The sequence below is a fragment of the Diuraphis noxia genome, unplaced genomic scaffold, assembly GCF_037042655.1.
Source record: "Diuraphis noxia isolate RWA-SAM2 unplaced genomic scaffold, SU_Dnox_SAM2 contig0001, whole genome shotgun sequence".
Taxonomy (NCBI): domain Eukaryota; kingdom Metazoa; phylum Arthropoda; class Insecta; order Hemiptera; family Aphididae; genus Diuraphis; species Diuraphis noxia.
Window position 1 is genome coordinate 17353119 of NW_028301711.1, and position 144179 is coordinate 17497297.

The window sequence follows — 144179 nt, forward strand, 5'->3', positions numbered from 1 at the left end:
TATGTTAAAAAATTTAGTATAGGAAATATTTCATATTGTACTATAAATACATTTCTCGTTTGTATTATAGCAACGAGTGTAGAGTAACAAGGTGTTTTATTTATGTTTATAAAAATCATTCTTCGTTAAATTTTCCCAGATAATCACATCAGAAACTTTAATTCTACCTGCACAAAATAACCGCCTGACTACCTATCGAGAAATATGTTTCAAGCGAACTTCCAAGGGTCATTATTCACCGCATACTATAGCGGTGGCAGTCGTCCGCTAGAGAATTGGTCGATTCAGGTGAGTTATAAATCCATCGAATAAAATGGGAAATTAAATTGGGATCATTGTGAATAAATGTATTATATCTATTATTTATCTATATATATATATAGACTTGTCCTGGGTGATTCATCAACGCCAAGACCAAACCACTAGGTCTAGAGACTTGACATTTTGTATACAGGTTCCTCAAGCAATGTAGAGGAAAACTAAGAAAAGATTTTTCAAAATTCGCATTTTAAAGAGGGTTGCTCAAACGGGGATTTAGAGATTTACGATGGAAATTTTGTTTATAAATGGTTGCTATAACAACCTGATTCACATTTATAACTTTATTATTACAGCTAATTATTATTATTATTACTATTAAATAACGCGTCTTCGTATACGCACACTTACAAAGTTTATGTACGGTAACTACGGTTTCTTCTAAATATTGAAATGCATTAAAATAACAAGGTGTTTTACTTATTATTTATGAATATTAATGCGTCTTCGTATAACCCCAGTTTATGAACGGTTTTTTAAGTGTATTAAATACAATTTTTTACATTCTTACAAATTAATAAAAAATAATTAGTATGGTTGTCGACAGTGGCGGATTAACGTATAGGCCAAGTAGGCCCGGGCCTAGGGGCGACTTAATTTTAAATTATAAAAAGGGCGCTGTCTACGACGTCCAATACAAGTGAAAAAAATACGAAGTTGACGTTCCTTAGCAATAATAATTTATTTTTTTGTTTTTGGTTATATTGGCAACATTTTATTATTTTTGTTACTATTTTTCTGGTTGTCCGGCGACGCTGATTGTGGCATTAATCCAACAAAGACGTTGTAGACAATAATATTTTTGTTCAGCAAATCAGCAATTTCGTTTTCTAGGTTTGAATTCGACTTGACATGTGCTTGTTTTCAATTTTGTGAATTTATTTATATTTATATATATATATATATATATATATTATCACATATTTATTTCATTTTTTTAAAATAAGTATAACTATTTCTTAATATTTACTTTACAATTATTGTGGAATGCAATAATGCACTAGATAATCAACAAGCTATTTATAAACACTGTAAAATTATTGCTTTGAAATGTTGGTTTGAATTGGGCTTGGTTAAAGATTTTGCATTTTAAGGTATTTGCAAAAAGTAGTTATTTTGCTATTTATACCTATATTTATGCTTTTTTTTCGACATAATTCATCATTATATTATTTCAAAATCATTACAATATTGATTTAATTTTTTAGTTGTATTGAAATGTAGAAAAGTTAGTGAAATTAATTAACTGATTTACAAAAAATCTATTTTTAATTTTATTCTTATATAATATCACTAGGTAATAAGTATAATTTAACATTTGCTACATAAATGTATTATTATCGTTACAAAATTATTAAATGATTATTTAAAATTTAATAGGTACCTAATTTAATTTAGCACAGAACTGCTATTAAAATAGTTTTTTAATATTTTTTTATATAATTTTAATTCATAATATTTGTTCAATACATTTCAATCAAATTGTTTCAATTATAAATATTAATTTTATTTAATATTTATTAGGACTTTGGTATACTTTATTCTGTATATATTGTCGAATTATTGAATAATGAACATAAATAGTAAAATTTTGTTCCTCACTATTATTTAAATTATTGGTGACGAAGTTTGCCTGTGTAGGGCAATATCTTTTGTGTTATATGTGTAGCGTCCCAGCATACAGGAGGACAAGCGACTGGTGATGAGGTAGATGGATTGAGTGTAATAAGTATAACAACTTGATTTGTGATTAATTATTATGTATTTATTTGATTACTATGTAAATAAAACACTTTTACTGCACAAAATGGTTTAATTCAAAATACTCTAAGTCCAAATGATTAATTTAGAATGGTGTGTGGCATGAAGGTGCTTGCACTGACTCTGGTGGCTCACGTCTGAATTGGGTCTAATCTGGGCTCTCCTATATAGTCCTACTCCCTGCGTTTCCTCTCCTATCGATAAGATAAGTATGTGTCCATGGCCGAGTCGCGCAAAGGCGTACGCGTGTAATTTTATGATATCGCAGCTTCTCACGCTCGTGCGATCGGTCGGTCCATTTAGCATTTCGTAGAATTAAATTTAACGATGCCGATACTACGATTTCATCTCAGGTTTCATAGTTAACATTTCGTAGAAATAAACTTTACGATACTATTTGAAGAAGATATTAATTAATTAACGATGCCGATATTCCGAGAAATTTAGTAGTTTGGCCTTCGACACATCTATTGATGTCCTACATAACATAACTGGTTGGCGAAATCGTACGCCCCAGGGACACTTACGTACATCTACGTGTATATGCGGTTTTATGTGTTTTAGCGGGACGTCAGCACATAGCATATGACACTCAAGATAATGCCTAAGAAATCCGTAAAAAGTTAGTAATGTATGTGGTAAAACACTGGGATTCAATAATGTTACACGATACTGATGGAAATAATTAACGTTGTTCTGCCGACTATATGTTAAAATTTAATACTTATGGAGGTTTATGTGAGCAGGTGACAGCCAGGCAATTATTTTTGGTATTTATTGAGGTGTGCCTCAATTGTGAACTGTATGAAAAATTCGTTTCAGAAAGAAACCCCGAGATTTAGTTTAAGTTAATTTGGGCATTTTGATGTTTATTTACCACATGAAGATGAATTGACTAAATCTGATCTGATGATTTTGATAACATACCCCGCTCTCAGAAGCATTCTAAAAAACGGCGGATAAGATTTACAATATCAGAAAAAACAGTTTATAGAATCTGCTACTAAATATCAGCTAAAAAAGTGAGAAGTTCATAAAGTAGCAGCGGCAAACAATAAAAAAAAAAAAATAAGTAAATAGGGTACAAGGTCATAGATATGAAAAAAATAATCCAGGAGGATGATTAGAAAGGCAAATCCTTCCATGGAAAATAAAAGCTTTTTCCGTCATGAAATATTAATCGGAAATAGATTACGATTAAAACTATATCTATGAGTTATAAATGCGTATACTGCGACGCTCTAATAAAATTCAAAGAAGAGGTGCCTGGAATGTGTTGTAGTGCGGGTAAAGTACAACTTCCGCAATTTTTGACTCTTCCTGAACCTCTTTATAGTTTGATTATGGGGTTCTATCCTGATCACAAAATTTTCATGGACCGTATTATAAAATACAATAACTACTTCCAAATAACATCTTTTGGATTAGAACAAATGATCGAAGATGGATTTATGCATACATTCAAATTGAAAGGTCAGGTGTCTCATTTAATTGGTAGTTTGCGAGCTTTAACTCAACAAAACCCTCAATTTCTACAGATTTATTTCGTTGGAGATGATTAGAGAGAAACACGCTTAAAATGTAGTAACTTCGCTGATGTAAAGCAAAGCCTGGTATCACAATTACAAGCAATGTTGCAACATAATAACCCATACATAAAGAACTTTAAAACCACACTCGAAAGAGTACCTCAAAATAGTAAAAACTTTGAGATTATAATACACGCTGATAGAAAACCTGATGATGCTCAAAGAAGACGTTATTATGCACGAACAGCAAGCGAAGTATCATTGGTCATAGTTGGACAACAGTTCGAAAAATGAGATATTGTGTTACAAAGTCATTATAACAAATTGCAACATATCAACGTTGACCACGAAAAGCCACGCCTAAACCAGATAACGTTTTTACAGTATCGAAAAGAATATTTAAAATTGTGATCTATTTCTTAGCTTCTTCACTGATCTGTTTATTAAGTTTAAGATGAATATCCGATTTTTGAAGAAATGTTGCAGTAGCAACTGCATTATTGAGGTGCACTTTACTTAACCCATGTCTCATAGATGATTGATAAAAGTGTTTCGAGGTTGTAAAACCAGTGTACCACTTACTTCTCTACGCAGCTTCATCTCCGAATAATCAACAATAGTGACAATACGCATAATGTTTTGAAGGTGAATAAGACAACCAAGGACTTTTGCTGTCTCCAACAAGTGGCTTCTTTTTGTTTATATAATTCCACAATGAGCAAAAACGACGTTTGTCATTGGACAGTTTAAATTACTTACCTAATAAATCACATTATTTTGGTTGACAGGGACTTGCTAATAAAAGAGCCCTGATTTTGTCTTCGTTTAATTTAAAAAAAATGTTCATAAAGACCTTTATAATTTTCAAATCTGGGAAATGTAGATGGTAATATTGTTAACTCATTAATGGCTCCTTCACACGAAGCCACTCGGCAGCGCTACTTAGAAGCGCGTCAGTAGCGCTGCGAATATTTTTAGAAGCGCGTTCAGTGGCGCTCCTAATGTTTTTAAAAGTGCGTCAGTGGCGCTGCTAATGTTTTTAAAAGCGCGTTAGTGGTGCTGCGAAAGTGTATCGGTAGACTATTTGTGAACACGAGAGCACTACATCATTTTCAAAATGGACGTGGAAACTGAACTATTGTTGGCGATGCTATTAATTAAAAAAAAAGAAACGTAAAAATACACCGAGAAGATTCTGGGTGAATCCATTGCTTCTAGAAAGACTGAACAAAGGATTATTTTATACACTGTTTGATTACTTGGAAGGAGATGATGAAAAATTCTTCTCATATTTTCGTATGTCGAAGAATACATTTATAGAACATTTATCTGGTATCAAAAATAATATAACGAAACAAGATACTGTCATGAGGAAGTCCATTCCTCCGAATGAAAAACTAGCTTTAACTCTGAGGTAAGAATAATAAATCTACAATATAAGTATCATGATTTATTATAAGAAATATACTTAACATTTGTTTGAAAACAAATGAAATATCTTTTCAAAATAAATATAAATATATCTAAACAAGATTTTATATTAAATAAAAAACTGTAATAAAAAAATTAACTTAAATTAAATACCTTTTTTAATTCTTATAAACTAAAAAACAATTGTTAACATACTTTTAGAGAGTTACTTTTAATTGCTATATACATCATTAGATAAATCGCTTTGAACAGAAGATGCATCTTCGGGGCTATAAGTTGTAGGCCATAACTGGTCTTGATGCTGCGCTCGCGTTTGGTTCTGGTATACAGGTATTTCGATTCCAAATTCAGATTGTGTATTTAAGGGCCGATTTACGTTGGTCCGTATGGCAGGTTGTACAGGTTGGCTTGAATAAGAGTTTATATTAAACTGTGTACGTATCGGATTCGGATGTGAGTACTGATTTATAGTGGTTAAAGGATAGAGCTGACCTGAAGAAGTAGCACAAGCTGTTTGTTTGGCAGACGCTATTAAATTCATCATTTGTGTCTTTACATTTAGTTTCATATGATCCGGTATAGGTCTTCGTCAGAATGCCGTTTCTTAGGCTTTCCTTTATAGGGCATTTTATTAATATTTTCTTCAGCTACTGCTTCAATTTCTTCTAAATTTCCTTCATGATCGCTCAATTCTATACTATCATCTGTAGGTTTTGTGATAGTATCTAAAAATCTGAGTTGATAAAAAAATATGTATTTTTTTCGAAATTTTGTTGCAGAACCTGATTTCATATCATTCTTTTGCTTTGCCAATTCTTGTGTATATGAATCGCGTAGACTTTTCCATTTTCGCTGATATGAATTACCTGTGACATGAAAAAATCATTAGTTTAAATATTATTTGTTTTTAGATATCTCGGGTCTGGATACACGATGAGCGATCTTCACATCGATTATCGCATTGGATTATCAACAATATCTAACATTGTTTGAGAAGTATGCGAATCTCTCTCGGCCACATTTAAAAAAAGTTGTTTCCCTACAATCACGGAAGAACTACTAGCAAAAGAATTTGAAGAACGAGCTAATTTTCCACACGTTATTGGAGCCATCGATGGGAAACATATTCGAGTAATCAAGCCAGAGGGCAGTGCATCAATGAACTTCAATTATAAATATTTTTTTTCTATTCTCTTACTGGCAGCGTGTGATTCAAATTACAGATTTTTATACATTGACGTAGGAGCACCAGGAAAATCAAGTGATTCAACAATTTTTAAAAACTCAACGCTGTATAAATTGTTAAAAACTAATAAAATATAATTACCACCACCCAAACCTCTTTCAGACAAAAGGTTAGACAAAATTCCTTATTTTTTGATTTGAGATGAGGGATTTGGACTTTGTCAATTTTTTCTGAGACCATTTGGTGGAAAATATTTGTCTGTGGGTAAAAAAAGTATTTAATTACCGCCTTACTAGAGCCAGAAGATACATCGAATGCAGTTTTGGAATACTTAGTAATAAGTGGAGAATCTTACATCGTGCACTTAATGTTGAAGAAAGTTTGGCAGAAAATATAATTAAAACGTGCTGCCTTTCACACAATTTTGTGAGGGACAGAGATGGCATTACATTCGAGGATACTATCGCTATTAGTAGGTTGATTGAAGATACGACAGTGGACAATTCTCAACCAGGAAATGCAACCAAATGCGTTCGCACAGAACTTATTGATTTTTTTATGAAAGAGGGACAAGTATCATGGCAAATGGAAAAAATATAAATTTATTTTATTTTATTCACTAGTTTCTGTATTTCTATTACATTATTATATATTTTTTTAATTTATGATATTATAATTAAGTATTTTTCAATAAAATGTAATTTTTTTCTATAACTGTGGTATTGCTATAAATAACTATTATATTAGTCGGGTACCTACAAGAAAAAATGTGCCTCAACTATACTTAAGTTCTGCGCACGTCTATGTATACGTGTAATTTGTTTCAATATGATAATAAACGATGTTCTACTTACCAATTACTTTTTTCTCAGCCTCAGACATATCATTGAAATTGGGAACAAATTTACTTATTACTGCGTCCCACGCATTCCGTTTTGCATTTTTATTGCTGTAGTCGTCATGCTTTAGGTCCCAAATTGCGGACCAGTTTTCTATTTCACTAATGAAATCTTCAATATTAATGTTTGCAGAATCAGATGTCATTGTTTAAAAATATAAAAAGAGATAATAACATTTACAGGACATAGCACTTAGGCTGGCAAATATAAAGACTGAAATTAAAATGATAATAATAATTGAAATCGTTTGATCTACGGATTTATCGCGCTACTGACGCACTACTGACGCGCTACCAACGGGCTGCAAAAATAGTCGCGCGATTGCAGTCACGCGTGAAACCCCCAATCTAAAAATACGTTTTGTTACAAGAAGCGCGACTTTTAGACGCCGCGTTCTGCGGGGAAGCCAGCCACTGACACCGTCTGTGGCGCTTCAAATTAGTGGCCGTGGTCGTGTGTGAAACCATCTATATAAACTAATGTTTTTCCAACAGCAGAGCTTCTCAATAGCGCTGCCGAGTGGCTTCGTGTGAAGGAGCCCTAATAAACGAAGATTCTGGTTTTCCCTCATTATTTTCAGCAGATTTATCAGATGTAATATTTTTAGATTTGAATTTTGATTCATTTTGATTAAGATTTATTTGGGCAGTTGAAACTACAGATTCACTCTGACCAAGAGTAGTTACAAAAGGTTGAGTTTGACGAGATTCTACAGAAATAGATTCACTTTTAGTTATAGATCCACTTTCTTAAGAAGTACTCGTAAAACGGAAAAACGTACTAACTTCAGCTTGTTTCAGATTAGTAGCTACTTCCTCTAAAAGTCTTTTCTCCTTTTTTTTTCTTTTGGTACTACTGCTCTTATTCTTGGTATACTTCTCCATTATATTTATATCTATTTGAATTTATCCAGTAAAATTATTTATTGTAAATTCAAAACAATATTAATAATTATTTAATTGAAAATAAAATATTATAATTAATTAAAGATTTACGTATATATATACGGGCATAATATGTATATTTTTCGGATGTTGGTCCTAATTATTATGTGCATCACACCGATTGTCCGGCGATCGCCAAGATATCTGTATGTTTTTACTTTATATAATTATATGAGTCTGGCCACTCTAGCAACAAAAGACAAAATTATAAATAATATTAAAATTAATTAATTGGACCATAAGTTGTTAATTTTTAAAGATAAAAATTATTGACTTTATTACTATGTGTCTATGAATTAATATTAAATTCTTTAAAAGTCAAAATTATATAAATGTTTTTTACAGTTAATATATTCCTAGTTCTTACCTTATGATTTAAATCAACCTGTTTATTTGTTAATCGACGGATGTTCTTGATCAAATACGGAATGCTTATACGATAACATAAATTACAACCATATTAAATACTAAGAAATTTTTCCAAAATATAAATAGACGTGTTATATACGCAAGTCAACGTTGTAATACGACGCACGACGCGACGCCGCGATAACGTCGTTAAATTCCCTCGAAACAATATAAATAAAAATAGTAATAATGATTCCGGTGTAGGTATGTATTTTTGACTGCACATAGGCAATACATACGAGTACGAATATAATACAGAATATTATTATTATTATTATATAATCCCAATTATTACTTGATGTGTGAGTTACAATCCAAAACTTAAAAACTTATTAATTATATTTGAACATTTTTGATGAAATGAAAATAAGTGAAGACTGAAGACAGTGGGTTCGGGGGCCTTTTCGGTTTAACATCATCATATTTTACACTAAAAACTATCTGACATAATATACATCGCACTTTATTAGGGTTATTGTGTTTAGCGATACAATCAGAAAATATTTGATCTTTTAACCATTCATCGTTAAAAACACAATTACGAATTATTTTTTTCGTTTCATTCATTTTTAAAATACGTACACTCATGTATATACAATATTACAATGTAAAAATAATACTACCGAACAGTCGGAACAGAATAAACTATCGCGTATTCACATACGACAAGTCGACAACGGTATTCTGGTCCAAGGTACATACTAATACTAAAGTGTCAAAGTTGAAGATAGACATCTGAAGTCATTAAGTTTATATATTATGTACGCATCCAACAGAATGGGATATCCGGAGGACCACTCGGTGACGTTCGAGGGCGAATATAATAATAATAATATTCTTTACGAGGCATAGGTAGGCAACTAAATAGCCGATGACTCATAATAAATAGGGTAGACAATACGATGGGTACTACGATAACGACGACGTGGCTAGTAGATAATTAACAAGGGAAATAGGATGCGACAGTTTATTTATGAGGGGGGATCTCTGTGGTCGAATCGATCTGGTGCAATGACCACAGAGTTTACATGACTAGGCAAAACCTTACGAACTACTTAAAACTATTTGAAATGAGGCAGTTAGCTGAACTCGAGGAATCTGATGATCTGGTCGACCTGGGCGGGTCCCACACACCACAGCGAGTTCTGGTGGTCTTACGCATGTGTGAACAGCACGATGATCAGACGGAGGAGTCCTACGTCAAGTGGGTGACGACCAACAGAACAACCAACCAAAAAATGCACGTAATCGACGGGTATGCGATATGTAGGACTACCTTCATGGGAGTCGGCGTGGTGACAGTCGCCAAGACAAATCGGTTGATGCATAAAATAGTAAAAAAACACTAATGATTTTTTACGCCTGAATGGCGAGACAAATATAATAGCTTTCGTGACAACGAATAAAAATAAGAAGTATAACAATATAATAAGTTATGCGACGATTGCGCTCAATGCGACTTACAATAAAAAAAAGATCAACACACCACGAAAAGAAAAACAACGATACAATAGCGGAACAGCATTAATAATTACGACATAGAGAATATAAACAAGCAGGGCGTTGACCGCAGAATACTAAAGACTGATTTACACGATGCCAGTCGGCGTAGCAGTCGAGGTCGCCAGTAACTGAATGCCAGCGGCTGGCAACGTCTAAACATAATCTGCCAGCAACTGGAGAAAGCCAGTGGGCACTGGCTTGCCAGCAGATGGCATTGCCAGTAAAACAAATTATTTTGTTTTGCTGGCGTGACAGCTTCACCCCTCCACTACATCACCGCAACGAAAACAGCTAACTGGCATCGTGTAAACAGCAACAGTCCTGCGCCAACTACTGGATTATAACAGTGATAACATATTTTGTTTATCAATAACAGTACATCGTACACGTGTGTAAAAAGTAAAAATCGAAATGGCTAACCGTTGGAATGAGGAAACAACTTTAAAATTTGTTCAATTGTACCGCGAAAATGAAAATCTTTGGAATATGTTTATTCCTGAATATCGAAATCGTGATACCAGAAGTGCGTCAATGCAATCTATTGCTAGTGAATTAAATATTCCCAACTTTACTATGAAAGACGTACCAAAAAAAATAAAATCTTTTCGGTCAACATACTATTTAGAACTTGCGAAAGTTGAAAAAAGTAAGGCTAGTGGCGGAGGCACTAGTTTTGTTTACAAACCTCTAGTACCGTGGTATACTGATATGAGCTATATTATTAATACAGCAACGGTGAAAGGAAAAGAAACCGACAGTAATTTGGTGAGTAAACCATAATTCAGTTTTCATTAGTTTATTTAAAAACAAAATAATTATTATACTTAATACCTTATTAAATACTTAACTAACAAATAAGTATTTAAAAAAACACATTTAAAGTTTAAATATTCACAATTTTGTTATAGTCAAATATTATATTAATATTTATACATAATATTATATTTATATATATTATATTACATTTATTATATTTACTATATCATTCTATCTTGCCATTCAACTGCCCATTCTCCGTTGAAATACTCTTTATGTGTTTCTCTTACATGTTGTGCAATTTTCTTTAGCCTATTGTAATTTCGTGTACGCAAAATACTTGGCATCTTAGATATTTCAGACCTCCACTCCCCCTGTACTATTGTAGAATTTACAATATATTCATAGCCATAACATCCAGGTGGTGTGTAAGAAGCAGGTGTAGTTAATCGTAACCAGTTGTGTATAGCACATGTAGCTTTTACTATTTTTATGGTAGTTTCAACTTTTACTGCTATGGGCTGACCAAAAACACGAAAGCGACTGGCTATTATGCCGAAACCATTTTCAACAATTCTTCAGGCTCTACTAGTTCTGTAATTGTATACTCTTTCTTTCTTTGTCAAATTGATCTTCGAATATGGTTTCATAAGGTAGGTTTTTAAGGGAAAGGCATCATCCCCCACTAAAACTCCTCCTTTGGGTAATAATGACTCATTTTCCAGTAAAGGATATAAGCCACACTGTTGAAATACACCACCATCTGCATTTCGTCCATCGGATCCGACATCAATATAACTAAAGCAATAGTTGTGGTCGACTATACCAAGAAGAACAATACTGTTTGTGCCTTTGTAATTGTAGTATTCACTCCCTGCACTTGGAGGTGCTTTAATTACTATGTGCTTTCCATCAATAGCTCCACAACATCCAGGAAAGTTTCATATTTCATTGAATCCAAGTTGAATTTTCTGCCATTCTTTTAAAGCTGGCACCTGAAAAATAGTACATCACAAGAAACAATACAATTGTATTTTTGCTATTGATTTTATATTTATATTTTAATTATGAATTTTATAAATAATCAAAAATTATTTTTTATAGGAAATCGGAACCCAAAACACAATTCAAGACAATGATGACACCACTTCAAACTTAAATAACGAAGAATCTGTTGATGATGATTTAATTGATAATAGTGCACCAGTCTCACATGTTGAACAATTAGAAAATACTCTTAGAAGTGAAAAGACTACATTTAATCTGCCATCGCGTTCAAAACTTAAAGGAAAGAGAAGATTGGAGGCCATAACTGACGCTGTACAAGATTTAAAAAATTTGAATCAATCAATGAACCCATCAACAATAGCTAGGGAAGACGAGTGTGATATCATGGGTAAACATATAGCTTTTCAATTGCGTGAGCTAACACAATACGACAGAGTACTAGCACACTATGACATTCAAAAAATTCTTATGAATTACCGGTTGAAAAACATGAACAGGCACTTATTATCATCATCAATAACTACATTTTCCATGCCTAATAGTACTGCTTCGACTATAAAATCAATGCCATACACACCGGAAACATATTCAAGTGAAGATAGTACTACTACATACCTTATACATTCAGCTATGGTTTATAATGATATAGGTTATGAATTTTATAGATCTGATGTTTGATGATTTGTTTTTATTATTTAAATTTGTTACAATATTGTGATCTCATTTATTTGTTTTTATTATTAAAATTTGTTACAATTGTGATTTCATTTATTTGTTTTTATTATTAAAATTTGTTATAAAGGTTAATCATTTATGTTTTTATTATTTAAATTTATCAAATTTAATAAATCATTTAATTTAAAAAAAAATGTATGTATTTTATACTTACTTTTAAGTTTTATGTAATCTTTCAACACTGAGTAGATGGCATCACACACATCAGGAATCATATTTGAAATAGATGATTTAGAAACACGAAACATAATTTACAACATTCTGAAATTCATTCCTGAAGCTAGAAATGTTAATGTCATTTCTTGCTTTAGCCTGGCCGGTAGAGCGTCGCGCATAAAAGTGTCTTCAAGGGTAATGATTGGACTTATCATAATCAACAACGCTTCAAATTGTTCTGATGTTAGCCTAATCATAGATTTAAATTCTTGTGGGTCATTGTCATGCAATTCTTTTATAATTGTTTCTGATGCTCCACATTTTTTTTATCCATCCAATCTCTTATCCAAACTTTTCGTTTTTTCTTCTTCGATTCCTCTTCACATATTTTCAATAGCTCGTCACACAACAATATAGAAATAGAACGCACTGCTTTTTTAAAAGCAATGATGTTAGCTGTTTCTGCCATAATGAAATTAAAGTACTGAAAAAAATGTATTTTATGCTATATAGTTTATTTATGTTGACTGCAAAAGCACTACTGCATTATAGGTTCACAAATCAATAGCACAATGCAACTATGGTAGCTGGCGTCGTGTAAAAGATGGGCGCCAGTAACCTGCCAATTCCAGTTGCCAAACACCAGTGACCCTCCAGCTAGCATGCCAGCTAGTATGCCAGCAACTGGTAACGTGTAAATCAGCCTTAAAATTAATAATAATAAAGTGATATAAAAACTAATGATAAGAAACATTTGCGGAAAAAAGCTGTTTGGAAAATAATATAACACAAAGAGAATAAATAACAATAATATTAAAATAATTACAAGATCACACTGAAGGAGTGGTGGATGGAGAGGATTGTCAACATCATTATCGTTGTCGCTCAGACCACCGTCCCGCGATAAGCAGATTGCTTAGCGCGAACAATATAAGTACGATTTATTGACAGCAATTATCATTTTGAAAATCCCGGCTTTTTAAGTCTATGGATGTGAAACACCGGCCGGGTCATGAAAATGCCAGCTGGTTGGCAACCCTAGAGCCGTTTGGGAATTGACCTTTTTCTAAAAACGGAAGCTGAATGGCCTACGCCTGATAAACCCCGTCTGTTGAATTTATCTGTTTAATTTATGGTATTTATACACTATACCTATTTTGTTATTTTATTACCAACAATTACAATAATTAATTAATATTCTCGAACAAATTCACAAAAAGCTCATTATTGTTTTATTAAATTTTTATTTGGGGGGGACGGGGGTGTTTGAACTTGGTGTTACCTCAGCACATCCATATTATTTAAATAGTTTTATTTATTTAACCCTTTGAAGCTTAATGGTGTATATTTAATACTACTTGCATATAACGTTTAATATGTTGTTTAAATTCTTCTGTAGATGGCAGAACCGTTAAACATTTAAATCGAAATCGTATAAATAATGAAAATTATTGATCTACACATATCTTATATTCGTTTTACAAAAATAATTATAATTATGCCAAAAACAATTGTGTCTAGTTAATTATCTTATAAAAACATCTTATGAAACTTTCCAAGTCGATAGATAATCGTTTTTTTAAATTGCAATTTTTAAAAAACTGATTAATTGATAGTATAGTATGTAATATACTACTGTGCAAACAGTGTGTAATATCCAAAAAAGTTGCTATTATTGTTATTTTGTATGTAAGTAAAAAAAAAATCATCTTATTCAACTATGGAAAATAAATTGAATGACTGGGATATTTTATGTGCGTATAAGTATAAATAGTGTAAATTAAAAATTTACATAAACGAACCTTTAATGGACATTTTGAAATATGATGTTGATTATCAAAATAACGGAAAACAACCTATCAATGAATTTAAAACTAAAAACTGTGAAACCGGAATCAAATTACGAAAAATGTTTGGAATTCCTCTTTTAAACCTAGACGAGTTTCTGATTGTTTTATAAGAGATTTTATGATACGCTGCCCAAATGATCCAAAAAATATTAATATTAGGCAAAAAAAAAAAATTGTAAGAACACAAAATATATTTATCAAAAAAGATATATTCTATTTAAATATTGTCATATATTCTATTTTGAAACAAATATTTTATTTTTCAATTAGGACGCATTTTGTATAAGGCATGGTTAATCAATTTTTCCAAAAACATTGCATGTAGTTATCATAATATTCACAATACCTTATATTATCATTGTTATACATATTATACCTGGTTTAAAGATAAATCGTTATCATTACGCGATTTCATAAAAATTTAAAACTCAAACGCTCAAAACATTTTTCCTATAATTACGCTTCAAATTTTATCTATAGCTATTTTAAGCAAAACTTATGGAAAACTTAGTGTTGAATTTTATAACCTTAGATATAAATACAAACAATTTTACAAATTTTGAACTACAAAATAATTTGCAAATATTCATGGTTTAGACGAATTTTTGTCAATATTTGAACTTCAAATGCTAATTAAAAAAATTGTGCACATGTATTCTTATAATTTTTTAATCACTATAAGAATAACTTATGAGGAACTTTGTATTAAATTTTCAAGTATTTTGATAGGGCCAAAAAAATTTTTTTTTAATAATTGAAAATTTCAGTTGTCTATAAATATCTCAAAAAAGTCAAAATATTTTGAAAATTAAATCATGTAAAGAAAATGCCAATCTTAATAACTGGTAAAATTTTCAAGTATCTACAACTTATACTTTTTGAATAATAAAAAATATTTAAAATCGTTTGAGGATAAATCGTTATCATTACGCTATTCCGTAAAAATTTAAAATTCAAACGCACTTAAAATTTTTCGTATAATGATGCTTCAAGTTTTCTCTATAGTTACTTTAAGGAAAACTTATGGAAAACTTAGTGTTGTATTTTCAATCCTTAGTTATAAACACAAACAATTTTATGATTTTTCCACTTCAAAATTACTTACAAATTTACGCGTTTTCGACAGATTTTGTAAAAATTTGAACTATAAAAGTTTATAAAAAAAATTTTGAGTAACGATTTTTAATTTTTTTTATAACTGCAATAAGAACAACTCATAAGGAACCTTGTATTAAATTTTTATATGTTTTGGTCATCCAGAACTTTTTTATCGACACTTCAAAAAACAATTCTCATAAAAATCGAAAATTTCAGTTGTCTATAAATAACTCAAAAATATTTGAAAATTAAAATGTATATAGACAACACTATCATAAACATTTGGTGAAAATTTCAAGTATTTACAGTGATTGGTTTTTGAATTACAACCATATAAATAAATTGATTTAGTCGAAAACTGGTTTTGCGTAAAAATTCCCGTTTTTCTGTCATTTTTTTTTTTTTGTTTTTCTCGATTTTTTTGAAAACTGTTGGAAAATGTTTATTTTTGACCTGTATAATGCACTAACGATATTCACTTTTACATCAGAAACCACCTCCAAAGTTTGAAATTGAAGTATTATTTCGACTAGTTATGCTGTACACAGACACACACAAAAAAAGCACCCATCATTGTAAAATCAACACATTCATCACTTCGTTCAGAATCTAAAATAATATTTTACTACTATAAAAATTTTTTGACTGTATATTGTAAAATCTTATACAAATAAATAATATTATTGAACGACTTTTGACATTTGACGACATCGTATTTGTAAGTATGTAATTACACATGAAAAAAAATTGTATCAAATTTAATTTGTATTATTTTGTATACATAACATTGTATTGTATTTATTTTATTTATTTGACTGTTGTTTTATTTTATTTATATTTTGTATCGTATTAATTTTTATATCGATTATTATTTTATTTTTAATACTAGCTGACCTGCCAAACGTTTTTTTGCCATATAAATTATTTCTAGGGAATTTATAGTGTAGAAAAAAAATAACTTACTTATTGTAAGTGTGTAAGGATGTGGTAAATGAGTGAAAGAGGCATGGAGCGCCGTGAACGACGAAGGTAGATAAAAATAACAAAACACCAAACATTAATGTTTTTAATTTATTGTAAATTATTCCTCAAAATTATATATATCATTAATTAATTTCGACAGTAACACTAACAAACAATATCAATTTCTTAATTCTATAGCGCAGGGGTGGGTACTGGCTACCAGCGAGCCTTTTTTATCTGGCCTAAGCTACATTTTCAAATTGCATCATACAATTCCATTGTTATTATCTACAAAAGAGATTGACATAAACTTTTAGAAAAAATTACCTATTCTAAAATATCCACTTTTACGAGAGAAGCCGCACATGCTCAAAACTCATACTAAACAATATTAACACTATACACTAGTAGCATTAACACTAACCAACTACAGTCGAAGATAAAAACACTCGGTCTACCTTGGATTGACTGTAAATACTCGCCTCAATGGGTTTGATTTTAATAAATTGAGACATGCATCCATTTTTTTGTTTGAGCTCATGTGAAATAGCTTAGTTCTTGTGAATAAAGTAATGTTCGGGTAAAGGCACTAAAATCATCGGTATGATTACACAATTCAAAAAATTCAGTGAGTGTAGTTTTTGGTGAATTTATAGCACGATCAATCGCTGTATCGTTCTTGAAAAATACACGCTGGCCGTTTTCAAGATGGACAGCTAATTGAACAACTGCTGGATCCCGTTCATGAATAGGAAAACCAAAGATACTCCAAGCATCTTCATTGGAGCTGATGTACCGAACAATTTGGAAGAGCGTTATTTCATCGTTTTTATTCACTGGAAGAGCATTCACATTTGTATTTTCTAGTCTAAACACAGCCATATCACTGCCTTTATGGACATACTTGCAAATGTATTTGATACTCTTCACATAACTGTAGAACTCAACATTAACATGCGCATTGAATGTCTTACTTAGCTGAGGCGAATATGGCACCACCCAACGATTGTTAATGTTAATTTCTGTGTTGCTGATGTATGTTGCTGTTTAATAAACGATCGTCCGCCAGTATTAGGATTTCTTCGACAATATATTGGATATTCGTCGAAATTTGTGATCGTATCGTTAGTGAAATATTTAGGGAAATTTTTAGTACATTTTCCATCTGCAAGGCGATGGATGATTAAGAGAGTACCGCATGAGCCATGAATCATGTTTGCTGTAACAATATCAAACCGCAATTGGTCAGTAGACGGATCTGGAATTTCCGCAGAAATTATGTTATCGGTTTCTTCAGGACGGACTTGTTGGATTTTGTTGATTAACCAAGCCAAAATGTGTGCATGAGGTAATCCTCGCTTTTGCCACTCAACCGAATACAGCCAGCAACGTGTGGGACCGAATAAATGTAATTTAGTAATGAAACTCATGAGATTTCAACTTCTGTTTCAACACACATGCTGTAATATCATGACGATGTATTGAATTTTGGCCAGGCAATAGCAAATATGTAATCTCTACCCATTTTGGATTACATGTGAACGTGACAAATAAACAGTGTTATCCATATTCGCGCACGAAAGTCAGAGTATCCTGTATATATTCCAGCATATGACGTGGACTGCCTACGTACGATGATGATAGAATGACAGAGTTACCAATTTCAGCGGCATCGGCGTTGTTGACTGACAATAGCGTCTCGCAAGTGAATATACTCTTCCGCACGCAGCTGGAGTTGATTACATCGGTAAGTATCGTATTTGTTCACCCTCTATCTTCGCGTACATGTCAACCATAAATTGTTGACAAAATTCACAACATCGTAAAATGACATTGTCCAGGCCGCGTCTAATCATCAAGCGATACGCATAATAATCCTTCGAGCTAACGTTCTTGTTTATTTCGACTCCTGTAATAATATAGTATTAATTTAATTGTTTTGTTAAATGAGTAATAATCAAGTTCATGACGAATGAAGTACCTGATACAGAATCTCGTTTATAGTTTTATAATTTTTAACAAACTTTTACAAGTAACAATGTTTATTTTTATAACAAATCACACGTTAGTCATAATCCTCATCATCAATTTCGACGTTTTCTTCATTATCTTCTTCGCTTAACTCTTCAAGGTTGAAGTGCTAGGTAGGTTTTTGGTGATACATTGTCCAATGGCTCTGGGAGGCAAAGTTGCAATGTTTCAATTGAAAAAGGCTTACTTTTTTGTGGTTTAGGTCTCATATTACTCGAAAATGGGTCTAAACTTAGCAAAAGTCTCTTCAATACATCATAATTACAAGACTCTCGTGAACATTTTCTTGAAAAGTTTTGTCTATACACTATACAGTCTAAAATGTTTATTCCTAGCTTCTTCAGACAGTTGACCAATGGTTACTATTGCATGGGATATAACTGTGAAGTGAAGTTTGTAATATTTCTCTTTCGTCAACTAACTTGCTGTATCATAAGTTGCGTTCATTCCATTTCAAGGGGCAACTTCTCTACTTGTATTATACTTAATCTTTTCACCACAATGAGTGCTGCTAATCAAAACAGAGGTATGTCAAATAACACAGTTACCCATCGACCTAATACTAGAAGTAACACCAAGACAAATTCACCAGGAACTTATTCAGCTACAACACCTTCTAACAGCGATCTTATGGTGGCCCTTAATAACTTGCGCGATGAATTCTTATCAACAACCAGTACGCTCTAGAACACCTTAACCTCTAAGCTAAACGATCTGAAAAGTGACTTCTTAAAATTGTCAGAATTAGTATCCAGTCTCAAAACTGAAAACGCTAAGTTACGTCATGTAGATCAACTTAATACTAAAGTAGCAACCCTTGAAGCCTCGTTGTTGAATACTCAGCCATCGGCTATCGTTTCTCAAGTTATGCAAGAGACTTTTGAGCGTGAGATATGTTCTTATAATCTTCTTGTCTATAACATACCTGAGTCATCGTCTTCATCTTCTACTCAGCGTATTTTTGGACAGACTATTCCCTCTAATTTAAAATTTTTTCATCTTGGTAAAGTCCAAACTAACAATACTCGTCCACTAAAAGTAATTTTCCAAACTAAAGAAGCTGCAGCTAAATTTCTACAGGATTTTACTGATGCTAAAACTGATGGCAAGGTTTTTTCTTTCGACCTTCGAATTGTCAGAGATAAGACCTCTCTACAGCGGTCACTGCTTAAGTCATGCCACCTTGAACTTGATCAGAGCTCTAAAGATGGTGAAAATGATCTGTCCATCAAATTTATAAATGGTTTGCCTAAAGTGGTCAGGTCAAAAAACGGGATATCTCAGCAACGCCATCGAAGGGTCGAGTTTTAAATTCTACGCTCAAAGCTGAAGAAATATCAGGTTTCTATCAAAACTGCCGTGGTCTTCGGACCAAACTATTTAATTTTAATTGTAATGTTGCTTGTGTAAAATATGTTTTTATTGTATTAACAGAAACCTGGTTAATTGATTCTATCTCTGATTCGGAGCTGGGTGTTCCTAATTATAATATTTATAGATGTGATAGGAATAACATTACTAGTAATTGTTTAAGAGGTGGTGGCGTCCTCATAGCTGTAAGAAAAGATTTTTCATCAAAATTAATAAGTGTACCTATTTCTAATGTTGAACACGTTGTTATACAAGCCACTATTGGTTCTTTAAATATGTTACTGGGGGGTGTATATATTCGTCCCTATTCTAATCTTCTAACTTATGAGCAATATATGTCTGCAGTTGAGAACTATATACTCCAATTTCCTAACCACACTTATATTTTTCTTGGTGACTTTAATTTGCCTGATATTAGCTGGAGTGTCCAAAGGAAATTCCTCAACTATGCAAGTTACTCATTGAAAATTCCTTGACCTCCGCATGATTATTCCCCTGTCCTATCTAAGCTCAACCTATCCACATTAGCTAGCCGTCGATATTCTCAAAATATTTCCTTCCTCACTAAACTTATTTCTTCGGATATCGACGCTCCAACACTTCTCTCATTAATTAATTTTAGAGTGCCTGCGCGTTTTACTCGCAACTCGATTCCATTTCACGTCCCTTTCTGTTCAACCAATTACATGTATAATGAACCTATAAATCGCATGATAAGAATAGCAAATGAGGATCCCCACATCATTAGTATATAAGTTACTTTAGTTTATAATTATTATTAAAAACTGTATCTAACTGTATGTAACTGTATCTGTGTCGTATTGAGAATATTGTTATATTTTTATGTTATATGTACCATTTTCCTTGGATGCAAGCCCGTTTGATCACCACTGTCCACTATATAATAATTAATTATATAATAATAATTATTATTAACATTTTTAAACCCTTTCTATATCCATACTAATATTTTAAATCTAATTGTAACGAGTTACAAGTGACGTAAAATATGTACCCATAACAAAAAACAAGTAAATCATGTATGCCAATTTCATAAAATCATATTTATAACTCAACCCAATCACCATTGTCATTTATTGTACATGCTTGTCGCGTCTGGGTATTACAGTGCAAATATGGAGAATTGAAGCAGGTTCTAGATGACGTGATTAAGTCCAACGTGCTCCAAATCCAGTCGCTAAATGTAAACGCGTGTTGTATAACCTGTCCTGTGGATCCCAAGGGTTCACTGGGTATTCGGATGCCGTTCTTGACGTTGTTGGTAAAAAACCTTGGTCAATATTTTACATTCGAAATCACGGTACGTAATAAATATAACGGTAATTGTATGTTGGCTTCGTTCATGCTCGTGCTACAGTTTTTACTTGTATACGTGTATAAATCCCTTGCAAACAATTATTTACTTATTGGATGTTTATATCAGACTTTAACTCTGTGCCACGAAAGAACGCATACGGAAAATCGTGACATACGGCAATATATACAGCGGCTCAAATAATGAAAATAATACTCAAAATCACATGACTTATTTCAGCTTGAGACTGTTTCATAAACATGGATGAAAAAAATACAACTTTCGGTTGGCCGCCACAGCCGTATGCGTTTGTTAGAGGCACGGAGTGTAGAAAAATGTTATATAAGGTAAACAATTCACAATAACATTTAAAAAAGCTTAAATATTTTTCAAAAAAATAATATTTAAGCATGAGCGTGAATGTAGTAAAATATTTCAAATTTTTTCAATTTTTAACTATGCAATTTTATGAGGAAAAAATATATAATATAATATGTAAAATAATAGAAATTTAATTGGTTTTCTGTATCATCCAACTACTTTCTACATCACCATTGTTATGTGTTAACAGATTTTGGACAGCGAAAACATTCGCCGACGTTTGCGCTTGAGTAACTATCATTCGACCACAAAGAAAAGCACGTTCATGATCACGATGCCGATATGCATGGACGATGGTTGGAACCAACTGAACCTGAAATTAGCCGAGATCACGAGCTTCTCATTCAAGACAACTTACGTAGAGACGGTCCGACTCCAAGTGCACGCCAACTGTCGGCTGAGAAGGATATATTTCAGTAATCAGCAGTACAAAGACGATCAATTGCCGAACGTTTACAGGATGCACAGGATCGCGGTCTTGCGCGAGAAACCAAAAAGCATGTTAAAGAAAAAGGCGGGAACCGTTGAAAAAAAACCAACAGCTAACAAGTCGTAGAGTAGAATTAATATTCTTTTAATATACGAATAATACTGTCTGTGGAATACTTATTGTTCGTTTAATATCTGCACAAATACAGTGCATCAATATTAATTAGTACTTGTACCGCGTTTTTAACGAAAAATTATAATTTTATTATTGGATGGGCCGGGGCGTATAATGATAATACGCACGCCCGGACACCGAATATAATTACACACCACTAACAGAAAACAAACTTAAAATATGGAGGACTAGCTGGGTATGTAGTGGTGCAGCAGCTCGAACAGCAGTGGTTGGGATTGCCGGGTAAATACTGTCAAGCTATGTAGTTCGTGTTGTGCAATATGTATATTTGTGCCTAATTGTGTAGGTGTGTAGGTGTGTTTACAAAAAATTATTAATAATAGAAAATGGTAACTCTGTTGAAATATTGGTAAAAAATCATATAATATAATGTTAGTGATTATTCTGGAATGTTCGACGGAGCACTTATCGGATCTATGAGATTATTGATTTGATAACGATCAGGTGTTTCCGCCGAATGTTCTAGAATCAACGATCATTATAAATATGACGATCGCTGATGTACAAGTGTGTGTGTCAGTGTGAGTTAGTCCACTAGTCGGTAAGCCAGTCGGTACTCTTTCGAAAGTCCGTCCCGGCGCGGCTCTATTTTGTAAGTTTGGAAAGTACTTATGAATGATGAATGAAGTTATACGTCAATAAAAGTCATTATTATTTTAATTATCATACACCGCTCGCAGTTTATTTGTACATTGCCAACAGTTCAGGAGTGGGATCGACGGGTCGTGTGTATAGAAATATATATACATGTGTATATATAAACGTGACGAAAATATATATATAATTAGTCAGTTGAAAGTACGAAAGTGTCAGCAATACAATTAAAATGATAACCAGATCGAAGACCACCGTAAGTCGAAGCGAATCCGATGATACTTCGTCCGCCGATATGGGTCCGACAGCATTGAACGAGTCGGCCGCGGCAGTGAAAGACCAATCAACGACAGAAACTTCTATGAACGAGAACGAGTCCAGAATAATGAATGTAACGTCAAACCGAACCAAGGCTTCTCACGACCACCCGGAACCGTACGAAGTGACCTGTTCATGCAATGTTCCAGTAGACGTGGACACACAGTGTGAAATTACATTTGTGGTGATCATCGACACCGGCAGTCCTATCAGTTTGGTAAAGCGTGAGTTAATTCCAAATAATGTAAATGTAATAAAACCGTTAGATAAAAATTGTATTTTTTCTGGTATTAATGGTACTAAATTAGATTTGTTAGGAATGTTTGAAACCGATATTTCTGTTAATGATAATACATTTTCTATGTGTTTTTACGTCGTACCCGAAAATACTATGACTATGAGTGCAATTTTAGGTAGGGATTTTGTCACCAAACCCGGTGTTAATTTGTCGTTTAAAAACGGTATTGTCCATTTCGATTGTTACAAAAGTGAATTGAATACAACTAATAATTTTAATCAAATTTTGTATGTAAGCAATGAACATGAATTTTATAACGTGAAAGAAATGTTGAACGTAAATCCCGAGTTAAATATGAATGTAAAAGAGCCATTGTTTGAGTTATATCAAAAAGAGTATGATAATAAAATTAAAGAGGAAAGTACGCAGGATATAAATTCGAATTTAGAAATGAAAATCGTATTGAAACATGATCAACCTATTGCGTATAGACCGAGACGTATTTCGTATGACGACAAAGAAAAATCACGTAATATTTTGGGTGAATTATTAAGAGAGGATATAATTAGAGAGGGTAGAAGTTCTTACAGCAGTCTAATAGTACTTATTAAAAAGAAAAATGGAAACACCAGGTTATGTATAGATTATCGCAAATTAAATAAAATAACAGTTAAAGACAATTTTCCCGCGCCACTGATCGACGATCAAATTGATAGTTTAAAAAATAAAAATATTATTCAATTTTTAAAGAATGGAAAAAAATATTTGTGTCATGGAAAGGAAAAAATCGCCTCAGTTTCTTATCATTTGAGAACCATAGACATATAAAACAACTAGTTGGTTCTCAAATGATAAGAAACTGAGGCGATTTTTTTCCATTCTATGACACAAATATTTTTTCTATTCTTTAAAAATTTAAATTTAACCGAGGTGATTTGAAATGAATGAACACGAATGAATTGGATAACATTTTATTTACAATTTATTTATAACATTACGAATTTAAAATTAATTTTAACAACATTTTTAAATATAGTTGTAGTTTATTCATGCCTAAAATGTATAAGTTTTGTAAATTTTGAACGCATTGTGATTTTATCATTCACTTTCCTGACCTCGTGAAAAAATCGTACTTTGTAGTAAGTTTTACAAATGGTAGTAACAAGTTCATCACGATGTGTATCAAAATGAATTGTTTGGTCAAACAACAAATTTGATATATTGTTGTCACATTGCATGTTTTCAAAAATTGAAAATTTGTTTTAACTTCGATGACTAAAAAGTTCGTACATTTTTTTTATTCATAAAATCATTTATATATTCTTTGAAATTTTTTTCTGTTTTTATGCATATAGTCTGTACGTCAATACTAGCTTTCCTAAGTCCTCCACAATCTTTTTGTAGCGCTAATGCACTAGTATGTGTGGTTGCATTTAGAAAACTTAAATAAATATTGCAGTTAATTCTTGTTTCTACTTTTTCCACCACAAATCCAGCAATGTAAATAGAATAAGTCACAGATTCACAAACAATATAATCGGTACTTAAATAGACAGTAAATTATAAAAACCATAATGGCCAACGGGCAACGGCAGTCGGAAAATGGATAATGTAAATAATTGATAACATAAACATTGATAATTCGCCTCAGTTGGCCAACATTCCGGGGACCTCGCCTCACATGATATTAGTATGGGCGGGCTCAGAACAGTTCTTCCAAAATATAATATTCCTGATAATATCTTGGAAGAACATTGTTGCCAACATAATTTGGTAATGTCCATAGGCTGTTAATATTTTTAATGGTGTTGCCAACATGTTTTAAAAATGTTTTATATTATTATAAAAAATTAAAATTAATTAAAAAATATTAATTGTTTGTCAAATAAATTGTAAATAAATGTTAATAATACTAATAATAGTGTAAAAATAGTGTAAAAATTGAATAATTATTTATAGGATGGAGGCTATGGTGATGGAGGTGGACCGATTTGGCGTCTAAGGTAATCTGCATTGGCTCGACCCATGCTTCTGAGACATTTTAATATGTCATTGTCTTCATTAAGCTGCTCAATTGATCTTCTTATTAGTGCTGTGTTTACAGCACGTTCCCCTCTAGAAGTTTGATCCCGGATCTAAACAAGAAATATAATCAATATGATTGATTATAAATTATAATGTTATTTAGTTTTATTCTAATGGTATTGTCTTTAAGGCTTACTATAAGATTTCTTTTTGCTTGAAACATCTCCACATAATACTGGTTTTCCAAAATTTTCAGTTTCTCTATAATAAAGTGTACACATTAAATTTTTTTATGAAATTAAAAATAAATTATTTTTTTATAGATTATTACGTATAAAGTCCCAAATGTTAGGATGCATCCCAAAAAACCTGAGAAGTTGATTGTGGAAAGATTCCAAATAATTATGTGTCCTTATTTCGCTGGCAAATACAGTAATTAATTCAGGTCCAACTTGAACCAACCAAAAGTTTTGAACGTATCTGTTAATTAAAACATGTTAATTATCAAGGCTGGGCATTAACGAGTTAAAAAGTTAAAGTTAAGTTAAGAAGTTAAGTTACTTTTAACTAAGTTATTTAACGAGTTACTTTTATTTTCAAAAGTAACTTCCAGCTTAACGAGTTTCTTTTTTTTTTAAACAACTTCTAACTTAACGAGTTAATTTATTAATTTGTCCTAATATAAATTTCATATATTTAAAATTATATTTTGATTTTTATAACTTATTGATATTATATATATAAAAATAATAATTGTGGGAATAACCAAATACTTTACGATATGAATGTGAGTGTTTTACATTATTTCTATATTTGAAATTTCAATAGATATTAGAATAACGTGTATAAGTACAACTATCTACCTATATAAAATTTGGGAAACGATTTACGAGTAATAATAATAGTATTAGATAATAATATTTTATTTTATTCTGCTTATTCGCAGAAAATATGTATATATTATTATAAAACAAAAATGTTATAGGACCATGGGTAATCATTATTTTGAGAAAAGAAAAACATATTATTTAATTTCCTTGTATATAGAGATAATATACTCTTACTAATTTAATGTTAGATTTTATAATTGATTGAAGTATGTTAGTAGTACTTACTAAATACCTACTGTAATTAATACAATTACATATGTTTATTGAAAATAGTTAGACTTCCATTATATTGTGTTATTTGTTAAGCTTTGATAAAAATGTATGATAATTTATTGTACATGAAAAAAAGAAAATTAACTTATTTTTTACTAAGTTAAGTTATTTTTTTTTCAAATTAACTTTTAACTTTTAACGAGTTAAATAAATAAGAAAACTAACTTTTAACTTTAAACTTAACTTACATTTTTCTGTATTAACTTAACTTAACGAGTTAAAATAATTAGTTAACTTGCCCAGCCTTGTTAATTATTATATTTTAACTTTTTTTTATTTCATATAGGTATGATAAGTTGCATGTTAAACTTAAGTGTTCAATAAATATAGTTATATATACCCAAATAAAAATGGATTTCAATATTTTGATGTGCATATTCTAAAATTGCCCTAAAACCATCATCTATACAAAAATTTGGGCAACTCTCATTTCCTCTGTTAGCTGGTAAATGAGGCAATGCTAAAACCTAAATAACAATCATAATATATTTCATATTCAATTTCAGTTGCGTTTTGCACACCGAACAAGCAACACGTATGTTTCGCTTTCGCAGTTCGCGAGATAGTGCTGAGTGCTGACTAAGTTATTACAATTTTTTTTTGTTAATGTTTACAATGCAAACCACGGCCTGTCGGACGGATGGTAAGTTTTTATAAACAAATATTTTTTTTAAGTGGGTCACACTAAAACTGACCGAATTGCAAAATGTATGCAAATATGGAGGTCGATTCAAATCTGCCGCATAATATAACAGTTGATGCTAGTATTTGGGCACAAATACAAAACGACAATGTGACCTTGAAACAAATGGTAACGGAATTGCGATTAAACAATGAGAAATTACAACTTCAGACTTCTGAAATGAACGCTGGGAGCTCCAAAGAAATTTTGAGCTCGCCAAAAAAAAATAATCAAAGTGACGAAAGAAGTAGCGAAAACTTCTGTAAAAATCCATAAACCACCTCCAATAACAGTATGTGGTGAAAAACGATTTAAAAAAATTAATGATTAATTTAAAACTCGAAGAAGCTGAAGGACACGAGCAACAAATGAAAACTTTGGCTAATGGTGAAATTAAGATACTAACAGGCGACGAACACCAGTTTCGACGAACTATAAAAGTATTAGAAGAGCAAAAAGTTGAGTATCATAGATACCAACTTAAAACTGAAAAAAAGTTTCTGGTGGTAATTCGTGAATTACATCCTGAAACTGATCTCTGTGATATTAAAAACGAATTATCCGAGCTAGGACATTTTGTACATACTGTCACGAACATTCAAATAAAAAAAAAAGTCGACCCTAACAACAAGTTTAGTGATCGAACTATTGTAAGACTTCCATTATTCTTCGTGGATTTGGAACCACAAGCAAACAACAAAGATATTTATGATATTAAAAACTTGTGTTATCATATAATAAAAGTAGAGCCCCCAAGGAAAAAAAAAGAAGTTCCACAATGCAAAAATTGTCAACTATTTGGTCACACTCAAAACTACTGTTTCAAAACACCAAAATGTGTAAAATGTAGTGAAGGACATACTTCACTAAATTGCCCTAAGTCTAAGAAATCAAAGGCGAAATGCGCAAACTGTGGTGAAGCACATACTGCAAATTGGAAAGGATGCATCACTTATAAAAATAAAATAGAATAAGCTCACCCTAAAAAAACTACAGCAGTACAAAGAATACAACAGAAACCTGTGAAACCAGTCACTCAAGAAGTTTCTTTTGCACAGATGGCTAGTTCTTCAAACAAAAATCAAAAGGGTCCACTGATTCAAACCCATACACAACAAAACTAAAATGTACCGTCGCTATCTGACGTTATGTCAGCATTAACAAAATTAAATGAGAGATTGGACAGGCTTGAAAATAGCCAGCCGAAAACCAAAGCGCAAAAGAAAAAGAAATGAGTAGAACGCTTCGAATCATAACATGGAACGCTAATGGGCTTGTACAACGAAAACAAGAACTTGAACATCTTATGAATTACGAAAAAATTGACATAGCTTTAATTTTAGAAACCCACTTCACAACGTGGACCACTCTAAAATTACATGGCTATCGAATATATACAACAGAACATCCGAGCAATCGCGCTCATGGAGGAACTGCAGTAATAATAAAAGAAACAATTAAACATTATGAACTTGATAAACATCCTCAAGAATATTTACAAGCAACTAGTGTCCATATCAATGCAGGGGCGTAATTAAGGGGGGGATGAGGGGATATATCCCCCCCAGAGCCTATATAATGTGTATATTTATATATTAATTTGAAGCTTGTGGAATTATATGTCTTATCCGTTTATCGTGCTGTCATCACGGCGAAATATATTTAATATAATTAATATCAAGAAATCTATAAATAGGTATGCGCATGGAAAATACTGATAATTAGAAGAAACGACTGGCGACTGCAGCTAATCACAGACATCTATTATAGAACTATTATAGAAGTCTGTGCAGCTAATACGCCGAAACAGTTATCATTTTAATATTTTATGTAGTTATTTTTGTTGGGGTGGAACGTGGAACGTTTCAACGTTGACGTTGTGTCGGTTGTTGTGATATAAAATATCATTTGTATTTTGTACATTTGTACACGCACATAATGTATTAGCGCTCGACAGTTTTTAGGTATTTATAAGATGATATTATTACTCTTTCTATAACAACTGTAAATTCTAACTCGTAACACTATGGAAAATAAAAGAAAAAATACAATTCTATCTTTTTTTTTAAAAAAAAACAAAACCTAACGAAGAAAAAAATACAGATAATACTGAGGTAAGAATGATACAATTCGATTATATTAAATACTTAGGACATAAATACTTAGATATATTATGTATATTTACATAATATACCTAAGTATTTAAATGTCTTAATAGGTATAGACTATAGGTACCTAATGTATATAAATTTTATAGGAAATTAAGAAGGATAACCATTTATCTAAAGACACTGAAACTACAACTACTGAATATGAAATCGAAAAAGACTACAATTTAAATCAAACACATTCAAATGAGGTAAGAACTATAGGAGTTCTAAATATTATTAAATATAATTCTTGTATTTTAAATATTAAATGTACTTATATACTAAATGTATTTTTTATTTACTAATGTACTAAATGTACATAAAAAATACATGAATATTATATTATATTATATTATTCATTAAATTAAATTAAGGCTTGTGACGTCCAACGCAAACACCCGATCCATTATCATATTATTATATAAGTATCGCAGGTACATTGAGCGCGGTGTACGACAAGACAACTTATCCCGCGTGCCCCAGTCTCCGCCGATCCAACACCGCACCACCTGTGCGGCGGTCGCACGCACGCTCCCTCCTTGTACCCATGATCTAGGTCCGAACTACAAAGGTTAGTTCACACAGGCGATCACCATACCTTGTCACCCACAGTATCAGCCACTCTAATTAAACGATTATCAAACCTATGCTCAATTGACCCCCTCTGTCGCCGTTCGCCTGTTCGTGCCAACCAACATAGCTTGGTATCGGCCGACAGAGCAACGAGACGACACTCCATTTTTTTCCGGCTCGGCGGCAACATGAGCGACGAGTAGATCCCGCTTTCGCTGGTGCGCCGAAGGGCGGCACATGAGCAGACCGAAGTATTGGTAATATTTTACTTTTCTGTTTATTATTTATATTATGATTTCACCGTGGCTGGTACTAGGTATTTATATGACAATGTGTATTATATTGGTTTTATGTTCTATCAACCACCGGTAACCGCTATGTCGGAACCGGCTGGCCTTTAATATCTACAATTATTATTATTATTGATTGTCATATTTTATTGTGTGTCAATCATTAGTATTATTGTATTCATTTCTTTCTGACCGAGTTTTATGCCATGGGCTTTCTCGGCGGCCAACTTGTAAATTTAAAAACAAAATTAAATTCTATAGTTTTTCCTTAAATTGAGATTCGTATTTTATTGCCGGTCACCCATGTTCCTGGTCCAAGCACATGACGTTATATTTTTTAAAATTACAAAAGGCTCTCGAGCCTCGGTCCGTGGTTGGCGATCGTGAGAAATGTTTAAGGCGGCCACATGACTCTCGGTGCGTGAGGAATATGCCCGAGCAGTCACAGGCTGTTGACTTTTAAAGATTTTTATATTTTTTTTTCATAAATTAAAGATTGAAGACATAAACATGCATTCCCACAATAATGATATTAGTTCCTTTGTGAATAAAAATTTGTCTGATGCTGATAAACATCTGGTAAGCTTAGTTCTAATATTTTATAAATTGATAATATAATTTTATTTCACCTTGTAAAGATGTAAGAATAGGTATATTACTTGTATTATTACTATATTTAATTTTCAATATCATATTCCTTCTTACCACTAATATAATAATTAAATAATTTACATCTTTACTACAGGTTTGATATTAGTTTTAATAATATTATAATTTTAAAACAAAATTGGTTACACCTATTTTTTAGTTGTACTATGACTATCTAGGTATATATAATATATTTATATATCTAATGATTTTTTTAGGTGATTACAAATTTGTGGGTACCACCTTCCAACTATATATTTCCATTAACTACAAAAAATATGAAACGTAGGCTACGTTTCCAATACAAATGGCTTAATGAATTCCAATGGTTAGCATATTCTGAAGGAAAACATGGTGCGTTTTGCAAATATTGTGTTCTGTTTGCTAAAGTTGGGGGAAAAAATGGTCAGCCTTTGGGATATTTTGTTAAAACAGCATTTGATACATGGAAAAAAGCTAAACAAGTAATTTATTACTCTTACTTACCTATTGTTAATTATTATAAGTAATAAGTATAATAAATAATAATTTACTTTTATCTTTCAAAGTACGAGTACTTATTGATAGGTATCTACTAATGTCTAATTGAATGATTATTTTAGGAATTTCGTGAACATTCAGAAACTATATATCACGTATCATCCACTTTAGATGCTGATCATTTTTTAAAAGTGTTTAAAAAAACCGAACCATCAATAATTAATCAATTTGATACTAATAGGTATGTTGTAAGAACTAAGAAATTATTTGTTTTATACTTTTATATTAATTAAAATGATTTGAATCAGATTAAAACAAATACAAGCTAATAGGAAACGTCTCATTCCTATAATTGAGTGTATTCTCTTATGTGGTCGCCAAGAACTTGCTCTAAGAGGTCATAGGGATTTTGGAAATATTTTCAGTTAGTATTTATTATTTAAATTATTATTATTATTATTATTAAATTTGTTTCATAAATATAAACAGTACACCTCGTAATTCAATATTATACTTTATTACAGCTCCAGAAATATCGAACCAAGACAATTTCAGGTCAATTTTATTATATCGATGTAAAGGCGACGAATATTTAACAAATCTATTAAAATCAGAGGGTCGTAATAAATATATAACTCCACAAATTCAAAATGAGATAATTTCAGCATGTGGCAATTTAATCTTACAAACAATTGTAAAAAAAGTTAACAATTCTCAGTGTTTCACTGTCTTAGCAGATGAAACTACTGACATATCTGTTACTGAACAACTTGCTCTTTGTGTAAGATTTGTTGATGAACAAAACAATGTAAATGAGTGCTTTCTTAAATTTATGGAAATACATAGTTTGACAGGAAAAAACTTGGCTGATTCGATTTTAAATGGTAAATTTTACTTAAGATTAAATCTATTTATGTTTGTTGATTAATATTGAGTTTATTATTTGTTTATGTTTTTATAGGTCTAATGAGTTGTGGAATTGATTGTGAATTTTTATATGGGCAGGGATATGATGGGGCAAGTAATATGTCGGGCCAATTTCAAGGTGTGCAAGCTCATATTAGAGTCAAATACCCTAAAGCTATTTACGTGCATTGCGCAGCTCATTCGCTAAATTTAGCCGTATCTACTGCAAGCAATATAAAACCAATAAGAAATTGTTTAGGTATTATTGAAAAATTATACAACTTTTTCAATACTCCTAAACGAAATCATGTGTTGTTATCTACTATCGAAAATAGTGACGTTGATCAAAAAATAAAAACATTAAAAAGGCTATGCGCAACTCGATGGGTGCAAAAGATACGATGCTGTTCATGATTTTATTGAACTTTTTAAGTTTGTAGTAGAGGCTTTAGAATGTATATCAGATTGGAAGGATTCGTCTGCTATAGATGCATCATTACTTCTAAAATCAATGGACTCTGAATTCCTAATTTCAATTAATATTGTTCAGGTAAAAACAATATTTTTAATTTAAAGCAAGTATCTTAAGTCTATTGAAAATACCCCATGTATTTTTCAGCTAATGTTTTCATTTGGTTTACCGTTATGTAAACAATTACAAAAAACCAAAATTGACCTAAAAGAAGCCATTGATCTGGCGCAAGATACTGTCAATGAGCTTAAAAAAAATAGAGACAATTGTGAATATGAATTTGAAAATATATTTTCAAAAGCAAAGGTAAAACATAGAAAGTTTGTTGTTTATAATGTCTAACTAATAATATTTATTATTTACAGGAAATAGCTGATGAAGTAGATATTGTATTAAAAATTAAAAGAATATCAAAAACACAAACTAACCGAGCTAATCCAAATGATAATACTTCCAATCCAATTTCAAATTTTCAAGATTACTATAGAATAACTGTCTTTATCCCATATATTGATTATTTCACAAGTCAATTGACAGAAAGGTTTTTGTCACATTCTAAAGTGTTCAATGGTACGGTATTATAATTTATAATAAAATATTATCTAATAAGTACATTTGGATATGTTTACATTTTTTTTTGTTTAATTTTGTTCTGATAGGTTTTGAATGTTTGTTTTCAAATAATGTTGATCTAACCGAAAATGACAAAGCATATTTTAAAGAGTTAGTAGAATTTTATTCACCACAAATCGATAAAAATAATGCAATAGCTGAATTGAGGCTTTGGCGGGCTAAGCTCCAAAGAAGTGGGATTATTCCTAAAACAGGAATTGATGTTCTTAGTGAATGCAATTCAGAAATATATCCAAATATTAATCTATTATTAAAAATATTATGCACATTACCAATTTCCACTACAACTCCCGAACGTATGTTTTCAGCTCTCAAACGAGTTAAAACATATCTCCGTAACACAATGTCTGAAGTAAGTTCATGTTCATCATTATGATTAATTATTATTGAAGTATCTAGTTTTATTTTATTTAAAAATTATTAATTTTAGGATATGCTTAATTATTTTTGTTTTCAACTTATTAACTTATTCAGTTAAATTTTTTATCGTTTTAACTTAACTTTTTTAAGTTAATTATCATTATGGTGCAGTTAAGTTAATTTTAATTTTTTTTTGTATATCACGTGGAACCAACAGAAAACTTATTCTTTCGATTTTGGTAATTTATTTTTCTGATGTTATAATATCATCAATTCATAATAATCAGATTATATTTTAATCTTCACTAGTAAATAGTATTAATATTATAATATTGATAATTAACGATTGTTTGGACTGGCGATTTCACGAGTTTTATTTAATGATCTACTCAGTATTGAATAATACGATTTTTGTTTCGTCTTTCCAAGTATAGATCTAAAAACAGGTTTAAAAATAAATAGCATAATGTTTATGAAGATATCAATAATACATACTTTATACTGATTACTGCTTAAGTGCTAAAGCGGTAAATTGTAAATACTAAATACAACAATATTATTCCAATGGACAAAACAAAAAGTCGTCCGAGAATCGAGATATTTATATTTATATTGTATTATTATTTATTGTCGTATTCGTTACAAATAAAAGTATGACATAATAAGAGAGTAGAAAATAATATTACCAAAATAAATATCGAAACAATTCTTGGTAGGACGTACATAGGTATTATCATTATTCATTGATTTTATAATAGACTATTATTATGGTACCAACTGGCAACTAGTAAATATAATATATTTAAAAATAGCCTATACGGGCAGAATATACAATATTGTTAATTGTCAATTGATAAGAAATATAAATAATATTGAAAAATTGATATTGTCATTTGTCATTATACTATAATTTCCATTTGTCTATTCTCGGCGATTCTCACCGGAGTACAGCTTATTCAATGTCTCACTCTCAAGTATAGTCAATTACTCAGCAGTGACAGTAGTTAGTAGTCACTAGACAGTCGTCAGTCATTTGTAAAATTTACTGTTCTGTGTTCAACTGAAGTTAAATAATCAATCTTAAATCAAATATAACGTATTATTTATATTTTGAAATAATAAATATATTATTAATTGACAATTGACAATAGTTATTACATTAAAATTGTGTATAATAATAAATTATACTCATTAACTATCAACTGCCAACTATTAACTATGTCAGTCAATAATTATGTTCAAATTGAAAAATGGTCATGTATTAATTCTTTTTTTCAACAACTTTTCGATGTTAAAACTAAATGTGAAACGGGACTTTCATTTAAATGTTTGTTATGTTTACCTAAACAGAAAATTGTATCTGCATCTCAATCATCCAATGCAAACCTCAGAACTCATATTAAGGTAGGTAATTACCAGGGTTCGGGACTTATAGCACTTAAAAGCACTATAATAAGCGCTAAAATATGCACTTAAAAACCCTAGAATATGCACAAAAAATTAAAAAATATGCATTTAATATATTTATTATTTTATTAATACCTAATTATTAATAACAATTAGTGTCACATAAAAAATCAAAAAAAAAATCAACTGATTGTTTCTTGAATTTCCGAGTTTTTTGAATTTTATTCGTAAACTATATAATGTTGGGAAAAATTTAAAATTAAATTCAATAAATAAATAATTTTATATTTATGTGCCTTACCTTCATTGTTACATTGAATAATTAAATGTTTCCGCATTTTGCATTGCGATACGGGCAATACGGGCCATCATATTTTCTAAGCACGAAAATTATAAAGAGTTGTGAGTTGTATATAGTAAATAGGTACATAGATTGCATTACTATTTATTTTTTTTAGATCGGTTGAAATTTTGGATAATTTTCCAAAATATGCAAAATAAGCACAATAACGTAAAAATAAGTACTTTCCTGCAAAATGTATGAAATATGCAAAAATATGTACATTCAAATTTTAGATTTGGTATCACGACATTGAGAAATGAATTTATTTCGTACTCTGCTACATTTTACAATAAATAAAAAAAGTATGCAAATGCTATAAGTCCCGAACCCTGGTAATTACGTATGATTATTATTATTATTTTTACATTTAATTCTAAGGGTAAGTCTACACTATACAGACCCCCGTTTAAAATAGAAAAGTATTAATAAGTCAATGAATATAATTATTTCATATTTTAGTATGTTATTATTATTTTTTAGCTTGTGCATTCTCATCGTTTAAATGATTTAAATAAAGCATTTAAGAAAAGAAATTGTGATGACATAAGTACTTCAAAACATTCCAAGCAATTGAAACTCAGTGAAGTTGGACACAATTCTATTAAAAAATTAACCCAAACTGAGTATTAGCTTATAATAAATAAAGCTGTGGTAGAAATAAAGAATGTAGGAGAATAACGTGACAATCTCATTGGGATGTAAGTGATTGATATGTTTTTTGAGTTAATGTTCTCATGTAGGAAGGAATATTTGACATCCAGGTGTTTCATCCTTTGGTGTTGTCTTGGTCTACAGACTGTTTCTATGCATGACTGGTTATCTTCATAAATTTCAATTGGACAGTGTTTTTCGCCAAGTTCTATCATTAATCCTTGTAACCATATGGCTTCGGTTACTGCACTGGCCATTGATATTAGTTCGGCTTCTGTTGATGACAAGGAGACAGTGGGTTGTTTTTGAGTTTTCCATGCTACAAGACATTCATACATTTTGAAACAGTAACCTGTTATTGACTTGCGGTCGGCGCCGTTTGCCCAGTCAGCGTCGGTGTATCCTATTATTGGTTCTTCACTGTTGTGGAAAAGTAAGGACAAATTTATAGTACCTTTAATGTACCTCAAAACTCTCTTTAGGTAGTTCCTGTGGGTGTCAGTAGGATTTTCTTGGAAACGACTTAGATAGTTGACTGCATAACAGAGATCAGGTCGTGATACCGTCGCTACATAACTGAGACATCCTATGAGTTCACGATATGGATGCGTTGTCTTTTTCTCTTTGACGTCCTCGAGTCTTAGACGAGGTTCCATAGGTGTTTTAGAGGGCTTACAATTTTCCATACCAAATCTCTGAAGTGCACTGTTGAGATAAGTCGTTTGATTGATGCTTATTGTCTTCCTGTTAAAGTCCCTCTTGAGGTTGAGACCCAGAAAGTGCTCAAATTGGCCAAAGTCTTCCATGTCAAACGTCATTTGTAGCTTTTTCTTGATGCATTCGATGGAGGCTATGTCAGCGCCTATGATTAATATATCATCAACATATATAGCAATGAACAGACTATCATTGGAATTCTTGTATACGCAATTGTCGGATTTAAGGTGGTTGAAACCATTTTTCACCAGCATTTGGTCACAGCTGTGATTCCATACACGAGCTGCCTGTTTTAGTCCGTAGATTGATTTGTGTAATTTGCATACCAAATTTGTGTTTGTTCCGTAACCCTCAGGTTGACACATGTACACCTCTTCATCAAGGACTCCGTTAAGGAAGACTGTGTGCACGTCCATTTGATGTATGTGCATTTTTCTGTTATTTGCTATGGCTAGGGGTGAACGAATGGTAGTGATGTTCGTCACTGGTGAGTAGGTTTCATGGTAATCAACTCCATGTGTTTGTGCATATCCTTTTGCTACCAGTCTTGCTTTGTAACGGTGTATTTTTCCGTTTGCATCCTTTTTGATTTTGAATGTCCATTTGCATCCTATTGCTTTCTTTCCCTCTGGCAGTTGGACAAATGACCATGTATGGTTTTTGTTTAAAGAGTTTATCTCATCCTTCATTGCCTGTTCCCATTCTGCAGATTCATTCCCGTTAATCGCTTCTTCGTATGAGGATGGTTCGCCTGTGTTTTCTATTATTGAGGCGTGCGCTGTGTAGTAGTCTTTGGTCCATACAGGTGGTCGTGTTTCCCTCTTTGGACGTGTAGACGGTTCAATGAATGTTTTATTCAAATCAGTGACAGAGTCATAGTGGTTTTCATCGTTTTCTGCGCTGGTTACTGTGTCATGTTGGTCATCGACCGCTTGTTCGATTTTTCTTTCTTCAGGCATTTGGTCGCTTTCCATAAAAACTTGTGTAAGACCGTTCGCCTTGTTTGTCTCATCAAATTTAATATTCCTACCGTTGATGATTCTTTTGTTCTTAGAATCCCATAAACGGTATCCATGGTTGTTGTATCCTATCAGAGTAAACAGTTCAGATTTTTCATCAAATTTATTTCTGGTATGCTTATGTTTAAGTAAGTAAGCTTTGCATCCGAATACACGAAGGTTGCTTATATCTGGCTTAAAACCAAACCACAGTTCTGCTGGTGTAACATTGTTTAAAGCTGTTGTATACGACCTGTTCAATAGGTATGCAGCTGTCTGTATTGCTTCGTTACACATTTCTTTTGGGAGATTGCCTTCGATGAGTAGGGATCGACCTTTTTCACATAACCCTTTCAGTACTGATGGGTCTTTCAAGACCCATTCCCTATAATACGTCATAATTTTCCTCTAAAGTATGATAAGGGATAATAGTTTAAGTCATCATAGTATGGAAGGTTTGTATTATCAATAAAATGTATTTTGATAATAATAGATATTGTTTAAAACACATTATAATCAATTAAAAACCATTATAAATAATCCACAGTAAATTTCTTGGCTTAGTCATATTTGACAACATTTTATAGTTCACTGATAGATGGCATGTACTGAAAAAAAATACAGCCATTTTTTCACGTATTTAATGATTAAATATTTATATTGTTTGTTCAATTTGATCACTAGATTGTTCTGATATCGCCTAAAAATGTTTTGGGTCTTGAAAGACCCAGAAGTACTATATTGTTATACAATTATTATTATAAACAATAAATTATAAAACTAAATATAGATGTTTAAACCTGATTATATAACTAATCATTATCAGTATCATACGATTATGCGTTCGACGAATATTATTATTTGTACTGAACGTAACGTATAATATAAATAAATTGTTGTGAACTATTATGCGATTATTCTTTCGTCGAATATTATTATTTGTAATGAACGTATAATATAATTAATAAATTATTGTGAACATGTCAAATCTAAAAGATTTTGAAATTAGTGAACTACTTGATGGAAATAATTCCGATTGTCCATACTTTGATTCTGACGAAGATGACTATGAGTTAAGCAGTAATCGAAATGAAGGTAATGGATAAGTACTATAGGCATAATACTAAAATATATTTTTATAACATTCTTTCCTACTTTTATAGGACATTTTCCGATCGAAGAATTTGAAGATTTCATGGCTGATTTAGAAAAACAAAATGTTAATAATGATTTGGACTACGATTATTTGAATACAGATGACGCAGCAAATTTTCTGGACGAGTACAATGATTATATGCCAGCAATAATCAATACTGAATCATTGAATGATAATTTGGTAAATATTCAATTATCTTCTAAACATGAGATTAAATGGGAAAGATTGCCTTTTTCTAATAGTAATAAACCCATCTTAAATGAAATTTTACCTGACGTATCCGATTATTATGAGATTCAAGCTCCTTTGGTGTATTTTAATCGTTATTTCAATGACGCAGAAATTGAAAAAATGGCAGAAATGACCAACAGGTATGCAATTCAAAATGGATCATCATGGAATAAACCTACTGATATATCGGAAATCAAAACATTTATTGCTCTTCATATTCGTATGGGTTGCTTAAAATACCCTAGGGTACGAATGTACTGGGACACTACTTTAGGTTTATCTAATTTTAGCCAATATATGACAGTTAATCGATTTTTCTCGCTAAGAACAAATTTTCATGTTGTTGATAATTTAACATTGTCAAATGACAATAACGATTGATTTAAAAAAGTTAGACCCATGTATGACTGTGTTAGAAAGAGATGTAAGCAATTAATTGTCGAGCGTAATATTTCAATCGACGAACAAATTGTTCCATTCACAGGAAAATTAAATATAAAACAGTTCTGCAAAGGAAAGCCAAACCCGTGGGGAGTAAAAGTATACGTTATGTGTGGATCAAGTGGAACTATTTATGATTTTTTACTTTATCAAGGATCCGCCACTAAATTTAATATTCCTCCTCAAATACAAAAACAAGTTGGGATGGGCGGAAGTGTCGTATTAACTCTGGCACAAGATTTGGAAAAAACAAACATTGTTTGTATTTTGATAATTTTTTTGCGGGATATAATTTATTTGAAATATTGCTTCATAAAAAAATTTACGCAGCATCTACAATTCGTGTAAATAGGTTTAGTAAGCCGCCCTTTTTGAGCGATAAGTGGATGACATCGAAAGGTCGAGGTACAACTGATGAAATACGAAATAAGGAAGATACTATATGCTTAGTAAAATGGTATGATAGCAAGCCAGTTTATATGTGTTCGAACTTTATTGCTTCCGGGGAAGTTGAAAAAGTTAAAAGATGGGATAAAAAAACTAAGCAATATTTAGATATAGAACAACCTGAAGTCATCAAAATGTATAATAAAAGCATGGGAGGGGTCGACAAAATCGATCAATTAATTGCGTATTATAGAATTTTTATAAAGTCAAAGAAATGGACTCTCCGTATGATGTTTCATGCCATTGATATGGCTTGCTACAATTCGTGGTTGGAATATTTGAAGGACTGTGATAAATTTAAAATTAAAAAAAAAGATAGAATGGATTTACTAAATTTTAAACTTCGACTTGCTGATAATTTAATTAACCTCGGCAATTCTGTAGTGACAAAAAGTAGAGGAAGACCAAGTAGCAGTACTCCGAAAAATTCACCACAGACAAAAAAGAAAAAAAAAAGAGCCATTACCACATGAAGAAACACGAAAAGATTTAATTGGGCACTTACCAATGTATAATAACAATAAATTACGTTGTAAAAAGAAGGTTGCGGCGCGAAAACTCATGTTTATTGTAAAAAATGCAACGTACATTTGTGTTTTGTAGTTCATAAAAAAAATTGTTTTACTGATTATCATTTATAATTAAAAATATAAGAATTCATAACTGTTAAATTTATTATTTATATTAATATAATGTGTTTAAAATAATTTAATATAATTATTAAATAAAAAAAGAAAAGTAAAATATCAAATTATTATTTGTATTAGTTGTGTATTCATTTAATAACAATTGAATACCAATGGGTCTTACAGGGACCAACTCCATAAATCCCTCCTCCATAGTCGGATCACCTTTAAATTCGGTAAGTACTTTCAATAGAGTGTATATAGAGAAAAAGAAGAAAAAAATGTTTTTTTTAACTTTTGCAAAATAAGTACTGAAAGGGATAAGGTTCTGTTCAGTCTTTCTGCGTGGCCGTTTTGTTGTGGGCAGTATGGTGATATGTATTGAATTTCTATTCCCTTCCCCTCACAGAACTCTTTAAGTGCCTTTGATGTATACTCACCACCATTGTCGCATCTGAGTTTGGACATTCTAGTACCAAAATAAGCTGTAGCAAGTGCTTCAAATATTTTCAGCTTATTGAAAGTATCAGATTTTTCCTTTATTGAGTAAACTATGGCAAAATGTGTAAAGTCGTCGATAAAAGACACATAGTAACGCTCACCTGACCAGCTAGTTGGTGTAATAGGTCCGCATACATCCGTATGTAACAACTGTAGTGGGTGTTTTGCCCTTGTGCGTGTGCCATTGAATGGGTTTGAGGATTGTTTTCCCTGTGTACACACTGAACATCCAGAAGTTGAGCAGTCTTTTCCTATGTTTAGACCGTCGACGATTTTTGACAATTTTTTCATGTAGTTGTCTGATAATAAGTGACCCAGTCGCCTATGCCATAAGGAAGTATTACCATTGCTGCACATGTTCGTTATTGTTGCCGAGAGGTCTGAATTAGGCCGTTTTTGGTCAATATTAAATACTAGCTCGTATAGATTGCCATTTCTGATTCCGGACGCTATTACATAACCTTTGTTTTTAATAGTGACTTTACCATTGTTCATACTTATCTCCATACCAGCCTTTTCAATTTTTCCTGCGGACAATAGGTTTCGTCTTAACTTAGGGACGAACAATACATCCTTGATGGTGAATTTGCAGATATTCGAGTTTGAATTGAATGAGCAGTCGATTTCGCCAATGTGTGTCGCGCACATATTCAGATTAGACTTTGATACTCCGATCAGAATGTTGTTCAGACGAGGTTTTCATCGTGATAACAAACTTTTATCATTGATAAGATGGTCAGTTGAACCAGAGTCTAGAAACCAGTTGATGGTCCGTTTTTTCCTCTTCCATGACTGTTGGATCGGGGTTTGTTCATTAGTTAGAAACGCGATATGGTCACCATCTTCGTTTTCGTATCCGTTGTCATCGGCCCAATTTGCTTGCTGTCTATTATAATTACCCTTTTTTTTGCTACGATTCTGGTCCGCCTTGTATTTTCTACATTGAAACTTCTTATGTCCAGGTTTCTTACAGTAGTAACACGTAAATGTGTTAGATTCAAAGGCGGCCGCATCTACGTTCATATTTTTGTTTGACGTAGTTGATTCAACTTTACACTCTCTTTTAGCTACTTCATCAAGTATTCGCCTCCTTACGAAGTCAACATTTATTTTGTCGTCTGATAATGTTTCGATGGCTGTTACCACGACATTATACGATTCTGGTAGCGTTAACAACAACAAACATGTCACCATCTCCTCCTCAAGTTTGCAATCCGCAACTTTTGTTTTCCTAACTAGGTCGTCAAAACGAATTAGAAAATTCTCCATGGTTTCCTCTTCTTCCATAAACTTTAGCGTGAGCATTTTCTTTAATAGGAATAATTTGTTTGACGTACCTCTGGGTTCAAACGTTGAGCATAGCCGCTCCCATATTGCTTTTGCTGTGGTTGCATCCTTGACGTATTCCAGATGTGAGTCCGCCACACATTGGACTAACAGAGCTATGGCCGTTGCGTCCTTTCCTATGAATGCCGCCTTGGCGGTGGTCTCCGACGGTGTCTCTTCCGTCAGGCAATGTGCCACGTTGTGTTTCCTTAGCAATATTTCGACCCTGAATTTCCAGTTGGAGAAATTTGTACCCGCGAACTGCGTGATACCGAACCGTTCTTCCGTGACTGGGCCCATAACCTATTAGCTTATAATAAATAAAGCTGTGGTAGAAATAAAGAATGTAGGAGAATAACATGACAACCTCATTGACATAGTGCAACTAACTAACTTTTATTTGAGTACCGGTTTAACAGAATAATGGTAGTAATGATAATAACTTAGATAACAATTGATAGGCAGTGTAGGATTGATATCTCAACACTGAGTTCAATAATGCAAATTTAAAACTTATTATAAACACAGTATCACCATTTTCCCTCATAGAACACCCAGCTTTCATTGATTATTGTAAAGTAACATCATCAAAAGTACCAGTATCTCGAAGAACACTAATGCAAGACGTAGAAATTCGATTGAATAGTTTAATTGAAGAATTAAAAATGGAGTTCAAAACAGTAGAATATGTTTGTTTAACAGCAGATTGTTGGACAGTTTTTCATAAGTAAGTTAAATATATAAAATACATTTTTAGACTTTAAATTCTTAAATAATTAATATTATATTTTAATGCTATTTAGTTAGCTTAGAGCTCTAGTTAATTAGCTTCATTGTAATAGGCAGTAGGTACTATACTACTATCCATAAATCATAATCTATTATCTATTAATCTATAATATAATAATATGACATATTATAAATGTGTGTACCTAGGTACAAGGCTACAAATGTCAAATTATAATAGTATAATAGATGTAAATATGTAATATTATGTAATATTATAATTTATAATATTATGTTTATGTATAGTTGTATAGACTAGATGTACCTACCTATGTATAAACATTTTTATACAAATACCTTCTTTATATTACTATTCACTATTCAGTATTCAGTCTATTTTTACTTCTTACATAGTTACAGGTATAAAAACCTAATTATTAATATTTTTATTTTTATTATTATGAACTTTAAATAATTAATTCATTGGTATAATAGTATAATAGAGGTATTCACTTTAACTATGTTTTTTTTTATTTATATGCTTAAATATATTATTAATTCAATAATTTCATTCAGTTTTGAGTAACAATATGATAATTGATATTGAACATTTACATGTGTCAAATATTAAATATATAAAATAAAACTATTATTTAATATTTATTAAATATGCTAAATGCTTATGTTTATTAAAATTTAAAGGGCTTATATTGGTGTAACTGTGCATTGGTTGGACAGCAATTTGGAGAGACACGGTAAAGCTTTAGCTTGTAAACGAATTCTTGGACAACATACGTATGATAACATAGCTGAAATTCTGGATAGAATAATAAATGAGTTTCATTTACAAAATAAAATAACCTTAATTGTGACAGATAATGCATCAAACTTTGTAAAAGCTTTCAGGTATGTCTTAATTTCTTAGTTAAATTTTTAACTATACTTCAAATGTATATTATTTTTAATTTTGTACTTAATAAAAATTTACTTAGTTGCTACTGGTTAAAATATACATTAATATTTTATATTTGTAATGTGATATTTATTATTTATATTTAATGATGGTAGGTTCTTAAATCATTTCTTAAAATATTTTGATTTTTTAAGAATTTTTAATGAGAAATGTGAAATTACTGAAATTACATCAAATGAAGATGAGAATGAAGAAGTTGTTAGGAGTGTTGAAATCTTTAATATATTGGATAATGCTACAGTTGATAATTTAGATTGTTTGACTTTACCTCCCCACCAAAGATGTGCTGCTCACACTTTGAACCTCACTGCAACTGTAGACATCTTAGTAGCTGAAAATGAAGGAGTATATAAGCGAATTAGTAGACGAGTGTTTGGAAAATGCCAATCGCTGTTTAACAAGCAAAATCAGTCGAGTCAAAGCGCTGATCAAATTAAAACAATTCTTGGTCGTTACTTACTCACTCCAAATGCCACAAGGTGTATATAATTATTTATTATATTTATATTAGTTTATAAATTATAATTTAATTTTTAATTGTTTTTTCAGTAATTATTTTATTTGGCCTACATAATATGTCTGACTATTTTTGTGAAATTTGTTTGTAGATGGAATTCATTTTATGGTTCAATTTTCAACTTGTTGTGTGAAAATATTGAAAAAATGGATGATGTCTGTGCTAAACTTCGGGTGACTTTTTTTACTAAGCCTCAGGATGTCGATTTTTTAAATGAATATTGTAAGGTATGTTATAAGTTATTGATTAATGATTTATTATAATATTATACAGCATCTAAATATGTAGTATAGGTACGTAATTCACATTGCATTTATTTCAATAATATTTTAAATATTTAAATTTATTTTTATTTTTCAGGTAATGAAACCTATTGCTCGAGGGTTAGATGTCTTGCAAGGAGATAAACAAATTTCTATTGGTTTTTTACTACCTACTATAAGCGCAATTAACAGAGTTAATATATATAACTGTAAACCTCTAGTTCGGGCTTTAAGTACAGGACTCTCTAAAAGGTTGACACAATGATTACTATTTTAACTTATAAGATATTAATTTTAAAATTTAACTATTACTTATTAGATTCCAGCGTTATATCACTTGTGATAATTGTCAATTGGCTGCAGTTTTATAACCATAATTTAAATTGAATTGGGAAAAACCTCAGGAAAAGATAGCTATAAGGCAACGTTTAATTGATTGTTTAATTGAAGACATTGATGAAGAAGACTCAGTATATACTGCTTCTCAAACTTCAGTATCAATTGAACAATCCCACACAGCAATTAGAAAATATAAATATTTTCACAATATTTGAATTAGGTTATACTTCAAATATTTATTCAAGAATATTATACAGTTATTTTAAAAATATTTGATCTCCGAATATTTAAGGCCAAATATAGTCACAACATTTTCAAATTATTAGGTGTCAAATATTGTATATCAATTGTCCATCTTATATTTTGAAAATATTTGATCTCCAAATATTTAAGGCCAAATATAGTCACATATTTTCAAATTATTACATATAGAATATTATACATCAATTTTCCATCTTATATTTTGAAAATATTTGATCTCCGAATATTTAAGGCCAAATATAGTCACAACATTTTCAAATTATTAGGTATCAAATATTATACAGTTATTTTAAAAATATTTGATCTCCGAATATTTAAGGCCAAATATAGTCACAACATTTTCAAATTATTAGGTGTCAAATATTGTATATCAATTGTCCATCTTATATTTTGAAAATATTTGATCTCCAAATATTTAAGGCCAAATATAGTCACATATTTTCAAATTATTACATATAAAATATTATACATCAATTTTCCATCTTATATTTTGAAAATATTTGATCTCCGAATATTTAAGGCCAAATATAGTCACAACATTTTCAAATTATTAGGTATCAAATATTATACAGTTATTTTAAAAATATTTGATCTTCGAATATTTAAGGCCAAATATAGTCACAACATTTTCAAATTATTAGGTGTCAAATATTGTATATCAATTGTCCATCTTATATTTTGAAAATATTTGATCTCCAAATATTTAAGGCCAAATATAGTCACAATATTTTCAAATTATTACATATAAAATATTATACATCAATTTTCTATCCAATGTTTTGAAAATGTTAAAAAACTATATTTATTCTAATTTTTATATCATCGTTATATATATTATATATATTGCATATATATACTATAGTATATATAATAAAAATTTGTATTATATTATTAAGTTTACTATTATAACCCACATAGCAATATTATATTTTTGAAATATTATTAAAATGTTTCATAAATTATTTAAATGTTTTCAAAATATTGATTTATGGTTGTCAAAAAGTTTTAAAATATTATCACAATATTTTTAGATCATCATTTGTCCAACAATTAAATATTATGGACATATTTTACAACAATATTTACCAAACATATTGATGATATTATTTTGAGAATATTTTGCATCTAATATTTACCAAATATATTGATGATATTATTTTGGCAATATTTCACATACAATATTAATCAAATATATTGTTAATAATATTTTGAAAATAATGTATACACAATATTTACCAAATATATTGATGATATTATTTTGAGAATAATTCACACACAATATTTACCAAATATATTGACGATATTATTTTGAGAATAATTCACACACAATATTTACCAAATATATTGATAATATTATTTAGGGGATATTTCACATATAATATTAATCAAATATATTGTTACTAATATTTTGAAAATAATTTTCCAACAGTATTAATGAAATATTAGTTTTTACATATTTTTATTATAAAATGATGAAAATAGTTATTTATTATGATGCTGCATATTATATTTTATTTATTTATTTTAAAAAATCATACAAATATAATTGAGTGATTAATATATTCTAATTTTAAAATATAAAACTGATTACTTTTTTACAGAAAAAAATGTTTGATAATAAAAATTATTATACAAAATAATAGTATTGACAAAAATTAACTTATTATAATATATATATCAGTTATTATTTTGTATTTATCACTATATTAATAATAGTATTAAGAAATATAAATATAAAATATGAAAAATAATAATAATAAAATAAAAGTTTATCCAATATACTTGTCATAGGTATTTAATTTTCTTAATTAAATAATTTATAACAACATATAATAATAAAAAAAAAAAATAATAAAAACATTTTAAGTCTTACTTTTTCATGAGAATAATAACTTAAAATGAAAAAATAAAAATAATATGATAGTAAATAAAATCATACTAGAAATAGTAAAAAAAAACTTTTTAAGTATACAATTTTTTTATTCTAACATTTTTTTTCTGAATTTTTTTTCATTCGCGAAGGAGCTTGTGCCATCCAACTTTTAATTGGTTTTTCAATTTCTTTGATTGTAACTTCTTTAAATTTTTTCATTTTCAAAATAGCTTCTGAAAAGAAAAATATAAGAAAACAATATAGCTTATATTATTCCAATACATTTTTTGAATAAATATAATGGTTTTTTTAAATTATTTTATGAAACTGTTTAAACTTATATACCTATATTAATATAGTAATTAATAATAATTACTAATTATTATCAATTTATAATTTATATAATTTACAATCTATAGATTGTACAATTGTAAAGATTATCAACAACATTTTTAATATACACTATTAATGGAAACAAAAATTATATACTAAACAATATTAATTATTAATTATGTATTATTAGTATACACACATTATTATACATATATATAAAAAAAAAATACTTGCCTATTATAACTGCACAATGTTGAAGATTTGAAAATGTTAGTTTGCCTTTAAAGCCTATAAAGGAGTAGTGTGCCAAAAAATTATCTGTAAATAATTTTTGCATAATTTTTCTCACTGTCTCTGATAAACTGTCTCCCATCAACCGTGTTAATTGAACAATCTATAGAAAATAAAAAAGATATTAAAATTAATTAATAAATTAAATATAACTTTTTATAACAAATACAAATTATTTAAATTACCACATGAGCTTTATATTGTTTGTCATTGGTAAGTTTATCTTCCATATTTTCAAGATCATCATTGTTGTCAATACATATTATATCATCTTGATATTTATCAAATACACTATTATCTAGTATGGAAAATGTAGCATTGCTATTCAATTTGTCATTAATTGTTTCCAATAATGAGTAAAAAGAATCGAGACATTTGTTTACAGATTCAATTTCATATTTCATGTTGGATATAAACTTTTTGAATCCTAAACAAAATTTTAAAATTATAGGTAATAATAAAATAAGATTTAAAGAACTATGTGTTTTTTATTTACCTTGGTCATTATCGTATTCAAAATTATTATTTTGTGGTGTAGATTGATGCTGTAACTGGTATGATATTGGTGGTGTAGTTGTATTTGTAAATGATTCAGGTGAGTGGTTGGCATATGTTGGTGTAATTTTATGCTGTGACGAGGATGACGCTGATGATGCAGTATTGTGAAGGACTTTCAATTTTTTGTATTTTGATGAACCTGATATTTCAAAATTTGATCCTTGACTACATGAAGTTTTTTTTTATCTTGTTTGGTTGAATTTTCTATATTGTAATTAATATTTTGTGAACTTGGTAAGATATGATTGATATTTTTTGTATGATCAAAAGAACTATTTGGGAAAGGATTATAATCCTTATCAACATCTGAATCATCACACTCAGAATCTGTAATATAAATTAATTATTATATGTTTTGAATCAAGGAAAAAAATCAAAATATGGCACTATACTACATGCATTTAAAATACAGTACTCTGAACTAAATTTGATTATATTAGATAAACATTATGATAGGTACTGAAAAAAAAACTATTTTTAGAGTTAAAATCTAGAATTTTGAAGTTTATCTTCTTAAGAACTATGGACACTTTATTATTCATTAATTTATGTACACAATATAATAATATATTATTTAACAATCGCTTAGAGGACGACTCTAGGCCTAATTTTGTGGCTATGATTTCCAAAGGAATGTCAATCAATGAAGCTGATATTATATTATTAGAAAGCACGTCATGAATTTTCTAGCTTGCCAATATAAGATTATTTTGTTTGAGATTCCATATTGTTGATAAGAATTCTAATATTAACCTCACAAGAGAGTACTTTAAAGCAATTGATGTCTTTAGATTTAGAACAGTTGTGTTTTAAAAGCCATTTTATAAATAATTTACATAATTTAATTATATTACATTATATAAGATTGAATATTCAGTATTTTAAATTTTAACCAAAGATTATAATTTTAATTTAATTGTGTGGTAAGATAAAGGGATTAAAGACTGTGTTTTTATTTTATATTTTTCTTACTTTCTTTATTATATTATTGTTATACAATTTAATAGGTATAAACTATAAACTATTTATCAATTTTAATAGATATTGACTAATTTTACTGTAAATTTGGTAAATATACTTGTAATTATTATGTTCGGTAAATTACCAAAATTTATATTAATAATGTTAAAATATAACTTACTTTCAGATTCGATTATTGGCGGAGAAAGAAGACTATAATTGTTTGATCTTTAGATGAAACAATCCTTGTGGTTTTCTTTTTTTTTAAGCGCATATCTTCATATAAATTATCACATGATGATGCCTCTGAATTTTCTTGAGCCAAGTTACGAGCTTCTAAATAACTTTCTAAATACAATATACTTTTTTAAATTAAAATATAAAATACAGTGCGTGTTCTAATTGATTATTTAAAATTTGTACATGAATATAATAATTTACTATTTAATATACTAACCAACATGCTCATATAATATTTTTGCCTTAAAATTGGAGAAATCTATCTCATTTGGTTTAGATCTTTTTTGTATGTGTTTACTGATTTTGGTATTTGGCCATGCACAGAGACCATCTCTGTACCAAAAGGCAGGCACAGCAGCTAATGTGTTATCAGCATCAAATAATACAACTATCCACATTAGACAAAACAAAAAAAAATATACATAATATACATATACAATAAATATGGTAAAATTAGTATTTACATTATATTTTTACAGATAGGTACCTATATATTTTTATCATTTTATACATTTTACTACACTAAATCTAATACTTAATTAATGTTATACTTATTAATATAATATATACATGATTACATAAATGTTTCATAACTTATCTAATTATAGGTATGGATATCAAATTATTATTAAAGTTAAACATTACAATTTTTTTTTTTATTTCAGTTATCTTCCACTCTTTTGTTGTTTCTGAGAGAGTTTTAACTATAAAAATATCTGACTTAGATGATTTCAAGGATTTATTGAACAAATTTTCTTTATTTAAAAATTGCCTGCCAATAACAACATTATTCTGTGATACTATATCAGTTATTTTAACTATTTCCCCTCCTGTAGTAAGAATAAAACAATCTGGCTCGTTAGTTGTAAAATTTAATTCATCGTAATTGTTGTAAGTGACATTTTCATTATCACAAATTTCTTTATATCTATTAACCATCTGTTGTAAAGGCTTATCATTTTTTCGTAGCATTCGTTTCAAATATTTCATATAATTCTCAAAATAAAAACAGCTGCAATTATCTAAAGGACCGTATAGCTTATAGTCTTCAACTAAATGCAATAATCCATGTACATTGTGTGACATAAATGTAATACCATAAATTTTTTGGAAAGTTTTTACAAAATACTCAAGCAGTTGATATGCATACTCTAAATATTTACAGTAATCTGAACTTAGTAAAATTCTCATTGCAATACTGAGGGTCATAAAATTGAGGTAGCAGTCTTCAGATATAACATCCTTCAATACTAAAGGACCAGTGTATAATAAAAATTGTCTGAATTCCGTTGCTTTGGATCGTCCCACTTCTTCAATTCCTCTTGGCTTTCTAGCAAAGTCATTTGTAATACATGCCTTTATTTTTAAAAGATTGTTTGTAATTTTTTTTGATTTCCAACTTGGTAAGCGGACATTATTTGGCCCTTTATTTAACCATAAGGTTATCAGCCGTTTTGTGACACCCAGACACACTAAGTGCATATAATCCAATGGAAATAGATCAACAATATTAACATTAGGAATCAATGCAAGACATGATATTGTGGGCGAAACATGATATTGCTCGTTTTTCATCAAGATATAATCTTCATGGCTTCTTTTTTCATTGCCATTTTCATTATAAGGAAAACAAACATGATTGATGTAATATTCGCTTTCATGTGAACATTTAGTACAAGAAAAGTAACCTGAATGTCCTTTTACTCTTAATATAAAGGCTTTGGCAGGAGAATCACAACAAATAATTTTAATTTCAATTTTTTTAAGCTGATTGTTCACCCATAATCCATTCCTATATAGTTCTAACACTTCAGCAATAAAATCATGAAGATAATTATTACTATCTGATGGTTTTTTATGGCCATGAAATATTCCAACAGGAAAAACATATTTATGATAGGGCATAATATAGGCCAAAATTGACTGGAGCTGCTTTTCGATATTGGTAACCCACCAATCCCAATTGCAATTTGAATACACTCTTGCAAAGGTAAAATTGATGAAAATCTTAGTATTCTATTACGTAAGCCAAAATTATAATATAAACCATCTGGGTCTACTTTTCTTAAATGTAATACTTTTGCAGAGTTAGAACGAAGAAGTGTTCTACAATCTTTAGGTATAAATGAAAGTTTAGCTTTATATTTCAAAATTTCTAATAGTTTATTAATTGTATTTTGAGGGACATTATAATTTACAGCCCAATGAGCCAATGATTGTAAAATATTTTCTTGTTGATTAAAATATTTACTTTTATAAATATTTATAAACTCATCACTGCTGGATTCTAATACATTTTCGATAGATATATTTGAAGTTGGAATAGTATTGTGTTCTACTATTAGCTGATCAGACTGGTCTATGTCAGAACCAGCAGCATTTAATGTACCTACTATTATTAATAGTACTTGAAATAGGAGTTGCATTAGGATTAGGTAATGTTTCTTGTACAGGTAAAATGTTATAGGTACTATTTGAATCATCTGGTAAATAACCTATATACCAATCACCCAAAGCATCCAACTCCCTTTGCACTTTTCTTTTTTTTGTTCGAGTACAAAATACCTTTTTCATTTTATATTTTATTTTAACCTCCCATATAGCAAATGTGATATATTAATATATATTTGATATTCAGTTTATATAATTTTTTGTATATTCGTTAAGTAATATGCTCACAATGTCTTAAAGATAACTTAAAATCAATGTATGTGTTTATATATTTGTTACATAACTGCACGATATCAAGATTCTAATATCAAGAAAGTAATTTGTGCGCAATATAAATTAGATATTTTCCGCACGATATTTACTGTACATGTTATAATTAATATATATTTGATATCTAAAAATGTTTATCTTAAATCACATATTTACAGTGTAACCATTTAATATCAGAAATAATATATCAAAAATCCGATTTTTTTAGATTATTGATTGGATATCATGTTAACGATACATATAGAATATATTGTCATTAATATTTATATGATATTTAAAAAAGTTTATCTTGAATAACATATTTAAAATGTATCTATTTAATATCAGAAATAGTATATCAAAAATCTGATTTGTTAAGAATATTTTTTGGATATCTTTTTAATGATGCATACAAAATATATTGGTCCTGATATTCATAAGATATATAAAAAAGTTTATCTTGAATATATTAGGTTAGGTAATATATATAATATATATATTAATAATAATTGTAAACCTTTTATAGTATAATAATAGTATATTTTTTTAAATGTATTTCTAATAATTAAAAAAAGTGCTTATTAACTTATTGTAAACTTGTTGGTATAATAATAGAAAGTCTTTATAACATACTTGAAAAATTATTTGAATAACAGTATAATAGCAGGTATAATAGATACTCTCAAACTCTAAATGTACTCTCAAAGAGACTCCTTTCTGTGCATAAGTAACACCGACCGATAAGAAACAGCACACCGACCGATAGCGTGACTATTATACATTAAGTTTCGTCTCGGCGCTCGGACCTCTCACTCGCACGCGTTGGTTGAATGCGGAGTGCGAGAGAGACAGAGCTAAAAACTGCAGTTTTGTGGGTCTTTTCTTTCGTTCCGTCGTACGGCGAGATGCGGCCGCCCAAACTTCCCCTTCCAACGCCGTAGCAACCGCCACGCGCAGTACCGCTACCGTACCGCGAACCTCATACACAACAACAGCTATTCACTCTGCGAACGCCGCGGAACATTCAACATACTACCGTCGTCCCGTCGTCTCGTGCATTGTACATTATTTTACGCGGTTTATTGTTATACAAAACAACAGCTACGTGCGGTGCAACTCCTTATGTTATAGGGACATAGGCGCACATAGGGGGGTGCTGGGGGGTGCTTAGCACTCCCAGGTTTAAAATATTAATCATATCTTTAAGTCATATCTTTTGAAATATTTTTATATAAATCTGTTTATGTATATCAGGATATTTTGAAAATATCAACAGTTATCTTTTGCGGGTTTTAATGAATAGTCTACCTAAATGAAGGCATGAAAAATCAATGTTATATAAGTTCGTTTCCAAATGTCTGTAAGCTATTGGGAATAACAATTCCAATTCCTTCGTCAACGTGTGAACGCTCCTTCTCAGCTATGCGTAGATTGAAAAACTGGTTACGCACCAATATGGGCCAAGAAAGGTAGAAAGATTTACCAAGCTATCTACGCTTAGCATTGAGAGAGATCTTACCAATAAAATAGAGGGGGAAATTATAATGCAAACATTTGCAATATCAAACAGAAAATTAAATTTTGTCTAACATTAATAATTAATGATTACATGTTATTATAACTTTTAATATAATTACAAAATATTTATTTTTATTTTTAATAAAATTTATAATTATTGCAATGCAATTGTTATAGTATTAGGGTGGTGTAGTGGGGGGTTTCGCTCCCCACGGGTCTGTGTACTATAAATTATTTCAGCACCCCCTAAATTCACACCCTATGTGCGCCTATGTATAGGGAGCTATTATATGTACCTATTATAACTATTTTAATACTATAATAATAATAATTATTATTAAATAATTGTATTACTAATATAAAAAAATATTATATTCTGTGCATAAGTAACAGCACACCGACCGATAACGTGACTATTATACATTAAGTTTCGTCTCGGCGCTCGGACCTCTCACTCGTATTATATATAAATTCCAAAAACGCCCACATTTTAGTATTCGAAGCAAAATAATTGAATTGTCCCGAGATATCAAAGTAAAACGTACTTCGAAAAAATAATTGAAATCCTCAAAAAATCTACTTCGGAGAAGTAAAAAAGGCTTTCTGTGCGTAAGTTGAAGAGATTGGGAGAAAAGATAGAACTTTGGTGTTAATAAAGATGTGAAATCAATCTCAAAGTTCTGTGCCAAAAAGGGCCACGGCTGAAAAAATAGAATTTGGAGCTTATTAAAGAAGTGAAATCAATACCCAAATTATGTGCCTCAACTTGAAAAAATATCTTATTCAAAAAAATGTCAAGATGTTCAACTGTACAAACATTGAAAAAAAATATTAGCACAGAACGGCGTACAATAATAATGAATTACCCATAAATCGGAGTTGTTGACTTGTTTAGTTGTTTACGAGTTTAACTGTCTGACTAGAACTTTTGTTGATTATCTGTAATTCACGCCGTTCTGTGCTAATATTTTTTTTCAATGTTTGTACAGTTGAACATCTTGACATTTTTTTGAATAAGATATTTTTTCAAGTTGAGGCACATAATTTGGGTATTGATTTCACTTCTTTAATAAGCTCCAAATTCTATTTTTTCAGCCGTGGCCCTTTTTGGCACAGAACTTTGAGATTGATTTCATATCTTTATTAACACCAAAGTTCTATCTTTTCTCCCAATCTCTTCAACTTACGCACAGAAAGCCTTTTTTACTTATCCGAAGTAGATTTTTTGAGGATAATTTATACTTTATAGTCACTGAATATTTTATTTTTAAATACACTTTACCAGCTATTTCTATCTAAATTTTAATTCGTTAAGACAAATCAGTTAGTATAAAAAATAATGCTTCCATTAAACTATCAAGATGAGGTTTACAAGACGTCAACGACTTATTATATGCGTTAGATTTATTTAGAATATTTTTCCGGACCAATATATATTTTCCTAATCCATTCCTGAATAACAACATAATAAATTAATAACTTATGTCTTATATTTTAAGAAATAAGCAGAACATTTAATTCAGTGTATGGCAGGGGTACCCGACCTTTTTCAATTTGAGAGACACATTTAAAATGTATATATTGCGGGCCATAACATATATTATAATATAATATTATATACTGGTTCATTTTGATAAAATATACTTAAAAATTGTAAGATATTTTGTAATTCTGAAAAGTTTATTAAAATATTTTTATTTTTATTTATAGAAATACCTATATAAATTGCTAATTTATATAATATGGTTACGAGCCAGTTGGATTAATATAGGCATATTATTGCCTGGTGTATGATATAATACAAAACATTAGTATAGTTTATTTACTATTTATAGTAATAGTATGGTATCCAGATTCTAGACACAACTGCATGTATGGTAATATTATATATAATATAATGATAATATATAATATAATATATAAAGATAAAATTATATATTAATAATATAATATAATAAATATTATTATCTTGCTCCAAGAACCCGCATCCGCATGCAGGTTAGGTTTACTCATAGACTTATTATATAAGATAGGTCTATGGGCTTACTTTTACTGGACACTGGTTTACAATGATAATATTGATAATGATTTTGGTTTGTTTCTGCGCGATACGATCGTCAGTATAATTACGTCAAGCATATTATCACAAAACAATTTATTATATTATCACTCATGGCATATTATTTTCGTTATGCGCCTACCTAATGATCTATAACCTCTAACAAGTAAACAATAACGGTCTTGTAAATAGTGTTACATTTATAATTTAAAAATAATTTAAGGATCTATTTATGGAAATCAAAAATATATATTTAATCGGCGATCAGCGATCGGCAGGCCATGAGAATATTATTATACGTATTCTTCATACGGTTGCTGCGACCGCCTGCCAGTGCCGCGCGGAGACGTCCGACGAAATGACGTCACAGGTATATTTGGATTTCACCGTAACTCTGTAAATAATTTTTTTTTCACATTCTGTTTTCATGATATATTTTTTTATACCATTAAGTATAAAAACCAAGCATAAAAAAAAATTTTTTTTTTTGGTTGTGTATGCCTTTAAGATCGTTATAAGTATTCTATTGTATTTGAATGCTTAACAATTAACATTTAACAAGATTGTCAGATTGGTTGTGCACGTGTCGCCAGATAAAGTAAACAATAGTGTTTTGACAAGGGTACACTCCAAAGTCGAAGCGTACTACATGAGCGACTTGCCTCCTTAAATAATGTATATAAACTAGACGACCGCCTTTTAAATGTAAAATACCTACTCAAACTTAGTCATTACTATTATATTAAAACGAACAAATTTTATTTGATTCGTAATTTGTAAATATTTTCACACGTTTCTGAGAAATGAGATACCTTTATTTATTACAACTATAATCTTAAAACATCACCTTTTGATGGTATGCCGATTTCGGTAAAAAAGGTACCTAGCATAAAATGAACCTTGGACCTCCGGTTGGATCTATTAAATATATTATTCATCATGCTTGTTAAAGAGGGATGATGAAAAAAAATCGTCACGACAAATTAGTAATGGGTCATACTTACCTAAGTCATTCCTCGCTTGGTTATTGAACTGAGTAATATTCATTTTGTGCGTACCTATATTAAGTATATTAGTACTGTGCCGTTGTATTTTGTTTTTTTGGTGATTTTTTAATTTTTGTAAACTTAAATATGTTTCCTAAAAAAAACCGATCGAATGTTTGGGATTATTATTTAAAAGAACCAAGTTCGCCTGGTCAAGTGAAATGCATAACATGCAAAAATTTTTTTAAATACTCTGGCAATACGTCAAATTTGTGGGATCACATGAAAAGAAAACATTCAACTTTGTTAGAGGCAGAAAAATTAGTTAGTGAACTGGAACAATTAGACGATGTTCCAAATGTTTCAATGAATGATCAGCAATCAACTTCCACTGGTAAGATTAAAATAATATATTTATTATTTATTTTAATGTTATACCTACTGTTAGTTTGAACAAAAATAAAAGATATCGTTTCCATCAAATTAAATTTTAAAATTTCGACTTTTTTTTAAATGATGGTGTGTGGCATGGCTAGATTTTCTAGTAGCTATTAGATAAATATTAGATAAAAAAAAAAAAAATAAAATAAAAAAAAATAAGGAAAAACAAAAATTTTTATGCTAAACCAATTTTTGTATGTAACTCAAGAAAAAAAATAATGTGGAAGGTAGTTACTTGAAATGGTTACCAAGTATTTAGGTATACTAGAAGTATAGAATTTACACATAATACAATTTTTAATATAATTTTGATTTTTAACTCTTAGTAAGCTATACAAAGTGTAACAGAAAGACATGAAAAATGAAAAATAAAAAACTGATACTAGTTAAATGTATATAAATTATGTACATACATATAGATCCTAAATAATTTAATATTTACTTATGTGTTTAAGTTCCCAAACAAAAAATTTATTACATTTCAAATTAATATACTACTAAAAAATATTGGTGTTTTAAAAAACCAAACTACTTGACTTTCTAAAAATGAGATTTACAAATTGATTAGATATTTTGAATTTTTTTTAAATTTTTTTCATTAAATTTAAAATCTTGAGTATTAAAAAAAAATTAAAAATGGTATGATGTACTTATAGCACAATATTGTCTACTAATTAAACATAAAAAAAATTTAAATACTAATTAGAATAAAAGTTATTTCATTTGTCAGGTCATTCTATTTCATCTTGTTTAGGTAGGTATGTATAAATATATATATATATTTATATTTTAATTCTAAATTTCTTATTTATAATTTTTCTAAATTCTACACAAATTTGAGAAAATAATATATTTTTCATTAGGTAAAAACCTTTAAAAATTAATAAAATTAATAATATATTTTATATATAATATAAACTTCTGCAAAGTAATTAATACTGTAACCAAAATAATATATAAACAACTTTTTCAAAAGATATTTTAAATTAAAATACTTTTAAAATTATTGTGTATAATAAATACAGAAATTTAATTTTGTGAAATATGATACTATGTATATGTATACTGTATAATTGTACTAACATTTTTTTATAGGAACTACTACAGAATCTAGACGGACATTAGATAATTATGTTGCTCAAGTGTCTGCCAAACAAATAAATGAAAGGTCTTTTACTGAAACGACTGAAACCAGTCAAATTTCAGTTAAACGATTAAAACAAATGACATTGTTTTCAAGGTAATTTATTAACTACCTCATTAATACAATATATTAGAGCATACCTAAATAATATTAATAATATTATCATAAAACACCAAAATTAAATATGCTTAAATAGTAGTAAATTAATAAATGAAAATTAAATACAATTATTTTTTTTCTAATAGATTTCAAGCTCCAACGGAAAGAGGGGTTGATCAGTTCAATAGAGCTATAGTGGAAATGATTGCAGAAGACATGCAACCATTTTCCATTGTTGAGAACCGTGGTTTTCAGAAGTTAGTAAGACTTCTGGATTCTCGCTATACACTACCCAGCCGGAGAACTATTGAAAGAACGCTCATTCCAAATGTCTATGAAATTACAAAGTCCAAAGTATTTGAATTAGTTTCAATTGCAAAGCATGTTGCAATTACATCTGATGTATGGACATCAATGAATACAGAGTCATACTTAACAGCAACGGTTCATTTTTTTGCTGCCGATTTACAGTTGAGAACTTTTGTATTGACTACTGAAAAGTTGACTTCCAATCATACAGCAAAAAATTTATCCGATGTTTTGCTTGGCATTTTTCATAGTTGGAATATTCAATCAAAAGTGTGTGCTATTGTTACTGATTCTGGAGCAAATATTAAGGCAGCTGTAGGTTTAATGAATATCGAACACATTCCTTGTACAGCCCACAAATTGAATATTATAGTAAAAAAGTCCTTAAAATTTGATTCTGATGACAAGTTACTACCTAATGATCAAGTACAAATTATAACTTTGACAAAGTTGTGTCGCACAATAGTTGGACATTTTAAACATAGTGAAGTCAACACAAGACTATTGGCAGAGAAACAACAGCAGATGGGTGTTTCTGTTTTTAAATTGAAACAAGATGTTTCAACAAGATGGAATAGTACCTTAATTATGCTGGAGCGTCTTTTAAAGGTCAAAGAACCTCTAACTGTTGTTTCCTTGTCAATTAAACGATGTCCCACAATGCCAACAAATGATCAATGGACAATTATGGAAGATTATTGGTAATGTTATTAAAGCCATTTGAAACTTTGACCGTGCAGCTTTCATATGAACAAAAACCAACTCTAGGGAAAGTAATTCCATTGATCAGAGGTACTTAAACATTTGTTATACCTATATTTCAGTTACCTATTATTTTTTAACATTGTTATTTTTTTCCAGGTCTTCAACTTTCAATTGATAAAAAAGCACCGAAAACATTAAGCGGGGAGTTTTTAAAGAATTCTTTGCTAGAAAATATTTCTTCAGCATACGGTTTAGTGGAAGAGATGTTCCCATCTCATTTTTATGCCAAAGCGACTTTGTTGGATCCACGATACAAACAAGCTGCATTTGAATCCAATTCCAATGTAGAAACAGCCCAGCAAGAGGTGCAATATGAAGTTGCTGAATTATTAAGAAACAGAAGTAAATAAAAAAAAACTATAATAATCTTGATAATTTAGTCAATAAAATAAATTCAATACATAATGAAGTATTCTAGACTCAATTACTAAAGCTATACAAATAATTTTAAAAATTAATTTCTTTCATATTAAAATAATTTCATAAAATATAACTGTAAACAATTTTGGAATACTTAAACTTAAGTAAAAACTAAATATTTTATTTCAATGAATAAAAATGTAGGTATCTATTACTTTATTTTAATTGTTAATTGTGTGTAAAAATGTAAAACCAACATTAAAATAATATTAGTTGTACTAGAAAGAAAAAAACGAATATTGTTTAATAATTTTTAATTTTTTTATTTCAGTGTTTGGCACAAATAATGAACATATAGAGGTTATATCTACAGGGCAACAAACATCTGTCCAATCTGTGTCTGGGACTTCAACAAGCAGCACAGAAAATGAAAACTTGCTTGATTACTTACAATCTAAGGTTACAACAATTAGGTCAGAAACAACTGATACGAGTACTGCAGTAACGCTTATCAGGCAGTACATGGATCTACCATACTTAAATTTAAAAGATGATCCAATGCAATTCTGGAAAAATCATTTTTCTGTATTAGATCCTTTAACAGAATTGGCATTAAAATATGCATGTATTCCTGCCACTTCTGTACCATCAGAAAGGATTTTTTCCAAAGCCGGACAAATTGTTAGTCAACGCAGGAACAGACTATCACCAAAAAATGTTAACATTTTAATATTTTTGAATAAAAATTTAGAAATGTAATTTAGTTTTATCGTTTTATGTTAACTTAATATATTTTAAATTTTAATCATTAACTATTTATTTTATTTTTGACATTTTCTTTAAAAACAGAAAAAAATTTATGTTTTATTTTATTTGGTAATCAGTTATATTTTTACTTGAAAATTGTTTATTTTATTATGTTTATATGTTACTGTTTTGTTATAATTTAATATATTCTTAATTTATATAAGTATAATGAAATGTTGTAATATGATTGTTGTTGGTTATTATTTTTTTTTTTTATCAAATACTTGCAATAAAATATTATTCTAAATATTTATATTGTTATTTTTTGATCAAATTATTGCAGCATAGCAATCAAAGTATAAATGTATCAATAGGCTTTATTATAATTTATAATATACACACAGATATCTATAGACTATAGAATATTAAAAAATTGTATACATAATACATCTCTAATGATCTAATTAAAAAATAAAAATATACCAACTTAATTTATAACTGTTGAGTATCTAGTGAAGTTATACAATTTATAGTTTTTTTAAAATATTTGGTTAACTAATTTAGTAATTTAACTTACCTAACTTACTTTAGCTTGTAACTTGTATAATTTGGAATATTTGGATTAGTTCATATAGTAAGTGATAATTAAAATTATAGTAGTATAATCATGGAGTATAGACCCTTAAACTAAATAGTATAAGGTCTATGAGTATAATAGCCATTGCCCATTAGGTTATTGTTAAATCGTTTTTGTTCATTTGTTCATTGTTAATTGTTATCACATATTGTCTAATATCAATTTAGTAATTAGATAATTCAAATTTCGAATGAATGAGTAAATAATAAATATTCAAATATTCGAACTAATGAATAATATCGAATAATATTGAAATAACCGAATAATTTGGACTATCAAATAATTTGGAACTATCGAATAATTTGGACTATCGAATAATTTGGAACTATCGAATAATTTGGAACTATCGAATAATATTGAATAATTCGAAACTGTCGAATAGTTGAACCACTATCGAATAGTTCGAATGGGCCGGACTATCGAATAATTCGATAGTTCTATTCGATAGTGCCCATCACTATTAAAGAACCGGCTTATATACTTAACAATTTAAAAAATAAAATAAAATAAATACGTTATCTATTATATAAATGAACAAAATGAATTACAAAACTCTGTTTGTTATGTATTATAATAAATTATACTTATAGCGTTAATAAATACATTTATGAACTCATATCAACGATTTTTTACAATTATATGTACTCACTACTCATGATTAATTGACTTAATTATGAATGTATATTGACATTCAATGTGAGTGTAGTCACACTCGGTAATTTTTTATGAGCGTTTGAATTTTAAATGTTGACGAAATTGAATTTTTATCCAAAAATAACAATTTTTCTTTGTGCGGTTTTTGATAATTTGTTGAAATATTTAGTAATACGCATTAGTATCATAGGAGAATTACTAAATATCGTACGAAAAATACTTCAGGTTACCTAAAGTTGAAACGCAGAAAATGCAACATAGTTACTAGTTACTGAAAAAATGTACTCATTATAAATGTATTATTTTATGTGTATTTTAAAAAAGTAATTAGGTTACAAACATAAATCAAGTCACCTGGTTAAAATGTATTGTATTTCATGAATTGGTATATATAGGCGTATGAGTAAACAGGAATTTTTATAAATAAAAAGGTTGGGTGAGGAGCGAGCGAGCCGTGATATAGTAACGTACATAATATGAAATACATAAGCAACGATTTACGTAATATAGCATTGAAGCGATCAACACGACGGTCCGTGAAATAATAGTGCGCCTCTCCCGTGACAATGCCGTGTGGACCTCATCGGGGAGACAATGGGCGTGGTTACGGCCAGCCTCGACGGCGGCGATACGGAGCACAACGCCATCTCTGAAGCGTTGGTTACGTTTTACTTTTACTATTGCACACTCTTAATTATGTAGTATGCGTGGCAGTACATCATTCTGTATGTTTATAACAACACACATTATATTGATGTAATACACTAAAGGAAAAAATTACAAACGCAATAAGGTAATATAATAATGTAATTTATTGAATTCAAACAGAATCGTGTATAGGTGTAGGTACGTAAACGCCCGCGGGGAAGGCTGCGAAACGAATTCGAACGAAAACTGCACGCGGCCTTTAAAGAGACGAAACGGATCGGGGAAAAACAAAAACGTCTGGAAATCCGGGCGGCGACAGTTTTGGCGATCGACGTCTCGGCCCCCGCGGACGGCGCACGCAGGGGCGTATTTAAACTTACTTCTAGGGGGGGGGGGGCTACTCGATTTTTTTTTAAATTCAGGCTCAACATTTTTGGTTATATTTAAATCAGGTTAATATTTGGTGTAGTTCTTTTTTAACACCTGTCTGTGTTTTGAAAGTTACACTTGTGTATTATTTAATTTTTCACTAAGTATGGACCCGACTAAAATCCCAATTCATAGCCACGCATATCGTATACCAAACGCGTGAAGTTATCACAATATCACGCACCCTCGCTGTGATGGTTTGACACGTATAAAATTAAACGATTTACTTAAAAAACACGCGCACGAATGTAGTATTTTATTTTTGAATTACGACATGCATACTGAAAGTTTATTGGTAAACGTGGACAATAATGTGTGTGAACAATTCAACAGTATTATAATTAATAAACACTTGTGTGGAAAACGGATCAATTTTTTCATTACGAAATTCGTATAATACAAGAATTGAGTCTGCTGTTGTATCAATACTTCAGGTCAATTTTTACGTTCATTACACAAACATGCAGTCAATGAAATTAGTCCTGGTAATTTAGTAAAATATATATGTTATAAACACTAGATAAATATTATGCCAATATTGTTATAATTTATAGGTCATGTGGGAAAGAAATTTTTAAAATCCAGAGAAAGGAAAGCAGCATCACTTAAAAAAAGAAGGCAGTCGTTTCCTAAGAAAAAATTGATTTTGAAAAAATCGCGTGGTGCAAATGAACATTACGGCTTAGCTAAAACTATTATTATGATATGATAACAAATAAAACACTATACCTACACGATTATTGAATAAATTATTTTAAGACAAGTATACATATATACCTATAAAAAGTTTTATGTAAAATAAGAAATTGTAAATAATTTTTGAATAATAAATAATTGATTTTAGGTTTTATCTAGACTGTGTGTTACCGGAAATAGTAATACCTCAGTATGGCAAACGATTACAAGAATCATAAAGTTAATCTTTTTTTTCAATTTATATTTCATAAGTGTATTTGTATATTTTATAAAATAAAAATAGATTGGTGGTTACCAATCAATAATGTATAGCTTTCCATTTTTTGTATATATATAAAGGAATAGTACGAGTTTTTATGAACAACAGCTTCCTTAGTTAATTATCACTTATTATATTAATAAAATACCATTACAACTAATTAAAAAACTTATGAAAAAAACAAATATTTTTCATGAAACAGATTGTTATTAGTTACAGGCGTAACAGCTAATAAAATATCGTCATTTCAAAAATGTTTGTTAATTTTAATGGTTGACCAGTTCCATAGCTAGGGAGTGGGGCTTAAGGGCTTTAATAATTGGCAGATAAAGTTACTTGCTTATTACCTATATAGATTACTCCTCCCCCCAAAATACCAAACTTCCTATAACTAGTAATACCGATAGTAACAGCTAGTCCTAGCAATAAAATAGTGTAGCCCGTTCCCTAAAAAAATCACGACTACGATATTGTGGTTTACCTTTACATTGATTACAAAAATATATTATATTACTAATTAGTTAAATTATAGAACTACAGAAAGAACATAGTATAACTGTATAATAAATCTGTATAAATGTATACATTTAATTAGTAATGGGCCTAAACACCAACCATAGCAGCGGCCGCCGACTAATGAATAAATAAATAATAAATAAAAACATGCCTAATTTTATTTTTTTGTAATATAAAATATACAAAATAATAATTGATAATACTTTTTGAATTTCGAGGTTCAGTTGCAACGCAAATATACATATATACACAATCGGTAACTATACTAATTCACAAAACTTCTACCATGTAGTCGTTTAGTAAATTTGGCAACACTACAAAACGATGCTAGTTACACATTTTCAGTTCCATGAGTGTTGTGCACAACGCCTTGAATTGCTTAACTTGCTCCATGAGCTGTGAATCATCTTTCCCCGGCGACCTGTCTAGAGTCTAGACACGTCTTGCTTGTCTGCATAACGACAGTAAGTTGACCAGTGAATATCAGTCGCCATTTTCACGGTCACCATATCCGCGTGGTTAGGCGGTTAGACTCTTTTAGTTTTATTCTACGTTTTTGTAATTTATACAATTTCGGTACGCATTATTGTTGCTATGTGGTAAATCATATTGCTTAATATTTTGTACATATCAGAGTAAATTTTCGTGTGCAAGAAGGAACAGTTAAAAAAACGTGGTTTATTAACGATGAACTACAGGAAATCCCCACCGCGGATTGAGGGTATGACATCCCTGAAAGTGGACAATCTCACCTACAGGACTACGCTCGAAGATCTGAAGCGACTGTTTGAGAGGTATGGAGAAGTCGGGGATATCTACATTCCCCGTGATCGTGTAACTCGAGAGAGCAGAGGGTTCGCTTTTGTCAGGTACATATGGCATTTGCTATTCTTATTTCTTAATAGTGTAATGTATAATACTATCACAAATGCGCACTTCACCGCATTTGATTGGTTGTGTGAAAATAATTATAAAACTAAGTATTAAGCTCAATAAAAATTTATATTCACCACCACGAGAAGAGCTACCCATTGAGTTGATGTTCCTTTTGTTGGTGAAACAATTATAAAATGTGATCCGTAACATTGATCTTATCTAATTTACACAATCTTACCGATATTCATTTTGTACAATTTACAACAAATAATTTACTAACAAATGCTAATCATATTTTTTTCTTTAGATTTTATGATAAACGTGATGCAAAAGATGCATTAGATGAAATGGATGGTCGCATGCTAGATGGTAAAGAATTACGTGTTCAGATGGCTCGATATGGACGTCCAACTTCACCATTTAGAAGACGATGGAGGAGGTACAATATTATGATAATAATAAATAAATTGTTTAATTTTACACATTAATATTCGGCTTCTTCAAAACTAAATATGCAGAAAACAAAAACATCTAAACATTATATGAACTTTTTAGTGTAAATTGGCATGAAAAATTCAAAATATGTTAAATAATATAGTACATACAAAAACATTGTTTCTGTTGATTCATATTACACTTTCAATTTAAAAAAATAAAAATAAATATTTTTATGTCAAGTAACATTATAACAAGATGGTAAAAATATTATCAAAGTATTTGATATATTGTTATAGTTTTATTATTGAATTAAATTTCCCTTGATTTTGTTTGTTAATAATATTTTTGAGTGTTCATTATTTTGACTAAATATTTCACTTTAACTTAACAAATAACTTTAAAAAATTACCTTATTTTTTAAATTACAGATCATTGTCGAAAACCCGTTGATAGCAGCGACATTATTATTAGGCAAGTGCTGACTAGTTGCAGATTTCAGTTTGCTGAAATTAAAAATAAAACATAACTAAACAAAACAATTCTTAGTCATCCTGGTAACTTTGTTAGTCTGTTTAGGGTTAGAAAATAACTATTTTTTATTTTTTTTCAATACCCAAATTTTTTCTTTTTATTGCCCTCGAGGCTCGAATAATTTAATCCTTAGGTACTTATATTTATATTAAACGAAAAATAAATTTAATAAAATAATAGAATTTAATGTGTTTTAAAATATAAACTTTGTTGTATATTACTTAATTTTAATTGAAATTATTATACAGTCAATCATGTGTTAATACTATTGATTTAGGTCTCGTTCGCCTAGACGTCGTTCATACTCAAGGTCCAGGTCTCGTGGCCGTCGTTCATACTCAAGGTCCAGGTCTCGTGGCCGTCGTTCATACTCAAGGTCCAGGTCTCGTGGCCATCGTTCGCGTTCTTATTCTAGATCACGTTCGCGTTCTTAAGAAATCAAACAAAGTTAGCCAGTCGTTCAAGATCATAAGTATAAAACTAATAGTTAATTATGTTTAAGTAATTTTTTTTTTTAATTTGTAAAATGTATTATTATAATTTTTGTACCGACAACTAAATCATTTGGCAAATTATGCTAAATAAGTTTTTACTGTTTTAGTCAATAATTTTTTGTTTCATTTATATAAATTATTGAGGATTTTAGTTTTATTACATTGCACGTGTATAATGTCTCATATTTAATATCTGTTATAAAAAATATATTACATAATGATTTATATTTCATAAATTAAACTTTCAGTAAAGATATAGTTATCTATTTTAATTCAAATACAATTAATTATATATTAATACAAATAATTAAATAATTATATTTAAATAACTTAAATTTTGATTTTATTGTTTACAGGTTTGAATTGTTGATCAATTATATTGAAAAAACATGAAAAACAACAGCTACATCAATAATTTGTTTACACATCAGAATAATGAAAAATGTTTTATGTCATTTATAAATCTCTGAAATATTTAAATTCTATGATGAATAAACAGTTATCATTTTGAAGTCAAAATCTTATTTTTTTTTTTTTAATTAATAAATAAAACTATGTTAAAATTTTTAAAATATAACCTAAATATTACCAGATAGCAAAATTACAATATAATAATATGAAAACAACATTACAATTAATATAATGACTAATATTATTATTAAAACACTAACCCAATATAAATTAATTTAAAATATTGTTTTAATAATTTAGTAATATTATTTGGCCAAGTGTGAAATATTATTTCACATACATTTTGTATTGTTATTATATTATTGTATAATTTTTTATTGTTCAACACAGATTGAGAGACAATCTTATTATAATATTATATAGCAAGTACAGTATAAAATATATACAAATTTGATTACTTAAAAATGTTTATAAGAAAGTGAAAAATATGTAAGAATATTAAAATATGACATAAAAATATGTAAATATATATATAGAAGAAAACTTTATTTATTCCAAAAACAGTTTTCACATAAGATATATACTATTGCAAACTAATATTAAGTTAATGTTAAACTAATGGCCCTAGCGGCCTATGTTTTAAAAAGATAACTAAAAAAAAGCAACTTTTTTATTTCTGAATAGCACCAGCTATATAAATTTTAATAGGCGCTTCAATTTCTGCATCTATAGAATTTTGAAAATGTTTAGTCCTTCTTACTGCTTCTAAAAAACAAAATCAATTGTGGATCTATTACTAAAAGCTAATGTAATATATATTAAATATATTATACATATAATTTATATATTAAGTGTTAATATTCAATCAATACATTAATTTATATATATATATTTCTTTGTGCTTACCAAATATTATTGTACATGTTTTCAAAGAAGAAAATGTTTTTTTATTTTCTGGCCCACATAGCTATATTCTTTAAGTAACTCATCATCAAATAGTTTTCTTAGCATTGTTTTTTTAGTTAATCATTTAAGACTATTAACCTAAATTAAAAATGTTAACAAGTTTAATTTATTTTAATATAATTTTAAATTTTAAGAACATACAATACTTGTCTTAAAGTTTTTGTCAAGAAGTTTGGTTTCAAAATCAATTAGTTGTTCTTCATTGGGAATAGGAAGTTAAGTATCACAATCTTCTTGATTAGACATGGTTATAATCTGTTCATTATTACTAGTTGTAGTATTTTGTAATTTCAGAAATGGTTTTGACCAAATGGTGTTGTGTTTTGGCCAATGTTTCTAAGTCATACCTTTTTTTTAAAACTACGTTTACCCTAACAGCACAAAGACAACCATCAGACTGCCATTGTATGTTCTTATAGAGTAGTGGGCAATTTAAAAAAGTAGTCTGTGGGACTTCAAATGGATACCCTAATGTCCGCGTCTAGGGATGTACATGGGAAATTCTTTTTATTCCTTATTTATGTTCAACCAAATGCCAACAGGTTATCCATTTACTGCCATTTTATTACCAACAGACTTCCTTTTGGAAAACAATAGACTAACTTTCGGATACTTATAGACTACCTGTTCACTATCTATAATGATTACTAATTACTGATGAAGTTGAAATTATAAACAAACATTATGAATAATAATAATAATAATAATAATAATAATAATAATAATAATAGTTTTAGAACTAATTGTATTTGAAATTAAAAATGTTATAATATTTTTTTTAGCAATAATATATAATTTAATCAAAAACATTGGAGATACAAATTAAAAATTGTAATTGACATACATATTAAATATTGAATTTACAATAAATGGTAAGTAATTTAAAAAAAAAATAATAACTCCAGTTACAAAATAACATCATATTAATGTGAGATCTATATAAACTTTAAATATTTACACATTTGTTTTTTGTTAATACATTTAAATATTTAAATAAATACTATATTTAAATAGTAATGCACTTTCAAATTAGCAATAAACATTATAATTAATATTTAATAATTATAGTAAAATATAAAATAGACTCAAAAAATAAATAACAACAAATTTAAAAATTTAAATAAAACTAACAATAATAGATCAACTAAATATTGTTTTGTATTTTTTTTTTTTTACAATAATAATACATTCAACCATAAGCAATCATGATAAAAATTAAAATTTGTTATTAACAGATAATCATATAGATTTATAATTATACTATTTTATAAATATTAAATAACTATAAATGATATAATAGTTATAATAACAATAAAAATAACTATATTATATTAATAAATACATATATTTGATACTACATTTGAATATTTACATGTATACGGTAAATACAAAGAGCATATACGTATATACTTATTGATCACAATACTAGTATGTATAATACTTTAAGTCACTATAATATATATATTATATACAATTATTTAAGTAATACATTATTTTATAATAATTTGTCTTTTCAATATGTTTTTAGATTAGTTAATTAGTTTAGAATATTAGTTTTAGATTTATTAATAAGGCCATTTTAAGACTTGGTGTTTATATTCGTTTCTATACCAGTCAATGGCATGCTTAAACCACGACATTATATGTCTGATTATGTCTCTGTTTGTTGTTCCTTCGGGACAACTGCTTCTTACTGCATCTGAAATTTTTATTATAATGGCCTGAGTCAATGTTTATAAAGCTCAACAATTTATAATAATTATATTGAATTTATTAAATTGAGCTGTTTAATATAAATCATTTACTTTTAAAGAAATGTATTTAATTAAATTTTTCCTAATACTTTAAGATTATTTACCTAGAATTATATCATGGATTTGATAATTTCTTAATGCCTTTTTCTCTTTGCTCATTCCTGCATATGTTATTAATGTGGCCAATTGGTTAGAAAATATTATGTATTTCATAGCATTGTATGTTTTTGAACGAATATCGTCTCCTCCAATTATAGACAGTTCATTCATCTATAACATAACATTAATTTTTAAGTAGATAATTTAATGACTAAACTAGTAAACAAATTCAAGTTTTACTAACCAATTGGTTTTTAAATGCTGCATTTTCTAATATCATTGTATCTACATAATCAAGTTGTGTTTCATCTTTCAACGGAAAGTATCATCTAATATTCATATTTGTATCACCTGATGAGGATGTAATAGAAGCAAAACATCGATTAAGTTTGTCGTGCATTTGTTTCATTACAATAAGCATTTGATTGATCTTAATTTTCATGTGGCAGCTATTTTCCAACAAAACCTTTGTCTTTTTGTTGAACCGTAACAAGATTTGATAACTTGGTCATGTCACCGTTTACTAAAAATATTTTTCAAATGTTTTATTATAATAGATTACAAACAAAACAAAATATTGATTTACCATTTCTGATTATATTTTCAAAACTTTGTTCCATAGTTTATTGTGATTGTTCAGAAGGCCAAAAAACAACAGGTGTTTTCTCTAAAACCAGAAAAATAATTACTTACACTATGTGAAAAATATATAATATTATGATTTACTTACCATCTGTTCGATTGCTTTCTGACTGAGCAGAGCTTAGAAACACTTCACCATTTATATTTTCAAGAAAGGTATCTGTAATATCAGTTATTATTAGGGGTGGGATTTCGATGCACTTTGCATTGTTTTTCAAAGCTTACTGTGCAATGCTCGTCTTGTCACAAATTTATTTTATGTACATTTGAATGAGAATAAGAAAGTTTATTTTGCATTTTTTTGCATTTTTTAGTTTTTAGGTCATTTTCTTAATTTTTTAGGGCATTTTAGAGTTTTTGGAGTATTTTTTGAGTTTTTGGAAACCAAGTGTATGAATTTGAAATTTTATTTTAAGATTTTAAGATTTTTACACCAACATGGTTTTTAAATAAATATAACAGATTATAAGTAGGTACTCCTAATTCGTATTATATTATCGGAAAAGGTTTGAGTAACTTTTTATTGTAATTTATACTAAAATTATTAAAAATTAAAAAATTTGTAGATTTATTGCCCTTTTTAGGGCATTTTTCGGGGTTTTTAGGGCATTATTTTGAGTTTTTAGGTCATAAAAGCATTTTTTTTAGGACATTTTTAGTGGTTTTTGAGTTCATTAAAATCCCAGCCCTAGTTATTATAATCACAAATTTTAAGTACATACTGGAGTACAAGTATTTTAATATTAAAAATAGTTACCATAGGATTCTTCAACTAAATCAGGGCTTTTCTGAAATATGTCTAAACTATCATTGTAGCTAAAATTATTTTCTCCTAAAATATCAAAATAATTAAGAAACAAAAAATTATGTTAAACAATATTATAATAATTTTATTATATTAGTTAAATTATAAATTACCGCATTTTAACTGTTTTGATCTAAACCCACTATTATTGCTATGTTTTGCTAAAAATAATGTAATAACAAATTACAGAAGATTAATAAAATATTGTATAAGTTACAGAGTTGTAATTGATGAGGTGCACACGGAGTTTGTAGACTTGTTGTTCTTTTTTGAGTTTCAAAAGTTGAATCATCAGAATCAGAGTTTAGTTTAGCAGCTTTTATTTTTCGGAATTTTTTCGTTTTATCTACATCATCACTTTCTAAATCTGTTTTGTACTCTGCCTCTCTCAATTTACGCTTAGCTTTCAAAAAATCATCTGAAATATGATCAAATCATTAATAATTTATTTATTTATATGATGAACCAGAGATTCCCAACTAGGGAAAATAACCTAACCGTGAGTCAAAAAAGGTTGGGAACCTCTGTGATAAACAACAATCCATTTGAAATGTAACTAAAAATACAAACCATATGAAGCTAATACTCTGATAATATCAAAAATGGTCCATGAATTTGAAGGTTCATAGATTGTTCGGCACATTTTATCATACTCTGAAATATTCATGACTGGCGGGTACTTGGCTTGTTTTTCATTTATAAGCCAATTTTTTGGAATAATTTGAAGGCCATCTTCAAACTCCATTATGAGATATTTTGAATAATTAGAAACAATGCTATAAAGATTAGTAACAAATTTTATTTGATATATTAATATTGGTATTATAAACTGAATAAGGTCTATAATCAGACATGTAAACGTTTTAAAAAACACCTTATATAGGTATACAATATTAAGAAAGTGTGTAGTAGGTATTAAAGAAAACTAGAGATATGATTAATGTCGTCGGGTTATTGAGATTACGTCTCGCGAATAACCAGGATGTGGACCGACCAGTCGCATGGGCGTGGGAAGCTGCGATATTAAAAATATAATACACGCGTACGCTTTTGCACAACTCGGCCATGGACACATACGTATCTTATCGATAGGAGAGGAAACGCAGGGAGTAGGACTATCTGGACTATATAGGAGAGCCCCGATTAGACCCAATTCAGACGTGAGCCACCAGATTCAGAGCAAGCACCTTCACGCCAGACACCAGTCCAATTTAATTATTCGGACTTAGAATATTTTGCAACCAAATCATTTTGTGCAGTAAAAGTGTTTTATTTACATAGTAATCAAATAAATATCTAATAATTAATCACAAATTAAGTTGTTATACTTATTACACTCAATCCATCTACCTCAACACCAGTCGTTTGTCCTCCTGTATGCTGGGACGCTACAATACTGAAAACTATCAGCCGGTTTGCTATGACCATGATAAATCCCTATAATAAATACATCATTAAATCCAAGCACTAAACCAAGTATTGGCCATAGCTGGCTTTGGGATGACTTAGCAATTGGTAAACCATCTACATTTAATACAAGCTCAATTAATTGATTATGATGAGCACTATAATAATTAAAATGTTTTTCAAAAAATGTTCAAGGCTTAATTTTAAGCCATAGTGTCAATATTCTCCTGGAACAACTTTTTTAATAACTGTATTTTTTGGAGTACTAATAACAGTCCTGGCATCACTTGGAATAAAATTCATATTTGGATGTTTTTTTAAAATTTTCAATAATTTACTTAATGATAATTAAGATATATTATTATCGACAGCCCAAAAAGCTGATTCATTTAATAATATGTTTCTTGCACTTATATATAGAGTAATCAGAGGAACTTCATTTTCAACAAAAATATTTGGAGAAGTTATATTGTTAAGTGCATAGCAATAATCATTTTCTACAGATAACCTACTATCCTCGTTAATATCTGAACATAAATTAGGAGAATGAGAATTAAAAAATGATCTAATTGCATATAACAAGAAATTTCAGAATTTGTGTCTTTGATTACTTCACTAACACTACTTTGAAAATTGTGTTTCAAAAGATTTAAGTTGTTTTGATTAACTCTATTGACTTTTTGATGAATACGTTCACGAAGTTGCCTCTTAGATAATCGTTTAAACTTTTATGTTTACAAAAATTTGTCCTACAAGGGAAACTCTAAATTAACTTAAAAGACTAAATATACTATACATATATTATATGAATTAGTTTAGTAAATAGGCAAGTTTGGTGTTAAAATACACCATAGGATGTTTAAACACACATTTGATTGAATAACAAAAAGTTAACTTACCTGTTGTCCATGTTGGAATTTGAAACAAAATAAACGTGGTTGCTAACCTAACGTAATAGCGATGGCCAATGAATGAATATGTACCGTGAGGTGTGTATTTTCAGTTTTGCACATACATTAATTCGACATTCGCGATATTGATGGTTGACTAAACCTTACTTCAAGCAGTTCAAGCTATGATAGTATGATACTATAGATAGACGGTGGTTATTGTGTACTAGAATACTAGATAGTAGAAATATTAGTAAATAGTACGATTAATTCTATGGATTATTCATTGCAGCGATGCAGCCCGTTTCACAGAATAACCACAGAATGTTGTTCTGTGGAATAACGATAATAATAATAATATTATAAATAATAATGATAATAGTGATAAATGATAATTGATAACGTTATCCGCACGGATATGAATAATACTTACTGCCTTACTGAATGTCCAGGGACCCAATTCTTGAAAATGTGATAAACTTTGTCGCATGCGATAAAATTTTTATCGCATGAAAATAAATATTTGGTATTCTTGAATTGTGATATGACTTTAGTCGAACGAAAAGCATTCGACTGTTTGTCGACTGGTAAAAAGTCGGTGACAAAATTTAGTCGCATGATTTTCACATATGTTATCAATCATTTTAGAAATGTGATATCAATTTTTGAAATCGTAACGAAATAAAATATTATATTAATTTAAAATCCATTACTCTTGAGTCTTGAGCTCGCATCCTTGTATTATAGACTTACATTTCTAGTTTCTACAATGGCTAATAATGATGAAATGGCAATGTTGTTTGCTATTGAAAATATTGAACAACATGAACGAATAATTCACGTAAGACAAAGTCGAAATCCAGAATTTATTACAGACCCATTTACATACACAGATCGACTATTCATTAAAAACTATAGACTAACTAAAGAACTAGTTACTAATTTAGTTGAACTTGTAAGACCTTATATAGTGTCAAAGAGTCGTTGGTCTGCGATTGATTTAAAAACCAAAGTAAGTATCTTCACTAAATCTTCACTGATATTTATTTTTGTGATGTATTTAGATATATTAATTTCACTATTATATAAGATATTGTGCTCTGTGCATGTTCGTGTGTAAGATCATTCGGTGCTTTAACTAGTTTTAAAATTAAATATATTCCAGGCTTAAAGTCCACATCTTGTTGATTTTTTAAGACTTTGATTTTAATCAATATTTTATTACTTCAATAAAATACTTGTTAGAAAAATTACTAAATTAATTCGCTTTTTTATAAATAAAACTATTATTAAGGTTTTAGTTACATTGAATTTTTTGGCCACGGGATCATACCAGTCACCTATTGGTAACAGTAGATTCACTGCTGTATCCCAACCAACCGTATCTCGCTGTATAAGCGAGGTTGTTGCTGCAATAAATCATCCTGAAATATTTCATGATTGGGTTAAGTTTCCCAAAAATATGAATGAGCTCTCCAAAGTCCGCAATGAGTAATTAATGTTTATATTAATTTATGAATAGTGAATGAAACATAATAATTTTTAAATATTTTTTATAATTAAGGTTTTACAGAGAAACTGGATTTCCGGGCGTTATTGGTGTGATTGACTGTACACATGTGTCAATTGTTCCCTCTTCAAGTAATTTGAATTTGAACGAGAACCAAAATCCTGAACACATTTATGTTAACCGTAAGGGTTACCACTCAATCAATGTGCAATTGGTGACCATCAAATCTTTTTCTTTTTTTGTGTATTATATATTCCATGTATTTTATTAACACTGAACTTTAGATTAGCGATTCAAAATTACAAATTCTCAATGTCAATGCACTATTCCCGGGCAGTACCCATGATGTACACATATGGAACAACAGCAATGTTTTACCTATACTCCAAGAATTATATAGACAAAATTATAACAATTTTTATTTATTAGGTAAAATAATTTTTCTACTTTTCTAACTTAATCAAATATAAATTAAATGTCTTGTTTTTTGATAAAAAAAATATACGATTAGGAGATTCAGGTTACCCTTTACGTCAGTGGCTGTTAACACCCATAACAAATCCTACAACAAACGCAGAAGAATATTTTAATAAAAGACAAATGTCAACCAGAAGCATTATCGAACGGTGTAATGGATTATTGAAAATGCGATTTAGGTAACTTCTCTTTTTTAATACTTTGTTACACATATTTTTGACACCAACATTTTTTGTTTTAGATGCTTATTAAAAGACAGGACATTACATTACAAACCTGAGAAATCAACTTCCATTATAAATGCATGCACAGTCTTGCATAATATGTGTATTAAAAACAATGTTCCTATGCATGACGTTGATGATATTGAAGAAATTGGTGATTTGGGAATGATGGAAGATCAAGTATTATTAGCTGATAACAATCGCAATACAGATCTAACTCTTGGAAGACAGCAGAGGGAAAAAATTGTTGGATATTTATTTAACAGAAATAATGTATTATAAATAATTGTGATATTAAATAGATTAGTATATTTTAATTTAAAATTGTATGCAATTAGTGTTATACGCAAACATTATTTGTTATTAAAAAAATTAAAAACCTAGTCTTATCTTTTTTCTTATAAGTATAAAAGTACAATATATAAAAAATAAGTAATAAATGTTGATAAAATAATTTATAATCAAACGGAAACATAATATAACCTTTTTTTCTTATAAAATATATGAAAGTACAATATGTTGATAAAATAATTTATAATCAAACAGAAACATATAACTTTTTTTCTTATACAATATAATATAACAAATAAAATGATAAATTATAATTAAACAGAAACATATAACCTTTTTCTTATACAATATATGAAAGTACAATATGTTGATAAAATTATTTATAATCAAACAGAAACATATTACTTTTTTCTTATACAATGAATAATTAAGTTCTTGGTAATTTTTCATTTAATATAGATATCAATGTTCTTAATAACACATTATTTTCTTCCTTTAGTATAATTTTTTTATCATAGTATGCACTTTTCATAGCCAACTTTTGTTTCGCTATGTCTAACTTTCTTTCTGCTATATCGCCCAATCGAATCGCAGCTGCAGTACTGTCATTTAACCTAGTGGTAGTTTTTTTTGAACCTACAATATAAAATTGTATGTAGGTGATGCATAAGTATGTATAATGATGGATGGATGAAATATTACCTGATTTTGCAGCAATGCTTGATGGTTGTGGACAATCTTCTTGGTAATCAACTGCTATAATATAACAGAGAAAAGCAAATTATTAACCATATTGATACCTATACCTATGTACATATGTTATCCTTATCACCTATACATTGAATTAAATTCTTTAACTAACAAGGATTTTTTTAATTTTTACATATGTTTAATGTAAATACATACTTAGTTTATATGAATATTTCTTTAAACATAATATAATAAACATTTTGAAAGAATCAAAAAATACCAAGAAATGTTTTTAAAAAATTAGAAAATTACTTTGTCATACCAACATTAACCTTGGCCAACTGTAGGTACAATTGTGTCTAAATAGAATTTCCATACAAAATATAAAAAGTCACAATAATTGTACTTATAACGCCCCTTAGCATTGTAAAATTATGCAGTCAAACGAAGATTAATAGAAAAACTAACTGTATATTTTTTTCACAATTTTTCTGAAACCTATAGTATAATCACTTTATGCAGGCATAGGCGCAAATTCAATGGGGGGGGGGGGGGGCTACAATTAATTTTGAGGGGGCTTAGCACCTCCACTATTTGCGCCTATGTATGCAGGTGATTCATGGTATGTATGATAAAATATTACCTAATGTAGCAGCAACGATTGATGGTTGTAGATAATTTTCTTGATTATCAACTGCTATAATATAATAGATAAAATCAAATTATTACATATTTTCACAATAAATTTGTTTAATTAATTATGTTTAATATTAGTACCTACTAAAAATGTATAAATATTTATTTAACACATGGTAAATACTTTTAAAGGATAAAAAACGACCAAGAAGTGTTTTTTTAAATTTAGGTAATTACTTTGTCACACCAATATTATTAAATGAAAAACTAAATAAATTTACCCATTTTTTTCTGTCTCTAATTGGCTTAAAATTTACAATTGTGCCAATAGAAGATAGCCTATGCCTAATAATTAAATCATATTATTTGTTATTTGTTATGAATGCTATAATGCATATTATAGAATATAAATGTACTAGCTGATCTCGCACACTTCGTTGCCCGTAAAAAATGACAACTCTTAAAAAATATATATTATCTATATATATATATAATATATATTATTATCCCTGTATCAAATTTCATCAAAATCGGTCTAGCCTTTTAGGAATGCATAAAGGACAAACAGACAGACAGACAAACATTCATTTATATTATATATAGATAATATATTATTATTGTGTATGGAGGTAAACTAGGTAAAGTATATTATTATTTATTATTTTTAGATGTGTATTATTGGTATGCATGATGAATGATGATGCATATGCTTTTTTTTCATTGGTAGGTATAATAAAAAATAGTTTATGGTTACGTATCGGTGTCTTACACACAAAAGGTATAATATGTATTTACTATTATGAAGAAAAAGTGGCCCAACAAAGAAAAAAAGTTGCCAAAAATTGGACTGCTTAAATTTTGGCACCCCTATTAAAAAACTCAAATGGTGTCACTGGATAACCTTACAATATTTAATACATCTAATGTTATAACTACCATATGATTCATCAAATTCTTCAATGAGTTCATGTTCATTTGTATCTAAAAAAAGAAAGATATTTATTTATTTGCCACTACTTAATAAAAATGATATATTATAGATTTACCAACTGTCACATCATTAGGGAAACATCAAAAACAAATTCAATATTAGATTCCGTTGAATTCACATGACCACTCACTGATGCTGGACAAATTAATGACAGTGTGTCTTGCTGGACCTCATTGAGTTCGATAGAACATGATGGTCCACCGCCTGTACCTCCTATATGCCTTTTAATGGCTGCTGCTTTTGTTTTTGTGGCTGATCTAGTATCATGCCATGTCTAAAATAATACAATGAGTAAAATTAGTACTCCGGTGTGGTTAAATCAGCACTATTATCATGTTAAACTTTGTTATTATAAGTATTTATAGTAAGTCGGGGGAGGTACTTTTACTAAAATAATTCTACATATCCCGCAAAAAAAAAATCTTGCACTCATCTAGGTATGTACAGTGGATGTAGGGAATAAACATAAATATTTAGAGTTGTATAAATTTGACTTGAATAATAAAATTAATAAATGACTTCTAGTACCTACCCACACATAAGTATTATTTTAATAAATAAATACTAATTTATCATAATATCATTATTATTTTAATACCAACACTATTTCTAAGTATGAGTGTAACTAATAAGTGCTATTGATTATAAATACAAATAGTATAAGTACCTATATACCTATAGTATGCCTAGTAGTTGCAGTATACTATTACTATTACAACAGTACTATAATACTATAATAGTGTTTATAATAATTTGCGATAGGTATTTACAACAAAGTTTCTTACTTTTTTCCATTTCTCCCAGCTTTTCTCTGCCCCTGGTGACGCGTTCAGTTCCACTGCTATCATTTCCCATTTCTTTTTTGCAATTTTGTGGGTAAAAGTTTGGCTAAACTTTCCAGCACACAGTAAGGGATCTTTAGCCATTAGATCAACCAAAGTTTTCATTTGTAATTGAGTAGGCCTTGATTTACACATTATAATTTAACGCACTTCAACTTGCTACTTGCTTAAAACGTAAAAACGTACTTGTAAAATACAACTTACAAGTTTACAAAATACTATATGTTTAACTGTTGACTATAATATGGTACAACACAATTATTCAAACAACAAATTCAATTTAATATTTATCGTTGTAAATAAAAATACTAAAATAGATTTGATAGATTATTTGAGGTTAGAATCTAGATTTTGTGTTGTTACCATCATAGATAATATTTGTTATCAATGGTTACCGTAGTGGTTCGTTCGACTTACTTTATCGCATTCGACAAGTGATAAAAACTTATCGAATTAGTTCAAGAATACCAATTGTATGTCACATGCGATAAAAATTAGTCGCAGTCGATATAATGTATGACTTATGTCGCATGTGAGAATTAGTCGAATGATTTCAAGAATTGGGTCCCAGAGGCCTTCCAAAGAACTTCGTTTGGTGGCTGTGGTACGAATAAAAAATAAGACGAGTGTGAAGTTGGGTGACCAAAGATAGGCGACTGTGAATATTGATAAGAAACCTTGTATGTGTTGCTGCATTATGTATTATTCCAGGCGCCAAACATTTACATTGCCGTTTGTAAGTCACATCACCGTTATTAAACACAAGATAGCGCAGCTATATTGCTAATTTTTCGAAATCAATTAGTGACGTCAAGTAGCCAGTAATGGCGGCGCCAGAATTTTAATACCAGGTTTTTCTTTTTTTCGTCGAGTTCCCGGGAGAGTCGAAGAACTTAACCTACATACGCGGAAAGCCAAGAAAATTTCTCATCAGATGTATATATTTAAAAAGGACTCATAGCTTATTGGGAAAATGAAAACGGCGTACCAACACGCCAGGTGACTGTTGTCCGTATGTACGACGCGTAATCGGGTAGTCATGCGTAGTTTTTAATTTTTTTCGGTCAGAATATAAATTATTTAAAATATCTTTTTTCGAAGCCCCTAGTATAAAAGCTCAAATTTATTTTCGTTCATGATTATTCTCAAGTAAGTTAGTAATTGCTTTTAAAATTGAAAACGAGCGTTCGCAAATAAATAAATTAATAAATTATGACGACGCACAGTGGGATATTTTCATAAAAACCTGGCCAAAATATAAATACTAATTAAAAATCAATTTTCTTAACTTTATTTAATTATTTATATCATGTTATTTTAATAGAATAATATTATTTTACAGATATCATAAAAATTAAATTTTAAGTCACGTTTCTGTTGAATTTATTCACTCGACGACGACGTGGAAACTTCATTTTCACTACTAATATCTGACTCTGTTCCTTTTGTTTTTATGGTTTTTATGTTGATGTCTGGAGGCAAAATCATTTCCAATACTTCTGGGTGAATATGTTTCATTTTTTTTTGAGGTAGTTGCCTTAGACTGGAAATTAATGGATCAGAACTTACTAAAAGTCTATTAAAAACATCCTCTAAATTTTTAATTCTAGAACATTTTCTTGAAAATCCTTCTCTATATTTTTTTATATCCTTATTTCCAGCTTCTTGTGACTCTTCCGAAAATTGACCAATCGGTAATATTGACAGTGCCTCAATTATTTGAGTTCCATGAATTAATATTTTGTGAACAGATGTTGGCATGTTATACCATGGATACTTGTCGACAAATTTTTGTGCAGTTAATATACAGTAATTATTAAACTTTTTCAAATCTATTTTGTATCCACTAGATATTGTTAGTTGTACTATTTTAAAACAATTAATTATTTCAATATCTACTCCAGTAATATATGACGACATTTCTGTATTTTCGAAAAATCGCCTCGCCGTGTTTCCGTCATTTGAAGTTCCATAACCACATTTAGGAATATCAACCAGTAGTCCTAATTTAGATTTAAAATCTTCTTGAATCCTTTTCTTATTTTCCAAAACTTTTCTTTTCTCTTCATCTCCACGCGCTTGCCACTTTTTGATACCAATTTTGTATGACAAATGTAACAAACACTCAAAAAATCGTATTCACGCATGCAAAATTGAAAGCCCAAACTTTAAATTTAAATCATTTGTTTTTATATCTATCATTTTTTCAATTTTATTAAAATCTTTAGATGTAAGTCCACATATATAACACTTCCTTGCAGACTTAGTTGAAGTGACTGAGTTACACACTGTAACGTCACAGAATTTTGTCACTATTTAATATTATTAATGTTTCCCTGAGCATACACTTTCCCATATCATAATTATTAATCGGAATTATTATTATACTAATCGCATGCCATTAATTATTATCATGAGCAATATTACGTAATACTCGATCCCCGACCCCCACAACACCTGCAGTGTCCGCTTGTCAACAGGCCGCCGCCGATGCCGGTCGCCGCTGCCGGTCGCGATTGTCGTGTCCGTCTGTGCGCACCGACAGGGCAGTCTGTCATTCCCTAATTAATGTTATTTTCCCCTGATCATGCGACACTGACTTTCCCCACCAACGGCCGAAGACGACCAGGGGGTCTATTCTCAAAGGTATCGAAAACCACTTTCGATCAAAAATCGATCGTAAATATCGTCTTTTACGATTTCCGCAAAAATTACTACCTATTCTCAAACGTTTTCGACAGCTAGTTCGACAGTAATATTCGACAATTCACAACGACAGTGAATTACGTGTCGAAAACACTTTACGACAATCGTCACTTATCATTATTATTATATTATTTTGTTTAAACTTATAATTGGTGAAATTTATAATTTACAACATTACAACCATGGCATTTGACCATGACTTGGAAGATTATATGCTAAATAACATCGGAAATATGGACATATTTAATATTATGAATATAGAAAATATACCAAGGCGTATTTTACTAGTGGAAGATCCATTTGTTGGTAATAATCATATTTATTTTTTTAACACAGATATATGAATATTAATATTGTTGTACAAACATTAACTACTATTGACTATTGTACCTACTAATTTCAAGATATTTGAACATAAGTATGTAATTTGTGATTTTCATAAAAAGAAATATGGTTTTAATTTTTAATTTTTCAGTTTTTGCTAATTTTGATGTAAATAGATAGATATGTTTGTTTTAACTATTGGAAAATTAATTTCAATGCCTAAGTTTTTGAAACAGAAAACTTTTCTATATAATCATGTACATTTTAATTTTTAGAACTTAGTGATAGACAATTTATTGGAACTTATCGGTTGAATAAGATGCTAGTTCGAGAATTATTAGACATTCTGACTCCATTTATGGTTAGTTCTGTGACAAATGCTGGCTTAAGTATACAAAGAAAGGTTTGTAATAAATAACAATGTTGTACAAATATAAGATTATTGTAATTATATTATATTATGTAATATTTTTTTGTTCTGTTATTCTTTAAGTTGTTAACTGCTCTAAGATTTTTTGCCAGTGGGAGCTATCAACAAGATATAGGGGAAAATAGAGGTTCTGCTGTAAGTCAACCTTCTGTTAGCAGATGCATTACTGAGGTAATAAATGCTTTTAATTGTCCAGAAATATTAAATAAATATATTCATTTTCCAAGTTCCCTTGGAGAACTCAATGATGTCCGTTTTGGGTAAGTATTCTGTTATTGGAACATCTTAGAAAATATTGCATTTATATACTTTCATTACTAGATTTTATGAAAAATTTGGTATACCTGGTGTAATAGGAGTTATTGATGGGACTCACATAGCCATAGTACCTCCAAAGTCAGAGGATATTATTTATCCGGAACATGTATATGTTAACCGTAAAGGGTATCATAGCATTAACACACAATTGGTAAATCTATTTTAGAGTATAATCAACATTTGGAATTTAAATATTTTTTTATACTGTGTTAAAGATTTGTGACTCTAATATGAAAATTTTAAATGTATGCGCAAAATTCCCTGGAAGCACACATGACAGTCATATTTGGCGTGTTAGTCCTGTCTTAGGACTATTAAAACATTTACACTCAATTGGACATACTTCTTATTTTTTACTAGGTAGGTACACCAATTTAATTCAAATTACTAATTTATTGGTTCTAGTAACTGTTGACTTATTTATTTGTAATTTAAATAGGTGACTCTGGGTATGGTTTAAGACCATGGCTATTGACACCACTTACAGAATATCAACCAAACACCCCAGAAGCTAGGTACAACACTTGGTTGTGTAGAACAAGGTCACTGATAGAGCGGTGTAATGGTGTTTTTAAAATGCGTTTTAGGTATTATTAAAATGTGATTATATATTTATATTACCTAGACCAAAAGATAGAAATGACCAATTTGTTTTTTTTTTTTAGATGTTTACTTAAGCACAGAGTGCTACATTATGCACCAGAAAAAGCATCAAGCATAATAAATGCTTGTGCTGTGCTTCATAATATTTGTATAAGCAACAATTTACCTATTATAGACAATGATGGCGAATTTGAAGAAAATGATTATGGCATTTTAAATAATGCAGCTATTAATGAGCCAAATGCAACCCGTGCAAATACAGAGCTAATAGCAGGAAAACGAATGCAACAACAAATAATTAATTCATATTTTAAATGAATTCAGAAAACTGACAAATAGTTAAAACATTAATAGTTTATTTATTTAGATAAGCGTATTACTAACAATGTATATTTAATGTATAGGTTCATAGTGGTTAGTGGGTCTTACACCACAAAATGTATCACAAAATAATAATAATGATACTTAGTTTTTTATATAAACATTTAAAATTTAACTTTAACAAAATAAATATTACCTCAGTCTTGTAGTTATGAGTAGTATTTTATTACCATAAAATGTATCACAAATTAAAAATAATAATAATAACAATACCTAGTAATTATTTAAAATTTACAATTTAACTTTAACTTTAACAAAATAAATATTACCTCAGCCTTGTAGTTACGAGTAGTATATTATTACCATAAAATGTATCACAAATTAAAAATAATAATAATAACAATACCTAGTTATTATATAAAATTTACAATTTAACTTTAACTTTAACAAAATAAATATTACCTCAGCCTTGTAGTTACGAGTAGTCTTTTACCATAAAATGTACATATCACAAATTAAAATTAATAATAATGATACTTGGTTTTTTCATATAAACATTTGGAATTTAAATTTAAATTAAATATTATTAAATATTGTCTTATAGAATATTCAATTATAAATTTTAATTTTAATTTATAATATTTATGTTTGCTTCCATTAAAGCCAACTTCCTCTCTTTGACAATGGCAATCCTTTCTAAGAGCAGCAACTTCTGAGTGTAGTACTCTTTAAGAATTTTATTTCTGTCTTCACTTATGCTAATTACTTGTAAAGATGCATTGACAGATTTTTGAAAGACATCTAGTTTACTAGAACATTTTTAATTAAAACCACTTTAATTATGTTTTGTATGTATAAGTTTTAGGTATTACTTTCATACCTTGCAAAATACAAGTTCATGTTAGGTAATTTAAGTTTAAAATACATACACTCAACCATATTTCGAGTGTCCTTATTTAAAGTTGTAATTATTGAAATCTCTCTTTAAATCTGACTATCAAAATTAATGGGTAACATTTGATTTTTTTAATACATAGTATATGTCAAGGCCCCCTTGATTGAACAGAAATTAATATTTTTTATAGCATATGATTTTTTTACATAAAAAAAGTTTTATCCTTTCTTTGAGTGCCATTGTCACTAATAAAATATCAATATATTACCTGTTTTTAGTTTTTAATCCAACTTTGTCTTCCCTCTTGCTGTTGTCTTTACTGGTATTATCAGTCATAATAAAATCTTGTAATGGTCTGTAATAAAATATGATTTAAATATATTATCAAATAAAATGTGTAAAAAAAAAATATTTATAGTTACATTATGTCCGTAGACACAAGTTCGATTGATCTTGGTAGTGATAAATCTGGCAAACAAGTCTCTGTCTCACTTTTTTCGTAATCAATTTGTGATTCAACTAGTGGACTAAAAAATATTATATTGTTTGGTTTAAAAATGTAATTATTTTAATTACTACTCTCAATTGTTATTGGAATTTTCAATTGTTTTATTATAAATTATTTTATTAAATATTTAATGCTTACTGTAAACTATTGGTCGAAGAATCCACTGTAATTTCATATCCCTCAAAAGAGACGATGGGTTCAAGTGTATTTGGTTGACCATAAATTGGTACATCACCTATTATACCAACAATTTTTTCATCTAATGGTGCTAACTCATTCTCTAACTCATAGCTCCCTCCACCTGTTTTTCTAGTACTTTTTTTAAGTTCAATACATCTTGTTTTGGCATTACACTTCATATCTGTCCAACACTATTTGGTATAAAAATAAAAAATATGTAAAACAAAAATTAGTGATGAGTTAATTAATTGGTGTTAATAATTAATATTAGTCATTATTCATTAATAATTACTTTTCTCCATTTGTCAGCGGTCTTGTTAGCACCAACCATAGAATTTAATAACTGAGTTATTTGTTCCCATAAATTGTGAGCCTTTTTGTGGGTGAAGCTGGAGGTAAATTTACCTCTTTTTAAATCCGTATTATTCTCCATAAACTCGACGAGTGCTTCCTTCTGTGCATTTGTTACGGACCTTCCTTTGCATTTCTTTAGGCTCATAGTGTTATAGTTATTATAAATTTATAACTTCAAAGTTCAAACTAACTACTAAGTACCTATAAGTATTAAGTATTATAAATACTTTAGGCTTAGATAGTATTTGGTAATAAATTGGTATGATTTAATAATATTAATTAACTTTTGTTATCATTCAAATTAATGATAACAATTAAAAATGTCATGGAAAAAATATGATTTTATTCGACAGTCGAATGGAGTGTCGAAAGTAATTTATTATATTCGACAGTTGTTTGAGAATACGATTGATCGAAAATATCGATATTAACGATCGAATATTGTCAATCGAACCATATTGTTCGATTATCAGATTCGATACCTTTGAGAATAGGCCCCCAGGGCCCAACGGCCGAAGACGACCACTGACGCCTCGGTACTTACACTGTTACCGCTGAACTGAAAAGACTCCTAACAGTCTACTACGTCTCCCGGACTCCTTGCCGGATAACACTCACACAGTCACACGTGGACACCCACGATTTTTTTTTCAACGCAACCATTGTTTTCTTTTTGGTATTAAAACCGTGATCGAAATTCCAACATGATGGGCTGAGCACGCCAATGGGCCGTGGTGGCCATATGACCGGGGCTATGATGAGGCTCCTCTCCAAAAAGGATCGACGTTTCCGACGACCAGGTGGGCCATGTCGGCCACGTGTGCGCCGGCGACAGTTTGTCAGCCTACCCGTATCCCCGGAACGTCAACAACCACCTCAACAGTCAACATCGTGTCGTCTTGTAATGTATTAAGTTCTTTTTCCCCCCATACCCCTCTAAAATTTGGGTGTCGTAATATTTCCTTCTCCCTCTCTCCTATTATATATATATTCTGTTTTACGCGACAGCTCGGGCGGTAACCCTATGGTTAGCCAAATGTTACTATTATATTATTAAATTTCAAACACCGTCGGTGTCACGCGGAACCTCGTGGGCCGACCTGAGTGTCGCAATTTATTATCATTACATAAATGTTTGCCATGTGTCCCCTTTTTCTTATACTAAACTGTATGCTCCCAAAATATTATTATGCTAATTTGTTTCCATCGTATCATTATTATGTATAATACAAATTGTTATTATTACTCTAAAATTCATTTTTTTTTATTTATTTATTGGTCACCTGTTTCCCTAGTTTTAAGTTATGGGTTATCCAAGTACTATTTGAAAATGGCGTTTCATTACCCCATAGTGTTAAACCCTACGAGTTCCGCTGCGACAATCTTAGGATCGTCACGCTGCGCGGCTCGTAGGTCACAACTTGGGTGTTCCCCTCAAGTTGTGGGTGGTTTGCGGAACCCTAGAAAGCTCCGTAATCTCACAACACTTAACCATCAATCATAGTAAACATCAAAATATGTTTCACCATGATTTCAGTATCGTTAAAATGAACAATAGATGGTTGAAGTTTTTCTATTTGATTTTCTATACACACCTTTTCTTGTAAAGTTATGTCTACGGTCTCATGTATAAATTGAATTTTAATTGGTCGACAATATCTGGGTATTATTGGGGCCATCTATATCTCCACTAACTAATTGCAAAGGTACAACAGATGTAAAAAATATACTCGAGTCCGAGTCGCATTCACTATTAAAAACTTGTTTGTATTCACTTTGTTGAGAACTACCATCACAACCCCATTTTGAAATTAAATATAATTTTTCAAAATATTTATCACTCACTGAATCAATAATACTACCATGTGATTTTAAAATTCTTTGAGTAGTTATATCTAATAATGCTTGTAATTTCACTTCAGCACAACTTTCTGTTATTTGCAAACAAGATTTATCCGGATAACATTCATTTTTTGCGTATCTTAAAAGATGATATGCAGGATAAATATTACAACCATGTTTTTTTGCCTGTGTCCTAATTAAATTGTACTGATGCTTTGTCAACTGAGCCTCAATAAGCAAAGAAAGAGCTTCGTCATTAGAAATAACCTTAATTTTATTTTTACTGTCTTTATAAGATTTTTTGTACTTTGAAGCTCTTGTAGGTGTTGTACATGTAATATTTTTTATAACGTAAGCACATTTCCAGATTTTCTTAGAGACATTTGAGCAGCATATGAAAGCATAGTTGGACTATATTGGGTACGTAATTGTTCCGTTTTTCTTCTTTTTGATCGATCACTACTATCATGAAATGATGTGGAAGGCCGACCTCTAGATTTGCCCGACTGAGTTGAAATCTTTGAAGGAAAATGTATTTCAGTGTCTAACCAGATTTTATTTTTTGATAGAAATATGTTCTTTTTTCTCTGTGATGATTGCCATTTAGATTTAAACTCACTAATGAAGTATGATAATAATTTATTTAAGGAATTTTCTGGACATTCTGTTAATGTAACTAAACATTTCTTTAAATGGTCAAATCGTGCATTAAAATGTTTAGCATTAATTTCTTGCATTATATGAAATAATGTTCTCCGACTTAACCCTTTCAGGCCCGAATTATGATCTGATGAAAAAAAAAAATAATTCATGTGTTCTTTACATAAAACATACTTAAATTAAGAGAAATTTCGAATTTTGAAATTTTTTGACTACCCAAACTTGAGTTTTGGTGACTTGTCATTATAATGGAATTTGAGCGTTAAATATAATTACTTACATTACCATTTTAATGGCAATTGGGCTTTAACGTATAACACACTATATCGTATGAATAATCTTTATTCGTAAAAACAAAATATAAATAACAATTTTTAAAAATTAAAAATTAGAACAATTAATATAAAATTAAATAAGACAATAAAAAATAAAGTTTATAATCATTATCACAATGGTTATACTGTGGCAGTCTTTGCAGTTACATAAAACGATAAAACAAATAAAAAACATCCTTCTAAGTAGTAATAACATTAGGTAAATAAATATAAAATATAAGATCATCTGTTACATTGTTAATAATTATATATATAAATTTACATAATTATAATATGATTTAAATATTTAATTATGATAATCATAAAAACAATTCCTTGTCTTGGTAATACATAAATGGACATTGCATTTTTTGCATGCCATATGGGTTCTTTTTTTACACCCCTCTAACTTACAGAATGTGGCATCTCTCAAGTTATCCATGTATACATAATGGCCAGTGTTATCTTTTCTCATCACATCAGTAGGGTATCTATCAATTGAACGATTTTTTTTGCACGGTTTAGGTTGAACTATAGTTTTGTTAGATGACGACGGGCGCCCTCGTTTTCTGGAAGGTGTTACTACAGAACTCCCTATAGAAATTAATGTTGAAGCTAAATTTTGCTTAAAGCCTAATAAGTCCATTACTTCTTTTTTTGGTAAATTTATTGTTTCAGCATCATTTCTATATTCCAACCTTGAATTGCAAGTGGCCATATCAAAGGCATGAAACAGCATACGCAGAGTACATTTTCTAGAGTTTATAAATACTCTGTAATAGCTAATGAGTTGGTCATGCAAATCCACCCCAGTAGTATAAAATAGAGAATTCAATCACAAGATCCTCATCCTCCTCCTCATCCTCATCCTCCTCCTCATCATACGCCACCACCACCACCACCACCACCTCTCCTACTCACCGCTCGCCCATAGGTGCCGCCGTCCCACCACCACCACACCACCATATACCCACCATCACCACCACCACCACCTCTCCTACTCACCGCCCGGCCATAGTTGCCGCCGTCCCACCACCACCACCCGCCCGGCCGTAGGTGCCGCAACCGGTACACCGCTCTCCGCCCCACCACAACATCCAACTACTCGACGCCGCCGCCGCCGCCGCCGTTGTGACGTATAATATTATTATTATTATCAGTGGAAATAATGCAAAAATTTATTTCGATTGTCCAGGACTCGACCTCGAATCTCTTGCCTCACAGACGACTGCTATAATACCACTGGTCCACCAGACCAATTATGTGCATATTATTTTAGCCATTTAAGTGAAGTATATTTAATTATAGGTACGCTATCACATTCCTGCGAGCAGTTCTATACCCTAAACAGATATCACTTAACACATTACTGTGAACAAAATACCGTGAACTTAATATTATACAGTTTACGAGTAGGTACTATCTGTAATTTAATATTACATGAATATAACACAGCGGTTACAAGTCCGATCTTTGGGTACTAACTGTTATATTTTCTAGTAATGTACATCTATATGGGTACCACACGATTGCGTACGATGTATCTTTTTGAGAACACGATTGCATACGTTAACACGATTGCGTACGTTAAACCATTAACTTTAATATTTACCCCAAAAGTCAAATGATTGCGTACGATTTACTGTGCAACGTTGCCAAATTTATGTTTTTATTTTTGATCAGTAAAATTTAAATTTTATGACTTAAGCTATGGTACCACTTAAAAATCTCAATTTTCGACAAATATGTTATAATATAGTATACAAAATAAAATAATTAAAAATAATAAAATGTTTAAATAATATAGTAAAAAATGTTATACTTGGTACCACTTAAAAATCTCAATTTTCGACAAATATGTTATAATATAGTATACAAAATAAAATAATTAAAAATAATAAAATGTTAAAAAAATATAGTAAAAAATTTTATACTTGGAACCACTTAAAAATCTCAATTTTCGACAATTATGTTATAGTATACAAAATAAAATAATTAAAAATAATATAATAAAAAATGTTATACCTTGGTACAACTTAAATAACAAATTTCTATAATATAGATCAATATTGAGCGCTTAACAGTCGATCGCAATCGACCGGTCGATCTTGGACAATTCCAAAGTCAATCATATTAGAATTTATTTTTAGGGCCACGCGCTCTATATGTTTCTTAATAAGTATAAGAAAATGGCAACAGTGCTTCAAAGTTGCAGATAAAAATCGTACGCAATCGTGAACATTTAATGTTCACGATTGCGTATGTCGATACAGACCGTACGCAATCGTGTTTTACCGATCTATATACGCATACTCATCAGACTTATAATACCTTTATACCTATATTGTTCCACGCACACGTGCGCGCGCACACACACACACACACACACACACACATTATACATATATAAAACACTCATATTAGGTATACTTGATATAGTCTCCCACTACAGAACCGTTTCCCCACTATAAGTTATTATCCTCACCATACTCGAAACAATTAGTTAATAATTCAGTGTATGAACATTCAGTCTTAGTTTTGTTTTAACAGTGTCAAGTCGCGAGTTTTATAACAGTGTTATTATGGGTGGATCAATCAGTGAAATGAATCGGATGTACAAATATGTTGCGCCTACATCTCCGACTGAACTTATCGATTGCACTAATTTTACAATCGATTTTGAAAACCGTAAATTTTTAAACGTTGGTTTCGATTCAAAAGATGAGTTCAATATCGTCGTGCAAATAATTACACCGTCGCGCTATGTAAATATTTCTCCAGACTTCTTGAGGCGTATTTACTCAGTGATGGGCCATGTTTTATCTTACATTCTGGATACTACTGTACGTTATAAAAAAATTATTTTTTTGGAAGATGAATTTGTATTGCTCACGAGTATGGTATATAAGGGAGAGCATGTTTTGGTCATCGAGTCTAAAAAAATAGACGGATGTAGAACTATATTAAATCGAAGAGATCTTATGACAATTCAAGATTTAGAGAGCACAATTCTTGAAACCATAACAATGAAAATCGCCATCACACGACCTATTATTTTAAATCAAATCGATCAAATAACCGACTACCTTAAAACCGATTTTAATGTTGATAAATCAGCGAAACTTGAAGAAGTAGTTTCAATAACAAAAGGAATTCATGCCGAATTAATCACAAGCCATATACCGAAAAACAAACAGAGTTTCATACATCAGATAAAATTACTCGCAACTGAACAGCTGGCAATCAAATGGATGGAAAAGCTGAATAACTCTATAAATGTATGAAAATTTATTTAAATATTTCGATAGTTAAAATTTTCGTATCATGATTACTTATTTTTATTACAGAATAAAACGGAAGCTTTTAACGTTGACATATCGCCACCAAGATACTCAATTTTGTCACCGTCGATTATACATGACGAAAACGATTTATCACAGTCACGGGTAATTTAAAAATTAAAAAAAAAATATTTTTCTCGAGTTAACCGTTATTTTATTTTTAGGGTGCTGACGAGGACAGGGGGTTTCGAGAATACTTTTCAACACGTTCGAGTTTACCAAGAGGGCACCAATTCGGAAAATCAAACCTATGGTAATACACACATTATTTACTTGATAAACGGATATTGATAAATTTTTATTACAGGCTGTTGACGAGAACGATGGGCCGACTTACTTTAACAGATTTTCACCATCCCCACCATCTTTGTTTGACTAAACAGACGGCAAGTCTCAATCAACTCAGAGGAATACGAAATTAATTTTTTATTTAATAATATCTTATTAATGATGATAATAAATATTCTTTATATCATAACATGTGTGTTATTCATTTCGTTATACATATCCCCACCATAAAGGATAGAGTAGGGATTAATCCCCGCTCCACACGGCAGCACTGCATAAAACGTGTGACACGAGCATAGGACAAGTCAGTCGTAACCCGCTCTTCAAGAAGTGACAATTTGTGCGTTTGATCCATCATAATGGCTAGTCAACTTATCGACTGTTCGACTTTTTTCGTGGACGATAATATTTTTATAAATATAGGTCTAGATCCGGATTTCTTGTTAAATTGTGTTGTATGTATTACAAGTAACATGCAATGTGTAAAAATGAATGTGGACTTATATGAATCGCTTAATGTATTACTTAAAAACATCAATTTTTCACTACCATCACATTTACTGTTAGAGGAGTTTAAATTGATGTCAATCGAAGAATGCAACGGCAACAACATACTGTCAATCAAATGTTTGCTTCAAGACCAGAATGTGCAGTTGACAAAAGGGAATGTTGCAAGGATCTTACAGTTAAGTGGTGCCATTGAAGAAGTTATCCAGATGAAAACAATGTACACACGGCCCACTGCATTGGATCAGGCATGTAAGATTTCAATGTTTCTCGGAAAGGAAATGCCGTTATCTAAAGATACAGCCATAACCGATGTTGAAGATTATTTGAACCGCATCGAAGTTAGGAAACTGAAAGAATGTATTCCAGTCGCAGGTACTTGCTTAATAGCAGATTTGAAAATCAAAGCACTCAAACAATTAGCAAGAGGCTGGTTATCTTATTCGGCAAAAATTGAGGTAATACAAACATATTTTTGCATATTATTTTATACTAAACAAAAACATTTTTTTTTTTAGCCTGAAGTCAGCAGACCTAAGACAAGAGCAGGAAAATGGGAAATAGCAAGCCGTAGATTGAGTTTTGGAAAATAATTAAGTATGTAATATTTTATTGTGACTGTGGTACATTAATAAAAAAAACAAAAAATGTAATATTTTATACTTACATTTTTATTGTGGCTTTGGTCGATGATAATAAAAAACAACGTGATATTTAAAAAAAAAAGTATTTTTATTTACAAACTATTTACAATTTCCTTACATCACCATTAAAAGGGTTATAAGTTATAATTTGATCGTGTAAAATGAGGCAATAAGCTGCAGTCTTCGCTGGAATGGCTTTGCCTGTTTCGAACTCGATGCGTAAATCAACAGTCGACGATTTTACGTTGTCGTTTTGTCGTGATAAATCTACGACTATGATTGGTACGTATTGTTCAAAAATGGTTTTTGACAGTAGAGGCTCACTATATTCTCTATCGTAGTATGATTTTTGGAAATCTGTATATGCTTTATATAAAATGGCCGTAACGTTGTTTGTGAAATCTGAACGGAAATCTTCGTATGGATACACTTCAGAATTTAGATGTATTTTAAGGTTTTTCAGGTAACAGTGATCGAATCGTCCAGACGGATTAAATAAATTATTTTTTCGATCTGTTTGAAAGCCAATTAATGTAAATCTGGGTTTCTCGAGCAAACTGCTCGATTTAACCGTCCACGAATGAGAAGTGTTCTGAGGGAGAACCGGATATTCGCACAAGTCCCAATTTCTGAACGCACACGAGAGTTGTTTACGAGAGTCTAATACTTTTAATAGTTTTATTTTTTCTTTGTCACTCACCCTGATAACCGGCATCTTCCAAATAATTTTACTCAGCTCAATCACTACTTTTTTGAGTTTTTCTTTATTGTCATTCGCAGTGGTCTCGGAAACGTACAACGCATCAGAGTCCGTAGACGATCTGTTTAAAATGATTTGTTGGTTGCAGTTGAGTAGTATATTTTTATAATCTTCACAAAATCCTAACAAGTGTTTGAGCGGGATACAACCAGCAAATTTGTTATTTAACGTGAAATTTTTATTTTCACTGACATTCATTTCTACGTCCCAAGCAGCATTTTTTAGATTGTTCAATTCATTCGGTGTGTGTGAGCAAAACCCTTTAAGACTCGATGATATTCCAGGAGATTTTAATTTTTGTATTTCAACACCGTTAATTTCATACCGGATTTCAGAAAACAAAAACGCCAAACCATTATTTGTAAAATTAATTTCGTTCGCATTAATTTCGTTCGCATGTGATGCAATATCTGCCGGTATATTTAATTTACCTTCAATATAGAGATAGCTCTCGCAGGGGAGAGTGTAAGCGTCCATATTTTGAATGGATATTCTAATTTCGTCGTTATTGGATAAAGCTGTCGAAGAATAGGGGAGGAAAGAGTGGTACTGCATTTGAGTTATTTTGCATTCATCTTCATATCCGCCGGCCACGTCCAAATACATGTCATCCATGATTATAGAACTTTTAAAGACCGTAGAAATGATAGATTGTTCTTTGTTAGTTTCTTTACAATCGGCGTACGTCTCGACGTATTAATCTTGTTAGTAGAACTGTAGCGACTCTTGATAGCATTTCTTTTTATATAGCTGTTGAACTTAATAGCCATTTTAATGTTTAATTTGTATACGAACTGTGATTGGCTCCCCTCTTAAATTGATCAAATTATTATCTTGATCTCTTAGTACTATATTCACTTTACTTATAGACGAAGAATTAAGCCGGTAGAAAACTAGATGTTTTGGGACTTCTATGATTTTATGTCCAGGCGGTGAAGAAGGGAAAAACTCGTGTATAGTCTGGCTCGGTATACCATTACTGAATGAACCAGAAATTAGATTGCAATCTATTTTTATACAGTTAACTTTCATTATGTTGACTATCCGTTCAGATTCGTGTAGTGTCTTGGCAGAATAAACTTTATTCTCAAACCCTAATATTTTCGATATATTATGTTCAATAGTGAAATCAACATCATGACTACACGTCATCGAGCATTTCAATGTGCTTCCATCGGCCTTGAGTTGAAACAAAGTAACATGATTCGGTAATAGTTTTTGAATCATCGAATCCAAGTTAATTATTTCGTACGATCCCGTAGGTATAGTCACAGTCACACATTTTCCGAGTGAATCGTGAAAACCTATTGTATTGCAATCCGGTTCTACGTTTGGTATAGAATTATGTGTTTGCAGGCTTAAAAGACACAGCTGAGAGGTATTTTGTACTTCTAACGGCGGGAAAATATCACAAGACATTTCGCTGGAATTACCGTTTAATGTTATCGTGTACATGATAAAAATTTCAAACACAAATGACCACAATTATATGTGTTATAACGTTGATGCCTAGTGTAATTATATTGTATTTTACATCCGCTGAGGTACGATTGTAGTTCCAGTGGTGGTGATAGATTTCCAAAACTGTCGTAATATTCTACTTGTTTTCCGATTTTCTTATACGCTACCCAATGAGTTCCGGTACTTTTTTCAACGTCCAAATTGATAACAGCCGATTCTTTATGCTTAGGACGTTTAGGTAACCTATCTCTGGAAAACACTCCGATGAAATGAGGTATTTTCATTATGTGCGCGTGTTTTATAATTTCATAATCGTACAAAGCTCTTTAGGGTAACGTAGTAATTAGTTTTTTTTCCTTTTTACGGTTTTCTTCACAGATTTATGGACTCCCTTTCTTTTATACGAACTACCTCCTTGTGAAGAGAGATATACCTTTACCTTTCTCGATCTTATACGAGCCACCTTTATTAGGGGCGAGGTATAAACCTCTGCCCAAATGTGTAGGTTCATTTCTATTGAATTCGCTAACGGTCTTTACGACGTTAGCAATACCCCCCGTCAGCGCTCCGAGTGCGGATAAACCGGCAAAAATTGGTATCAGTGGTAACATTTCTCCAGTTTTCGGTAAAGGTATAACACGAGGTACCCGAGCTTTCTTGCTGTTTTTAAGAAATATTTTTTTAGCTGCCACAAAACATTTTTTTGTTAATTTCATCATGTTTTTTTCTTTCATATTTTTTTTAAATACATTTTTAGCTGCCTTGACTGCTGCGTTGAATCCACATCCAGCACCCATTTTTCGTTTTGCCTTCATGCCAGTAGTGACCAACCACGCTGCTGCCTTTTCTTTTAAATTAGAGTCTTTTGACTTGAATCTATTCCAAGCCGGGTTTTCTAATATATAATCTGCTTTTTGACGATCAGTCAAAGAGTTGCTGTGATCATAAGCGATATCGTGTTCTTTACACAACGAGTCTAGGGGGTTGATACCTTTATCGCCGCGATCTAATCGTTTTTTCAATTTTGTACCTGGGCCGCAGTACTGATAACCTAAAATTATGAGTCGATTATATTGAATGTTATGTGTGTTGTATGATTTATAATTACCCGGTAAATGAAGTTCAAATGGTAATTTGTTTATAAGAGTGTTCACGATACCTCCGCCTTTATTCTTGTTGTTTCTTCGAACGGGTGACATCGTGTAATGATTAGATTACAGAGATTACCCAAGTATTTATAATGAAGTTTGTAGATCAAGAAATAAAACTCACAGTGGAAAATGTCGACCCGCCTACGAGTCTCCAATCGAGGCATGGGAAGCTTTTACCGAATACTTGTCGTGCTTTAGTTGTCGGGCCTTCCGGATGCGGCAAGACAAATTTGATTTATGCTTTATTGACTAACATCAATGGTATACGTTTTCACAACGTTTATATATATTCGAAAACACTCGATCAACCTAAATATAAAATGCTTTGTGAAATTTTAAAAGATGTAGAGGGCGTTCAGTTATTCACTTTTCACGAAAACGACGAGGTTGTCCCACCAGAAAAAGCATTACCAGATTCTGTTTTTATATTTGACGATATTTTATGTGAAAATCAAAATATCGTACGTTCTTACTACACGCGTTGTAGACACAACAATATCGACGTGTTCTATCTAGCACAATCATTCGCTCGCATACCCAAACAACTTATTCGAGATAATAGCAACATGATTATATTATTCAAGCAAGACGAGACTAATTTAAAACACGTTTATATGGAACACTGTTCGGGTGATATGAACTATTCTGAATTTAAAGAGTTTTGTACTTTGTGTTGGAGTAGGGGGAGATTTAATTTCGTCGTGATAAGTAAAGACTGTGAACGTGACAACGGACGGTATCGACACGGTTTCGACACATTTGTCGTTGTATAAAACAATGTAGTTCATTCTCAACCATGGAAGACAGAAGTGCAGTGTTGAACGAATTAGTTATTGCCAAGAAAAACATTAAACGTAAATTTGAAGCATTGAAAAGAGGTGAAGCTGATATTCAATCTTATGTAACGCAAACATTTAAACCAATAATCGAACCGTTGAACAAATTACAAAATTCCGAAGCCGGTAATAATGAAATTATAGCTGAAAGTACCCCATATATAGCATCCGATAGCCAGTCTGAAATTTTTCGTACATTAGAAGAAGAGGAAAAAGATAAAATATATGGTCCAAAAAAATATTCTAATGGAAAAAGCAAGTTAGGTCAAGAAGAAGTAAAATTCAAAAACAACGCAATAATTATCAAAGATACGTCTTATCAGCTAACGCCTGGACTTGTTGAGTTATTATGTTTCAGATATCCAATGCAATATACTGATAATGATTTAAATACATATAAAGAAATACTAATACAAACTTCAGCACATTTGACACAGGACGGTGCAAAAATTAAGAAAGGTGGTACAAAATATACACAAATTATTCGCAAGCTATTTCCATCGGGAATGGGTGTGAAATTACAAACACATAATTTAGTATATTGGAATGACCCAAATGAGCTGGTTGATAGGTTGCGACTTCTTTTAGCCTCTCAATCTGCTGGAAACACTGGGGTTTCAAACGAAATATTATCTATTTTTGAAGAACTGTACGAATCTGGTATAACAAGGAAAATACCAAATGTATAAACGCAACATAGCTATCGAACTTCACAGACCGGCTAGGAAAAATTATACGAGGCGAAGAGTAAATGTGTATGGAAAAAACGATTTGTGGCAGGCTGACTTGGTCGAGATGATTCCATTTTCAAAGAAAAACAAAGGATATAATTATATCCTCTGTGTGATTGATTGTTTTACGAAATTCGCCTGGGCCATACCATTGAAAACAAAAACAGGGTGTGAAGTGACCAAAGCCATGTCTACAATACTTGTAGATAGGTCGCCCAAACTGCTGCAGGTAGATAATGGCAAAGAATTTTATAATTCAAAGTTTGACATGTTAATGACTAAGCATAATATAAAAAAGTATAGCACATATTCCACGACAAAAGCCTGTTTTGTGGAAAGGTTTAATCGAACTTTAAAAACAAACATGTATAGGGAATTCACTGCTCTGGGTTCACAAGAATGGATATCAATTTTACCTGACCTAATCAATAATTACAACAATGCGAAACACAGAACGATTGGGATGACACCATTGCAGGCAGACGAAAATCCTTCACTAGTTACTTTGAAACAACGCACAATCACTAATAGAAAAGTAAAATTTCATGTCGGCGATAAAGTTCGAATAAGCATTCACAAAGGAGTTTTCACAAAAGGGTATTTACCCAATTGGTCAACAGAAATATTTACAATAGTAAAAATAAATAAAACAATACCACCAACTTATCAGTTACACGATTATAATGATGGTCCGATAGCCGGCTGTTTTTACACCGAAGAATTATCTAAAACCAATTATCCAAATGATTAATTAATCGAAAAAATTGTGCGTAAGAGGGGGAATCAGATATATGTCAAGTGGGTGGGATTTGACAATTCCCATAATTCATGGATACATAAGGACGATGTTAAAAAATAGTTTCAGTGGTTGTTCAGAAGTGAATCTGTTCGCTACAACAAATTATTATAAAAACTAATTCATCTAAAAATATGTCGTCGGCTATCTTGGACGTTCAGTGCATTCTCGGAGTCAACAACAAGTACTTTATCAAAGAAATGTCTATAGTAGATACTGAAACATGGTCCAACCAACACTGGATATTTAAACATACATCTTTAAAACAAGATGCAAAAAGTCGAAGCGTAAACAGTTGGCTGAAGCGTTTATATCACGGTTTAACGTTGGAATATGGTGATGTAGAGTATGGAGAAATACAGAAAATATTTCAATCGTTAAAATTCGATAGAATTTACGTTAAGGGCTCTCAAAAACAACAGATTATCAACGAGTTTATGCCACATGCCACAGTATTCAATTTTGAAAATTTGGAATGTCCACGGCTTTGTCAATTGCACGGAGAAACACTACCATGCTGTATTTTTCATAAGGATTTCAATCCAAAACAATGTACATTGTATAAAGTATTTGCATTAAAAAAATGGTATGTTAATAATGTTTAAGATTATAACTTTTTTCTATCATGTATAAATTAAATGTATATTCAGTTTCAATCGATTTACATTATATACAATTTATATATATATAGATTAAATTATTTTTTACATAATATACAGTTTTAATTGATTTACATATAGTTTACATTATATACAATTTTAAAAAATAAAAAGTATTTTTACTACAATTATATGCATAAAATTTAATATCAAATCTCATCCATCCGTACTCCTAAGTGTTCATCTGTTTCAGCCTCCCTATAAACATTTTTTTAAATAAAATAACTATAAACAATATTTTTTATTATAACTTACTTAATACGATAGTGACCATGGGCCAGTGTATGTACTTTATCCTCAAGTATAACTCTCTTGTCGTCAAAGCTTTTATACGTTAGTTTGCTTGATTTAATTGTTTTCAATTTATGTTTGAACGAGCGGATAGAGACATTATCTGTCTTTACCTTCAAGCTTTTATCACCAAACAGACATCGATAATGATCATTAAAGTTCATATGGTTCTTTACTACATGTCTTCGAATTCCTTTAGCCTTGATCTTCTCCTTTTCATTGATCTTATACGCGTAAGACTTTGCGCGCAGTGCACAAAACTCTGTCATAACCGCGCCCTTTGTCTCATCAGAAAACAGTCCAGGAATTTTTTTTCGTTCGGCAATATGGCATGGATGGTCTATCGGTAAATCCGAAGTATCCATCCGGTCAAGTAAGAAGGAATTATTCATTAAGTCTTCATAAAAATCATCGGTTTGAACATAGTATACCAGTGAATCTAAAATAACACAAATTAATATGCATGAACACGATATTACTTTAAAAATATTCACCTGTATCCGTATACATGAGCTCAATCTTATCACCATAATGTGCCTGCATTACGCTATAATGATAATCATACATTAAGGTCTTGGAAATTTCCAACACTGCAAAACCTGTTTAAAATTATACATATTAAAATATAGTTATTGATACTAAATTAAAAGTGTTTATTACCTATATAAATAGGCTTGCAAAATTCAATAATTTTATTCTCTAGCGATACAGCGTTCAAGTTTTCGGAATACGTGGTGCAATATTTAAACGTCGATCGATTTATTAATTTCTGCAAACGGCGTTCACTAGACACAAGCTTTATATTTAAATGCTTACGTACGTTTTCCATCGTTTTTCCTAGATGATAGCAAAAAGAAAATTAATAAAAATAGTTAGAATTAGAATTTTTTAATAAAATACCAAACACAGCATTGTTCAAAAGTTTAAAGAAATCCTTCTCAAAATCATTCTTAGCGTTCTTTCTCATTTCAGTATTTAAAGCTATATACGTCTCAAGCCATGGCGATTGCTTGAATTGAACTACTCTATGCACCTGGAATATATAAAAGTTAAACGTTTATAATATAATATAAAATTGAAATACGCAGTTTACTTTTTCAACTATGAGACCATTGCTTAAGGCTTGCTGGAGATTACGATAGTGAACAATATAATTTTTCTTAGGTTCGAATGTGGCCATGAGTTTGCGAACTTTTGAACCTGGTGGTATGCTATTTTGCGGATGAAATGGCAAGTCATTATGTTTATCGTGCAGTTCTTTTGGATAAACAATATCAACCTCGTACATCCGCCCTATGGGAGAATTCTCGGTCAAATCGTTTAATCCGTCGAGTGATGGTTTAACCCACTTGAAGTCGCCATAAGGCATGAATCTGCTCATTGCCCAGCCATAAAGATTGTTACCTAAAGTTTAAAAAGTGTATTTAACTGAATAATTATTATTTATAAATAAACTTACAGTCCTGATAAACAAGCCATGATTTGGGGTCTGATGGGTTATAAACTGGTGTTTTTTCATTATTTGGTTTTGCATACCGCATGCTGGCTTGTGTAAGTCCACCTCGAATACCTATAAAAAACGTAATTATATTTTATGTATATAGAAATAACACAAGTCCAATATACTAACCATTATCAAACATGAGAAGCATGTCATAATCTGTTAGTAAATCCAGTTTTATCGCTGTGTATTTCAACATGGCATCAAAGGAAAATGGCTGGAGCTGTATAGTAGTACGCTGGGTCTAAACAGTATGTGTTTAAGCATAGATATCGAAAATTTTCGAAAACGTCAGCCAGAAGTAAAACATCAATTTTTAAATATAAATCTGAATACTCGCCCAGCGTTTGACAATTGAAATGGTTCCAGACCTTTGTTGCAAACTGATATTCAGTATCTTCAACGTGTTCTTCTGACAGAACGCTATAGAAATCTTCTATTGGTGGTAAAGAGGTTTGTTCGAGCTTAGACCAATCATCAGTAAAGTCGTAAGGATAGACACCTTTACGGGTTACCAGTGGCATATCGTTATTGGAAAAATGTTTTTCGGTTTCTCGGAATTTCTTCAAGTCTGGTGTAACCAGGTTTGTGGCTAGAGTAGACAAACGCGTGGCCATGAATCTAAATGTATCAACGAACCGGATACTGAATTTATTACTGATATATTTGGAAAACGAAATAAACTTTTCTTCGCTGTTGGGGATTACATTTATTCTATTCGAATTATAATCAAGTTCTGTAATTATGAAGTGCGCATCGTAGTTGGAGAGGTTGTGGAGAAAAACTGGTACGTACTTTGGTCGTACAAGACTTAAATTACATTTATTGCACAAAGTCTGTCTGAATTTCCCGGTCAAATGATTGTGATCGCGGACACGGGTATGGATATTAACATCACATTTGCATAAATTACATTTAAAACAGGATTTATGCTTAGCTATGTCTTCATCGGTCATGATTAAAGTTATGTTTGTCTCCAGCAACTTTTCTATTTTAGCGGCCACATCAGTGATATTCTCCATAAAATGCTTTGCCACGTCTTGCCTGCTTTCACTTCCTCGATAAATAACTGGTTCAATTGGTATGTTAAATTTTCTCAACAACTCTATTGGAACATTTTCAGACGCCTTAACTAAAAATCCATAACTCATTGGACAATGTTTTTGAATGATTGTTGTGTTTTCCCCTTTTTTCTCATCTGTTTTTATAAGCAGTGCCTCGAAATCAGCGTAAATAACTATAGGATGTCTCTGTGCATTTTGCCATGCGGTGAATTGTAGAACATCACCCTCTTTTGGCATTATTGGCCGTACGGGTTTATGTGGTCCACATATTAGCATGTGATGTTCAAGTGCCGCCTGTCCACTTAATTTATACTTTAAATTCTGTTTGTCAAACGATGTAAAGCATCGCTTGCAGAATATAACTTGACCTTTATGACAAGTTTTTTGTGAACGAAGTAGTCTTGAAAAATTTGAGATGTACGTATAATGCATATTGTCATTATCCGTCACTAATAATAGATCAAAGTGATCTTGCTTCTCATTATCCACGACTTTGAGTGGGAAAACCTCGTATGATGGGAACTTTTTGGGCGGCTGCAAACGTTTTTCAAGTCCGTAAACATTCACAGAAACGTTATGATTATTTTTTTCAAACTTGCAAATATCAGTCAGCGGTGTTGGGAAGGAAATGCCTTCAAAACTATATCTATTCTCATGATCAGTATAATTTTTATCGACTCGGAATTTATTTTGTACTGTCACATGTTTTGCTAATATAGCCCATTTAAAACATTGTTGGTCTATATTTTTAGGATTGATTATAGCTCGTTTGTCTGCGATCGATTTAGGTAGTTCTATATACGACGAACCAGACATTGGTGTATATTTATAAATGCCTAGCAGTAAACCGTCAATAGATTGTAACGTAAACCCACTTCCGCGTGAAGAATAAGTTTCTTCTTCAGCTAATAATTTCTTAAACGATTCGTCAACTAAAGTTTCGATACTTGAAGCCTCATAAATTTCTCTAGCTGAAGTTTTAAATGCTCGATTTTCGGATGAATTTTCTACGTTTGGGCGATTATATTTTGATTCAAGTTTTAAATTAAATTTAATTGGCATATTATGTTTATTAATAGTTTCTAGCAATGCTGATCCGACGGACTCGAAGAACTCTGGATAATTCTGTATGTTATTCAAATTTTTATAATAATACCATACAACTTTACGGTTGTGGGCTGATTGAATTTCTATAAATCCTAATGTGTTTACACTTTGTAGTCTTACTTTTTTTGCTTTTACTGCGGTATAAGTATTTTCAGTATGTTTACGTTTATGACCCATGTTCGTATAATAACCTGAAATTGCAAATATATCTGAATTATTTATAATACTAACATGTCGTATAATAACATAAAATTGTATACATATCTAAATTAATTATAACATGATGTTTAATAAGAGTTTAAAACTAACCTTGTGCAGTATCCCGTTCATTTTCAAATGCATCCAAGGCAGCCATACATATATGATCATCGCGTTCTAAATCATCGGTTATCGCATTAGAGCATTCATTATTTTGATTTGATGGTCCAGCGTGTTCATTAGGTACGTGAATTTGAGGAGATATTTCAATAATGTTATTCGCGGGCGCGATTTCTTTGTAAAATTGTAAATATATCTAAATTATTTATAACTCTAACATGATGTTTAATAAGAGTTTAAAACTAACCTTGTGCAGAATCCCGTTCGTTTTCAAATGCATCCAAGGCAGCCATACATATATGATCGTCGCATTCTAAATCATCGGTTATCGCATTAGAGCATTCATTATTTTGATTTGATGGTCCAGCATGTTCATTAGGTACGTGAATTTGAGAAACTACTTCAATTATATTATTTGTGGAGTTGATTCCTTTGTAAAATAATTAAATTATTGTAAAAATATTTAATTAAATATATTATATACTTACGATGAATATTTTTCATATGACGAGTACGATTTGATTTGTTGGTAAATATCGCAGTACACATAGTGCACGAAAATCGTATGCCCGCATGTTTCTTTTTATGTCTATTTAAATTATCTTTTCGCGTAAAAGACGCTGAACATGTTTCGCAATTAAACATTATGACAATATATATATATATATAATATTAAACACACTCGGAAATATTAAAGTAACGTGTTAAAAACAAAGATGTTTGTAGAACGTTTTCAATCGCGCTATATTCTACGCTACGTGATTAATGCGTTAAATAATATACATGAATAATATAATAATATGAACCAATGATATCGTTATAGAACGGCTGGAGATCTACTGTTAGAAAATCGCGAGGTGTTATTCTACTATATAATGTAATATAAGAAAATGCAATTTTGCAGAAAAATGTCATAAAGGTGGGATTTATGAGAGTCACACGCTACGACAATATAATGCATGATAATATTAATAATAATAAATTTGTCATTATATATATTAATGATTTAAATGTATATGTTGCAAATATTAAATGCTCTATGGATACGTATATAATGCACATGATAATGTGTGTGTGTGTGTGTGTGTGTGTGTGTGTGTGTGTGTGCGTGTAACAATATAGGTATAAAGGAATTATAAGTCTGATGAGTATGCGTATATAGATGTACATTACTAGAAAATATAACAGTTAGTCGAATCCCGGACGATCGAAATAAATTTTTGCATTATTTCCATATATCACACGTCACGTCCGACGGCGGCACCTATGGCTGGGCAGGGAGTGGTGGGATGTGGTGGCGGTGGGATGTGGAGGCGGGACGGGGAGCGGTGTACCGACGGCGGCACCTATGGGTGGGCGGGAAGCGGTGGGATGTGGCGGTGGTGGCGGTGGCTGTGGTTCCAGTAGTGGCATCTATGGCCGGTATACTAGTATATATAATAAGTAGTAAATATAATGTCTTATAATGCACATGATAATGTGTGTGTGTGTGTGTGTGTGTGTGTATGTGTGTGTGCGCGCGCGCGCGTGTGCGTGGAACAATATAGGTATAAAGGTATTATAAGTCTGATGAGTATGCGTATATAGATGTACATTACTAGAAAATATAACAGTTAGTACCCAAAGATCGGACTTGTAACCGCTGTGTTATATTCATGTAATATTAAATTACAGATAGTACCTACTCGTAAACTGTATAATATTAAGTTCACGGTATTTTGTTCACAGTAATGTGTTAAGTGATATCTGTTTAGGGTATAGAACTGCTCGCAGGAATGTGATAGCGTACCTATAATTAAATATACTTCACTTAAATGGCTAAAATAATATGCACATAATTGGTCTGGTGGACCAGTGGTATTATAGCAGTCGTCTGTGAGGCAAGAGATTCGAGGTCGAGTCCTGGACAATCGAAATAAATTTTTGCATTATTTCCACTGATAATAATAATAATATTATACGTCACAACGGCGGCGGCGGCGGCGGCGTCGAGTAGTTGGATGTTGTGGTGGGGCGGAGAGCGGTGTACCGGTTGCGGCACCTACGGCCGGGCGGGTGGTGGTGGTGGGACGGCGGCAACTATGGCCGGGCGGTGAGTAGGAGAGGTGGTGGTGGTGGTGATGGTGGGTATATGGTGGTGTGGTGGTGGTGGGACGGCGGCACCTATGGGCGAGCGGTGAGTAGGAGAGGTGGTGGTGGTGGTGGTGGTGGCGTATGATGAGGAGGAGGATGAGGATGAGGAGGAGGATGAGGATCTTGTGATTGAATTCTCTATTTTATACTACTCACCCCACCCATCGAATCATTATACAGTTTCACAATTTCAGGGTGACCTACTTCAACATAACATTTATTTTTTTTATCATACCGTTTAATAATATCTGGGCTGCCTGAAGTCACAAAGTTAGAAGCGAGAGTAACAGATTTGTTATCCAACCATTTAATCAGACCAACTTTTCCATCTGTTGAGGTAACTTCATATGAGGCTCCTCTTCCTAATGTATTTAGCTCTTTATCGCTCACAACTGGAGGATTAGCAAAACGATTAAGTCTAATTGTCCCAGCAGCTTTAATTCCCAAAGACTCAAGTGATGTAAATAGATTGTAAGAGCTAAAAAAATTATCAAAATATAAATAATTTTCATTTTTATCTATGTGTTCAACTAATTGTAAAACTATGGAACCTCCAAGGCCATATTTTTTTTGTATTTCATGATTTATTTCAGTTGAACTGCCCTGGTATAAAATCATATTGTAAACCATACCATTAGCAGAGCAGAGTAAAAAATTTTTAATACCCCAAGGGCAGGGTTTGCCTTTCATGTATTGTTTGACACCTAATTTCCCTTTAAATTTGACCATTTGCTCATCTACAGCTAGATTAGTTTCTACTGGCAATTCTTTACAACGTTTTAAAAAAGAATTAAAAAGTGGTCTAACTTTTATAAATTTATCAACATTGTTTTCAGGAATGTCATCATTATTCATTACATGAAAACAAGACCTCAACTGAAAAAAACGATTTCGAGACATATTATCAGCAATTATATTTACTCTGTCCTCATTAGTCCAACATGATCTTATTCTACTAGGTTTTTGACAACCAATCTTCAAATGTATACCCACAAACACCTTCATTTCTGAAGGTGTAGTATCTACATACTTTATGAAATTATTTTGTTTGGCATATATATTTGTGTACTTTGCCATATTTTCAAACTCTTCCTCAGGAAAGTATTTACTGAAATATTCTATTGGTAATAGAGTCTTATAAGTAGTTGATAATTCTGGAGCTGGTGGCGAAATCTTTAAGAAATTACTGACCCTTTGTGTATTTGACCATTTAATTTCATTTTTTGTGTAATATGGTAGGTTATTGAGGTGTAGTCCGTGTTCAACAACAGGTCTTATTGCTATATGACATGGTGGTATTGCAGGTGTACTTGGCCTAGCTATTAAAACAATTAAAATGTATAAAGAAACCAAATAAAAATAATTCAAAATAATATTTTATATACCTACCATAAGCATTGTTATCTGATTGCTGTTCATCTTCAACTGTTTCTAAAATATACAGTGTAATTGTTTCATAAAGAAAATTTAAATAATTAGAAACAAAAAAATAAATAATATAAAATAATATTTTACATACCATTATTTATGACAAAAACGTTGAAATCTTCATCATCTTGGAAATCAAACAGTTCAAAATCATCAAGTACATTTTCAACAGGTCTTATTGCTATCTGACGTGGTGGTAATGCAGGTGTACTTGGCCTAGCTATTAAAACAATTAAAATGTATAAAGAAACCAAATAAAAATAATTCAAAATGATATTTTATATACCTACCATAAGCATTGTTATCTGATTGCTGTTCATCTTCAACTGTTTCTAAAATATACAGTGTAATTGTTTCATAAAGAAAATTTAAATAATTAGAAACAAAAAAATAAATAATATAAAATAATATTTTACATACCATTATTTATGCCAAAAACGTTGAAATCTTCATCATCTTCGAATTCAAATAGTTCAAAATCATCAAGTACATTTTCAAACATTTGTTCTTTACTAGACTTTTCAATTTCTGAACAAGAGAATTCATTGTCATCAACAAAATCATCGTCGTCGCCTGACAATGATGATAATTCTGAGTCTCTCCCATCACCTAACAATTCGATGATGTCTCCATAGGGCAGCTGATTCTGCTTTTTTAACATTTCAAACTAGAGTTTATAACATAAATTTAATTTAATCAACTGATTATAACTATCTACCTATGTGGTTTAATTAAAATATATTTAATTAATACTTACTAATATAGTTGATATTCTTCACTACACAACAGAAACGAGTTACTCGTTCGAGTACCGGACGAGATTTGGAGAATAACGATAAATGATAACGAATAACAGCGGCAAAATGCACGTGCACATGAATAATAATATTATCGGTTATCACAAAATGTTGTAAACGCCCAAGGCCCAACTGCCATTATAATGGCATATTACTTAAGACGATACCACTCACTGATAAAAGATAATAACCACATTTTAATACCGGCATAATACAATAACATCAGTGTTGACACGGGAAAAAAAATATGGGATTTTTCCCAATTGATTATCAATAATTAATATTTATTACAAGAAAAAAAAAAAAAAAATCCCGGCAAATTTTTTTTTCTTTTACATCATTGATTTTCAATATAGTTTAGTGATAAAATATATAACCATAATTCTTATTATTATCTATAAATATTCGTTGACAAAATAAACCAATTTCCCTCCAGTTATACACACAATTATAATTTCTACATTTATTTTTAATGTAATGCCATTATAATGACATTGGGGCCTGAAAGGGTCAAAGACATATGATTATCACCAGATCCTAAAATATTATAATATTATAACATTAGTATAAAAATACCAAGTGTAGTTTGAATAAAAACAATTTTAATACGTTTAATCACATGTATGTGAATCAAAAGTAATTTACACAATAAAGCGCAAGTATGCGCAATTGTTTTTTAATTTTTTTGAAACTGCATAACATACAATAAAAAAAGATAAGATTGTATGGACACGGACTATCTCGGAAATTTACTAAAATTAATGATGAATTTTGTGTTTGTATATTTTATTTTAATTCTTGTATTTTTTATTAAAATTGTATATAAAAATATAAAGATAAATTGATTTTATATTTTATTAAACTTAAATACTATACACATACCTCCAGGTAACGAGTTCATTTTTTTTTTTCGTAAAAATAACTATACAACAAAAAATATCAGCTATGTTCTAACAAAACTTTTTGTACAGAATAATACCGACGTACGCGTCGCATCTGTAATGCCATACTGTGGGGTATTATTGCAATACAATTAATACTGGTAACAACGTAAAATATTACGTAATTGCTTTAATATTATCTCTATTAGATAAACTATCAACAATTATCATTCTAGATGCATTTTGAAATTTCTAATTTTGGCCAGGTTTTTACGACAATATCCCACTGTGCGACGTACAATAACTAACGAAGGCACGGCAAATTATACTGTCGTAAACCCAGTTTCAATTGCACCTATTTTATACTAATAGATGACTTTTTCTCCCTGACTCGGAGGGTCCACACAGCGATAACATTAAATGTTATGATTGAAACTGTCAGATGGTAAATTAATTGAATAATTTTCTTAATTGTAAATTTTTTTTTAAATATTGCACATTTTTGCAATAATAATGCTGACAATTTTTCATAATTTATTGTTAAATGTTAAATAAATTCTATTAGAATAGGTATTTATCTTATTTTAATATATGCTTCAATGCTTCCAGGCGTAGATTTTATAGGTATAGCTCCGGTCTTTGTCACTCCGAAATATACGCGTAGTCAGACGACAGACTTAATACTCAATAGTCAATTGAAAAATAAGTAATAACCAAATTTCATAATCGTAATATAAAAATAATCATAATCATAAATCTAGTTGGAACCGTATATTTATCATTTCACATCATATTAAACATTGCAATCATTCTATTTTTATTATTCTTGGCCACATGAAACGTATTGATAATTCCTGTGGCTTTTAATACGTGTATAAATATATAGGTACATTGATATAAATAAAATATTACTTTACGATGTCTTTCGGTACCAATGTTATCGTCGAGGATCATGAGGAGCCATGTAAAAAATCAACTATTAAATCCAAAATCAATACCTTTGTCTACGATTTACTTAATTATTTTAATATTAATAATATTTAATACGCTGAAATCAACATAACTAGTTTACATAGGTACATCAATACATTTTATAAACTTACATAAAAACAGTTAATATAACAAATTTTTATGCCATTTTGTAATTACACAATATTAAGGGCTCATTTTCTTACAACGTCCTAAGCTACTAGGGGGTAATCTGTGTTTTAAATTTCAAAATTGTATCTTAAGAGTAAACAGAGATATATGTGTTAGAGACACCGGGCTATTATTACAATTACACTATTACAATTAGAATATAAAGTATACTCTAGAAATTTAAAGCACTCACATATAACATTTTTAAATTACTATACAACCAAAATTTTCATTCTTGGTTATTTAATATGTTTTTATATTATATGTAATAATTTTCATACAAATTAGACCCAGGTTACTGTTTTCAGTATACAATCGCATAATGGGTATACCGACGCGTGGTTTTTATTTTTTTTGGCATGTTCCCGGGGGAGTCGAAGGACTTAACATAGATATTCGAAAAGCCAGGGAAATTTACTATAAGACGGTCCAAAAATCGACCTCTCAGGTTCGACACCATTGTAAATGTTTCACAATGTAATTTTGTACAATAATAAGTTGAATTTTAATTATAAGTTGAATGTGGTAACTGTATAGCTATATTGTGGTGGTCGATATAAAAGGCGAGTACCAATTTATATATTTAAACCGGATTCTATTTAAATAATAATAATAGATCGTCGGCCGTCGGGACCGAGTATTGCTAGAATGGATCAATCTAATAATATCATAAAATGTGATATTATAATATATCGATCGATAATCGACGGCCGGAAATTATTGACGAATAGCTATAAATATAAATTAAACAACAATAAATACTTTATACATATTATCCCGAATGCGGGAAATTGTCAAAGTTTAGTGTGTACGTTCGCCGCTAGGATACAGATTCGTTGGCGGCAAAACTCTATTAATGTGTTATGCCTAGAACCGTTGATGTGTCATTCTAATTCCACAATCCGACTGTAATATATTAGACTTGGACGTTGGACATCCTACACCTAGTATCGACGTAAGTACAATATTAATAACTATTTCTAGTATTTTATCAGACTTGTAAAGTACTTGAGTAAAAGTGTTCAAATACTTTTTAAGTACCTATATCTGTATTTAAAATCAAATACTATTTATAAGTACTTTTTTCGTCTTACTTTTTAATTATTCTAACTTAATTATTCTTATTCTAATTAATTTAAGTAAAATTAGAGTTCTAAAATATAAATAATAATTTAGTTGATTAATAAATAATAATTCAATTTATCTATAAGGTCATTATGCCAAGGAAAAAAGATAAAAGATATTTAAAAAAAAAGTATTTGAATGTATCTGTAAATACTTTTTAAACGTATTTGTATTTGTACTTAAATACTTTTTTTTTTAAGTATTCAAATACATATTTTAAATACTTTTGGAAAAAAGTATCTGTATCTGTACTTGAATACTTTTTAAAAGTATCTTTTACAAGACTGTATTTTATATATTTAAATATTTTACGTATCTTTATACCCAAGTTCAATTTTAAAGTTGTGTAATGACTGTATTTAATTTGGCACATAATATCAATATCACCTTATATTACTTAATATTTTTTTAGTGTGACCTTTTTATAGTTGTATATAAAGAAAATTAATTCTGTTTTAATATTGTGATGATTTGATTATTTTTAGGCAGTACCTATCTGGGTTATCCTTTGAAAAATATCCTAGTGTTTATTCACTAAAGATGTATATACATACATTTTCCAAAACAAAATGTATAATATATATACAATATATAGAATTATAATGTTTAAACTTTGACTCCAATGTTCAGATACAACATATTCTTTTGTTTTAATTCTATTTTATTTTAAACAAATAAATTATGATACTAAATAAATAAAATAAAAATATCTTATATAGGTAAAAAAAACCAACAAAGCAACTTTTATAAATTAATACATAAAAAAAACATTTAAAAAAAAACTTACATCAGCTTTTGAATATAAATTTGAATTCAGCTAATAAATACTAACATCTTAAAATATACAATTAAAATATAAAATTAACGACCTTGTTTTTTTACTTTTATCACTATCTCAAAATGGTTCGAATTTTTGTGATTGATATATAATGCCATCTTCTTATAATTTGGTTCTTCTTTTTGAATTAAAAAAGATACTAAAAATAAAATTGTAAATTAATTATAATATATCTACAATTTAATAATTTTTTTTGAATTCTAATATATTGTTTATTATTATTTATTATTCATATTCAAAATACTATTTTTAATATTATGTAAATTACAGGACTGCAATTGTCTTATTTTTACACGCGTATTCCGTAAAAATCTAAACAACATTCAAAGTCCTATTTTATAACCAGAATGAACAGTAACCTTATAATTAATTTTTTTTCTCAATAAACATAACTTACAATTTACCTTACAAATTTAACTTATTTCGAGAACTAAAATTAATATAGGTTTAATACAGGCCCGTAGCCAGACCAAATTTCCAGGAGGGACAAAGCAAATTTTTTTTTTTTGGGGGGGGGGCATTATATATAAAAACAATATAAATGCAATTTTTAATTTATTTACATTTTACACTGACATCTCATTAAATTCACACAACTATAATTTTCCATCTAATATAGTAATATCCAAGGCTGGGCATTAACGAGTTAAAAGTTAAAATTAAGTTAATTAACTCGTTACTTTTTTTACAAATTAACTCTTAACTTAATAAGTTCTTTTTTTTTGAGATTAACGTGTTAACTTTAAGTTAATTTTATTTAAAAGTATCTAAATTAAGTTAATTTTAGTGCAAACAATAATGCAAATTATTAATGAGGTTTTTATAGTATATTTATAATTTACTATTTTAATATGAATTTCCTGTAGACGTAAATAATATGAAAAATAACTTTAATAGTCATTATATGGGCTATATAATATCTACCTACAGGATTATCATTATAAATTTATTAAAGGTTTAACATTTGTGGTTTTATTTTTATTTAAAAATATAGTACAAACTACAAAGTAGGTAATTATATTTTTACTGATAATAATTGTTCATGTTGTGCTGAGCCTAGTCTTTAAATCTACACGGTGGCTGCATTTTGTCTACTCAGTATTGAAAATATATTTGGGTGGTAGGTACTGCCTGTTTGATTTTTAAAATTTATGTGAATCAATTAAAAATATTGGTATTTTAGCAGTTGGGAGAAAACTATTAAGGTGTTTTTTTTTTTTTTTTTTTTTTTTGATGTACCACTTGGGCAAATTGATTTGAGTATGTGTTCAGGACTAAGATTTATTTTGGAAAAGTAGGTTTTTTGATAGCTAGTTAATAATATTTTTATGTATCATTTAAAAAAAATGTCCCCAGATTTTTCTCGAGTGTAAAAAAACTTTATTATAACTTAACTTTATTAATTTAAAATAACTTAACTTAACGAGTTAAAAAAAATCGTTAACTTGCCCAGCCTTGGACTAATATCCATTTATAATAGAATATTTTGGGAATTTACAATGAAACATTTATTTTAAAAATACAAAACGAATAATACTAAATAATAAAAATAAAAATTAAATTAATGTTTACGTAGATAATTATAATATTCATAATATTCACTGATCATATTTGCATATGGTTAAATGTGGAACATTTTAATATTAATTAATACAGCTTAAATATTTTAAATATTTTATGAACAATATTCAAGCCAATCAAATAACTTAAACCATTGACTTCTAAAAGATCTACATTAGGATACAACAGAAGAATTATTTGATTTTTTTGATGTGTTTGAAAAATCGGTTGACTATTTGTTTCATTAATTATTGAAGTATTTTCTGATGTTTTATTATTATTTGAAGTACTTTTGGGCGTTTTATTATTTTCAGATGTGTTTTTGGTTGTTTTGATTACCCATGAATCCATATTATGTGTTTATGTTTAATTAAAACTAAAACTAAAAATAATATTTTGTTTAATTACCTATTTCATTATATTAATTATATATATTTATAAAAAATTTCGCTCATTGAATTTGCCTCAAATTTAATAAATCTGAATTTAATCATAATACAGCTATTGCAGTCGGGCCAGTCGGCGATAAAATGAAAGTAAATATTATTATACTATAATATGAACCAAAATAAATAATTCAGTTTAAAGTCTTCCAGGTTGAATTATACAACAAGTTTATTGGGTTTAAATGATAAGTCATAATAGTCTAATATTATATAGTTAGAATACTAACTATATTATATAACAGGGATGGGCAACTCAATGTAACTAGCGGGCCACTTTTAAGTACTTTAAAATCTAGCGGGCCGCAATGCATAGGAGAAAGCAAAAAAAAAAAAAGGTCCATTAAATTTACTAACGGCAGTACGGATATGACTAAACCGAAAATGAAATAAATACTATGTTAGCTACGCCATTGTAAATATATATTTAGACATTTAATAATTTAGTTTCGGTTTAAAACTAGATAAGAATTTATATACACATTTTATCGAAAAACATAATAAAATAAAATAAAACACAGATAATCGCTAAAATTATATGAAGTAATTTGAAAATGTAGCGCGGGCCAGATAAAAAAGGCTCGAGGGCCGCATGCGGCCCGCGGGCCGCCAGTAGCCCATCCCTGTTATATAATATAGTATAATGCCCCATAATACAGGATTATTTCATACATTTAAATCAATAAATGATTAAATAATTACTAATTAATAAATATTTTTAAGTTATCTTTAAAATGAATACAAAATATTATCATATATTTTGAAAAGATTGTTAACAGTATATTTTAAAAATTGAATTATGAAAATGTTTTAAAAATATTTCCAAAACTAAACCAAAAAAAAAAAAACATTTTTAAAATATATTATGTTGATCATTAAAAGATCTTTTGAAAATATTTATTATTTTCTGAAAAATATTTCTAAAATGATTTTAAAACGGCTTTTTGGTATGTGGGGGAAAAAAACTTTAAAATAATAATAAAATGTATTGGTTTTAACTTGTAATAATTAAAAAAAAGGTTTAAATAAATTTAAAGGATTTTATTGTGCTGTTATACTTTAAAAAAAATGATAGGTTGGGATTTTAAATTTACTATATAATTTAATATTAATAGATTATAGATACAGAATCTAAAATGGTTGTTGGTCATAAAAAAAAAAATATAATATAGACCTAAAATTAAACTTAAATTTTGTTGTGTTAAATTACTTAATTACTAATTAGTAATAATATGAACAAGATATGGATTTTATTGATAACTTCAAAACTAAAAAGCGGGTAAGTCGTGGATGTCGCTCTGCTGTACAGTAGGTTACTGTAATGGATGGGATTAAATTTGAATGCAATGATAGGTATCATTGTATACGAAAACGATTCTGAACGGAGATGATTTGTCAGTCTAGGATATATTATATTTAAATATTGTCATATTATATTCTGTTTTGAAACAAATATTTTATTTTTCAATAAAGTCGCATTTTGCATAATAATAAGGTATACTTAAAAATTACTTGCAAATATTCGCGTTTTCGACAGATTTCGTAAAAATTTGAACTATAAACGCTTATAAAAAAAAAAATTGTGACTTTATAGACCACTGAAATTTTCGATTTTTTTTGAGAATTTTTTTTTAAAGTGTCGGTAAAAAAATGTTGGATGACTAAAAAAACATGAAAATGTAATACAAGGTTCCTTATGAGTTGTTCTAATTGTAGCTAAAAAATATTAAAAATTGTTAGTCACAATTTTTTTTTATAAGCGTTTATAGTTCAAATTTTTACGAAATCTGTTGAAAACTCGAATATTTGCAAGTAATTTTTAAGTTGAAAAATTATAAAATTTTTTGCGTTTGTAACAGGATTAAAAATACAACACTAAGTTGTTTGTTAGCCGATGTAAAAGTATTTTCCTCGTGTATTGCAGATCGGAAGGAGTCAAAAAAAGGTTCCCAATCTTGAATGTTTCCGCCGAATTCCGGAATTTTTTTGGGTGGTAATTGTATCCGTGATTGGGTTGTTGACGTATTCGAGTTATGTGAGGTATCACGACCTGAAGAATTATGACGCCTTTCGTTAGTTAGGCCGGCCGCACACCAAAAGAGCAAAACTGCTTAAAGCAGACTGAAGCAGCTTTATTATGACTAATTAAAAATAGAACACATGTAATTCAGTGAAACCCGCACACTGATAAGTCTTAGTCAAAACAAAACATTTTTGCTCTTCAGTCAATTCTAGTCATGACTAATCGTGTTTTATCGAAATAGAACATGCTCTATTTCGTCAGTCAAAACAAAACAATTTTTATTAGTCAAACCGCCAGTTTGACCGTTATCAGATGGTTAATTATAGTTGGATACCACAGACGTTGCAGAACGATCGTTCATTAATATAATTAATTACAATTCATAATTAATAATAATATATGATTACTGTTTTTATATATTAGGTAATATATAAATTTTAAAATTTTTTTATACGTTATACATTTTGTATACCTATATAAAGGTAATTATAAACATATTCCACATATTACATAATATATTAACAAATAATAAACATGTGACGTTTTAAATTTTCTACTCAGTCTTAACTATGATCACTGAAAATATATACCTGGAAACACTCATAACACTTGTTCAACAAAGATCTACCATCTATAATTATAAAGACAAACAACATAGCAACCGAGATGTTCAGGAAAAATTATGGACAGAAATCTCCAGAATACTAAAAGCTCCAGGTACCTCTAATATTTTATAATAATATAATTCTAGGTTTGCAGCTGAGCGCCTTCCTGCTCAAGCCCTTATGTTATTTTGAACTATTTTATGTTTTTATATGAAATCAAAAATTTTACTTATTATTGTACAAAATAATGCGACACGGCCTGCGCATGCATATACTATATTTTATAGTAAGTATACGCCGCTGAGCCGAATATATTATCAAGTATTTGTAGATTTTTTTTTACATTTAATAATTAACTTTTTCAATTTCCATTTTAATGGTATGAAATATGTCTGATACACACTACATAATTAAACAAATAATTTAGTAAAGTAAATAGGACAAAATAAAATTGATCATTGGTCAATATATTTTTATAGAAATAATTAGTAAATTATATTGAATAGTTATAAAATAAAAGTATAGAAAAAATAAAATAAAGCACTTCAAATGTACTAAATAAAACAATATTAAACAATTACATTATATTTTAAAAGTTAGAACTAAAATTATTTTTTTAAACTAAATATCTGTCTTGCCAAGGAACTGAACCATTTTCTGAATTGAAAAAATCCATAAACTTATTACGTTGTTCGATAGCTGCTATAGACGATCTGTTATGATGAACAATATTTGCTTCGTCTCTTAATTCAATTTGATTATGATGATTTTCAATTTCATTATGAATTTCTGTAAGGTTTACTTCCCTTGTCATAATTAAATTATGAATTACACATATCGCCCGAGTTATTTTAGTAGCTTTCTCGGGACCAACTAACATCTTATTTTCCAATACATTAAATCGTTTTACCATAATTCCAAATGCACACTCTACTATTCTTCTCGCACGGGATAAACGATAATTATAAATACGTTTTTCATTTGTTAACTGCCTGCGAGGGAATGGCCTCATTAGGTTTGGTAAAAGTGGGTAAGCTTCGTCCCCAACAAATACAAAAGAGAAGTCTTCGTTTATATTATGGTCAATTTTTTTTGGTGCAGGCAAATTTAATTTATTATTAATTAATTTTTTACCAAATAAAGATTCTTTGAAAATCCCACTATCACTAGATCGACCATAATCACCAACGTCTATTACAACAAACTTTGCGTGAGCATTGACTACCGCTTGTACCTAGTACAATTGAATGATAGCCCTTATAATTGTAATACTCCGAACCGGCACCTGGAGGACAAATAATAGAAATATGTTTACCATCAATTGCACCAACACAATTTGGAAAATTCCATATTTCATTAAAATCGTTTGCTATTTTTATCCAGTCTTTTTTTTTCGGTGATGGCAAATATATAGGAGATAGTAATTTCCATATCGCGGAGCATACAGAATCAACAATTATTCCAATGGTTGTAGCTCCCAATCGAAAATGGTAGTGCAATCGTTGAAAACGTTCACCAGACGCTAAATAACTGTAACATTATTTACAACATAAATTATGAGGAATAAATTAAAATAAAATAATAATGGATCATTTTTTATACAAATACAAAAGTCTGGAAAAGTGACACACTTGTGCACACTCAACAATATTGTTTTTATTTTTATATACATTTTATTCATAGAAAAATTTATTTTTTGACATAATTTTCTAATATTACGCAGTAATTTTTTTTTTAAATTAAATTCATTACATTTTTAGTCATTTTGAATTAATATAAAACATGTTTTCTAATTTTTAAACTTACCCATATTGTGTAACTTTTTTATTCATTAAGTACATATTAATGTATTATAGATAAAACATACTATAAGGTCTTCAACTTCTAACTTCAACTTTTTTTTTCTTTATAGTTTCAGAATGTAAAACCAAATGGATGACTTTACGCAATTCGTTTTCTAGACAATTACGTGAGGAAAAGAAATTTACATCTGGGTCCGGTGCAACGAAAAAAAGAAAATGGTATTTATACGATAACATGGCGTTTTTAAAAGATTATATGTTGCAACATAAAACTATGACAAGTAACCTTACTGCGGATGATTTGGACGAAACAACCTATAAAAATGTTGAAGAATCTGAAGTTACAAATTTTGAGGAAGAACCTGATATAACACTTCAGTTGAACCCAGATGTAAATGTGGATGAAGAAATAGATAGTGAACAAAGTTCAAGTACACACGAGTTTAAGAAACCAAAAAAAATTAAAAAAGTTCTGACAAGTGAGATGATTGCAGAACCAATGATCAGCTATTTAAAATCAAAAACTACTCCAAAAGTCAATCCAATTGAAGATCCACCAGAATTATTATTTTTAAAAAGTTTAGTACCAGATTTTAAAAAGCTCAATAACAAAAACCAGCGTAGATTTAAAAACGCTGTTTTAAGTACATTGGATCAACTTCTTGATGAACAAGAAACTTCATCTTCTGCAACATCGATATATACAAGTAACTTTTCGACATTATATTCAAACAATGTACAGCCAAATCAACAGCATACTATTCAGCCTCAACCAGTAAATCAAAACTCGCCTCAAACTACACAGTTTCTCTTTTCTCAAAGTCCAGAATTATTGTCTTCTTCAGAAAGTTCAAACTCATATCAAGAACTTATATAAATAATTTTTAAGTGATGTATAAATAATAATTTAAAAATAAAAAAGTTAAATATATTTCATAAGTAATTATATAAAATTATAATTTAGATTATTACATTAAAATAAAGGTGTTATAGGTATATATATATATACTATACCTATATACTATAGTCTACAAAAAAATTCTTTTTCCTCTAAAGCTTGAATTTGATACTAATTAAATTAAATTCTACTTACCACAAAGTGACTAATAATTGTTCATCCGGTTTGATACTCTTTCTGAAGTTAGTATCAGCTTTTTGAATTTCTTCAGAAATTATATTCAAAATGTAATCAAATGTTTCAGGACTTACTCTCGTAAAATTTTTAAATTTTAAATCATCATTACGTAATTCACGTAAAAAACATTTGATTAAATTATTTGTTGTACGTTTTTTATTTAGAGGATGAACCCACATTCTTTTTTGTTTTTCATTCTCTTCGATATTTAACAACAAAGACCACAAAATAGGAACAATAACTTCTTCTTCGTCGGAAGACATGTTGGTGACTGAAATACTATACTACAATTTTACGACTAACGATGAATTACACAGTTTTGCTCTTTTGGTGTGCGACTGACCAAAACAAATTGTTTTTAGTTGTCTTTAGACAAAAATGACTAGCGATGACTAAAAACAGTTTTGCTCTTTTGGTGTGCGGCCGGCCTGAATCCTAGAACGTGCGGCAAAATAGTTTTTTTCAAACTCTTCTCTTTCCTTCTCTTCCTCCGACGGATCCTCGGTATTGAGTAGTTCTATCTCTGACTGTACATTGTCAAATTTCCTATTTATTTGTGGTAACTCCTCTTGCCTAAACTCTAACAATGACAAGGCCTCAGTTTCTGGATCAAAGCCATTGATAAATTTCAACGTACGATTGAGTGCACCCTTGACCACACCACGTTTACGTCTAAGTTCAGACAACACTTTCAGCGTATCTCCGTCTAACACCATTGCTATATTTATCACTATATAAATTTGTGTTACAGAAGTACTGCCAGCTCGATCCTAAATCGAGTGTGTCGTAGAAAAGAAAGTAAAGAAAAACAATAGGCGGATTCTATATCAAAAATAATAATTTTAGCTAAGTGTAATATTACGTAGCTACAACCCCATGACAATAAAATTAAATTTTAATATATTGTTATGATTTTACACAACAAAATAAAATAACGTACGCAAAATAATTAAATAAAAATTATATTTTATTATTTACTACGGCTAATAACAATGTATCGGTTCAGACGTAATTATAAGACTGACTGGCCTCCCGTATAGTGTATTGTACGACGACGCTCCGTGTCACAATCAAAATCCTGTGTCAGCGGATTCCACGGTCTAGCCGTCGCACAACACACTATTCCTGATGGTCTTACAAAATGTCATGTAGAATAATATTCATTATATTATTCATATTTATAATAATCAGATTCAGGGGTTCGTAACACCCCCCAGACTAAATGAAACACGGGGGTCCTATGACCACCGAGTTTCACCCAATCCTAAGTGTCTGCGAGGATCCGAAATGTTCTGAGGAGGTCAGTGCATTACAGTAAGAGAAAAAAAAAAAAAAAAAAGTTACAAATTGTACAAATTTAAATAAAATTACTGAATACAATTAATTTTATACTTGAATTTCAACCTGACTACTACTTGATTTACTATCTGGTATTTCAGGGTTGTATGTTTTAATACGATTAATTCTTAGTTTATAAATTATTATGCTAATTGTAATGGCGAAAAATATAGAAAATACATAAATAATTATTACATAAAATTCAATTCTTAATATTAATAGAGGTTCTGAGGAAACGTGTGGAAGCTTACTAATATCAGATGCTATGTTTGCTAAATGGTTAAGATCTTTAATTGGGATGTTGCTCGTAACGTTCTGGGGCAAAACATTCTTAACAGATTCTTCCAATTTTTTCATTAAGTTATTTTTATTATCTGGTATAATATCATACTGGGTATTCTTAATTGATCGATTAGTTGTGAAAAGTATAGAATTTCCTATGTGGATTTTACATAAGGGAGATAAAGTCAGCCTTCCTACCCCTGAAATCTCAATTTTAGATGTTTGTGGTGAATTCTGGCAAGTTATAGTTCCTATCTCGGTTTGACTATAATATATCCAGGAATTGGTTTGAGATAATTTATGCCAAATTGGTGAATGTAGGGATAAAAACTTGACTTTGCAATTATTCGAGCTTGATTGGTGATTTGTGATTAGTGAGATAGCACATAACCCGGATGTTGCACTATGGTGGATTTGTTGAATGTCCTTACAGATCTTGTAGGGTGTTGCTTGTATACATTTTTCCCATTGTTCTAATCTTAGCGTTAGGAAATGTTCATTGTCTCTGCTAAATCCTATATAGTCTAATTCTGGATCGATTAGTATTATTGTATTCCCATTGTATTGTATTGGTAATGGTATCGGTTGATACATAGTATACTCATCGCTGGAAATTAAAGGAATTTCCATAACATATATTAAATAATTATTTTTGTGAATTATGGTGATTTCGGATAATTTGTAAAATTCGATTAGAGTTTCAGTGTTAACTTCCAATGGAAGAGCATTTCCGATAGGTATTTCCATTTTTATTTCTAGCAATTCTCTGTATAGCTTTTGTGGTGTGAACATACTAGTGTGTAATTTTCCGTCTACTGCTGCATTTAATACGGCTACGTGGTTCTGAGTTTCATATGCATACTTGTTCAATATTACTTCAAATGTAAAAACTTGTTCTAATATTCTGGTTTTAAATTCTAGTTTATTAATGTTTTGAATACTACTATTTGTTTGTTGTTGTAAGAAATGAAGGTTTTCCTCCAGCTTTTGTTGTTGTTTTTCAATTTTCTGTGTAGTATGATTTGCTTCTGTTTGTGCTATTCTTATCTTCTCTGGTATCAAGTTTAGGCTGTTAGCTTTGGTTCTGTTTAACTCTATTATTTTGCTTATTATGAATTCAATATCGATTTTTGAGCACATGCCATGTAGAACGTTGGCCACACGCCTAAAGGCAGATCCCAATTCTCGGCGAATCCTAGTGTCTTCTGTCTGTTTATAACCAATGGCTAACATCAAACTACGATGATTTGTGTCAATTTCATTTAAATAGGGTAATGTTGCTCGAGAAAACTGTTGTAGGAATAGTTCACAAGTGTTAGATATTTCCACGCTTCCAAAATTTTCTGTCATTTCCTTACAAATATCCGTAGTTGCTTCGTAGTATTTCATTATCATGGCGTATTTCGAAATGAATGTATCGAGATCGAGGTAAGTTACCAAATTCCAACTGAGATGTGATAATCTAATATCTCCATGTGACTCATAGTACAGTCCTTGATTGTTTCCAAAAGATGTTACATTAAACATTGGTGTGAATGCTCTGTTAAAATCACTCATTTCGAGATTCTTGATTGAAGATTGTATAGGTTGTAGAGTGATCATGCTAATTCTGAAACATAGTTTAATTCCTTTCATGAAACTTTTTAAACAAATTTTTGTGCAGAGTTACTAGTGTGTTCCCTTTTTGTATTGTTAGATTTGGAGAGTCTGGGTGAGATTCTATAACAATATAGGGTCCTAGCCATTTCGGTGCTAGTTTCCCTTTGCTTTGCTTTTCTTGCATCATTACTTTGTCACCAGGGTTTATGTTTAGAGATTTTAGCGTTTGATCGTAACGATTCTTCGATTCAATCTTGCTAGTTTGTAGTTGTGCCTTAGCTAATTGATGAGCTTCCTGCATATTTTTCTTTAATTCATGACAATAATCATTATAATTATACTGGGGTTCCGGAGTCCGAGTAAATGAGTTTGGAACTGTGAGTTTGTTTCCATAGACTAGTTCGTAGGGTTGAAATTTCGTAGCAGAATGTTCTGTTGAGTTATGGCAAAACATAGCAAATGGAACATGTGCGTCCCAATTCTGAGGATCTTTATTTGCAAAACTACGCAAGTACTCGCCTAAGGTTCTGTGACTCCTTTCCAATGATCCATTGCTCTGCGGGTGATAAGGGCTTGTCGAAGTCTGTTTGATCTTTAGCTGATTACATACTTCCTTAAAGACTTTACTTAGGAATTCAGTTCCGCAATCTGTGACGAGAGTCTGTGGAAGTCCATGCAGACATACGAATTGAGTAACGAAGTGATGTGCCACAGTATTGGCTTCGTGATTGTACACGGGGACTGCCCATGCGAATTTTGATAAGTCATCCTGTAATGTTAGGATAAATGTGTTTCCGCTAGCCGACTTAGGTAATGGACCAACAATGTCCATGAATATTTTTTCAAAAGGACGAGATGCAGTGGTCGTGACCACCATAGGCTCTTTGATTGTTCGGTTAGTTGTCTTGCTAAGTTGACAAACTGTACATGATAAGACGTAGTTTTTTATCATCCGTCTCATACCTTTCCATTGATATTGTTGAGATATTCGTCGATAAGTACGAGTAATTCCTTGGTGTCCACCCATAGGATTTTCGTGGAATTCTTTCAGTATTTGTAGCTGTTCTTCTTGTGTCGGCTGCTCTTTTATCATCACTTTTATAGTGGTAGTAGAATTCCGGAATATATAGCATAACATGGAGCGAATGGTTTCCCATTTCAATCCTTGCGGACCGCACTCTAAACGCGGCATTGCCAGATGTGGAATTTGTCGTTCCGTGCAGATTTTCTTAAGATTTATGAGACTTTGGAACACGTTTTGGTATGTAGACTTTTGCCAATAGTGTTCTCTTGTGATTAGATAAAATATTGATGTATTTTCTGTGTCTAATGAGGCAATTTCCGTGACGGATTTGTTTAGATTACGCAGTGAGGGGATGTTCCCGAATTTTCTTCGCACAGCTAACGCTAGTCCTTGTGTCATTTTAAAATCTGCCGATACATCTATTACTAGAGATGCATTCAGCTTTTCGTCAAAAATATTCCCTTGGATTTCGAGAACATTTGGTGTAGATTTTTTTTTACTTGAGTCAGCTGTTAAGAAACTATTGTACTCATCTGTTCCTTGTGACTTTGAAGGCTCTGAATGCTCTGGAAGTTGTGATTGAGTTTCTGAGGATGAATTAGGAATTTCTGAAGGTATTACTTGGTTTTCGATGTTTTGAATAGAGTCAGTGGTGTTAGTGTTTTGTTGTGCTCTAGTGACAACTCTGTGAATTCTACTAAGAGCGTCGGCATTAGTATTACTTGCTCCCGGCTTGTATTGAATCGTATATTGATATTCTTCTAATTTCAGTCGCCAACGAGTAAGCCTGGAACCAGGGTCCTTTAGATTGAAGAGCCATACTAGTGCGCGATGATCCGTTATGACATTAAATTTTTGTCCAAAGAGATATGGTCGAAATACCTTTATACCCCATACTATACTGGAAAGTTCCTTTTCTGTCGTGTTATAATTAATTTCTGCCTTGTTTAGGGTTCTCGAAGCGTATGCTATTGGTAAATCCTTACCTATTGGACCTTGGGAAAGAACACAGCCTATAGCATAGTTACTGGCGTCACACGTAAGGTTAAAAGGTTTTGTGAAATCTGGGTACTGAAGTATCGGAGATTGGGTTAAACAATTTTTTAATGTTTCAAATGATTGTTGGCACAAGTCACTCCACCTAAACGGAACATCCTTCTTGAGTAATGTTGTTAAAGGTTTTGCGATTTGGCCGTAGTTTTGGATGAATCTTCGGTAGTATCCGGATAACCCAAGAAAAGATTTGATTTCTTTGACGTTTTTTGGTACTGGAAATTTCTGAACACATTCCACTTTTTGAGGGTCTGGTTTTACACCTTCGTCTGTGATTCGATGCCCTAGGTACGTTACTTCCTTTCTGAGGAATTCGCATTTTATGGGTTGAAGTGTTAAATTGTATTGTCTGAGCCTATTAAAAATATCAGTGAGTTTCTGTGTATGGTCGGAGAGATCTTTAGCATATACTATAATGTCGTCAAGGTACACAAAGGCTTTTAATCCATTTAGTCCTAGAAGTACCTTGTTCATTAGTCGTTGAAAAGTTCCGGGGGCACCTTTCAGTCCAAACGGCATGCGTGAGAACTCGTAGTGACCCTTGTCTGTCGAAAAAGCTGTCTTTCCACGATCCGTAGGGTTCATCGGGACCTGATGGTAACCCTGGGCTAAATCTAGGGTTGTATAATACTTTGATTTCCCCAACTGATCCAAAATGTCCGTAATGTTTGGTAGTGGGAAGGCATCTCCCACTGTTACTTGATTTAATTTTCTGAAATCTACGCAGACTCGGTACTTGACTTTTCCATTGATGTCTGGTTTCTTTGGTACCACTAGTAGAGGGGCATTCCAAGGTGAATCACTGTGAGTGATTATTCCGTCCCTTTCTAGTGCTTCCATCTGGTCAGTTATCTCCTGCCGATGTCGTTGTGGCAAACGATACGGTTTCTCATTTATTGGTTGCACTGCTTCTGAGGTTCTGATTTCGTGTGCAATCGCCGTAGTTGCCTTAATTTTGTCACCATCTAAAAAGAATATATCTGAGTAGTCGTTGCAGAGTGACAACAAAGAAGATTTCTCTTCTTCATTAAGATGGTCTGTTCGAAGAGCTTCGTGTAAAAGGACTATTCTGTTACGTTTTATCGGAGTTTCTGATTGTTCTTGAATTTGTGTTGTATGCACGTAAGCTTCGTTGAATTCTTCATGAATTAATTGTTCTAGATTAGGGATTCGAATTTGAATAGAATTCTCTGTTGGATTTATTAGTGATAAAAAAACGGCTTTGTTTTTTACTGTGGTGATGCAATTTCCACATGTAATGGACTCTGCTAATTTTTGATCATCAACCAGGATTTGAATATCGTCTGCTGTGCCTGGTGCCGGAACTGCTACAATAATTTCTGTACGTGGTTGTAGTGTAATGCTGGAATGATCCGTGAGTGTTAACTCGTTTGTCTGATAATTTACAATTGCTCCTTGTCCGACTATGAAAGGTTTTCCTAATATTCCTTCGTGTGGCACTGGAAATGAAGGATGTACAACGTGGAATTCAACAGTTCGTTTGTCACCTCCAACTTGAATGTCAAGATTTGTAGATCCTAACGTATGAATACAATGTTCTGTGATCCCTTTTAGTTGGTAAATAGTATTATCGTACACCATTACGTCACCTTTAAGAGCTGAAAGTTTAATTAAGTTTAGATCACTGCCCGAATCGAGCAGAAATCGGATAGATTCTGTATTGGTCTGGAGACTTTGACAGGTAATGTGATTGTCGTTGTCGAGTTTCTGTTTAATGGAAGTCATTAAGACGAATTTTGGAAAGAGACTGCGGCTGTTTTTATACTGCTTGCCGGACGTCCGCCGTTGATGTCCGACTGCGATTGGTTTCCCTGATTTTTCGATACGTTTTCTGAAGTTTCTATTCCCTTTTTAGAATTAACGTATTTTAATTTCCGACACACTTCCTTAGTGTGACCGGGTTTCTTGCAGTATCTACAGGTGATAGTGTTAACTGTAACCCTTGGTGGTTGATTTGTTGAGTTTCCGCTGTTTGATGTACTTGGCTGTGATCGGCAATCCCGTGCCCAATGCCCCATTTTTCCACAATGGAAACATGGTGTAATTGGTTTTTTGTTCGGGGTTTTACCGTGGTGTTGCTTGTTAGGTACTTCATAAAATCGTTTGGATTCTTCGAGAGATTTTCTCACTCACTCCTCTTCACGTGCTGCCTGTATGGCTTTGTCCAGGGTAGGAGGGTTTCTTGCCTTTATGAAATCTTTAAGATTTCCAAGTCCCTCGATGAATACTTGGATGGTTTGCGCTTTTAAACTATTCTCCAAAGCTGTAGCTGCTTCTAAAGTTTTTCCACTGGTTTCTTGCTCCAGAATGAGTGTCTGTAGTGATTTAATGCGTGAAGAGTACGAAGCTACATCTTCATTTGGCCTTTGTTTGCTTGAGTACAGCTCTAGGTATAAATGTGTAGTAGTGCGTTTAGGCTCTAGTGAGTTTTTTAACGTCTCCTTAAGCTCGTTCCAAGTATTAATGGTTCGAAATTTGATTGCTGCTCGAGCTTTATTTGTTAACCTTATCATAATTCCTTGTAACAATCTTGGTTTTGCACGTTCGTTTGCGCACATTATCGCAAACTCGCATTGTTCGAGAAAGGATTCAAGGTCTTCTTGATTGATTCCACTGAAAGTTGAGGGTAAAAGTTTTAGTGCCGCTTCTAGACCTATAGTGTCCACCGCTCTGTCTGATGTGGATAAAGATTCTGTTATCTGCGTCAATTTTTGGACGTTTTCACTCGACGAACTACCTGTGATTTTACTAGGTTCTAATAATGTTTGGCTTCCCCCCTCGTTAGGCTCTATGGTTTGATTCAATATATCGTTATTCATTATGCTATCAGTTAAACTTAATGTCCTATCTACTTCAACTAAGGTTTTGGTAATATTTGTTAAGAGAGATTCGTTGTTATCAACTAATTGTTTTGTTTGACCTATTAAAGTTTCTGACGAAAGAAGGGCTATAGGACGCTCTGACTTTGGATTGTCTGGGTTAGCAAATCTTACAGGTAAACTAACACGAGGTGTGGGTACCGGGGAATGGATACTGGACTCAGTGGTATCCTCCTCGTTATCGCTCATTTACTACTTAATATAATAAAATAAAAAGTAAATATATAAAAAAATATTGATTTCGAATTTGAAATATATATGAGTATAGAGAGAAAGAGCGAAAAGAAAAAAAAATAACAATAATATATAAATATTACATTAATTGTCAATTACTCACAATACCAAATAAACAGTTGAACTGGCCATAATGTTCTGCAGTGAATGTTTGAAATGATCTGGTTGGCTTGGACTGCTGTTGTTGGTATCGGTAGTCTGCAACGCTGTATCAACGACGTATATCCGCTTCGACTGCTCTTGTGGGAACGACGATCGCTTGCCTCGAAACTGCTGGCGCGAGGACCACTACGTATAGTGGGTTTCGTCCCGATGTCGTTGTTGGTTAATTCGACGTAGTGTATGTATAATGTGTATTGATAGATTGTTGATATTGATAAGATTGTTGATGTTGATAAGATTGTTGATATTGATAAGATTGTTGATGATGATAAGATTGTTGATATTGATAAGATATCAATTGATATGTTATCAACTGATATCGATGTTGACTATCGATGTCCACTATCGATTTTTACAATCGGTTTTCACTATCGATTTTCACAATCGATTTCCACTATCGATTATTTTCATCAGTCAACGATTCGGGCTGCGCTCTGTAGGCGTCACCCGAACATGTGTTGAATAAGAAAAAAAAATAATATACCTGGTTTTTCAGGAATTTGAGATGAATGAGATTCTGGTAGATTGTCTGCGATTTTCTTGAATGTTTGTGGATGGTCTGAAGTATCTGTTGAGTCTTGACGAAAACAAATTACGTCTGTTCACTACTTATACACGGTATATAAAATACGGTTATTAATTTGCCGATTTAAGTAATTATTATTCTTGAGCGTAGAACTGGAATACTATCGGATCCCACCGCTGCCACCAAAAAATGTTATGATTTTACACAACAAAATAAAATAACGTACGCAAAATAATTAAATAAAAATTATATTTTATTATTTACTACGGCTAATAACAATGTATCGGTTCAGACGTAATTATAAGACTGACTGGCCTCCCGTATAGTGTATTGTACGACAACGCTCCGTGTCACAATCAAAATCCTGTGTCAGCGGATTCCACGGTCTATTCCTGATGTCTTACAAAATATCATGTAGAATAATATTCATTATATTATTCATATTTATAATAATCAGATTCAGGGGTTCGTAACAATATTGAATAGAATCTTATACACTACGTATGTTATGAGCTACGATAACAGTAATAATGGTATAATAATCGCGATCCGTAATTAACGAGATCACGTCGAGGTCACCAAAATGTACGGGCCGGGAACGACACAATAATAGGCGGTCACCAATACTTCGCGCGCTACTCTCACACACCGTCCGACCTGTGTATGTGTGTATAGCGACTCGATAGAAGTGGACGGGATCGCCGATCAAAACTAAAGAGTGCTAGTGTGTGTAGGTGTGTACGTATGTGTGGTGTGTAGACTTAAAACTAATGACGGATATAGGTGATAATTAAAAAATGGTAACAAAGGTTGTATAGTAAAAATGAGTTGCTGTATTGTACACAATTTTAATAATTCACAAATAATATAAAAATCACAGCAACAGAAAGGTATATAAAAAGTATAATATAATGCTGCTATGTGAGCTGATATAATTGACAAATATAAAATGTATAATATATAATATATAATAGCCCTCCTGGCCCAACAAGATATAATATAAATATAGAGCCGCTATTAGAGCGGTATACAGTATAACAATATATGGCCCTCCTGGCCCAACAGATTAAGATATATATATAGGGTGATGCTATGCGAACCCCTATACCAATAAATATAAATATACAATATGATAATAATAATACAAAAAATAACTCACAGATTTTGGCGGTGCTCGGCTGGCCAGCTGCTACCTATGCCTAAAATAAATAATAGTTGACACACACACTATAAAATAACAAAAGAGTGGCGATTAGTGCACACAAGAAAATACAAATTCTTGGCTATTTGAGCCGTAACAAATATAATATGTTAAAATGACGATTCGCGCCCGCAATGCTAAAAATTACAATATTATATGTGACGATTAGCGCCGAACAAATAATAAATTTGGCGATTAGCGCCGCGCTACTAGTATAAAATATTTATGGCGATTCGCGCCCGCAAAACAATATAACATAAATTAAAAAATTATATTATTATAAAAATACGGCGATTAGCGCACGTTCGCGACTACTATTTGCGTTTCGTGTTACACACTGGAATCGACTAGCTTGGTTGGGCGGCCGTGCTAATTAATATTTCGCGCAGCCGATGCGGCGGTGGCGATAACTTGCTTAAAATCTACATATTATATAATTCACAGATAATCAAAACAGAAATAATAACATAAAAATAAATTGTGATATCTTGTGTGTGTGTGTGTCGGTCGGCGGCGAGATACCTATAGTAATTACTACTCATTAATGAGCGTTACCATCAAATTGTTGCGGCGGCAACAATGATCTTGTTAGTGCGTTGGTGGATGTCCACTTGCCCTGCCAGCCTGCTAAACACCTCGTCCACGTGCTGCAATTTCTCTCGCTCCACTCCGGTCCCCTCCCTACCCATAACGTACATCTGGAATATCTCCAGGACCCAAACCACGGGGTAGGTCAGGTGGGATAATATCCACATATCCCTCCCCCTTCCGTTTGGATCGCCATTTTCTCCCAACATTATGAGTACTAGGGTTGGGTCGATCACCTTCCACTCAATGCCGTCCACCCTGTTGCCCACGGGGATGCCACCCGACCTGAGCAATGCTGCGACTAGCACATCACGAGGAGGACTCCCGGGTTTGATGCCTTGCGGCTACAACCGCGGACCTCACGTTAGCGCTGTGCGCTAGTCGAGAGCCGCGGAGGCTCACGGTTGACGTACAGTGGTTTGACCCACCGGCCGCCGCCCGTACGTCGTCTAAGGACCACGAGCACCGGGCGGACTCCCGTTCCCAACGAAGTCGGGAGAGAGCTCGCCCGTACCTTTCAGCTAGGGCGTGCACGTGCCTTTCGCCACCCTGGTCGGATCGCGAGCTATCCTCATCGCTTCCCGTATTTGGTCACGGGCAACCTCCGGTACATATAGCCCCACCGGTAGGCTGGGTGGGCGCTAAGGAGTGATCTCACTCGGCAGCCTTCCCCTAGACCCAGCTTGGTCTATAACCACAAGGTTAGCTCCCGCTAACAGCCACTCCGAAACCAATCCGCCACCGACCGCACACCGACCGGGGCCGATGCGCGACCGGCGTGTGAGGGCACGACGCCAATTCCCTCAGCGCCGCGGGGCTCCCCCACATCCTGAAGTACCATTCTCGCTCCCACTGGGTCAGCACATCAATGGTTGGATGGTGGGACTGAGCTTCGTCGGCGTGATGCCTCAGCTGTGATCCTACCGAGATTTGGGCCGTGTACCGCGGGCTCACGGTGGGCCCTCACCGGGCAGCGCTCGCTGCCGGCGCGGTGGCCGCGACCCACGAGTTAGAGGCTCGGTAGCCTTTGTGTGTTACTACGCCTCCCTGAGGCGTCCCCGAAGAGAGCGACCCGCTCTTCTCGAGGTCACGGTCAAAACCTCTCAACACCCTAGTCCCCGAAAGTTTCGGTGTGTCCGCCTCCCCTAGGCCTCTCCACAGAGAGCGACCTGCTCTTCTCAAGGTCGCGGTCAGAACCTCTGCAACGCCCTAGTCCCCTAAGGTTTCGGAGCGTCCGCGCCCAAGGCGCCAGCCCCGACTGGCCAACTCCCTTTCAGTCGCCTTTTACGACAAGCAGGGAATACTGATGCTGAATTCTGTACGGCCCCAGCAACAGGGCCGGAACTCCTCGCCCCTGGCGCATGAGCACGTCCCTGGTCAGGACGCGCTCGAGCGTGCCTCTCCGCTTGTGCCACTTTCACCTATCGTGCTCATCTGAGGCACCCCGAGTCTGTGCACATACACCGCCTGGTGTGGGTGCGTCCTGACCCATGGCCTATCTAGCTTATATATTTTATGGAATTATCTGTCCGTTCGGTGCCTTAGGCTATCTCTAGCGAATTTGCGTAGTGCTTCGTATAGTCCCCTCGATCTGAGGAAAACCTCGTCCTCCGGGGGCCATGTTTGTCCTTCCTTGCGTAGCGCTTCTTTGAGTTCATCTCTCTGCTTAGTAGTGCGTCTGCACCGTAAGAGGACGTGTGCTACCGTTTCAGAGCCGCCAAGTGCGCACGCGCACGTAGGTGAATCAACCAGTTTGAAACTATACAGTTTACCGCGGAAGTCACCGTGGCCTGTAAGTATTTGGCTAGTATAATGATCCATTTTCATTGGCAGGTGGTATCGCTCGATTACCGATGGTATCATTTTCTTGGTCCATTCACCCTTGTCTGTCGTTAAATATCTTTCTTGCCATTGTTCAAGCAGTTCTTTGCGTTTCTGTTCTAGGGCCTCGTATGTTATTTGACCGAGTTTCGCTCTTCTCTGGAATACGTGCTCAACAATTTTTAAGTCCAGGGGCAGTTCACCGGCTACCGCTGTCAGACAGTTGGTAGATGCCGTATTGTATGCGCTCGTTATTGACCGTAATGGGTCTCTTTGCATAGATCCAAGAGCCTTTTTACACTTTGCGAAGTTGACGCCTTCCCACCAGATCTCTGCTGCGTATGTTATTCTGGGCAAGAAGACGCCCTCATAAATTATCTTGGCTGTTGTTCTGCTCATGCCCCAATTTGCAGAGGACATGCCTCTGAGTCTTTTATAGAGGTCTTTTGATTTATCCGCTAGGTCTAATATATGGTCCACGTAGGCCTGTCGTGGGTCGAGTAGTATACCCAAGTATCTAACCGTAGTAGTTGGTTTGATGACTGCGGCCTCGATATCCGCGCCGAAGGTAACGCTATACGTAGGCTTTAAGCCGCCCTTTACTGATATCAGCTGTGTTTTTGCTGCAGAGAACTCAAGGGAGTATTTATCTGCCCAGGTTCTCATTACGTCGAGGTATTCAGTAATTCTTTTAAACGCCAATGGTGGTCTTGCGGCGCCCGTGAGAATGGCGATGTCATCCGCGTATGTTATGACGTGCTGCGTGCGGTGATCCGGCGGAGTCCCGATGTCAGACATGGCGACCTTCCACAACGTCGGGCCTAGTTGCGACCCCTGAGAGCAATCCCTTGACAATTGTCTCATTATCTCAACATGTTCTATTTTAAGCTTTGCATATCTGTTTGTTAGGTAGCTGTTTATCATGCTGACGCTCCTGAGTGATGCACCGATTTCATGTAGTCTTTCCAGGATCGGAGACCATTTGACATTGTCAAAAGCTCCCGTGATGTCTAGAAAGACCCCGAACACGTGCCTGCACTTCGACTCATTTGCCCAGCTATACAACGCCGTGATGGTGGAACGACCCGCAACGAAGCCGTGTTGGTTGCCTATAGCGTTAAGCGAGGTCTCGACTTCGATTTTGCTTATCATAAGTGTTTCAAGCACTTTGCTCAACGTTGGCAGGAGGCTAATCGGCCTATACGATTTTAGACTGGACTTGTCTTTTTTACCTGGTTTAGGAATTATTACCAGTTTAGAAACTTTCCAGCAATCAGGGAAGCTGGCATTATCCAAGCATCTATTCATTAAGTGAGTTGTTGTGTCCTTGATAAGAGGCCAGGCCTTTCTCAGCATTCCAGCCGTTATGCCGTCTATACCCGGAGCTCTTGACGGTTTCATCCGCCATACCGCATTCTTTACTTGTTGCTCGTCAACTGGGACATGGCGGTCGAGCGGGCCTTGTCGCTGATACCCTCCTTGTTCAGGGTCCGCGGGAACAAACATTTCTAGCAGGACTTCCATAGTCTCAGCTAACGTCTCGGTGAGTGAACCATCAATTCTCCTCAGAGAGCTAGTTACGTTTACAGTGCGAGGACCGTTTTTGGCATATATAAAAGCTTTGCCCCCAACGTTAGAGTTTATTTCACATGACATTTTCCTCCATGACTCCATTTTTGAGCGTCTGATCTCATGGAGGTAATCGTTCCTCAATCGATTGAATGCCGGTCTGTCATTTTGCATTATGCCCTGTCTTTTGCCCAAGTTGAGCTTCTTTCTCATTTCGGTGAGTTTGTCCGTCCACCACGGCTGTTATTGTATTGTCCAGCGTCTGCCTCTTTTTATTGGGATCGATTTCTTAGCAGCAGCGATAATGGCCTCACTCAAAGTGGCCGCATGTTCATTTATATCCTTTCGTGTCTGGACTGTCAAGACGCTGCTTGCTAACTCCTGGGAGAAGGAGTCCCAGTCCGCTTTGCGTACATCGAAGCGAATGCTGCCTTGAGTCCTTATCGGCTTTATATCCACCGTGTAGCTAAGTAAACGATGGTCGCTGTCCGTAGCGTCGATCACTTGCCAACCCGTTATGCCGTTAGCCGTATTTTGTGTGCTAAGGGTGACATCGATATTAGAGGCTCCCATGCCGTGGCGGGCATAGGTGTCGATATTGTCTGGGGTATTTATTATAGCTAAGTCAAAATCGTCTATGAGGTCCTCAACGATGCGGCCTCTTTGGTTTCGGTCGGCGCTGTGCCATCTCGGCGAGTGTCCATTTGTATCGGCACCAATTATGGTCTCGGCACCGCATTCGAGAATTGTCCTCAGTTTTTCTGTAAAGACATGAGTATTCAGGCTGTATTTAAAATACGCAGAGACAATATTTACGGATCGTGACCCATGTCCCACTTGTATTACAGCTACGTGGGTAGACACGTGTTGGGTCAACTCGATCGCCTGAAGGTTGTTGTCTGTGATGACAATCACTGCGCCTGGGCTTTCAGCTTTTATTACCCTACAGTCCTCAAAGCTGTATATCGTTCCTGACTGGACAACAGGTTCCTGTATTAGTACTAGATTAACCTTGTTTTGGTCGCAGTATTCTCGCAGTTGCATCAAGGCTACGCATTGACCGTTTACGTTGAGTTGTGCAATCTTTATTTTATTCATTTTGGTTTATAAGTTCACCCGGTTGCACGTTGCCAGACCCAGTACCGCAATCGGTTCGTCGCAAAGTGCGATTTGACGCCCGTTGTATGGCCCTACAGGACTTACTGCTGGCCTGGTGGTTGCCGCCACAATTTGCACATTTCAAGGCTCTCAGATTTACACTCACGAGAGTCGTGTTCCTCGGCGCATATTCTACAGACTGGCTTGTCTGCCTTACACCATTCGGCCGTGTGCCCATACCGCTGGCACTTGTAACATTGCGGACTCTTGTCAGCTCTTGCCCAGAGTTTGATTGATTTTGCATCTCATCATTCCTATGTATGCAACTTTGTTTTCCATTTTCTGGAGAGTTGGAGGAAGGACTTCCAACACCCAGTTAACTACATGGCTGTCTCGGGGACCTAATTTGAATAACGGTTTTATGTTGCCTATGTCCTCTTCGGAGAACCCTAACTCCGGATTTTGATTTACCAGCGCCCACGGTATCTCGGCCGGGTCGAGCAAACTTTCAACACCCCTAGCCATCACCCTAGGTGCAAATGGTGCAATTTCTTTTAGATTGTCCGTTCTTTTCAAAGCTTTCTTGGTTTCCTCGTTACCCGGAAAGAGAATGAGGCCATTTCTGCTTTTAATTGTGTGCAATTTTGGGGCTCTAATTTTTTGCTCGATTGATTTCCTCAGGACCTGCCATGCCACTTCGCTCGTAGTGACGAAGCGAGTGGTGGGGTTTGTCCTCCGGGCTTTTTCTTTTAGCCCCTTACCGTTATCGGCCCCACGCTTGGATCTGCTGTTTAGCACGTCCCTAGCATCGACCGTTTGCTTTTTACGAGGGTTCTTGGTGTCCTTCCTATTTACCGGAGTGACAAGCGGGGGGAAGTCTGGTATCTGGCTCTTCTTTTTCTTTGTAGGTGCAGGCTTGGGAGCGCTGACTATCGCTGCATAAGTACAAGAACCGGACGAACCAGGAGAGTCGATTACTATTATCGCATCTGTCTCCATATCGTCGTTGTTGCTAGCTACTTTATTTTTGTTTTTATTTTGTGGTATCTGTGCCTTTAAGGTTGAGACAGTCTCCTCGAGTGCGCGTATTCTTCCTCTTTGGGCCCCAATGTCTAGGTACAGTTCCTCGTTACGGGCCTGGGACTCTCTTAGGTCGTCTCGTCACGCCGTTACCTGACCGATCGCTCTGGCACTTTCCTCGGCAACTTTTCGGAAGGCTATCAGGATATCATCCAGTTGGTGTGAAACCATTTCGTTCCACTTACGACCAACCTTACCAACCGTGACCATCTCCTCAAGGAAAGCTTTTGCCGTTGTGATATATCGGTGAAATGGTTCCTTAATTGTACCGTCTCCGGGCTGCTCTCCGGATTTTTGCGCTTTATGATAGGTTGGTGCGAGGAGGACGGAGGGTTTCTATCATTGCCTACGCCTCTGAGTCCGAGAGAGTCTGTCTCGCTATTTCCACCTCGTAGCCGGAGGGGCACATTGTCATCGTCATTGTCATTGTCATTTTTATTATCATTTCTATTGGTTCTGTCTAGTGCAAGCGAGGTCATTGCTCGGCTGTTGTCGTGGTCGGAGGCTGATTTAGCCTGAGTCGTGTTTGAGGGACCACCACTTCGCTTGCCCTTGCCTGGTGAAGAAGGAGTCGACGGGGCTACTGACGTCGATCCAACTAGCTCTGCGGTTTCCGCGGTCGCTGAGCCGGTAACATAAAGAGGGTACAGCTGTCCTTTCATTATGTGATTTGAGGTTTACTCCTGCAATTTTGACCTACTGCCAGGTTCCTTGTTTGAGCCCTGAGCCTTCCGGCCCGCAGCGGGTTCGACTGCGGGTTGCGTTCCATGGATCCAGCCTGGTCAGGGTCTGTCCATATCGGTGCCTGGCTCCTACGACCGGAGTTGCCAACCTCCGGACGACCGTTCACAACGCCGGCCGCACACGGCCTAGCCTGACCGCCCAACAACCAATTAAGGTCACCGGGCGATCGCCCCAGTTAAGGGTTGCCGCCTAGAGCACCCGCTCATGACGACCCTCAGACCCTGAGGCCGGGTTACGCCCGCGATGCCCCCTGACCGAACGACACAGCAGGACGGTCAGCTTTTTTTACGGGTTGCTCCCAGCCCGAGGTATAGGCCGCCACTAGCGGGCGTCCGACTTGACGCTACACGACAAGCGTGTACCGCCTGGGGCCGGCAGCATATAAGCATTCCATATATGAGCTTGGCACCTGTATTAAAATCATCCTCTACGATTGGTTGATTTGAAAATGCCGCGAAATATTTTTTGTTATCACTAATCAGTATTATTATTATTGAAATTATTAATTATTATTATTTATTTAAATTATTATTATTCATAATACACAATAATACAATAATACATAATATTATGGCTGGGATTTCAGTACCTCAATAGAGAAGTTACCTACTAGTTTCATATAATATATAGGTACCTAATAATCTTGATCTAAGAGCTAAGATAGTATTAGATCATTATACGATAGGTAGTAGGTACCTATGGTTAAAACTAAATAAATATAATACCAAAACCTTCAAAGTTTCTGTTTACCTATATTCACTAATCAGTAAAAATAGAATATAACATCCATCACCTTATAATGACTTATCTAATTATTGGTTTAATGGTCTGTACGTAGCTAACTTAAAAACTTTAAAATGTTCCAAGTTAATGAAGTTGAGCCTAATGTGTTTCGAGCTAATTTGCATAATGAGAATGATATTAATTCATATATACAATTGCACAGTATCGAAACAAAAACTAGTTGGTGCATTTTTAGTTCAAAACAGTCTACTAGATATGTTTGTCGGTTGGTAACAAATTTAATTTTATATTCATAAAAAATGTTATGTATTTATTTAATATTTGATATTAAGATATAATAATTCTAAAGCTATTTTACTGGATAATATAATTATTACGTATTTATTTCTATGTAGAAAAGTATTTGTATGTCATCATAGTGCATTCCAAAAAAAAAATATTAAAGAAAATGTAAAAGGAAAGTCAAAAAATACTAATTGTCTGGCAAAAATTGATATCACAATTAAACTCACAACTAAAGATACTTGTAAAAAAGATTCATATGTAAAGGTATCTATTTTATAAGTTATTTAATAACAAATTTATATTAAAAGTTGTATTTATTGATTGAGGATTATAATATAGATAAATTATATTATAAGTGTAGATGTATATTATGTTATAATTTTCATCTACTAATTATTTTTAAGGATGGTTTACCAGCAATAATAACATTTACTAATTATTTTTTTTAACCAAATATAACATAACATATCAAAACATATCAAACAAAATGAAATTAACTATGGTAACACATCATATTGTTATAGTTTGTAAGGTGATTTTGAGTTCACAAGAAATATAAATTTAATAAATAATACATTTAGAATATTATATTAGTAGGTAATTAATTAATATAGTAGGTACCTAGCTATGCAATAAAATAAAAATAACAGTTTCATGTATAATAATATAATATTTAGAATGAAATATAATATTTATATACAGGATGATTCACCAAGCATATTTTATCTTAAATGTTTTATTGTTACTTTTTTCCAGTATAGCATTTAAACTTAACGCTCATGACTCATCGTCAAATCTAATTCTCTGTTATACAAATTGGTTTTGAATCCTGATATAATATATTTTATATGTTTTGTATTTTATACAAATTACAATATCAACAGTGGTTTTGTAGTTTTGTGTTTGTCAAAGTAAATGTAAATTTTTTTAAATATAATATATAACACCGACATTGATATATAATATTTTTTATGGTACTTTTTATGAACTTAAAAAAATTAAAACTCAATATAGGAACCCATTTTTATTTAGAAATATAAATACAATTGTTAATGTAATGAAATATGAAATGCCTACATTGTCATAATATAAAATATATTAAAATACATTTCCAAATCATCTAAAATACTTATTTGTAATTGTTTAGGCTAAAAATGTAATTAAGTAGTACCTACTATCCTAAAATAAAATTGTATGGTATGTTATTTTAACAAATAAGTTAATTTGAATTTAAAGTAAAAGATTTTTCAAAAAATATATAAATATAAGATATTAATATGATATAAAATACCTCCTAAAAACACATTTTACTAATTAAGTACCCATGTAAGTATAAATATTTGATGTAGAATAATGTAAAAATATGTGCACTTAATTATGCTACACAAATTAGATTGCATGCCTACTAATAAATTATTGTGCTTAACCATTAACAGCTTATTTGTAGTATTAATTTGAAGCTTACAAACCAATTGAATACTAATATTAATTACCAATAGACAAATATTCTTAATTTTCAGAAATTGGAAGAAAAAATATTGAAGTAATGAATACTTATGTTATTAAATATATGCCCATGCAATGCCTATACTTATAATATAACAAATTATTTGCAGGTATAACCACAGTAAAGTTATTGTGGTTGTCAATTAAAACTTGAATTTGATTCACCCGACAACCAAGGATACAAAAAATAAAAAGATTTGTTTATCAGAGTACTGAGTAGGTATTCATTAATCATTTTAACTAATCAATAATAAATCATTAGATAGGTACCTACCATTGTATCAAACATTAAAATTAATCACAATAAACATCTAAATAATATTATATTTGAAGTTAAAATATTTTTAATTTAAAAAGCAAGTTACATTTAAAAGTATTTTAATAAATAAAAATAAAAGTTTTTTTACAGTAAATACCTAAATGTTGTTCAATAAATAATTTATTTTGAAAAATATCATATTAAATTAATTGTTGAATGAATTGAATGTACCTATTTTTAATCATCTAGGTACCTACACTATATACAATTTAAATTAATGTATAGGTATATTATATGAAACTAGTAGGTAACTTCTCTATTGAGGTACTGAAATCCCAGCCATAATATTATGTATTATTATTATCATTAACTTTAATAAAACTGATTAGTGAATATAGGTAAACAGAATAAATAGGTACTTATTGTAATATTGAACTTAATATTTTAGAAACCAAACTTTGAAGGTTTTGGTATTATATTTATTTAGTTTTAACCATAGGTACCTACTACCTATCGTATAATGATCTAATACTATCTTAGCTCTTAGATCAAGATTATTAGGTACCTATATATTATATGAAACTAGTAGGTAACTTCTCTATTGAGGTACTGAAATCCCAGCCATAATATTATGTATTATTGTATTATTGTGTATTATGAATAATAATAATTTAAATAAATAATAATAATTAATAATTTCAATAATAATAATACTGATTAGTGATAACAAAAAATATTTCGCGGCATTTTCAAATCAACCAATCGTAGAGGATGATTTTAATACAGGTGCCGAGCTCATATATGGAATGCTTATATGCGGGCCGGCACAACTGGTTTAAGCATTTTATACCTAACTGCCAGGTTGACTATTGGTGCGGTGTTAGCAAACCAGAGCGCCAAAGCGCTCTGGTCAGTGTCCATCTCCTCGTGACGGGGACGCCCCGACCATGAGGGAACGACGCGGTTCGTCAAGCCGCGCCATCCAGCGAAAACACAAACTAGGCTATGGTTTCGCTAGATTGCGACTAGCACATCAGTGGTTATAAATATGGCATCATAGTGCCAATCACCCCGATAGCAGAGCGGGTACTCTAACTTCCCGGGCAGGTCGGTGGCGGTCCAAGCCCGCTCAACACCAGAGGGATGCACCCCACACAGCAATTTGAGAATATTGATATTTTCAAAATGTTTTTTTAAGATTTTGTTTTAAATATTTTGAGCTCAATATTTATCCAATGTTTTTAAAATAATTTAAAAATGATAATTATGTATGTAATATTTTAGAAATATTAATTCAACATTTAATACATTATATTTTATGTATTTATATATTTTATATATACTCGCACAGCCCAACCTTCCTAACGTTAAGGGCAAGTGGATAGACAACATCAACAAGGATAAGAAGATCACGCCCGGGTCCGCACGGTCCATAGCTGATAGAGCATTGTCCATTATCAAGCTATGGGCTAAACAGGAGGATGAGATAGTGGTGTTTTAACCAACGACGGATGCTGTAGCACAACCAGCAACCGATGCTACCAGCCTAGACACGCCTTACGACGACGGACGAGATATGGGGGCTTCCTTTGTGAAAGCATTATCTTACAGCCCAGTTGCTGCAAGCCTTCAATCTCGTGCCGTGTGCCGCGTGTATGCTGATATCGCTGGCCTGCCAGAGTATGAAGCACCTATCGAAGAGTCAGTGTCTTACGCTTGTCCATTAGTGATGACGCCTTTAGCGCATTCACTCGGATAGTCTACCCAAAGAAATAATAATGCTTGGGCCCAGGCATGCGCCAGGGCCCATAATAGGGAGATGTATTCTGGCAATCGCAACATCGATGATGTCACGAATTTCACGACACGCGACCCGCTGGTAGCACTGTGCAGAGCCGAGTTTTGGCACTCCCCCACCATCCCAGTGTACGAGGGCCCTGAAGCGGCCGTGCTCGCAGACAAAATCATCGTACAATAATATTTTGAATTTGATAATATTATGATGATATAATTAAAATAGTTATATCATATTCAGAATATAATAATTATATGGATATAAAATCCAAATAATTAAATATTATTTTGAATTAATTATCATTATGAAATAAATTGTTGAAATAACCAAATGATATTATGAAGTTTTTTTATAAATTTTATAAATTTTTTATTATTTATAATGGTTCAATATTGGAATAATATATTACTATTTTTAATAATCTATCAATAGTTTATTAAAATTGAAATAACTGTATAATATTTTGATAATATGTGTTTACCTATATATATATTATATACCTATAGGTATTGTTTTGATAGAATCTTAAACCATGATTATAACATTTGATTATTATTATTATTATTATTATTATTATTATTATCAATACACCTTGATAGTGTGTTAACAGTTATCATAGAATATTTATTATTTACAATCTACTATTAACTAAATAATTATTATACTCATAATATATAAGAACACTTAGTCTTTACTCATTTAATAATATTAATATTTAATAATTTGTAAACTTTTAACTTATTACTTAATGCTTTAAGAAGCATGGGGAAACCGCAATACAATCAGGCATTTTGGTCTGAATGGCTGAAGGACAAACTATTTTTAGATTGGTTGTCCGAGTATGAAGGCGATCCATTAAAAGCATTTTGCAAAGTCTGTTGTTGCCAAATAAGGGCCAAAAGAGCTGATTTAATAAACCACAGAAACACTAAAAAACACGAAACGGCCAGTGGAGCTATTCGTTTACATGCACCAGGCAGTATAAAATTAATAAAACTTAACAATAAGACAAACCATGCTGAAGCGGCAATTGCTTTATTTGTAAGTGCCCATTGCTCTATTTTATCCTCTGACCATTTAGGAGAGTTATGTAAGTTGCAATTTTCTGGAGCACATGCAGATAATATTCATCTCCATCGCACAAAGCGCACTGCAATAATCAATAATGTTCTTTGCCCATACTTTGAGCTAAAATTAAAAGACGATATTGGGAATAACAAATATAGTATTCTTGTTGACGAATCAACTGACATATCAGTTACAAAGTTTCTGGGAATTGTCATTATATATTATAGCACCTTAAAAAGAACCATAGTAACAACTTTTTTAGGATTGGAAGAACTTATGGAAGGTAACGCTTTAGCTATTGTTAATGCTATAAAGTCTTGTTTAAAAAAATATTCTTTAAACATAAAGAATATGATAGGCCTAGGAACAGACAATGCGAGTGTTATGATAGGAGTCAACAACGGAGTACACAAATTACTGAAAGATGAAAATCCATACATTGTCCTTATTAAATGTGTATGTCATTCTTTAAAATTAGCTACATCTCATGCAGTTTCTGAAAAGTTACTCAGAAATTTAGATTTTTTAATTTCTGAAACATAAAATTGGTTCAGTACATCAACT

General features: G+C 31.4%; 12 protein-coding genes and 4 pseudogenes across 14 annotated transcripts; 9 read left to right on the plus strand and 7 right to left on the minus strand.

The window, feature by feature from the left end:
* Positions 1 to 204: 204 nt before the first annotated feature.
* On the plus strand, positions 205 to 22199 carry LOC107170272 (cilia- and flagella-associated protein 20-like). Its single transcript, XM_015520346.2, has 3 exons — positions 205 to 288; positions 21077 to 21268; positions 21834 to 22199. The coding sequence occupies exons 1-3, from the start codon at positions 205 to 207 to the stop codon at positions 22197 to 22199; spliced, it is 642 nt and encodes a 213-aa protein (XP_015375832.1).
* On the plus strand, positions 10391 to 12421 carry LOC149060030 (uncharacterized). Its single transcript, XM_089218013.1, has 2 exons — positions 10391 to 10744; positions 11840 to 12421. Exons 1-2 carry the CDS (start codon positions 10391 to 10393, stop codon positions 12419 to 12421), a joined length of 936 nt encoding a protein of 311 aa, XP_089074139.1.
* Positions 22200 to 27611: 5412 nt separating the features above from the next.
* LOC149060031 (52 kDa repressor of the inhibitor of the protein kinase-like) lies at positions 27612 to 36180 on the plus strand (annotated as a pseudogene).
* An 11527-nt stretch (positions 36181 to 47707) lies between these two features.
* On the minus strand, positions 47708 to 50376 carry LOC149060032 (uncharacterized; annotated as a pseudogene).
* Positions 50377 to 57523: 7147 nt separating this feature from the next.
* On the plus strand, positions 57524 to 60008 carry LOC149060033 (E3 SUMO-protein ligase ZBED1-like). The gene is made up of 3 exons (XM_089227508.1): positions 57524 to 57635; positions 58778 to 58922; positions 59072 to 60008. Exons 1-3 carry the CDS (start codon positions 57524 to 57526, stop codon positions 59937 to 59939), a joined length of 1125 nt encoding a protein of 374 aa, XP_089083634.1. The 3' UTR covers positions 59940 to 60008.
* Positions 60009 to 60099: 91 nt separating this feature from the next.
* LOC149060034 (E3 SUMO-protein ligase ZBED1-like) lies at positions 60100 to 61200 on the plus strand. The gene is made up of 2 exons (XM_089217694.1): positions 60100 to 60341; positions 60691 to 61200. Exons 1-2 carry the CDS (start codon positions 60203 to 60205, stop codon positions 61116 to 61118), a joined length of 567 nt encoding a protein of 188 aa, XP_089073820.1. The 5' UTR covers positions 60100 to 60202; the 3' UTR covers positions 61119 to 61200.
* A 4153-nt stretch (positions 61201 to 65353) lies between these two features.
* On the plus strand, positions 65354 to 67710 carry LOC107170275 (serine/arginine-rich splicing factor 2-like). Its single transcript, XM_089216719.1, has 4 exons — positions 65354 to 65814; positions 66129 to 66260; positions 67068 to 67237; positions 67641 to 67710. The coding sequence occupies exons 1-3, from the start codon at positions 65633 to 65635 to the stop codon at positions 67222 to 67224; spliced, it is 471 nt and encodes a 156-aa protein (XP_089072845.1). The 5' UTR covers positions 65354 to 65632; the 3' UTR covers positions 67225 to 67237; positions 67641 to 67710.
* Positions 67711 to 70048: 2338 nt separating this feature from the next.
* LOC107170273 (uncharacterized) lies at positions 70049 to 74584 on the minus strand (annotated as a pseudogene). Its single transcript, XR_016191684.1, has 7 exons — positions 74268 to 74584; positions 72532 to 72737; positions 72124 to 72379; positions 71914 to 71972; positions 70759 to 71024; positions 70520 to 70685; positions 70049 to 70360 (listed from the first exon to the last, which is right to left on the minus strand). The product of XR_016191684.1 is annotated as an uncharacterized LOC107170273 (transcript).
* Positions 74585 to 77187: 2603 nt separating this feature from the next.
* Positions 77188 to 80054, minus strand: LOC149060035 (uncharacterized). The gene is made up of 6 exons (XM_089227518.1): positions 79863 to 80054; positions 79153 to 79351; positions 79023 to 79067; positions 78094 to 78147; positions 77463 to 77516; positions 77188 to 77396 (listed from the first exon to the last, which is right to left on the minus strand). Exons 1-6 carry the CDS (start codon positions 80052 to 80054, stop codon positions 77188 to 77190), a joined length of 753 nt encoding a protein of 250 aa, XP_089083644.1.
* Positions 80055 to 88199: 8145 nt separating this feature from the next.
* Positions 88200 to 89212, minus strand: LOC149060036 (uncharacterized; annotated as a pseudogene).
* A 2582-nt stretch (positions 89213 to 91794) lies between these two features.
* LOC149060037 (uncharacterized) lies at positions 91795 to 93193 on the plus strand. The gene is made up of 4 exons (XM_089216666.1): positions 91795 to 92652; positions 92722 to 92820; positions 92880 to 92968; positions 93023 to 93193. Exons 1-4 carry the CDS (start codon positions 91957 to 91959, stop codon positions 93135 to 93137), a joined length of 999 nt encoding a protein of 332 aa, XP_089072792.1. The 5' UTR covers positions 91795 to 91956; the 3' UTR covers positions 93138 to 93193.
* Positions 93194 to 93347: 154 nt separating this feature from the next.
* LOC149060038 (uncharacterized) lies at positions 93348 to 94103 on the plus strand. Its single transcript, XM_089218227.1, has 2 exons — positions 93348 to 93968; positions 94029 to 94103. Exons 1-2 carry the CDS (start codon positions 93363 to 93365, stop codon positions 94101 to 94103), a joined length of 681 nt encoding a protein of 226 aa, XP_089074353.1. The 5' UTR covers positions 93348 to 93362.
* A 6501-nt stretch (positions 94104 to 100604) lies between these two features.
* Positions 100605 to 102547, minus strand: LOC149060039 (uncharacterized). Of its 2 annotated transcripts, XM_089216664.1 has the most exons (8): positions 102470 to 102547; positions 102299 to 102409; positions 101933 to 102243; positions 101740 to 101872; positions 101500 to 101676; positions 101334 to 101438; positions 100804 to 101278; positions 100605 to 100746 (listed from the first exon to the last, which is right to left on the minus strand). In XM_089216664.1, exons 1-8 carry the CDS (start codon positions 102537 to 102539, stop codon positions 100698 to 100700), a joined length of 1431 nt encoding a protein of 476 aa, XP_089072790.1. In that variant the 5' UTR covers positions 102540 to 102547; the 3' UTR covers positions 100605 to 100697. The 2 variants fall into 2 exon arrangements, with proteins under 2 accessions (XP_089072790.1, XP_089072791.1); XM_089216665.1 differs by lacking the exon at positions 100605 to 100746 and having other exon boundaries at positions 100800 to 101278.
* On the minus strand, positions 102544 to 106242 carry LOC149060040 (uncharacterized). The gene is made up of 4 exons (XM_089218228.1): positions 106164 to 106242; positions 105077 to 105259; positions 104821 to 105003; positions 102544 to 104702 (listed from the first exon to the last, which is right to left on the minus strand). The coding sequence occupies exons 1-4, from the start codon at positions 106240 to 106242 to the stop codon at positions 102544 to 102546; spliced, it is 2604 nt and encodes an 867-aa protein (XP_089074354.1).
* A 5817-nt stretch (positions 106243 to 112059) lies between these two features.
* Positions 112060 to 120492, plus strand: LOC149060041 (uncharacterized). The gene is made up of 3 exons (XM_089216396.1): positions 112060 to 112163; positions 117099 to 117914; positions 119715 to 120492. Exons 2-3 carry the CDS (start codon positions 117767 to 117769, stop codon positions 120479 to 120481), a joined length of 915 nt encoding a protein of 304 aa, XP_089072522.1. The 5' UTR covers positions 112060 to 112163; positions 117099 to 117766; the 3' UTR covers positions 120482 to 120492.
* A 1633-nt stretch (positions 120493 to 122125) lies between these two features.
* On the minus strand, positions 122126 to 123997 carry LOC149060042 (uncharacterized). Its single transcript, XM_089216524.1, has one exon. It carries the CDS (start codon positions 123992 to 123994, stop codon positions 122126 to 122128), a length of 1869 nt encoding a protein of 622 aa, XP_089072650.1. The 5' UTR covers positions 123995 to 123997.
* Between the last annotated feature and the right edge of the window lie 20182 nt (positions 123998 to 144179).

What these genes read in the sequence shown, in the direction of transcription:
- LOC107170272 (XM_015520346.2), top strand. Translation starts at nt 205, where the DNA reads ATGTTTCAAGCGAACTTCCAAGGGTCATTATTCACCGCATACTATAGC. An exon ending in TAGAGAATTGGTCGATTCAG is followed by an intron (nt 289 to 21,076) that starts GTGAGTTATAAA and finishes TGGGTATTACAG; the next exon opens with TGCAAATATGGAGAATTGAA. An exon ending in ATTTTACATTCGAAATCACG is followed by an intron (nt 21,269 to 21,833) that starts GTACGTAATAAA and finishes ATGTGTTAACAG; the next exon opens with ATTTTGGACAGCGAAAACAT.
- LOC149060030 (XM_089218013.1), top strand. Translation starts at nt 10,391, where the DNA reads ATGGCTAACCGTTGGAATGAGGAAACAACTTTAAAATTTGTTCAATTG. An exon ending in AAGAAACCGACAGTAATTTG is followed by an intron (nt 10,745 to 11,839) that starts GTGAGTAAACCA and finishes TATTTTTTATAG; the next exon opens with GAAATCGGAACCCAAAACAC.
- LOC149060033 (XM_089227508.1), top strand. Translation starts at nt 57,524, where the DNA reads ATGAAAAGAAAACATTCAACTTTGTTAGAGGCAGAAAAATTAGTTAGT. An exon ending in TCAGCAATCAACTTCCACTG is followed by an intron (nt 57,636 to 58,777) that starts GTAAGATTAAAA and finishes ATTTTTTTATAG; the next exon opens with GAACTACTACAGAATCTAGA. An exon ending in CAAATGACATTGTTTTCAAG is followed by an intron (nt 58,923 to 59,071) that starts GTAATTTATTAA and finishes TTTTTCTAATAG; the next exon opens with ATTTCAAGCTCCAACGGAAA.
- LOC149060034 (XM_089217694.1), top strand. Translation starts at nt 60,203, where the DNA reads ATGTTCCCATCTCATTTTTATGCCAAAGCGACTTTGTTGGATCCACGA. An exon ending in TGAATTATTAAGAAACAGAA is followed by an intron (nt 60,342 to 60,690) that starts GTAAATAAAAAA and finishes TTTTTATTTCAG; the next exon opens with TGTTTGGCACAAATAATGAA.
- LOC107170275 (XM_089216719.1), top strand. Translation starts at nt 65,633, where the DNA reads ATGAACTACAGGAAATCCCCACCGCGGATTGAGGGTATGACATCCCTG. An exon ending in AGAGGGTTCGCTTTTGTCAG is followed by an intron (nt 65,815 to 66,128) that starts GTACATATGGCA and finishes TTTTTTCTTTAG; the next exon opens with ATTTTATGATAAACGTGATG. An exon ending in TTTAGAAGACGATGGAGGAG is followed by an intron (nt 66,261 to 67,067) that starts GTACAATATTAT and finishes CTATTGATTTAG; the next exon opens with GTCTCGTTCGCCTAGACGTC.
- LOC149060035 (XM_089227518.1), bottom strand. Translation starts at nt 80,054, where the DNA reads ATGTGTAAATCAAGGCCTACTCAATTACAAATGAAAACTTTGGTTGAT. An exon ending in GCTGGGAGAAATGGAAAAAA is followed by an intron (nt 79,352 to 79,862) that starts GTAAGAAACTTT and finishes GTATTATTTTAG; the next exon opens with ACATGGCATGATACTAGATC. An exon ending in TGAATTTGTTTTTGATGTTT is followed by an intron (nt 79,068 to 79,152) that starts CCCTAATGATGT and finishes TTCTTTTTTTAG; the next exon opens with ATACAAATGAACATGAACTC.
- LOC149060037 (XM_089216666.1), top strand. Translation starts at nt 91,957, where the DNA reads ATGGGTGGATCAATCAGTGAAATGAATCGGATGTACAAATATGTTGCG. An exon ending in AGCTGAATAACTCTATAAAT is followed by an intron (nt 92,653 to 92,721) that starts GTATGAAAATTT and finishes TTTTTATTACAG; the next exon opens with AATAAAACGGAAGCTTTTAA. An exon ending in ACGATTTATCACAGTCACGG is followed by an intron (nt 92,821 to 92,879) that starts GTAATTTAAAAA and finishes TTTTATTTTTAG; the next exon opens with GGTGCTGACGAGGACAGGGG.
- LOC149060038 (XM_089218227.1), top strand. Translation starts at nt 93,363, where the DNA reads ATGGCTAGTCAACTTATCGACTGTTCGACTTTTTTCGTGGACGATAAT. An exon ending in CTTATTCGGCAAAAATTGAG is followed by an intron (nt 93,969 to 94,028) that starts GTAATACAAACA and finishes TTTTTTTTTTAG; the next exon opens with CCTGAAGTCAGCAGACCTAA.
- LOC149060039 (XM_089216664.1), bottom strand. Translation starts at nt 102,539, where the DNA reads ATGTTGAAATACACAGCGATAAAACTGGATTTACTAACAGATTATGAC. An exon ending in GCTTCTCATGTTTGATAATG is followed by an intron (nt 102,410 to 102,469) that starts GTTAGTATATTG and finishes CGTTTTTTATAG; the next exon opens with GTATTCGAGGTGGACTTACA. An exon ending in TTTGAACAATGCTGTGTTTG is followed by an intron (nt 101,677 to 101,739) that starts GTATTTTATTAA and finishes GCTATCATCTAG; the next exon opens with GAAAAACGATGGAAAACGTA.
- LOC149060040 (XM_089218228.1), bottom strand. Translation starts at nt 106,242, where the DNA reads ATGCCACTACTGGAACCACAGCCACCGCCACCACCGCCACATCCCACC. An exon ending in ACCCATAGGTGCCGCCGTCG is followed by an intron (nt 105,260 to 106,163) that starts GTACACCGCTCC and finishes TATTTTACAAAG; the next exon opens with GAATCAACTCCACAAATAAT. An exon ending in TGAACGGGATACTGCACAAG is followed by an intron (nt 104,703 to 104,820) that starts GTTAGTTTTAAA and finishes TTGCAATTTCAG; the next exon opens with GTTATTATACGAACATGGGT.
- LOC149060041 (XM_089216396.1), top strand. Translation starts at nt 117,767, where the DNA reads ATGATCACTGAAAATATATACCTGGAAACACTCATAACACTTGTTCAA. An exon ending in CAGAATACTAAAAGCTCCAG is followed by an intron (nt 117,915 to 119,714) that starts GTACCTCTAATA and finishes TTTTCTTTATAG; the next exon opens with TTTCAGAATGTAAAACCAAA.
- LOC149060042 (XM_089216524.1), bottom strand. Translation starts at nt 123,994, where the DNA reads ATGAAAGGAATTAAACTATGTTTCAGAATTAGCATGATCACTCTACAA.